We start from the raw sequence: 121,896 nt of genomic DNA, 5'->3' as shown, positions 1-121,896 counted from the left end.
GTTTTGTATGGAGATTTTTTGTATGTATTTTATTACTATAGTAGGTATAGCCAGTCTGAACATTTTCTACTTACATAATTTATGAGTAGGCCCTAAGAGAGCACAGAGAATAAGGGACCACATCAACTTCAACTAATAGATTCAGAAAAGTTGGAAAAATTCAGCGAATTGAATATGAAGCATATTATTTTTAAATGAACTTGCTAAAGACAAGGAGAGTGTTAGTAAAGAGCTTAGCTAGCTAGATTAAAGAAATTGTCTCTCCCCATCTGTTCTAATTAGCTTATCTCTCCTGCTTCACAGCATGCTGGTTATTTCAGAAAAGAGGTGACAGCTACTTCGGAAGGAAATTCTTTTTATTTACACTGATTTATGATGGTTTTGGAGTTGTTGTTCATCCTCAGACATAAACTTTTAAATGTTAGCACTTTTGTGTAATACTTTGTTACTGGAAATTTTAAGGAATTGGACTCTTAATTGAGGATTCTGCCCTCTCACCTTTCCTTTGGTTTTGGCCCAGATGATTATGTTTTCTCTTTTTAGAAAGATTTCTCTGGGTATTTTGATATTTGTGCTGATTGAAGGAGACTTTCCATCACTTACAGGTATTTAAACATCTGTATTATTTTCATCTTTTTATATATCTGTAGTATATTTCCTTCAAAATAGCATTAATTTATGTGATTGCTCTAATAATAGCTATTAATCTTTGATATTGTTTTATTTAAACTCTTAAAATGTATCCAATAATTTTAGTTTTCTCTTTTCATTTTCTCCTGGTTCAACTCTTATTTTCTCATATTATGCGAAATTGGATGTATACTTGATTTTGATAATAATCTTGAGTTAAAGGAGTGGGAATTAAAACAGAAGAAGATTTAATGCTTCACTCCTCTCCTTAGTTATGCATACCAGTCTATAATCTGAAAATTGACTTCAAAATCCAAATGTGGTGCAAATGTCCATTTTTCTTCATTGCGTTTTGCATTGCTATGCTTTCACTCTATAGCTAAACCTTCTTAACTTTAGCCGAGATCCAGGAACCCAAGAGTGCAATATCCTTTCTCTTGTCTGAAGAGTCTACAGACCCTACACTGCCAACAGAAAAGCAACAGCCTCTGCACCACAGAGAAGCTGAGAGACGGTCATTATTCAGAAGGAGGCGATCTATTCTGTTTCCCAACGGAGTAAAAATATGCCCAGATGAAAGTGTTACAGAGGCAGTAGCAAATCATGTGAAGTATTTTAAAGTCCGAGGTAAGAAAACCTCCAAATTGTTCAGCTCCACAATGAAATTCAACCATTGTTTTGTCTCCTTCATTGTATCCCATTATAAATAAAAATTTATGATAATTTAGAACTGAGACAAATATCCTTTTTTTAAAACCTATGGCAAAAGAACTTGCTAAAAATGTAGTGTTAAATAATTTCAGAAAATAGTTTACATTATTGTAACAGAAGAAATATTCTAAATCTTTTCAAGCATTTAAAAAATGCCAGTTTATGTTATTATATAAATTAATTAGTTTTCACTTCTTTGTGACAATTTACCTAACTATCTCATAAAATATATTTACCAAGGTATACTCACCTGAATGTTTAATTATATCATATGCATGAAAATTAATTAATTTCTTTGTTTTATAGTTTAAACCTTCCATAGATTAATGTAGGATGTTCTCTAGTTAGTACACATGAAACTGTTCATGTATAAAAATATGGTACTGATCGGTGAACACTAAAGCAACACAACTGGGATTTTACTTTGTTTTAAAACAGTATGATACTTGATCTCATATCTTTTGGTTATATTAATTCATTCTCTGTTTCTTATATTTACTAACAATGCCTAATTGATCATTAAAATATTTCTTAGACATTTGGAAGATTTTCAGACTTTAACATTTGCTGCTCAACAACCAATAAAAAACCATAATGTGGTTGTGAGATTAGTAAGCTAAAGTGGAGAGAGATGACAAGGTGACTGTGAAATCAGGTTTGTTCACCGTGTATGTGTTCATTCATTGAGCCAACAAATATTTATTGAACATTTGACTATTTTCCAGGCATTAAGTTATAGACATTTTCCATTTGAGTTCCTATTTTTTCCTCTTCCTTTTCCTTCTTCTCTACCTCACCAAATATTTTAAAATAAAATAGAAATTTAGTATCAGATGTTATATTAATATTTATATATTTTTATTTGTTAAAGTGGTACATGGGGTAGGGCTTTGTGGTGCAGAGGGCTAAGCTGTAGCTTGGGATGAGTACCTTGTTTGAGTTGCTGCTACTCCGCTTCCAGTCAAGCTCCCTGCTAATGTGCCTGGGAAGCAGAAGATAAGGGCTGAAGTACTTGAGTCCCTTCTACCCATGTGGGAGATCTGAATTGAGTTCCTGGTTCTTGGCTTCTGCCTGGCTCAGCCCTGACTATTGTGGCCATTTGGGAAGTGAGCCAGCAGATGGAAAAATGAATCCTTCCCATGTCTCTCTCCCTCCCTCCCTCTCTCTGTTGCTCTGCCTTTTAATCAGTCTTTGAAAAATGAAGGAAGTGTCACTATGTTCCTAAACCTGTATATATGAAATACATGAAACTTATATAACTTAAATAAGATTAAAAAAAAAAAAGAAAAAACGATACAGTGTATTAGCTACTTTTTTTGATGAGGGCTTTTATACCTTTTGATTTTATCTTGGGTATCTTTTTACATTTTAGATTTTTTTTTTTAATTTGGGAAGGGGGTGGAGAGAGAGTGAACAAGCAAGCAAGCAAGCATAGGTACTCCCAGATACCCACAGAAATTTTGGAGTTGAAGCCAGGAGCCAGAAACTCAATTTTGGTCTTCTGCATGGACGGGAGGAACCCAATTATTTGAGCATCATCACTGCCTCCCAGAGTCTTCATTAACAGGAAGATGGAGTTAAGAGCGAGAGTGGGGACTCTGCTTTGGGAAGCAGGCATCCTAATAGCATTTTAATCACTAGGCTAAACACCTACCCATGGATTATGATTTTAGAATAAAATATCTGATACTTGGAAGGAGGGATCTGTTCAATATCCAAACAAGGGTTCTAGCTCTTTCTACCAAGTTAATTCATTTTTGATGGTTTGCTCAATTTTTCCTCCATAGAGATTTTGTGGCAATAATTGCTAGTTTGTGTAAAAATATAAAAATGTCTTCATTTAAGCAAGAAACAGCCATCTTTAAGTTACTGATTTTTAAAATTAAACAGGATGCTTGGAGTATAATATAATTAGTAGTTTCCTTCCTCCATTTTTGCTTGTAGAAATCATATTTTAGTTGGATACTTTTTTTTTTATTTGACAGAGTTATAGACAGTGAGAGAGAGAGACAGAGAGAAAGGTTTTCCTTCCGTTGGTTCACCCCCAAATGGCTGCTATGGTCAGTGTGGTGCAGCCGGCGCGCTGCGCTGATCCGAAGCCAGTAGCCAGGTGCTTCCTCCTGGTCTCCCATGCGGGTACAGGGGCCCAAGCACTTGGGCCATTCTCCACTGCCCTCCCAGGCCACAGCAGAGAGCTGGACTGGAAGAGGAGCAGCCAGGACTAGAACCCAGTGCCCATATGGGATGCCGGTGCTGCAGGTGGAGGATTAACCAAGTGAGCCACATGCTGGCCTCTCTCCATGTCTTTTCATAGCTTGACAGCTCCTTTCCTTTTTTCACTGATTGATAGTCTCCTATATGGGTACACCAGAGTTTGTTAATGGACTTCTTTGTCACCTCCAAGTTTTGGCAGTTATGAATAAATCTTTAAATATTTGTGTGGATGTGAGTTTTTTTTTCTGAATTTAGGCAAAATATCAAAGATAGAAAATTCTGTATTTTGTTTTCTTTTTACATATAGAAAAGACTCACCATTATCTTCTGGTTTCAGATTGAAATATAGTAGCTTGAGAGTGTCCTCTTCCTGATTTTATGAAGTACTTTCAACTTTGTATAAGCTTGGGAGAAAGTTTCAAATATTCTCTTTTTATTTCCAAACCAGAGTTATGTGATGAGTTTTTGAAGAAGTAGATATGATGCATTTATGTCATTGCATTTTGCCAACAAACTCCAGGCCATTTAAAAATGTCATTATCTCCTTAAGACTTCCTGAAAGGCTGAGAAGATGGTTTTTGAAGCTGTTTTAATGTTCAGGAGAACATCTTCAAATATTAAGGAAACTTAAAATTGCAGTGTCTTTTAGGAAGACACTTTGAGTATATATAGTATAAAAACATACTTTTTTTTTTTAAGAGATGGAGGGAAAAAACTCAGCTCATTAAGAACTGATATTTCAGTTTGCAAAAGAAAGGAGTGGTAAGTATAGATTCTCTCTAGAACTAAAAAGGTATAAACAGGGCGTACAGAAGAACATCATTCTCATGTCTCCACAGAAAGGACTCTGTGGAAATGAGTGTCAGGGGAATCTGAATGAATCGGTCATGATGATTTGAGCACTTCAGTGTGCTAGCTTAACATAAAACATCATTTTAATCCATTTTCTAGTGTGTCAGGAAGCTGTCTGGGAAGCCTTCAGGACTTTTTGGGATCGACTTCCTGGGCGTGAGGAATACCGTTACTGGATGGATTTGTGTGAGGATGGAATCACAAGTATATTTGAAATGGGCACACATTTTAGTCAGTCTTTGGAACACAGAAGCTTAATCATGAAGGTAAGTGTTACAATGAGGGAAGGAATTGCTGGACTATTGTAGGAACGCATGTGCATAGCAGAGGCCTAAAAGATAAAACAGCAGTGGCAAGTTCTCATGTTATACTCTTCAGTTGAATTAGGCTACCTGAGTGAGCTGCCTTAGGATGTGGCCTAGCCTTTTACCCCTAGTTCTGGCCTTCAAAATCAACATTGTTAACCCAGATAACAGCCTCAACCTTCTTTACAAATGTAAATTTTTAGAAGTAATATTCAGCAAAGGTTGAGGCCAAGAATATAAATCTTAAAGAGTCAAATATTTTGGGCAAAGTTATATGTATCAATTCAGAGTGGTTACCAATGACTCTAAGATAGTGGATATAGTTCATTGAATATTTTTAGTGAAGCATAAATAGGATTCTGATTAATGATTTCCCTACTTGTCTTGTTTTAGACATAATTTACGCTTAGCAAAACACAAATAAGCATCCCTATAGACATGTTACCTGCCCACTCTCCCCTTTTCATGTAGCACACACATATTCACAACAAGAAACTGAAACTCTTCAGACATATACAACAAGTTATCTGTGCTCTCTGATATTCCCTATATCATTCTGTCAGTCTATTCAAGGCCTATATGTCCTCAACTCAGATGTAAACTCCCTTGTGAGGAACCAATCCAGTTCCAGAAAATTTAGCTCCTTTTATGCCTCAAGGTTCATAATTCTTTTTTTTAAAGATTTATTTATTTTAAAGTCAGAGTTACACAGAGAGAGGAGAGGGAGAAGGAGAGGGAGAGAGAGAGAGAAAGAGAGAGAGAGAGAGGTAGGTTTTCCATCCAATGGTTCACTCCCCAATTGGCTGCAACGGCCAGAGCTGTGCCAATCTGAAGCCAGGAGCCAGGAGCTTCTTCCAGGTTTCCCACGTGGGTGCAGGGGCCCAAGAACTTGGGCCAACTTCTACTGCTTTCCCAGGCCATAGCAGAGAGCTGGATTGGAAGTGGAGCAGCCGGGACTAGAACCGGCGCCCATATGGGATGCTGGCGCTTCAGGCCAGGGCATTAACTCGCTGCGCCACTGCTCTGGCGCCAAGGTTCCATAATTCTTTATTCATTCTTTAATATTATAGTTCTTGTGCTTGTTATTATTAATTGTGCAAAGTGACTAATTCCTCTGTTAGAGTCAAAAGGTAGGAATTATGTCATTACATGTCCATTTTTGCATCCCCATGATGCAGTACATATTCAGTAGATATTTATTGAAATAGAAGTATAGAAACAGTAGCCACAATGTCTTTCCTGTTTGCTGAAATGTGTAAACTTTATGAATAATATTTGAAGTAGTAGTTATAAGTATTGTAAGCTTTAGGGGTTCTGAGGAAATTAGTTTTACTAAATAACTCCTAAATATTTTTATTTAGGACTAGTCAAAACAAGTTATGCATCTTAAAATATAGCATCCTGTTCTTTCTAATTTTAAGCTTGTGTTTCCAGTAGAGGTGTGCTATTGTTTTCTTATAACTTTTGGTCATATGTGGGGATGATCTTACTACATGGTGACAAATTGGGGAAGGAAGAATGGTCTGATAAACATGGTGGACAGAAGACAAACTTTGTAGGATTATAAACATTTTAAAGACTTGTAGCTTTGTAAGTATTTTGAATTACACTTAACTTTTAATTATGGTACCTCATATTTTAAGCCAAAGCATTCTCTGGTTTTTTGTAGCATTTTTAACTGCTCAATAGTTATAACAGTATCCACCAAAATTTGTTCAGTATCAACCAGGTACCAGATCCTGTTTGTTAAGTCCATTAAAATATTGTATCTAATAAATAGTAGCCTTACAAAGAGGTGGTAGTTCCCCTATTTTACTGATAAATACATATACCTTAGAGTTGTAAAATTCTTTATCCTGTATCACAAAACCAGGATGTGATACAACTTAAATCCAAACTCAGATCTATATTCCCAATTCCATGTTCTTTTCCCCATACCACTGGGTCTGCCTTCTCAAACATTACTAATTTTATAAATAGTAATAGCTAATATGGAATAGCTGTTCAGTGAAAGTACACACACACACACACAGTTCTATCAGCACTGTCTCAATTGTGTCCATAATATGCTATCTGCTATTATAGCAGCAAACATGTGTGATGAATTAGTATTGCCTTAACAACAGAATTTTGTGATGTTATGTTGAAACATGTCTCTTACATATTGAACTTTTAATAACCATAGATTTGAAGCCATAGCAAATACACTCTCAGTGATTATTTAGTAGAACAAACAGATAATTGGGGTGATGTGTTACCTGTATTAAGTCTTAAATGATGCATGCAAGTTAGCTAACTGAGGAGGGGTTGAAGATGGACATTGCAGTCTAAGGGGACAGCTAAATATGTATAGGGAATGACTTTGACCCACATAGCAGTAGGGTAGACTAGAAATGATACATCAGATGAGAGATGTGGTTAAGAAGTATGGATTTGACTTTGCAGATGATAGAAATCCATTGAAGAGTTGTAAATAAGTAAATCGCAGGGACTGATTTGACAGTTTTGAATTTTACAAAGGTTATCATGGTTTCTACAGGCCATAGGATGGATTACAGGGGACAAGACTGGAGCAGAGTGACCAGGTAGGATACTGCTTCAGTCCTCTAGGCCTGAGGTGATGCAGGTCCTACCCATACCATGAGATTAAAAAATGGAAGGGTGAGAGACATAGTGGGAAATAAGATTTGTAGTACTCTGGTGAATTAGATGGCAGTGGGATAAAGTGAAGGGATAGTCTGGGAAACCTGTTAGTTTCTAGCTTGGGTGACTAAGACCAAGAAATCAGAGAAGCAGCGTTGTAAATATGACAGGGAGAATGAGTTCATTTTTGAATGTGTTTACTTGAGCTGCCTTGTGAAATGTGAGTGCTTGATATTTCAATATAAAGCCAAGGAGAATGGTCCAGTTATAAATATAGCTATAGGAGCCACAGCCATGAGGTTGTAATGGAAACCATGACAGTAACTGAGATTATTTTAGGAGAGTCTTGTAGAGTAAGAAGAGCAACCAGTTATTCATACATATCATTAGAGATATGTAGGGAAATAGGATTTCTATTTTACAGATGGGGAAATTGAGGAAGGGAAAACTGGCACTTAAAGCTTGGTCTTCTGATTCCAAGTTAGTGTTCATTTCATCATATTGGTCTCAAACTAAAACTACGAATTTAGAGGGAATGAGTATAATTTGCATGAGGAATAATCCGATTATTTAATATGGTTTATATTTTTTCTTAAATCTGGAGAAACAGATTTATCAGTTTTTTAATCCAAATTTTTATGTTGTTCTAGCATGAGAATTACTACAAATATACTAGATCACAAAATTCTTTGATACTAAGTCCATGCCAGAGTAATATAAAAGTCTATGAACCTCTGACTTGTGGACCTTTCTGGAATGATTAGCAAGTAAAGTCTATTAATCTGTTCCCATTAAGAGACAGCACAAAAACTCTGGAGCACACAGTGTTTGAGGGCAGTCTTACAGTCAGAAAGCATATTTGTCTCTTTGGTATTTGTTTTCATCATGTATCTAACAATAGAGAATTAGAGACTAGTAACATGCATTCTACCACGTTAGGGCATTAATGTTTGCTGTGGAATAAGCTTTATTTGCTGCTTAGTAAGTGTTATTAACTCACTAATTTTTATGACTTTGTTTTCCTTAGAAACTGACTTCCACAAAGGAAACTATAAGCAGGTAAGTGTGTCCTTTTCCCTCAATTCATGTTTGGCAACTTAGATGTGTCATTCCTACTCCAGGACTCACCCCAAATTTAATAATGTCTTTTTATTTGCTTGCCAGTTCTTGCAATTACCAGTCCTGTGGATAAGTCCCAAATGCTCTTTCTCATCTTGAGTCCACCTCCCTTTCCAGACCACCACCTATACTTGCTTGCTTTGATCTTACCAGGAGGCAGACTTGTTCTTCTGTTGAATAGAAAACACATTAATGGTTTAGATGGAAAGATCTGTTGTTGATGTTTGAAGGCTAATGATGAAGTAGTTGTGAAAGGATACACTTTAGTGGAGGATAGTGGGTGAGGCTGGTAACATGGGTCACTTCTTAACTATGTAGGATTTTAGTCTTTTTTTTAAAAGATTTATTTGTTTATTTGAAAGACAGAGTTAGAGAGAGGGAGAGAGAGAGAGAGAGAGAGAGAGAGAGAGAGAGAGAGAGAGAGAGAGAAAGTCTTCTATCTGCTGGCTCGCTTCCCAGATGGCCGCAATGGCTGGAGCTGAGCCCATTTGAAGCCAGGAGCCAGGAGCTTCTTCCCGGTCTCCCACACGGGTCCAGGGGCCCAAAGACCTGGGCCATCTTCTACTGCTTTTCCAGGCCACAGCAGAGACCTAGATCGAAAATGGAGCAGCTGGGTCTCAAGCTGGTGCCCATTTGGGATGTTGGCACTGCAGGTGGCAGCTTTACCTGCTATGCCACAGCATCAGCCCCAGGATTTTAGTCTTGAAGCATAGGAAGAGCACGGCATTGATGAGTTCTTCAGTATTATGATCTTGGTCCTATTGGCCTTTAGGTTTAGGGTGAAGGTAGTTTTTGGTTCCAGTGTGCCAGTAGTACAAATGAAACTACAAAAGATGAGGTATTTTAAATATATAGGGATAAAGATTTCCAATTCTGTCCATCCGCAGAATATCTAGATTATGCCAGCATGTGGGCGATTATGTAGGAAAGCACTACTAGGCTTGCAATTCATGTCACAGTCAGAATTTTGCCTCACATTGGAGGGTAGGACAGGTTGAAAATCTAAGTAGATGAATCAGTATCCAGAAACACATCCTTAACAAGATTGAAGGAAAATCATAAGTAAACATGTGGGGGATAGTGGGTCATATCTAGATTTCAAGTTGAACATACATGAATAGTAGGAAAGGGGACTCTCTGTGGTCCTATTTATACAGTTGATGATACAACCAAGTCTGAGATGGGCTTGTGACTGAACATCTACTTAGATCTACTTAGGTGTGGTGTCTTAACCACTAAGAAGAAAAACTCAGGGGTTCCTTATGATATTATTGCAACAAATAGTGAAAGAACTATTATGATGAGTCTTATCAGTTGCAGTACTTTTTACACTTTTATGAACAAAAAGTGTGGTAAAGGCTCTGTTGCTCATGAGATAACAACAGAGATTTAAATAGGGGATTGGAATGATGAGGATTTTTAAAAAAGATTTATTTATTTATTTGAAAGCTAGAGTTATTGAGAGGCAGAGGAAGAGAGAGAGAGAGGGAGGGAGAGAGAGAAAGAGAGAGAGAGGTCTTCCATCTGTTGGGTGATTCCCCAAATGGCCTCAATGGCTGGAGCTGGGCCAACCCAAAGCCAGGAGCTAGGAGCTTCTTCTGGGTCTCCCAAGCGGGTGCAGGGGCCCAAGTACTTGGGCCATCTGGTCATAGCAGAGAGCTGGATAGGAAGTGGAGCAGCCGGGACTCAAACCGGCACCCATACAGGATGCTGGCACCGCAGGCGGCAGCTTTACCTACTATGCCACGGTGCTGGCCCCATGATGAGGATCTTGAAAGAACTTGGCTATACTTGGAACCCCCACACAAGTTACCCCAGTGTTCTTTGAGGTACTTGTCCCCTTTTCAAATGGTTGGAAGAATTCTGAGAATGTTGTAAGGCTGAGGGAACAGGAGGAGATGGAACAGAGATTCCATTGTGCTATATATTGAGTCTGTTTCCATGGAGTGTTCTGAACTTGGGGTTCTACTTCAGAGATCTGTGTTAAGCAAGGACGGCCGTTAGCTGATGTTTATTTGTTTTCTGTGACTTTGCTGGACCAGTTGGTGTTGACACTCTGCCCTCAGCCTAATTGTTTATATACAGAAAACCTTGCTCATCTGGGAAGTTTTAGGACAGCTATAGTATATCTCACTCCCAGTGATTTATTTAATAGATTTATAGTATTGCCTGAGAATGGAAATTTTTAAGAAATCTGCAGCTGATTCTAATGTACATCATATGGGAACTACTGTTTCAGGCTATTGAAACGTTATTAATAAGTAAATAACCTCACAAGAAGAAAGTGAACACAGATACAAAAAAGTATCATCCATCTTCTGAAATAGAAGTTTCTAGAATGAGTCCAGAAACTCTCCCAAAGGATAGACATAGACTTTCATGTTTGTTCTTAAAAGGAAAAATTCACCACTGTGTAAATATTAAAATGGATTCTTACAGTTCCAGTGTCCATTATGCCTACATGGTAATAGAATAGTGTTCAGGATGCCAGATATTCTTATTTCCTATGCCTGTGCAAAAAATGTTTCCTAATATTCTCACTGGAGATACATTGCTCTCAAAGCCCATATTTTTAATAAATACTGTAGCATAATAAGCATTTTTTACTTTTATTTTCTTTTGTTCCCTAAAGGCAGTTGCCCCTTTTACAACCATCTATAACTCTGTAATTCTAACGATAAAGCTGGAGGGAACTAGCAATATCTGGTCATTATCTCACTCACTTCAACTTTCTTTTGCCTCCCTCTTCAATATTTAGAGGTTCTTGTGATTTCATTGGTCCTCTTGGATAACCCAGGATACTCTGCCTATTTTATAATTAGCTGATTAACACCTTTTTTTCTACCCACAACCTTAATTTCCTTGTGCCATTAATCTACCATATTCATAGGTTCCTGGGATTAAGATATGAACATCTTTGGGAGGCTACTATTCTGCACACCACAGTTCTTCTCTGTAATCTAGTGTTTTCTTTTATGCAATCTATAATTGTCTATTGATGAAGGACTTGCACTAACTACTCTGTTACATTCCATTTTAATCTTTACTGATTTGCCAAGTGTCTTAAAAACACTTTTACCTATACTTAGGACCCTATATCCTGTTTTTCCTCTTAGAAACCTCTGCTGTTCATTGTTTCTCTGCTTCTCCTGAGTATTCAACGTCCTTCTTTACTAACTCCTTCCTATTAGTATTTAAACATGCCCAAGTCTCTCCCTGTTACCTGTTTTAAAAAGGGCCTTTCTCCAGCTCTTATCTCCATTATAGCCAGACATCTTGAAGGCATCTCCACTTAGCTCCAGTTGATACTCAACCCTCTGCCATTTGGTTTTACTGTTAGACCCTCAATAATCAGTCCAAGACCTGGCCCTGGATATGTGCTCACTAAATATTTGCTAAATGGATAATTGAATTTCCACCCAATTACCCAAGTCTATTTTCAAGTCTATAATGATACTCTAAGTATAAAGACAGCTCTTTGTTTTTTTTTTTTTTTTTTTTTGTGTTGTTTTGCTTTGTTTGGGTGCCTCAGTTAACTGACATTTGTAGTTGCTGATGCTCGTTGTGGATCACAAAGCCAAACTAGCTCTTATATAGGATGCCCATATCACATGCGGAGACTTAACCCTCTGCACCATATCCCTGGTACCCTCTATATTTTCTTTTATTAATTTTGTAGTTTCAGGTCTTACATTTAAGTCTTTGAACCATGTTGAATTGATCTTTATAGAAATTGAGAGAGTCAGTTTCATTCTTCTGCATGTGGATATCCAATTTTCCCAGCACCATTTATTGAAAAAATTGTCCTTTCTTCAATGCAAGTTCTTAGCGCCTTTGTCAAAGATCAGTTGGCTATAGATATGTGAGTTTAATTCTAGACTTTCTGTTCCATTGGTCTATATTTTATGCAAATGTATTTTTTGTTAAACTTTTTTTTTTTTTATTTAAGAGATAGAGTTACAGACAGAGGCAGACACAGAAAGTTTCCATTTGCTGGTTCACTGCCCAAATGGCTGCAATAGCTGGCTGGGCTGATCTGAAGCCAGGAGCCAAAAACTTCTACCGGGTCTCCCATGTGGGTGCAGGGGCCCAAGCACTTGGGCCATCTTCTACTGCTTTCCCAGGCCATAGTAGATAGCTGGATCAGAAGAGGAACAGCCAGGACACGAAATGGCATCCATATGGGATGCTGGTGCTGCAGACAGAGGCTTAGCTTACTATGACACCGCCCCTGTCATGTTACTTTAATCATTGTAGCTTTGAAATGTATTTTGAAGTCAGGTAATATAATATCTCCTAATTTGTTCTTCTAATTTATGATCACTTGGCTCATCAGAGGCTTTTGTGTACAAATTTTAGTATCATTTTTTCTACTTCTATGAAAGATGTCATTAGTATTTTAATGAGAGTTGAATTGAATACTTATATTGTTTTTGGTAATCTGGACATTTAAACAATATTGATTCTTCCAATCCATGAACACAGGTTTGTTTATGTTCATTTTTGTGTCCTCAACATTTAATATTTTTCGTAATATCATAGGCAATATTTTTTATCAACACATTATGAAATAGGCAGAACAAGGAGATAGTCCTGCTTTAGATAGTAAGTCTTGAGTCCCTGAGCAACTAAGATATTTTTCCAAGACATTCACAAAGTCAATGGTATATTTGAGACTAGTGCCTAGGATTCTTGGGTCCTTACCTTGAGTTCTTTTTCTGTCACATGCAAAATAAAATAACAGATTCAAGAAAAAAACATGAGGTTGGCATTGTGGCATAGGGGGTTAAGCTGCAGCCTGTGAAACCAGCATCCCATATGGGCACTGGTTCGAGTCCCAGATCATCTACTTCTAACCCAATTGCCTGCTAATGTGCCTGGGAAAGCGGTGGAAGATGGCCCCAGTACTTGGACTCCTGCATCCATGTGGGATACCCACATGAAGCTCCTGGTTCCAGCTTCAGCCTTTCCCAGCCCTGGCCACTATGGCCATTTGTCGAGTGAATCAGCAGATTGAAGATAGTGTCTGTCTGTCTCTCTGTCTCTCTCCCTCCCTCTTTCCCTGTCCCTTTACTCTCTCCCTCTCTCTGTCCCTCTGTGTAACTCTGCCTTTCACATACATAAATAAATCTTGAAAATATGTATAGAAAATCATTAAAGTAGTCATCTAAATATGAAGTTATGCTTGACTTCTTTTACAATGTTTTTAAATTTATATTTCATGTAGCTATGTAGCATCTTTTTTGCACAATCCCATCTGAATTACACCAATATAATTAGATAGTAGTGGTAAGAAATGACTAATATGCTGAGTGAGCTGAGAAAATGAGACAGTAGGGGGTTGTTTGTTGTTATTAAACTAAAGGTCTTGTTGAAAACTGCCCATTTGTGGTTTGGTCCAGAAATGAAGTAATGTTTCTGTCTCCAAGTTCAATGCTCTTCTGTGTTCCAGTGCTGTTATATTTTAAGGGATTCCTGCAGGAGGTATAGCTAATGAGAATATTTGAAAGGATTCTTATTAAGTGTTTTTCGTGTCTTGAAAGGAGAGTGGGATAGTGAGGGATTAAGTTTTGGAGTGTTAGACAAGAGTTTCCTATTTACCCTCATTACAATAGTGTTATTTTGAACTTAGGTGAAATTGAGTTTCACTGAAGTGGGCAAACATCTTGATGATGCTTGTTTAGTTATTGGATTAGTTTAAATTTGACTTTGCTGTGGGGAACAGTTTGACCCACCTCAGATGTGGTCTTGATCTTCTGCCATCTTATCCCAACATCCTATTCTGGTTTCTGTGTTATGTTTTCACCCTTTTGCCTTGCTGTGCTCTTCATCCCTGCTTGCTTTCCACAGGTCTCCAACTTTGACTGGGTTTCCCATCCTCTTCCTGGTGTGTTACACATTCTGACTTTTCTGTAGTTTAGTTTACATAGGCCACTACCATTGAGAGCATTTGAAATTCTTTTAAAGAGAATGGGTCACATAGGAGGCAGATAATTGAGGTGGGTAAGAGGGAAGTTTCTGGGATCAAATGGGTCTATGATCGCAGGAGCTATATCACAACTCCTCCATTGGCTAGCTGTGTGATCCTAAGCAAATTCTTAACCTTTATTAGCATTAGTGTGCCCATTTGTCTAAATGAAGGTTAGTGTAACTCCCTGTAAGCTGGTTGCCAGAATTAACTAAATAAAGCTCTTAGCACAGTGCTTGATTTATGATGAAGGCTCAGTAAATTCAGTTGTGATTATTCTGGTTGTATTTTAGTTGAAAGGGAAGTGGAATTTTTGTGTTACCCAAGGAAGTTAGCTTTACCTACTTTGACATAATTTTTTGTCTTCCATAACACAAAGATTTGAGAAGTACATGGCCTTGTGAAAAAACAGACCCTATTCAGGCCTAATTATGTTAATGTTTGTTCCAAATGCATCTGAATCTCATTTTTTCTTTTTATTTAAAAAATTTAAATTTTTTAAAATTTAACATTTAAAATTTTTCATTTTTTTTATAAATATTTATTTCATTTGAAATCAGAGTGACAGGGAGAGGGGAAAGACAGGGGGAGCGAGCGAGCGAGCGATAGAGAGAGAGAGAAAGAAAGATATATCTTCCATTTGCTGGTTTACTCTCCAAGTGGATGCAACAGCCAGGGCTGGGTCAGGCTGAAGCCAGGAGCCTAGAACTTCATCCAGCTCTTCCATGTGGGTGGTAGAGGCTCAAACACTTGGACCATTCTCCGCTGTTTTCCAGGCCAATAGCAGGGAGCTGGATCAGAAGTGAAGCAGTCGAGACTTGAACAGAACTGGTGCCCATAAGGGATGCCAGCATTACAGGCAGCAGCTTAACCCACCATGCCATAACACTGGACCCTGAATCTCATTTTTCAGCTCTACCTCTCGCAGCACAAGAAGCCTCTTGATGCTTTTCCATTATTCAGACCTTCTGCTCATCAAATTACTTTTTTACACATTGTTTTCTTTTAGATTCTTTGGATGACAGCTCTCATAGTAGGCAAGTTCATGCAAATGTGCTCTAAATAACCAATGAGAGGCTTTGTATAATTTTTTTTAAAGATTTATTTACTTATTTGAAAGGCAGAGTTACAGTGAGGCAGAAGCAGAGAGAGAGGTCTTCCATCCACTGGCTCACTCCCCAAATGGCTGCAATGGCCGGAGCTGGGCCTATCCAATTCCAGGAGCCAGGAACTTCCTCCAGGTCTCCCACATGGGTGTAGGGGCCCAGGGACCAGGGCTATCCTCCACTGCTTTCCCAGGCCATAGCAGAGAGCTGAATTGGAAGAGGAGCAGCCAGGACTAGAACTGGCACTCACACGGGATGCTGCACTGCAGGCGGCAGCTTTACCCACTATACCACAGTGCCGGCCCCAGTATAATGTTTAATATGTTACTCTTTTTAAATATTTTTCTTAAAAGGCAGAAGGATCTTTTTGGTGAGATTTTTAAAAGTCTATGTTCCTCAGATTTTCTGCCAAATATCTGTTTGGATCATTTGCTCATTTCTAAATTCATTGTCTGTTTTTTTGTGGATGTTTTTGAGATTTTTGAGTTCCTTATAGAGAAGAGCATAGAGGTTTCTCAACAAAATAAGAGTAGATGTACCATATGATCCAGCTATCCCACTCCTGAATTATATCCAAGGGTAATGAAATCAGTCTGTTGAAGAGACATATGTACTCCCTTCCACATTCATTGCAGTGCTATTTATAATAGCCAAGATGTGGACTCAACCTAGGTGTCTTCAATGGATGAGTGGATAAAGAAAATGTGATATAGATACACAGTAGGGTATTAGTCATTAAAAAACAAGGAAATTTATAGCAAAATAGATTAAACTGAAGGTCATTATGTTATGTTCAATGAGCCAGATATGGGGTGAGTCTTTGGTCTAAAGGTTAAAGTAGTAGTTATGACACTTGGCTAACCATATTGAAACACCTGAGTTTAATACCTGGCTCTGACTCCCCATTCCATTTTGCTGTTAGCACTTACCATGGGAGGGAGCAGGTGATGACTCAAGTAGTTGGGTCCCCACAACCCATGTTGGTGGCCTGAATTGAGTTCCCAGTTCTTGGCTTCAGCCTAGCCTATCCTTAGCTGTTATGGGCATTTAGGAAGTGGGCCAGTGGATGGGAGCTCTGTTTCTTTCTGTCTCTCTGCTTTTCAAATAACTAAAAAGAGAAAAAAAAGAAAGGAGGGAAGGAAGGAAGAAGGAAGGCACAGAAAGAGAGAGCTTGATGTTGCATTTGCTGATTAACTCCCCAAATGGTTGCAATAGCTGGGGCTGGGCCAGACTGAAGCCTGGAGCTAAGAACTCTATGCTGATCTCCCATGTGAGTGACAGGAGCCAGATACTCAGGTCATCTTCTGTGGCTTTCCCAGGCACATTAGCAGGGAGCTGGATTGAAAGTGGAGTAGCTGGAACTCAAATTCATGCTTATATGGGATGCCAGCCTTACAAGCTGTAGCTTAACCTGCTGTAATACAATGCTAGCCCAGCAGAGCTTTTTATAGTACGTTTTTTCCATAAACTTTATGAATATCCTTAATATGTTAATCTTTTAAGTTACTATCAGTTCCCATTTAACTCTCTACCTCTTGGATCTTCCAGTAAAATTGATGCTTCAAGATTTGTGCCATGTTTATCTGGTAGCTTAGAGTTCCCTTCTAAGTATAAGACAGCAGGGACACTTGGAGTGGTTTCAAGGATGAGATTTATGGTACTTGGACATGTCTGGGAGGGAGACATTTTGGCCTGTTGTCAAATCACCTTAAGAAGCTGACTTGTGTGATGTTGAAGAGAGTTTTCAATTGCTATGAATTGAAAAATCACATAGTTGCCGCTGATCTAGCATCTTTGGAAAAGACTCACGGAACAGTATCCTTTCCCCTTTTGAAGTTTCTACAGAAGTTATAAAATATCTCCAAATTATTATAATTTAATTTTATACCTTTGAGATATGTAGAAATCTAAACCTGTAGAACCTTTCTTTCCTTTAAAAACAGGGTCTGGGACTGCATTTTGGTGCAGCAGGTTAAGCCATAGCCTGCAACTTAAGCATCCCATGTGAGCGCTGATCTGAGTCCTGGATGTTCTGCTTCTGATCCAGCTCCCTACTGATGTGCCTAGGAAGATAGTGGATGATGGTCCAAGTGCTTGGATTGCTGCCACTCATATTGGGACCCAGATGGAGTTCTAGGCTCCTAGCTGCAGCCATTTGGTTAATGAACCAGAGGATGGGAAATATTTCACCATCTTTCTCTCTCTCTCTGTTAACTCTTCCTTTCAAACAAATAAATAACTCTTTAGAAAAACAGGACCTTTCTCAGTTTATTTCCTTTTTTTTAACCTAGAAACCTTTTATTTAAGATATACAAACTTCATGCATTTCTTATATACAAATTTAGGAACATAGTGATTCTTCCTATCCTACCCTACCTCCCATCCATACTCCCACCCTCTTCCTCCTCCCTCTCCTATTCCCGTTATTATTTTTTACAAAGATCTATTTTCAATTAGCTTTATACAGATAAGATTAACCCTACACTAATTAAAGAGTTCAACAAATAGTATGAAAAAAATTGTTCATCGACAGTTGAAACAAGGGCTGTTCAAAATTACCTCATGTCAAAGTGTCAATTTTACTTCTATATATTACCTTTTAGGTACTATATTAGTTACTACTAATCAGGGAGAACATATGGTATTTGTAATTTTGGGACTGGCTTATTACACTAAGTATAATGATTTCCAGTTGCATCCACTTTGTTACGAATGACAAGATTTCGATTTTTTAAATACTGTGTAGTATTCCATGGTGTACATATATCATAATTTATCAAATTGTCTTCTGATCTCTTCCAATCTTTGCTTGCAGTTGCAGGGTGGTATGATAGCAGGCCAGCCAGGAGACCTGAAAGACATTAGCAAAGTGGCTACAGCAAGTTATTTCTCTAGGTGTGACTTTCTTTCCATAAAAAGGTTTTATGGTATTGGCACTCTCTCAAATGAGATGTGATTCATGGTTATATGTTCTTGCTAGAAACCAGTATTTTCCTTTCTGTACTACTTGTATTTGTAATAATTTATTTGGTGTCTTTATTTTCTACAGGACTATAGCCTTCACAGGTTGTGAATATTTTACTAGTGACTGTGTACCAAGTACCTTTTTCACTACCTGTCACAGAGCATAATTCATTTGTTACAGAAATATCTTTTGATGCCTGCTGAGGATAGTATTTGTTATGCACTAAAGCTATAGCAGAAATAAAGACAGTCAAGGTTCCTGATCTCAAGGAGTTTAGCTGCTTCATGCAGTTCTGTTCATCAGAACTTTCTGTGATTCTATGATGATGGAAATGTAATTACTGTCTTGTCCAATGGATAACCATTAGCCATATGTGACTACTGAGCACCTGAAGAATGGCTGGTGTGAATGAGAAACTGAGTTTCTAACTTAAAAATTTTCTAATGGATTGAAATTACTATGTGTATCTAGTTACTACCATAATGAGCCAAATTGTTCTAGAGGATCAAGGGGTTGGAGACAGAGATAAAGAAGCAGGAAAATAAGCAACATAATTTCACTGAGTGATAAAAACTGAGAAGAAAGAAAACAAGATTATGAAACAGGAATTAGTGAGATACAAGGGCACTTCAAAAAGTTTGTGGAAAATGGAATTAAAATGTTTGTTTAGGTGCAAAAAGAACTTGAAATTCATGAGTAATTTTTTATAACTTATATTTTCACTAATTTTTTTGAATTATTTTTTATTTCGTAAATATAAATTTCCAAAGTACAGTTTATGGATTACAATGGCTTCCCCCCCATAACTTCCCTCCCACTCACACCCCTCCCATCTCCCGCTCCTTCTCCCATTCCATTCACGTCAAGATTCATTTTCAATTCTCTTTAAATACAGATCAATTTAGTATATATTAAGTAAAGATTTTATCAGTTTGCACCCACACAGAAACACAAAGTGTAAAATACTGTTTCAGTACTAGTTATAACAACACATTAAGGACAGATCCCACATGAGAAGTAAGTACACAGTGACTCCTGTTGTTGAGTTAACAATTCGACACTCTTGTTTATGGCATCAGTAATCTCCCTAGGCTCTAGTCATGAGTTGCCAAGGCTATGGAAGCTTTTTGAGTTGGCCAACAGCGATCTTATTCCGACAGGGTCATAGTCAAAGTGGAAGTTCTCTCCTCCCTTAAGAGAAAGGTACCTCCTTCTTTGATGGTCCATTCTTTCCACTGGGATCTCACTCGCAGAGATCTTTCATTCAGGTCTTATTTTTTTTTTTTTTCCAGAGTGTCTTGGCTTTCCATGCCTAAAATACTCTCATGGGCTTTTTAGCTGGATCCGAATGCCTTAAGGGCTGATTCTGAGGCCAGAGTGCTGTTTAGGACATCTGCCATTCTGGGAGTCTGCTGTGTATCCTGCTTCCCATGTTGGATTGTTCTCTCCCTTTTTTATTCTATCAGTTAGTATTAGTAGACACTAGTCTTGTTTGTGTGATCCCTTTGACTCTTAGACCTATCAGTGTGATCAATTGTGAACTGAAATTGATCACTTGACTAGTGAGAGGACATTGGTACATGCCACCTTGATGGGATTGAATTGGAACCCCTGGCACGTTTCTAACTCCACCATTTGGGGCAAGTCCGATTCAGCATGTCCCAAATTGTACATCTCCTCCCTCTCTTATTCCCACACTTTTATTTAACAGGGATCACTTTTCAATTAAAATTTAAACACCTAAGAATAATTGTGTGTTAATTACAGAGTTCAACCAATAGTACTAGAACAAAAAAAAAAATACTAAAATGGATAGAGTATTACATTGTACCTCAACAGTCAGGGCAAGAGCTGATCAAATCACTGTTTTTCATAGTGTCCATTTCAATTCAACAGGCTTCCCCTTTGGTGCTCAGTTATCGCCGATCAGGGAGAACATATGATATTTGTCCCTTTGGGACTGGCTTAATTCACTCAGCATAATGTTTTCCAGATTCCCCCATTTTGTTGCAAATGACTGGATTTCATTGTTTTTGACTGCTGTATAGTATTCTATAGAGTACACATCCCATAATTTACTTATCCAGTCTACTGTTGATGGGCATTTGGGTTGGTTCCAGGTCTTAGCTATTGTGAATTGAGGTGCAATAAACATTAGGGTGCAGACAGCTTTTTTGTTTGCCAATTTAAATTCCTTTGGGTAAATTTCAAGGAGTGGGATGGCTGGGTTGAACGGTAGGGTTATATTCAGGTTTCTGGGGGGGGGGGGTGAAGCCATTGTAATCCATAAGCCGTACTTTGGAAATTTATAGTCATTAAATAAAAGTTAAAAAAAAATTCAGGTTTCTGAGGAAACTCCAGACTGACTTCCATAGTGGCTTAACCAGTTTGCATTCCCACCAACAGTGGGTTAGTGTCCCTTTTTCCCCACATCCTCGCCAGCATCTGTTGTTGGTAGATTTCTGAATGTGAGCCATTCTAACCCGGGTGAGGTGAAACCTCATTGTGGTTTTGATTTGCATTTCCCTGATTGCTAGTGATCTTGAACATGTTTTCAAGTGTCTGTTGGCCCTTTGGATTTCCTCTTTTGATAAATGTCTATTGAGGTCCTTGGCCCATCTCTTAAGTGGGTTGTTTGTTTTGTTTTTGTGGAGTTTCTTGATTTCTTTGTAGATTCTGGTTATTAACCCTTTATCTGTTGCATAGTTTGCAAATATTTTTTCCCATTCTGTCGGTTGTCTCTTCACTCTCCTGACTGTTTCTTTTGCAGTACAGAAACTTCTCAATTTGATGCAATCCCAAATATTAATTTTGGCTTTGACTGCCTGTGCCTCCTGGGTCTTTTCCAGAAACTCTTTGCCAGTGCCTATATCTTGCAGGGTTTCTCCAATGTTCTCTAATAACTTGATGGTGTCAGGTCGTAGATTTAGGTCTTTAATCCATGTTGAGTGGATTTTTGTGTAAGGTGTAAGGTAGGGGTCTTGCTTCATGCTTCTGCACGTGGAAATCCAGTTTTCTCAGCACCATTTATTGAATAGACTGTCCTTGCTACAGGAATTGTTTTTAGATCCTTGATCAAATATGAGTTGGCTGTAGATGTTTTGGTTGATTTCTGGTGTTTCAGTTCTGTTCCATTGGTCTATCCATCTGTTTCTGTACCAGTACCATGCTGTTTTGATTACAGCTGCCCTGTAGTATGTCCTGAAATCTGGTATTGTGATGCCTCCGGCTTTGTTTTTGTTGTACAAGGTTGCTTTAGCTATTTGAGGTCTCTTGTGCCTCCATATGAATTTCAGCATCATATTTTCTAGATCAGAGAAGAATGTCTTTGGTATCTTGATTGGGATTGCATTGAATTTATAAATTGCTTTTGGGAGAATGGACATTTTGATGATATTGATTCTTCCAATCCATGAGCATGGAAGATTTTTCCATTTTTTGGTATCCTCTTCTATTTCTTTCTTTAAGATTTTGTAATTCTCATCGTAGAGATCTTTAACGCCCTTGTTTAAGTTTATTCCAAGGTATTTGATTGTTTTTGTAGCTATTGTGAATGGGATTGATCTTAGCAGTTCTTTCTCAGCCATGGGATTGCTTGTGTATACAAAGGCTGTTGATATTTGTGCATTGATTTTATATCCTGCCACTTTGCCAAACTCCTCTATGAGTTCCAGTATTCTCTTAGTAGAGTTCTTTGGATCCTCTAAGTAAAGAATCATATCATCTGCAGAAAAAGATTGTTTGACTTCTTCCTTCCAATTTGTATCTACTAAAAGAGTCTGTGCCTGTTCAGTTTCTGCTGTGGACTCCCACTGGATTGCCTAGGCTACTGAATTGTAGCCTTAGCTCTCCCCTTTTGTTATGTATATCCCTAGTGGGGCCTGCTCTTTGTCTCTTGCTTGCCTTTGCAAGGTTGGCAGAGAGAGAGAAACTTGTTTGTACCAGTACCCCCCCTCCTTTTTTTTTTCTTTTTTTTTTTTCCTTCTCTCCTGTAGTCAGTCTGGTGAACTTTCCTGCCTCAATGCCCACTTCCCTCTAAATTCTGTCTGCCGTTTCCCCACCAATGTCTCCGGTTGCTGAGCTCACCTCCCCTTCCAGCGCCGATGTGTGGACTCGGAGCCCTGGGCATCCCTGCTCTCCCCACTGGTGTCTGTGTGACATCCACTTCCCTTGCCGCACTGGTGCGCAGACCCTTCGGCTCCCGCGGCTTGGCTTCCTCACACTGGGTGACCTTGCTCTGCCAGTTGGTCCTCTGAGTCACAGCCACTAGATCCGGAAGTATTTCCTCTGCAATTTTTTCCTGATCCTTTTTCTGAGGCTACCGTAACTGCACTTTTATTAAACTAAATTTTCCCAGATTATCGGTGCGCGCCCTCACTATTCTGCCATCCCTTTCCAATTTCTTGATGTAGGCACCTATTGCAATAATCTTTCCTCTTAACACTGCTTTTGCTGCGTCCCATAAGTTTTGGTATGTTGTGCTGTTATCCTCATTTACTTCCAGAAAGTTTTTGATTTCTCTTTTGATTTCTTCTATGACCCATTGTTCATTCAGGAGCATGTAGTTCAGTCTCCATGTGTTTGCATATGTTCTAGGGATTCCTGAGTTGCTGATTTCCCACTTCATTCCTTTATGGTCTGAGAAGCTGCATGGTATGATTCTAATTCTTTCAAATTTGCTGAGACTTGCTTTATGGCCTAGTATGTGGTCAATCCTAGAGAAGGTTCCATGTGCTGCTGAGAAGAATGTAAATTCTTTCTGTGTAGGACGAAAAGTTCTGTAGATATCTGTTAGATTCATTTGGGCTATAGTGTCGATTAAATCTACTGTCTCCTTGTTGATCTTCTGTCATGTTGATCTATCCATTTCTGAGAGTGGAGTATTGAAGTCCCCCAGTAATATTGTATTGGAGTCTAAGTCTCACTTTAAGTCCCTTAACAAATCTTTTAAATAAACCAGTGCCCTGTAGTTAGGTGCATATACATTGATAATCATTATATCTTCCTGTTGAATTGATCCCTTAATCATTATATAGTACCCCTCTTGGTCTCTCCTAACAGTTTTTGTGGTAAAGTTTATGTTGTCCAATATTAAGATGGCTACGCCCGCTCTTTTTTCATTTCTGTTGGCATGTATATCTTTTTCCAGCCTTTCACTTTCAGTCTGTATGGATCTTTGTTGGAAAGATGTGTTTCTTTTAAGTAGCAAATAGATGGGTTTTGTTCCTTAAGCCAATCAGCCAATCGGTGTCTTTTAACTGGACAGTTCAGGCTATTAACGTTCAATGTGACTATTGATAAGTAGTAACTTTGCCCTGCCATTTGCCAAAGATATTTTCTAATCTGTGCTCTGAACTTCCGGTGATCTTTTCATGTGAGGTTTCCTTCCTTTACCTTCTTTCATATTGAAGACCATGTTTCTGTGTTTCTGTGTGTAACACATCTTTAAGCATCTTTTGCAGGGCTGGATGAGCGGCGACAAATTCTTTCAATTTCTGTTTGCTGTGAAAGGTCTTTATTTCACCTTCATTCACAAATGAGAGCTTTGCAGGATATAATATTCTGGGCTGGCAGTTTTTCTCTCTTAGTACCTGTGCTATGTCTTGCCATTCCCTCCTAGCCTGTAGTGTTTCTGATGAGAAGTCTGCTGTGAGTCTAATTAGAGATCCTCTGAGACTAATCTGATGTTTCTCTCTTGCACATTTTAGGATCTTTTCTGTATGTTTCACTGTGGTGAGTTTGATTACAACATGTCATTGTGAGGATCTATTTTGGTCATGTTTACTAGGGGTTCTATGAGCTTCCTGTACTAGGATGTCTCTGTCCTTCTCCAAACCTGAGAAGTTCTCTGCTAGTATCTCACTAAAAAGGCCTTCTAATTCTTTCTCCCTCTCCATGTCTTCAGGAACTCCTAGAACCTGAATGTTGGGTTTTTTAATTGTGTCCTGTAGATTACCCACAATATTTTTTAGATTTCTAATTTCCTCTTCTTTTCTTTGGTTTGACTGTAAACATTCCTGTTCTCTGTATTCTAAGTCCAATATTCTCCCTTCTGTTTCACTGATTCTGTTTTTAAGGCTCTCTAATGTGTTTGTTTTTTGATCTATTGAGTTCTTCATTTCATTTTGATTTCACTATCACACTTTCCTGTTCTACTAGTTTCTGCATTTCATTTTGATTGCTCCTTAAGATTTCATTTTCACGAGAGAGATTTTCTATCCTGTCCAGTAAGGATTTCCACAGCTCAACCATTTGTTTTTGAAAACTTCTTAATGTTCTTATCAATTTTTTGAGATCTGCTTCTTGCATTTCTTCCATCTCATCATCTTCATAATCTTGGCTTGGGGTGTCTTGTTCATTTGGGCGTGTCATAATGTCTTCCTTGTTCTTGTTTCCTTGGTTTCTGCGTTTTTTTGCTTGGCATTGTGGAGATATTCTTTGGATTCTTCTCTCCTCTCTGTGGTGCTTTTTCTTTTTATACTCTGACTGTATTAAGTGTACTGCCTGCTTTTGATGGAGCCTTAGAGGCATGAGATGGGTGTGGCCTGATAGCTCTGTTTGGTTCCTCAGGGTTAAGATTGTGCCAAAGGTGACACTCCCAGGTTAGGTGTGGTAAATCTCTCTCTCTCTCTTTCTTTCTTTTTTTGATTCAAAAGGGAAGTAATTCCACGCAGCTGAGCAGAATTGGAGGTAGTTAGCAGGCAAATGATATACCCACAGGAGCCAGAGATCGGAAGCTTTTTCCCAAGGACCACACAGGGAATCTGTGCTGCCCTCAGTGTTGGCTCAAATTCTTCTGCAGTTGCCCACTGGGTTGCCAAGGTTACCGAATTGTACCGTCTCTGGAGAATACTCACGTGAATTCCGTGAGTTCTCTCCCCCACCATCTCTTTTTTTACAGTCTCAGTTCATTAGTACCACACATTCACTAGGTCCTAATCTCCGGTTATTTCACTCCCCCCAGAGTCATGTTTTTCTGCTTGGCTGAGAGTGGGTGCAGACCTGATGTTGCCCCGCTTATGACGTATGTCCAGAATGGCGCCTGCTCTTTGTCTTGCTCACCTTTGAGAGATGAGCGGAGAGAGAGAAACTTGTGTCCAAATCGGTCACTTTTTTTTTCCTCTCTCTTCTAGTTAGCCTGTTGAACTTTTCCCCGCGGGGTTTCAAGCCTCATTCCCTCTAGTCTCCTCTTTCCACTTGCCTGCCGGTGTCTCGGGCTATTGAGGTTCGGCTCACCTCACGTTCCAGCGCTGGTGTGTTGATTCTGCTGCTGGTGTCCTGAACTGTGGGCTCCCACGCTCTCCACGCAGGTCCACTGTGAATCACTAGTTCTGGAAGAGTTTCTTCTGCTGTTTCTTCCCCTACTCTTCCTTGAACCTGCAGTATCTCCACTTTTATTAAACTGTCTCTTCCCGGACTATCAGTGTGCTCCCTTCCTATTCCGCCATCTTGCCGCTCCTCCACTAATTTTTTAATGAAAAAGTATGCATGGATTTCAAATTGTTTTTGCAACAAAATAAACTTCATTTTAGTTTCCATTTTTCCACAGACATTTTGAAGTATTCTCATATATTTCAGTGAGGTGATTTTAGTCGAGTAGGCAACAATAAGTGTAAAATTAATGAATTACAAAGTTATAAACTTTTAACTTTGTTATTTAGTTCTTTGGTTTGGGAACCCTTATTTAGTGATCTACTATTTTCCTTTTTGGGAAACAACCCTCAAATTTCAAATAAACCCTCATGTTATTATTTTATTAATCCCAATTTTTTTTTCTAGGCCTGAATTGTCATCTCCAGTTCCTTTTGACCACACTTCAACATTAGGAGGTATGTTTTGTACCTTTATTTGCTTTTCTTTTAAATTACAGTTTAAGGTGATCTTCTAAGTAAGTACATTTTTTCCAACTCACATTTAAAAAACATTAGATTTGTCTGTTTCTATATGTTGCTCAAAACCTCAGGAAAAATAATTTTTCATTTATTTTCTATTGTGGGTACTTAAAAACCCTTAATTGTTAAGTATAATATCAATTAGGACACTATTTTTAAAAACTATATGATCTAATAAATGGTTTCAAGGCCAATATGCTGTGACCACTATTTATGTTATAAAGGTAGAACCTTTCCAGGTCTACAATTTGTTCTTTGTCCTGTAGTTTCCAGAGTAAATATTTTCTTTTTTTTTTTTTAAGATTTATTTATTTATTTGAAAGAATTACACAGAGAGAGAAGGAAAGGCAGATAGAGAGAGAGGTCTTCCATCCACTGGTTCACTCCCTAATTGGCCACACTGGTCAGAGCTGCGCCAATCCAAAGTCAGGAGCGTGGAGCTTCCTCTGGGTCTCCCACATGAGTGCAGGGGTCCAAGGACTTGGGACATCTTCTACTGCTTTCCCTGGCCATAGCAGAGAGCAGGATTGGAAGTGGGGTATCCGGGAGGTGAACCAGTGCCCATATGGGATGCTGGACTTACCTGCTACGGCACAGCTCCGGCACCAAGGTGTTTCTGGTTGCATAGTTTCACACATTCCTTTCCTCTATTTCTTATAAATTGATAGTTGCTTTTTAAATTTTCAGTTAACAAGACAGAAGCCCTCTTTATAAGAAACTTCAAATATATACAAAAACAATTAGAAGAACATGATGAGGTCCACTTTCCACAGATGTCAATTCATAGGCCATCTCTAATCTTTCCCTATTTCTCTTTTCTGGTAGAGCCAATTCTGTACCCTTTGTTAGGTAGGTCCTTAAGAATAGGAACTTTGTCTTTGTTTCCCTAGTATCTTGCACAGATTCTGGCACATAGTAAATGTTCAGTAAATGCTTGTGGAATTAATCAATAATTTTTATTCTGGAAGACTCTATGCAAATGTGACCTGAGGTTAGAATGCACTGTATTTTCAGGATGAAAGAGTAGCTGACTTATATGAATGGGTTTAAAAATTTTTTTAAAAGATTTATTTATTTATTTGAAAGTCAGAGTTACCCAGAGAGAGGAGAGGCAGGGAGAGAGAGAGAGAGAGAGCGAGAGAGAGAGAGGTCTTCCATCCGCTGGTTCACTCCCCAATTGGCCGCAACTGCTGAAGCTGCATTGATCCGAAGTCAAGAGCTTCTTCCAGGTCTCCCATGTGAGTGCAGGGGCCCAAGGACTTGGGCCATCTTCTGCTGCTTTTCCAGGCCATAGCAGAGCTGGATTGGAAATGGAGCAGTTGGGACTCGAACCAGCGCCTATATAGGATGCTTGCACTGCATGAGGCGGCCTTACCTACTGTGCCACAGCGCTAGCCCCCCATTTTTTTTAATTAACATTAAGGGAACAGATTTCATAGATACAGTTCTAAAAAGGTAATCATACTTCCTTCCCTCCCTCTTGGGTTTTGAAATCTGACTTGATCTGAGACGTGTGTTTTTGTTTTTCTATTTAGGTGCTGCTCTAGGTATTCCATATCCAGGAGTGGCCTCCTCTGAAGGTGCCTCAGAGAGCAGTTTGGAGAGCAAAGAGGGGAGTGTGAGTGATGCTGTTTTGTTACTTAGTTTCTAGCATGGAAAACAGAGATGGAGAAAGAGTTTATTTTCCATTGCGGACTACATAGGTCTTCCTCTGGTGCCCTGCTATGGAAATGTCATGGATTCTGAAACTGGAACTTTAAAAAGAATGTAAGATTCCTTAGATGGCTGAGTAAATCTGTTCTTACTGTGAGTTGGTGTGAGAGAGGGCTTCAAAATAAGTGAAATTTCCTGGAGTCAAAGGAGCCGTCATTGTGGTCAGCCCACTGCCTCTTGTGTGTCCTGCGACGTCATTTACTTTGGGATATTTGCTTTTCTTCTGTTCCTTGATAGATCAGACATTAGCCTTCTCTGAAGGAGAATGGTACACACTTTATGCAATTTGAAAAACCAAAAACTATCTTTAAAAATTGCTTTTAAAAAATTTGGTCCATTTTATTTGTTGAGAGGCAGAGAGGCCAAGACAGACGGACTGAAATAGGGAGAGATCTCCCATCTACTGGTTCATTCCTCAGCTGCCTGCAACAGCTGGGGTGGGCCATGACAAAGCCAGGAAATGGAAACTCACTGCAGGTATCCCATGTGGGTGTTAGGACCCAAATAGTGGAGCCATCACCTGCTACCTTCCAGGATGTATGTTATCAGGAAACTGGAATCAGGAGTGGAGCCACTGAAACTAAGCACTCCAATGTGGAATGCAGGCTTACCAATTCACATCTTAACTGCTTGGCCAAATACCCACCCAGATATTATTTTTTAGATGCACCACTATTAGGTAACTTTCTCTGAAGGGAGGAGAGAACTTCCACTTTGATTATGGCCTTGTCTAAATAAGGTCAGATTATTTAATATAAAGCCAATTCTGGTAGAAAAATTCCCAGAAAAGAAGCAATTTACTTACTTTGCACTTTCCCTTCCCAACTTCCCAACTTGGACATTTTAATTTATACAAAATTAGATTATGTTACCCCACTTTGTCTTTCCTCCTAGCTGTCACTAAACACTTGTGGTGGTATTTATTTATTTATTTATTTATTTTTGTGACAGGCAGAGTGGATAGTGAGAGAGAGAGACAGAAAGAAAGGTCTTCCTTTTACCATTGGTTCACTCTCCAACGGCTGCTGCGGCTGGTGCACCGCACTGATCCGAAGCCAGGTGCTTCTCCTGCTCTCCCATGCGAGTGCAGGGCCCAAGCCCTTGGGCCATCCTCCACTGCCCTCCCGGGCCACAGCAGAGAGCTGGCCTGGAAGAAGGGCAACCAGGACAGAATCCGGCGCCCTGACCAGGACTAGAACCTGGTGTGCCGGCACCGCAGGCGGAGGATTAGCCTATTGAGCTGTGGCGCCGGCCTTGTGGTGGTATTTAGTATATACTAAATTGATCTTCTGTATATAAAGATAATTGAAAATGAATCTTGATGAAGAATGGGATGGGAGATGGAGTAGGAGATGGGATGGTTGCGGGTGGGAGGAAGGTTATGGGGGGGAAAAGCCACTATAATCCAAAAGTTGTACTTTGGAAATTTATATTTATTAAATAAAAGTAAAAGAATGTATCACATATACACATTTTATATATAATGTATATTATGTACATATACAAGTAACATATTCTACAGTTTCACAAAAGTGAGTATAGATGTGCACAATTACACCTTAAGATATTATGGGTTCATTTCTAGACCACTGCAATAAATATTGCATCAAGTGAGTCACATGAAGGTTTTGTATCCCAGTGTATTTATACTGTAGTCTGTTAAGTGTGAAATAACATTATGTTTTAAAAAATGCACATGCCTAATTAAAAATATTTTGTTAAAATATTAATGATTATTTGAGCCTTTCAGAGAATTGCGATATATTTTTAAATGTTACCTATTTATTTTTGAGGCAGAAAGAAGCAAAGGTTAGATTCCATGTACTGGTTCACTCCTAAAATGTCTGCAACAGCCAAGGTTGTGCCAGGGCTGAAGCTGGGAGCCAGGAGTGAAATCCAAGTCTCACAGCCCTTGTTTCTACAGTTGAGGAACTTGTTCTTCTTAGTATTTGTTGAACTCTTTACTTAGTGGAGGGTTAAGCTTAAGATTATAAAATAAACTGTAAGTATGTCACTGTAAAAATTAAAAGAGGGGCCTGTGCTGTGGCATATCAGGTAAAGCTGCTGCCTGCAGTGCTGGCATCCCATATGGGTGCCGGTTCTAGACCTGGCTGCTCCACTTCTGATCCAGCTCTCTGCCATGGCCTGGAAAAGCAGTAGAAGATGGCCAAGTCCTTGGACCCCTGTACCCTGGTGGGAGGCCTGAAAGAAGCTCTTGGCTCCTAGCTTTGGATTGGCCAAGCTCTGGCTGTTGTGGCCATTTGGAGAGTGAACCAGCAGGTGGAAGACTCTCTCTTCCTCTGCCTCTCTGTCACTCTGCCTTTCAAGTAAATAAGAAGATCTTAGAATAATCAAAAGAAAGAATAAGAAAGGAAGGAGGATGGAGGGTGGGAGCATGAGTGGGATGGAGGGTAGGGTGGGCAGTATCACTATGCTCTTAAATCAGTATATATGAAATACATGAAATCTGTTCACCTTAAGTAAATTAAATTTAGGTCTCCCACATAGGTGTCAGGAACCTAGTTATTTGAGCTATCATTGCTGCTTCCCATGGTCAGCATTTGCAGGAATCTGGAGTTAGCAACTGGATGTGGGAATTGAACTCAGGGGTTCCATTGTGGGGTGCAATATATAAATGCAAGGCTGAAATGTTTGCTCCTTGAGTTGTAATCTGTTTACTTGTGTGTGGTCTTGCTTCAGTGTTGATGGGTGCTGACTGACCAGGGGGATGATTGCTAAACACCGTGGTGGTTGTGGCAATTTCTTAAAATAAGGCAACAATGAAGTTTGCTGTTTCCACTGACCTTTCCTTTCACAAAATTTCTCTATACCATGCAATGCTGTTTGATAGCATTTTACCTATAGAACTTTACAAATTAGAGTTACTCCTCTCAAATCCTGCACTGCTTTGTCAACTAAGGTCATGTACTATTTTAAAAGTGTTTTTTATTTCAGTAGTATTCAAAATATTTTCACCAGAGTAGGTACATCTTAGCAAACCACTTTCTATGCTTATCTATAAGAAGCATTTCCTCATCCACTAGAGTTTGGTCATGAGCTTTTAGCAATTCGGTCACAGCTTCTCCTGCTATTTCCATCTGCAGTTACTTCCTTGACTGAAGTCTTGAACCCCTCAATGGCATTCATGAGGGTTGCAATCAGCTTCTTCCAAATGCCTGTTAATGTTGGTGTTTTGACCTCCTCATTTGAATCATCCCTATTCTAACTAGAGAATTCTAACTCTTTTACAGAAAGTTGCCCAGCTCCATCAGAGGAATCACTATTTGTATTAGCTGCTGCCTTGAAAACATGTTTCTTGAATAAAAGGACTTGAAAGTCAAAATTACTTCTTGATTAAACGTATCTTGTGTTACCAGGCATGCAAGCAACATTTCACAATACATCTTGGGTGACCAGGTGCACTGTCCATGGTCAGTAATATTTTGAAAGGAATCTTTTTATTGAGCATTAGTTTGCAACATTAGGCTTCAGTATTCTGTAAACCATGTTGTAAACAGATGTGTTGGTCATCCAGGTTCATTTATGGGGCACAGGTGGAGCATATTTAGTTCTAGACTGTGATTTTTGGAATTGGCTTCAGCATAAAGTCATCAGCTGCCTTAGCCCCTAGCAAGAGAGAGAGCCCGTCATTAAAAGCTTTGTAGCCAGGCATTGACTTGACTTTTTCAGCTCTGGAGAACTAGATAGCAACTTCCAAATTAAGACAACTTCATTTCCACTGCAATTTCGTTGGTTGGTGTAGTTATTTTCATCAGTTATAGCTAGATCTTCTGGATAACTTTCTGTAGCTTAGTCTATATCACTAGGTTTTACCATACTCTTTTACTTTTTTAAAATTTTAATAACATAATATTTGTACTTATTTATGGGGTACAGTATTATATTCTAACACATATATACAATAGGAAGGTCAAACCAAGGTAATTAGCATTTCTGTTTTTTGAAATATTTTTCATTTCTCTGTGTTGGGAAACTTAAATCCTCTATTTGTTTTGAAATAGAAATAAATAGACTATAGTTTGCTTGCTACAGAATAGAACTAATTTTTCTCTCTAACTGTATTTTGCTACCTGTTATCTATCCTCTTGCTATCCACAGTTCTCCTTACTCTTCCTCTAGAGCTCACTATTCTATACTTTATAAGATAAGCTTTTTTAGATTTCACAAATGAATGAGAGCACAATGTTTCTGTTTTATCTGTGCCTGGCTTATTTCACTTAATATAATATATTCTAGTCCTGATCATATTGCCACTGAAGACAGGATTTCTTTCTTTTAATGACTGAATAATATTCCATTGTATGTATACCACATTTTAAGAAAAATTCTTCATCTATCGATGGACACCATGGTTTATTATATATCTTGAATAGTGGTATAATAAACATGGGCATACTGGTATCTCATTGATATCTTGATTTCATTTATTTATTTATTATTTTCATATCTATCTATCTATCTGTCTATCTCCAGTAGTGTAATTTAGTATACTTTTTTGCAGAGGTTACTTTGAGGAACCTCCATACTGTTTTGTGAAATGGCTGTCCTAATTTACATTCCCACCACCAACTGTGTGTAAGAATTGTCCTTTTTCTGAATCTTTACCAGCATTTGTTAACTTTACTTTTTTTAAGATTTATTTATTTTATTTGAAAGGCAGAGTTACAGAGAGGCAGAGGCAAAGAGAGAAACACAGAGGTCTTCCATCTGCTGGTTCACTCCCCAAGATGGTCACAATGGCCAGAGCTGTGCTGATCCAAAGCCAACAGCCAGGATATTCTGGGTCTCCCATGTGGGTGCAAGGGTCCAAGGACTTGGGTCATCTTCCACTGCTTTCCCAGGCCATAGCGGGGAGTTGGATAGGAAGTGGAGCAGCCAGAACTCAAACTAGTGCCCATATGGGATTCTGGCACTGCAGGCAGTGGCTTTATGTACTACGCCACAGTGCTGGCCCCTAATTTTACTTTTTTGATAATAGATATTCTACCTGAAGTGAGATCATATCACATTCTGGTTTTGATTGATGTTGAACATTTTCCATATACTTATTGGTCACTTGTATTTCTTCTGAGAAATTGGTCCATTTTTATTTGAATTATTTAGTATTTTGCTATTGAGTTATTTGAATTCCTTATATATTTGGAAAGAAAAAGAGAGAAAGGAGGAAGGAATGTGGGAATCTGATTGGGAGGGAAGATACGGTGGGAGGTATCACTGTGCTCCTAAATCTGTATATGTGAAATACATGGAATTTGTTTACCTTATAAAAATTGAAAAAACAAAATACCCAAGAAATTATATATACATATATACATGGATGTTAATCTCTGTTGGATAATTCACAAAAATTTTCTTTCATTTTGTACATTGTTTCTTCACAGTCTTTCTTGTTTCCTTTGCTTGGCAGAAGACTTCTGGTTTGATATAATCCCATTTGTCTATTTTTTTTCTGCATTTGTTGCCTGTGCTTTTGGGGTCTTTTCCAAAAAAAATCTTTGCCTCCACCCATGTCTTGAAGTATTCCCCTTATGTTTTCTTCTATTAGTTTCAGGTCATACATTTAGGTCTTTGACCCATTAACAGTTGATTTTTATATGTGTTGAGAGGGTAGAGGTCTACTTTCATTCTTCTGTGTATGAATATACAGTTTCCAGCACCACTTACAAAGAGACTATGCTTTCTCCAACATATGTTTTTGACACTTTTGTCAAAAATAAGTTGGGTATGTGTATGTGAATTAATTTCTATGTAGTCTATTGTGTTCTATTTGTACATGTTTTAGTTTCCATGCCAGTGTCAAACAATTTTGGTTACTATAGCTTTGTAGCATGTTTTGTCATCATGTACTGTGATACCTACCACTGTTTTATTTATCTATTTTTAAATTAATTTATTTTTAATTTGTGTATATCTCATAGATACATCATTGTGTACACAGTAATTCTTTCCAGCATATCTGCTCTCCCACCCATTCTCCCCCATCTTCCTGCTCCCTTCTTCTCCTGTTTTGTCTGAGAAAGAAACGTAAGAAGAAAGAAAAAAAATGAATGTATGGAATAAGGAAAACTAAGAGAAGTGTTCCTCAACAGTCTATACAAGGGCTGATCCATGTTATTGCTTAGCAACTTACTTGTCTTTGAAGAAGAATACAAGGATAATACATCTTTCATGAGCTCTAGGCATAACTATTACTTATGAGACATATTAATATCCTCCTTTTAATATATTAAAAGGGAGTGATTCTTGATAACAAGTTTTACTATTAAGTTTCATGGCACAACTCTTTGGGGACAGATTTCCTGCATGGGAAGTTAGTGCACAGTGGCTCTTGTTTATTTATCAAATACCACTCTTATGTATGACATCAATAATCACCCAAGGCTCTTGACATGATCTGCCTCAGCTATGGAAGACTTTTGGATCCACTAGCTTGACAAGACCATAAGCAGAGTAGAAGTTCTCCCTTCAGAGAAAAGTACATTCTTCTTTGGTGGCTCCTTCTTCCCACTGGGGTCTCTGCCACAGGGGTCCTTTATGTAGGACATTTTTGCTGGAATGTCTTAGCTTTCCATGCCTGATATGCTCCTCCTGGGCTTTCCATCCAGACCAGAGTGCCTCAAGGGCAGATTTTGAGGTTGGAGGGTACTCAAAGTGATTGTCATTCTGAGACTGCTGTATGGACTGCCTCCCATGTTGGGGCCTTCACTCCTTTTTAATTCTGGTTATTATTGTTTCCATATACTTAGTCCTATTTATATGATCACTTGATCCTATCTATATGGTCATTTTACCACTTAATCATATATATTTGGTCTTAACACATAAGCTACTATTTTTATCAGCCAACTTGAAGGATTTTGGGGTCCTATGGCAATTTGCTTAGCTGTACCTTTAGAAGTGAGTCTGTAGGAAAGTATGTAGGAGTATACTGCTTTGCAGTTACTCACTTCATATATTTCATGATTATAGCTTTAGGGTCTAGGTAATTCTTTCCATTGTGCCTGCCCTCCCACCCACACTCCCATCCCCCCTTCCTTTTCCCTTTCTTATTCTCACTTTTATTCTTTCCTAAGATCTATTTTTAATCAACTTTATACATATGTGATTAACTCTATGTTTAGTATAGAGTTAAATGATTTGTATGAAAGAAAAAAAGATAAAAAAATTATAAAGGAAAAGATAAGCAAAAGTATAGAATAAAGAGCTATTCCTCAACAGTCAGGAGAAGGGCTGTTTAAAAACATTGCTTCTCATAGTGTCAATTTCATTTCTATATGTTGCCATTTAGGTGATCTATTAGTTATCTCAGATCAGAAAGAACATATAGAATTTGTCCCTTTGCGACTTGCTTATTTCACTAAGTATGATGTTTTGCAGTTTCATCCATTTTGTTGCAAATGACCAGAATACTTTCTTCTTCTTCCTCTTCTTCCTCCTCCTCCTCCTCCTTTTTTATTGCTGTATAGTATTCTGGGGTATACATATCCCATAATTTCTTTATCCAGTCTTCAGTTGATAGGCATTTGGGTGTATTCAATGTCTTTGCTATTGTGAATTGAGCGGCAATAAACATGGAGGTACAGATAGCTCTTTCAAATACTGATTTCATTTCCCTTGGGTAGATTCCCAAGAGTGGGATGGCTAAGTCATATGGTAGGGCTATATTCAGGTTTCTGAGGAATCCCCACACTGTCTTCTATAGTGGCTTACCAGTTTACATTCCCACCAACAGTGACATAGGGTCCTTTTTCCCCACATCCTTGCCAGTATTTGTTGTTTGTTGATTTCTGTATGAAAGGCATTCTGACTGGACTGAGGCAAAACCTCATTGTGGTTTTGATCTGCATTTTCTGGTGCCTAGTAATCCTGAGCATTTTTTCATGTGTCTGTTGGCCATTTGGATTTCCTCTTCTGAGAAATGTCTGTTTAAGCCCTTTGCCCATTTCTTAACCAAATTGTTTTGTTATTTTTGAGTTTCTTGATCTCTCTATACATTCTGGTTATTAAATATCTTTAAATTTTTTGTAAAATCAAAATTATAGATAGTCTGTTCTAACAGATTTTTAATTCCCCCAAATGACTGGCAATCATTTTTAATATTTTATTTCTCATAAAGAGAAAGGCATTTTAAGGAAGCAGTTCTCTTCGTAAATTTATGAACAATTGTATAGACTGTTAGCTTCCTGTTCTAAGGCAGTCTTTTTAACTGAGATAAAAATAAAATGTTCTCTAGTATTTTATGGATGTTAAAGAGACTTTAAATGACTTATTTGTTTAACTTGGCTCCATAAATTTGTATTAATTAAATGGGATTGGGTATTTAAAAAAATTTTTTTTTATTTGACAGATAGAGTTAGACAGTGAGAGAGAGACAGAGAAAGGTCTTCCTTCCGTTGGTTCACCCCTGACATGGCTGCTACAGCTGGAGTTATGCCAATCCGAAGCCAGGAGCCAGGTGCTTCTTCCTGGTCTCCCATGCGGGTGCAGGGCCCAAGCACTTGGGCCATTCTTCACTACCTCCCCAGGCCACAGCAGAGAGCTGGACTGGAAGAGGAGCAACCGAGACTAGAACCTGGTGCCCATATGGGATGCCGGCGCCACAGACAGAGGATTAACCAAGTGAGCCATGGCACTGGCCCCTGGTTATTAAATCTTTATCACTTGTATAGTTTGCAAATATTTTCTCCAATTCTATTGGTTGTCTCTTCACTTTGCTGATTGTTTCTTTTGCAGTTCAGAAGCTTCTCAATTTGATATAATCCCATTTGTCTATTTTGGCTTTGGTTGCCCATGCCTCTGGGGTCTATTCCAGGAACTGTTTGTCTACACCAATGTCTTGTAGGGTTTCCACAATGTTCTCTAATGATTTGACAGTGTCGGGTCATAGATTTAGGTCTCTAGTCCATTTTGAGTGTTTTTGGTGAAAGTGTCAGGTAAAAGGCTTGCTTCATGCTTCTGCATATGGAGATCCAGTTTTCCAAGCACCATTTGTTGAAGAGACTGCTCTTGCTTCAGGGGTTGATTTTAGGTCATTTGTCGAAGATTAGTTGTTGTAGATAAATGGATTGATTTCGGGTGTTTCTATTCTGTTCCATTGGTCTGTCTGTCTGCTTTTGTATCAGTACCAGGCTGTTTTGATTACAGCTGCCCTGAAGTTTGTCTTGAAATCTGGTATTGTGAGGCCAGCGCTGCAGCTCAATAGGCTAATCCTCCACCTCTTGGCGCCGGCACACTGGGTTCTAGTCCCGGTCGGGGCGCCGGATTCTTTCCTGGTTGCCCCCCTTCCAGGCCAGCTCTCTGATGTGGCCTCGGGAAGGCAGTGGAGGATGGCCCAAGTGCTTGGGCCCTGCACCCCATGGGAGACCGGGGGAAGCACCTGGCTCCTGGCTTCGGATCAGCGCAATACGCCGGCCACAGCGCACTTGCCACGGCGGCCATTGGAGGGTGAACCAACGGCAAAGGAAGACCTTTCTCTCTGTCTCTCTCTCTCACTGTCCACTCTGCTTGTCAAAAAAAAAAAAAAAAAAAAAAAAAAAAAGAGAGAGAGAGAAATCTGGTATTGTGATGCCTCCAACTTTGTTTTTGTTGTATAAGATTGCTTTAGCTATTCGGGGTCTCCTGTGTTTCCATATGAATTTCAGCATCATTTTTTACATATCTTTGAAGAATGTCTTTGGTATTTTGATTGGTATCACATTGCACCTATAAATTTCTTTCAGTAGTATGGACATTTTGATGATATTGATTCTTTCAATCCATGGACATGGAAGATTTTTCCATTTTGTGGTATCTTCTATTTTTTTCTTTAGTGTTTTGTAATTCTCATTGTAGAGATCTTTGACATCCTTGGTTAAATTTATTCCAACAGAGAGATTGGTCTGTAGTTCTCTTTCTCTGTTATATGTTTTCCAGGTTTAGGAATTAAAGTGATGCTGGCTTCTTAGAAAGAATTTGGGAGGATTATCTTTCTTTTGGTTGTTTTGAATAGCTTGAGAAGAATGGGAGTTATTTCTTCTTTAAATGTTTGGTAGTATTCAGCGGTGAAGCCATCAAGTCCTGGGCTTTACTTTGTTGGAAGGGTCTTTTAATCCTTTCTGTCTTTCTATGCCTTCTGGAACTCCTAGGATCCATTTATTCAGTCCTTTGGTAGTATCTTGTAGATCTCCAACAGTGTCTTTTAGTTTTCTAATTTCTTTGTTTTTTATTTGGCGGCGGGGGGGGGGGGGGGGGGTCTGGCTGTAAAATTTCCAGAAATTTTTCTTCTCTCTCAACTTTCTGTTGTTAAAACTTTCCATAGCATTTTTATTAGATCTATTGAATTCTTCATTTCTAGTATTTCATTCTGACTTCTCTTTAATATCTCAGTTTCATGGGAAATTTTTTCATTTAGTTTGTGAATTAACCTTCTGATTGCATCTAAGTAATCTGATGAATAATTTTCTGAATTCTATTTCTGGCATACCCTCAATCTCTTCATCTTCACCTTCTGTTGAAGTGTTGTAGTATTTTTTGTGGGGGCTCATAGTGTCTTCATTATTCTTATTCAGGGGCTTTCCTTTGTTTTTCAGCATTTGTGTATTTTTTTGGTCTCATTGCTTTCTCTTTGTGTCTTTGTGGTTTAGTGGGATGTCTGTACTTTCAGCGATTACCAAGAGGTGTGTGCTGGATGTGGCCTGGGTGTTCTGTTCAGTAATCCAGGGTGGAGCAGGTACCCAAGGTAAGGCCCCCGTGGGGGCTTTGTAGTTCTCCTCTGGTTATTTGGTTGGAGGAGGTTGTTCTCTTCTGTTGGTGTGACCCTCCTTTTTCCTTACACTTGTGGGATACCCCATTGTTAGTCCCTGGTGTGTTCAGCTCTAGATCACCCTGCTTAAGCAACTGCACCTAGAATCTGTGGAGACTTTCCTGTGGGGATGGTTCCCTCTGTAATGAGCTGCTGTGGGTCTGTGCATTGCAAGTACGTTTGCAGAGCCCCATCTACTGGAGCCAAGCCCACTTCTCAGTGGTGGTAGGGGTGGGTATGAGCTTCCAATAGGACTTCTCTTTGCTGTACAGCCTGATGGTGGGTGAAGGAATTCTTCTGAATTGTTGTGGTTTTTGTTCTTGTTGGTGGGTGAGGTGAAGTGACCCCCACTTTTGATAGATTCACCCACGGGAGATAAGGGTGGCAGTCCCCTGTTTGCATCCAAAATATAAACAGATGAACAAAGGGGCAAAATGGTTTCTCCCAGCCAGCTGCAAGTTAGGATGGGGGAAGTAGGCAGGGAGTGCCTGACCTCTCTATTTGTTCCTCTGTATTCCCCGCCCCAATGGAACTTCAAAAGCAGTTTGACAAGCTCTTCCTCCTGCTGCTCTCTGCAGCTCCATAGACCTGTGGATTCCTAACTCACCTGGTCTGCTGGGGGCCAGCGCTACCCTCCCCAATCTGAGCCTCCCCCGTATCCCTTTCTTATTTGCTCTCTTGGTGCAGACCTGCTCAGTCTCTGCTGTTTTCTTAGGTTTTCTGCTGCGAATTTCCCATGCCTTTTTCTCAGGTGTGTATCTTCTCTCCTTAATTATCAATTTTGCCCTGTGTGATTTGGATCATCCTGTCTCTATTTTGCCATCTTGGATATTCCGGGTCTAGTTCTATATGAATTTTGTGATTGTTTTTTCTATTTCTACAAAGAATGTCTTTGGTAATTTGATGGGGATTGCATTAAATTTGTAGATTTCTTTGAGTACTATGGTTGTTTTAATAATATTAAGTCTTCAATCCATGAACACATGCAACATCTTTTCATTTTTTATGAACTCTAATAATTTCCTTCATCAGTATTCCATATTTTTTGTTATAGAAATATTTCACTTCTTTGGTTAAATTTATTCCAAAGTGTTTTTGGTAACTATTGTGAATGAGATTGCTTTCTTGATTTATTTTTCAGCAAGCCTGTTATTGGTAAATAAAAAGGTGACTGCCTTTTGTATGTTAATTTTGTGTTTCAATATATAATGGCTTTCTATGTCTCTTATTACAGTTTTTCATTTAAATTTTTTTTTTTTTTTTACCTGATGAGAGTACATACACTCCTGGTTGTTTTTAGTTTCTATTTTATGAAATGTCTTTTTCTTACCCTTCACTTTCATTCTATGTGTATCTTTACTGGTGAAGTGAGTTTCTTGTAGGCAGCATATAGTTGAGTCTTGTTTTATCCATTTGGCCAGTCTATATCTCTTGAGTGAAGGTCTAATCCATTTATAGTCAAGGGTTTATTACTGATAAGAAGAGTGTACTCTTGTTAATTGCTTTATTGCCCTTTTGTATATTCTTTGTTCTTTCTGCCCCTCTTACTATTTGTCTTTGTGGCTTGTTAGTTTTTTATTGTAATAATGTTTGATTCACTTTTCTATTTGTATCTGTTCCACTTGTGAATTTGATACTTCTCTGGTTTACATGATGACAATTATGACTTTTTACTTTTAATGTAGGACGCCCTTAAGCATTTCTTGTGGGCCAGTCTGGTAGGGATGAATTTTTGCCTGCCTGGGAAAGACTATTTCTCCTTTATTTGAAAAATAGTTTTGCTGGATATAGTATTCTTGGTGGTCAGTTTATTGCTTTCTGTACTTTTTTTCCTATATCATCCTATTCTCTCTGGCTTGCAAGGTTCCTGCCAAGAAGTCTACTGCCAGTCTAATAGGTCTTCTCTCATATGTGACTTGATACTTTTCTCTTTTTGTTTTTAGAATTCTCTCTTTGACTTCTCACAATTTGACAATAAAATGCTTGGAGAAGATCTTTACAGTTGAGGTTTGTTAGTGTCTTTTGAGTTTCCTGGATCCAGATGGCCTATCTATTTCAAGACTTGGGAACTTTTTAGTTATTATTTTATTAAAGAGGTTTTCAATATATTTTACCTTATTTTCTAATTAGGTAGCCCCATAATATGAATATTTATTTGCTTAATGGTATCCCAGATATTTCACAGGCTTTCTTAATTTTTAAAACTCATTTTCCTTTCTTCTTGTTTTCTCCTTCTCGTCCTCCTCTTCCTCCCCACCTCCTCCTCCTCTGCCTCCTTTTCCTTTTTTGTCTGAATGGTTATTTCAAAAGAAGAGCTCCTCAAACTAAATTTTAATCTTGTTATAACTAGAACCAGGGAATTCTTATGTAGTTAGAGCTACTGGTCTGCAGCAATGATGATTTCCCACTTATCTTTTCTTGATGGTGTGGAGATCCTCCCATGTCTGGGGAACTGGCATTTAGAGTTGCAGTGTTTGTTATTCTCTGCATGCTGCCTTCCTGACTCTCTATGCTATTTAAGATTTCTGTGACTTTTTTGCTGATTTCCACAGTTCTCCCTCAGTCAATCTCCTTGAAATGCAGTTCTTCCTTTGTTGCCCTGATACATTTTTATGGCAGACATGAACAAGAGGATACCTCTATTCAGCCACCTCAGATTTCTTAGAATTTATTTTTTTACATTATATATATTATATTAGAATACATACATAATATAAGAATATTAAAATATTTACTCAGCATTTTAGGTGTTCTTTAGTAATAAGGTTACTTAGGTATTTCTTGCATAATAATATTGAAAATTTAAGTCACTGTCCACATTTAGTGAGATGCGATTTAATATGGAAAAATGCAAACTATTGTGCAAAATTCCATAAGACTAAGAGTTTTTGTTAATATTAGTCTTGTGTGAATCAACAATATGATGTAACCACTGAGACCAAACAAAGCAAAAACCAGAAAAAGCTAGTTTAATTTTAGGTTTCATTTATAGAAATATAGGGTCTACTATGAGGGAGGTAGTGGTCCCACCATATTTAATTTTTTTTATTTTGCAAGTGATTTTTAATTCTTTAGCCATAATTTTCCCAGTTCTTTACATTATGGCATCTCTCTTACATACTTTTTAAACATCAAACACAGAACTGGTTAGAAGTTAAGAAGGAAAAAAACACATTCTTTCTGGGAAATAACATGACATCGTATTTCATGGAAAGGCGATCGCCCTTTTGAGAATTGAAGCTGCTGGGGTGACATTTCATCTAGGATCCCAAAAGAGCCCTGAGGTCTAAATAGGAAAATATCTTTTATAAACCCTAACGAGATGCTCACCTCAAAATAAAATTCTCTACAGTGTATAGGGTCACATCCATAGTCAACACCTTCACAGCATGATGTGACAGAGATATGACAATGAAAACAGCACTACACTCGGAACCCAGAGCTGCCCTGAGAAGACGCAACGTGAAGCCCAGCCCTTGGGGAAGGCTGTTCCATTTTGCTGCTGTCTCAAAGTCACCCAGCACGTAGCAGGCAGAACTGGCTTTTAACCCATGAGAATTCCAGTAAGATTAGCTTTCCCTGCTCACTGGCATGGACCACAGCATTCCAAGTTCTTAGGATGCTCCAGGGCCTCTTGGGGCTGCCAGTCACATGGCAGGGTCTGGGGTACCCTTTCATGGCTTCCAGAAAGCACACATAGTCAAACAGTTCTATGGTAGCTTCCATAACACCATATATAATTTATTAGAACTCATTTGTGGCTGCTATTCCCTAAGGAAGACATTACCAGTCTGAGAAATATCTGGACCAGAGGAAGTGGTGAGATGTCAGGGAACACAAGATAGTTGACTGTCCATATTTGAAGCAGTCTCAATGACTACAGATTATAATATGTGTCCCAGGTTATAGGACTTAGATTGATCATGGAACTTACAGGAATTTAGTTTGGGTTTAATGTTGAGAACTCTCCAGCCATGAAAGCTTTTTAGAAATATTGTAGTCTGCTTATTTCTAGCATAGCTTTTTAAACTGATAATGAGTTACCATTTACCCAGGAAATTGTAGACAGAATTCAGACTTCAGAAGAGATGATGAAATCTTTGAGGGTTTTCCCCATTCTGAAGTTTTAAGGATCTCTAACTATGTAATCCAGCAGGGATGAAAAAATGATACAATGAAAAAAGTTCCCTGTGTTCTATTCCTGACTGTGCCATTGGCTTGCTGTGAGTCTTAACTGATTTATCCTATCCAGTCACTGGTTTGAAGATATTAAAGTGGAAGGGCTTATATTAAATGAGGTCAGATATATCTCACATACTTCAGTTAAAACTGTTGTATTCTAGTAGTGGTAGTCTACCTAATTTCTTAAGAAGCCCCTGTCACTCAAATATCACTTATTTATTCTTTTATTGATATCAACATGCACTCATATGTATTTAATTCTTTTTTGACATATCTGAGTGCATTTATTAAGAATCCAGCAATAATTTTTAATTCCTTATGTTATAGTCAAATATTCATTTTGTTCCTTAAATTATTTCAACTTTGGCCAGTGGAAGACCTGGATTTTAATGTTACAGACTACAAAAAGTTTCTTATACATGGTTTCTGATTCTCTATAGCAACTCTTTTGAGAAAGTGCCACTTGTTCATTTTGGAGTGGTATCAAAATACAATATCCACAATTACCAAAACTGTTACTAATTTATTCCTCCATTCCCCAGTATTTATCTGTGTGGACAGGCTTTCTTCAGGTATTTCAACTAAGACAACATATTGAAACTAATTGAATGCAAAAGCAGAGATTAAAAAATTTGCAACAATGTAAACAATGTCACTTTTGCCACTAACTTTTTTTTTTGTTTAAAGATTTATTTATTTATTTGAAATGCAAAATTACAGAGAGGCAGATGGAGGGGGGGGTCTTCCATCTGCTGGTTCACTCCCCAAATGGCTGCAACAGCTGGAGCTGTGCTGATCTGAAGCCAGGATCCAGGACCTTCTTCCAGGTCTCCCATGGGGATGCAGGAACCCAAGGATTTGGGCCATTTTCTACTGCTTTCCCAGGCCATAGCAGAGAGCTGGATTGAAAGTGAAGCAGCCAAGACTCAAACTGGTGTGGATATGGGATGCTGCCACTGCAGGTGGTGACTTTACCCCCTATGCCACAGCGTCAGCCCCTAGTTCTTTTTAAGAATTTAAGATAGAGCTCAGGGACCAAGAAGTTTGAGAAGTACCCATCTGCAATAATTATAGCACAGTCAACTCATCTGATGATTTCCGTTGGGAAATAGTCTACCTTCCCCTGGTCAGTGTATGTTCAAAAGAATATACAGGCCAGCGCCGCGGCTCACTAGGCTAATCCTCCGCCTTGCGGCGCCGGCGCCGGCACACCGAGTTCTAGTTCCGGTTGGGGCGCCGGATTCTGTCCCGGTTGCCCCTCTTCCAGGCCAGCTCTCTGCTGTGGTCAGGGAGTGCAGTGGAGGATGGCCCAAGTGCTTGGGCCCTGCACCCCATGGGAAACCAGGATAAGTACCTGGCTCCCGCCTTCGGATCAGCGCGGTGCGCCGGCCGCGGTGGCCATTGGAGGGTGAACCAACGGCAAAGGAAGACCTTTCTCTCTCTCTCTCTCTCACTGTCCACTCTGCCTGTCAAAAAAAAAAAAAAAAAAAGAATATACAAATGCACAGTAATTTTAATATTAGTCATGTGCCTTGAAGTCCTCCTGATTTGTTATAACATTAAATGCTATATAAAAAGTCATTATCGGCCGGCGCCGCGGCTCACTAGCCTAATCCTCCGCCTAGCGGCGCCGGCACACCGGGTTCTAGTCCCGGTCGGGGCGCCGGATTCTGTCCCGGTTGTCCCTCTTCCAAGCCAGCCCTCTGCTGTGGCCAGGGAGTACAGTGGAGGATGGCCCAGGTGCTTGGGCCCTGCACCCCATGGGAGACCAGGAAAAGCACCTGGCTCCTGGCTCCTGCCATCGGATCAGCGCGCTGCGCCGGCCGCAGCGCGCCGGCCGCGGCGGCCATTGGAGGGTGAACCAACGGCAAAGGAAGACCTTTCTCTCTGTCTCTCTCTCTCACTGTCCACTCTGCCTGTCAAAAATAAAAAAAAAGTCATTATCATAGGTTGCTTCTGGCAGTGTCTGGTACATTGAAGGCAATCAATAAATTCTTGTTGGGTGAATGAATAAACATCAACATCTATTGTTCTTTCTCTAAAAATCCAGATCAGCAATGAAATTGAGAATGTGATAGATGAACCCAAAGAACCAGCAGCTGAACAGATTGCAGAATTCAGCATCCACCTTTTGGGGAAGCAATACCAGGAAGAACTCCAGGATCCCTCCAGCTTTCACTACCAGCACCTTGTAGAAGAGTTTGTTTCAGAGGTGGGTAATTTTTGTTTGTTTTATGTAGATTTTTTGATATGTAAGACAGTTTCCTGGGTATAGATGTAAGTTTTCTGTATTCACAGCAATGTTTAAAAGAAGGTGTAAAATTGAAGTTGTTCATCTACTTGCTTTCTGGGTTGGTGACTTAGCCATTTTTCCAGAAAATTCTGTGAAAAGTTCACAGAAAGACAGATAAACTCTTCACAGAAAAAAAATCCTTCCATCTGTTAACAAATAAATGCTATTTCTGACTTTAGCTGCACAGCCAGGAAGAATATGTTCTGTGGGTTGTTCTGACTTGATAATATTTGGAGAAGTAAGCATGTTTGAGGAGTATATATGAATTAGTATACAGTTTTTCTTGAGGGAATATTAAATTTGGTCTTTAAAAATTTCACCTTTAGTATTCCTTTCTAAAAATGAAAGATTCTGAATAGTTGACACATAGATATTACATGGAATAAATTTTAGAAGCATAAAAGAGCTTCTAGTGAAAAATACACTTCCCTCTGATTTCAGCTAGTTGATTGGAGGTATTTTTGAAAAAGAATTTCCTTAAACAATGATGGCTTAGAACATCCCATAATTTTACTTTCTGGAAGAATTCTATATAGGACTTGAACTCAAATTCTTTCAGTCAAAAAATGCTTGTACTTGCCACCTTCTGGTGTATCATTGCTCTTGTACAGAAAGGCACTGAATTCCCATCTACACTTCCCTGTCTGATGACAGGGCACATCATTTCTTCCTGTTTATTTCTTTTCCATTCCCTCTTGGTGGAGTTCTCCTTGGCCAAGTTTGTCAATTCTGTTACCTTGGATTAATTTCCTTCCCCAGACACTCTGTCCAGATGGGAAATAAAAATGTGCAATTCTCAGCCAAACAGCATCATTGCAACCATCAGACATGGGGAGCGAAGTCCAGACAATTCATTTTCCTAGCTGTGTGGCCAAGTTGCAAGGCTGTATGGTATGTGGAAGAAATGTCAGCCAGGCAGTGGCCACCTGGCATCAGATAGTGTTTTGAATTGGCTGTCTGGTTCTCTCTGCCTTCGGATTAAGGAACATTTAATAAGCCTTCATGTTTGGGTAAACAATTGCAAGGCATGGTTGCATTTTAGGGGAAGGCTAGTAAGTACTCTGACAAACATCTCCAATGGGAACTTCATGAGGTAGGTAGCTATTGGCTTAGGTGGTTTGGAAGTGATGAAGCATCAGGGTCCACACCTCCTTTTCTGGCCTGTCTCTGCACCCTCCATCCCCTTATTACCTGAGGGAAATGTCTACCAACAGCCACTTCTTTCTGTGAACAACAGAGGTGGAGGTGGTGTCTCTGAAGGAATCCTGTCATCATATTTACTACAAAATGAGGGCAGCCCTCTAGTGCTCTCCCTTCATGGCAGTCGTGAGGATTGTTCTTTCAATATTTCCTCCTAGATCATCTTGGAAGATACAGATAGCTGTTTGGAAAGGATTAGGTTCAAGAGCTATTACTCCCCCCCCCCTTTATTTTGACAGGCAGAGTTAGACAGTGAGAGAGAGAGAGAGACAGAGAGAAAGGTCTTCCTTCCATTGGTTCACCCCCGAAATGGCAGCTATAGCCGGTGCGCTGTGCCGATCCAAAGCCAGGAGCCAGTTGCTTTTCCTGGTCTCCCACGCGGGTGCAGGGCCCAAGCACTTGGGCCATCCTCCACTGCCTTCCCGGACCACAGCAGAGAGCGGGACTGGAAGAGGAGCAACTGGGACTAGAACCCGGGGTGCTGGTGCCGCAGGTGGAGTATTAGCCAAGTGAGCTGCAGCACCAGCCCCCTACCCCCTTTTAATGAAAAGCGTAGTAAGAGGAGGAGAGGACAGGAAAAGCTTGGGATGATATGAAGTATTATGTCAGAAGAGAAAGGAGTGGGAAAAACTTGTTAGTGTCAGAACCAGAAGTCAGTCACAGTAACAATGTAACGTCCTTGTCTAGTGCTGTATACTCTGTAGGCTACTTTCTGTCTGTTTGCTCACAGCAGCCATGTGGATAAGCACCTCCATTTTACTGAGAGGTTCAGGAGGTCAAACTGTTCGTGGTTATTTCAGCCTCTCTGAGCAGAAGATGCAAATCCAGACTCCTCTCGCCAGTCCAAGTACTGTTGCCTTTGTACTCTAGAAGGTCCCCTTCATTTTAATTCAAATGAAAAGTTCTAGTAAACTTCACAGTTTTCCTGGGCTTGGTCCTAATTCTAAAACTTATTTGTCATGAGGCAGAAGAAGGAGGAATAGACAATGTAATTCAGTAGGAAGAATGCAGGTTTCATTATTAGGGGAACTTGGGATTAAATTATGATTCCCTCTCTCACCAGATGTGTGATTCTGGCCAAGTTAGTTGACATCTTAGCATCTCAGCTTTGTCATTGATAGAATTGGGGTATCTATCTATCTATCTGTCTGTCTATCATACATCTATCTTGGGAGTGTTTCAAGGATTAGAAGTAATATTGCAAAGCACCAGATATAGTAGTCACTCAATAAATTGTACCTGTTATTACTACTGGTGTTAATAAAGTGAGTGACTTGCAACTCCTTTAGCATAGCTAACATGATGAATTAGAATACCTGAACATGTTTAGGCTCTGGCAAGAGTTGACAAAGCCTAGGTCTAGATGGGCTTAGTGATAAAAATGTACATGTGGACAACACGTGTACTTTCAGGCACATTTAATTTTATAAAAACTGGCAGTGGGTGGATAGAGCAATGTTTGTTCTATAAAAGAAGATTTGTGCATGGCCACTTTGCCAACAAAAACAGGGCTCTGGGACTAACCCTCAGTCTTCTAATTCCTAGTTCTAAAACTTCTACCCCCTCCTCTGTCTCACAAGAATTATAGCACCTTTCTTTTTCCTCTCAGAGAGTAAAACAAGGCAAAGTAGTTGTATTGCCAAGATGTTTCATGAGTTTGGATTTTTATTTGTAAGGCATGATGATCTTTGGCGAACCAAGATTCTTTTAAAGTCCCACTATTCTGATTATCTGAGGACTTGGTTAAAAGCAGATGCCTACAGATGTCTTCAAAATCCATTAATTTATTTCCCTTGTTCTGGTCTTGGCTATGTACTGACCCATTTGGTGAGTCACTTTCTGCAGTATTATGGCTTAGATGGTCAGTTTTGTTAAAGTATGTATTTTTGCATAACTTGATTATTTCTAGACTTTCATCCAATCTAGCATTCTTTCATCTCCTCAAATCATTAAACTCACAAGGAGTTACATCGTTGAATTTTAAAGACTCAGTAAAACTCGCTGCTGCGAATGTGATGCTCATAACCTGATCTTTTGACCGGTCGAGTGATCTGGACACTGCCTCTTACCTTCCCTGATGCCAGCCAATCTACAGGGCCTCTGACCTGGGGCCAGTTCAGGGCTTGTAGACTTCTTCCAAATTCTGAGAGTGATCATCATTCTTCTGCCTCATAGGAACAGGAAACAGATGGCACCGGACACTTTCATACTTACAGGAAACACAGACTTGACTCTGGTCAATGTGTGTACTGGAATGAGAAGTCTAGTCTAAACAATAATAATTTAATTTTAAAAATGCTATTGTAGTTTCTTTTGAAATGAATACTTCTTTTTACATTTCATCACAAAATGAAAAGGCGGTGTTTTGCCATTAAATATATTTTTTATAATTTGGGAAAAATTAATTTTAAAGCACATTTAAACCTGGAAGGATGAAATTAAAAAGAAAAATGTGGCAGTATTGTGGTAAAAATTTTTTTAACATGGTAACTATTGTAATTTTGACTTTCCAGCTGTGTGTGTGTTCAAACTTCTAGTTGCTGAAAACAGTGAACATTTTACTGTTCAAAGGATTTTTCTATATAATTTTCACAGTCCTGCATACTTATAATTTTTATTTTTAACAGGTTGAAAATGCATTTATTGGCTTACCAGGCTACAAGGATATTCATGTACTTCAATTTAGGTAACTAGATTTTATAAACATGTATGATTGATAGTACTCTGTTCCAGATGGAATATCCTCTTTGTTTATCATGTAGATTACTTTAAAAGCAAATGGAAAAATTAATTAGAAGATAAATTTAGCTTGGTGCAAAAAATGTTTTGAATTTTGGGTATGTTTTTTTCATAACAGTCACTTCCCATACACTTTTTGAAGATCCCTTGTATACACTAGCAACAAATATTTTCATTAATATAATTCAATGTCTTTTCTGATAAATTAGTATTCTCAATTCTAGTTTTTCAGGTAAGGAAGTAGAGTTAGAAGAAGATAAAATAATACATTCTAGAAGACATACTAGGTCAGTAGTTGGTCTGGGGTAGGAATTTGTATTTCAAGTTTACTGCTGACAAGTTACACAGCTCTCATTTGGTGTGATGGCCTTAACACCTTCCTAAAAAGTCTGTTCATGTTCTGTTAAGGTGATTTGACAACCTGGCATAAGGTCAGTCTATAAGGGACTCTTTAGACTTTATTTCAAATATCATAGCTTTGAGCAAGTCAAAGAGAACTTTTTTTAAACTTTTATTTAATAAATTTCAAAAGTACAATTTTTAGCTTATAGCAGTTTTTCCCCCCATAACCACCCTCCCACCCACAAACCATCCCATCTCCTACTCCCTTTCCCATCCCATTCTTCATTAAGATTCATTTAAAATTATCTTTTTATACAGAAGATCAACTTAGTATATACTAAGTAAAGATTTCAACAGATTGCACCCACATAGATACACAAAGTGTAAAGTACTGTTTGAATACTAGTTTTACTGTTAATTCACATAGTACTACACATTAAGGACAGAGATCCTACAGGGGAGTAAGAGCACAGTGATTCCCGTTGAAAGAGAACTTCTTAAAAAGACATTTCTTCCTCACTTAAGACTTGCAACATAATACATATAAACATTTATTGAGTAAATACTTAGTAACGGGAACATCACATTCCTGAACTCACTCACTCTGGACTGCTTGTTCTCTGTTGTGGAAACTATATCACAAAGTCTGCTTTTACTTTGTTTCATAATAAAATAATTTAAGCTAGTCACATGATGCTAGGAACTATATTTTATAACCTTTCTTCTTAATGGAGTGTTTATGTGACTAAGCTATCACTGATGATTTAAGAATGGAATTGGTATCTGTAAACTTCTGCCTTAATTGCTTACTCTGAATTTCTGCTCATCCTTTCCTCACAAACTAGAACATAGATACATCCTGAGACTTTTGTATATGCAGAAAAGTACAGTGATAGGAGTGAGCAACAAGACAGAAGAACTTGGGTCTCTGAATGAATTAGGGAAGCATAAATGTCCCACCAATTTAGATTGTTCAGCTTGGGGATGTTACTTTGGAGATCCATAATTTTTTTGCCTTGTTTAATCTCCTGTTTTTGTTACATAGCTTATTCTATCCCCCCATTCCTTGATTAATGCTCCTTCATGTCTAGGCTCAGGAAACAACATAGGATGCCATTCTTCTCTACTGTGGCTCACATAAGCTTCTTTCTTGATCTTCTTCCTCATTTATATAGTATGCAAAAAAGTATATGGGAGACAATTTCACTGTCTGTTTATGTTTGAAAATCTTATTTGACCATCCTACTGGATGGATGATTTGCTTAGGCATGGGGTTCTAGTTGGGAAATAATCTTCATTTAGAGTCTTGAAGTTATTGTTCCATTTTCTTTGTTATTTAAAAGAGTATTTGATTTATGAGTCTTTTCCCCTCTCTCATATGAATATTCAGTAAGGTTCTGAAATTTCTCAATGTTATATTTTAGTATAGGTCAATACATCCGTTATTATTTTCATTTATTTTACTACTACTTAGCATAATGTGTCTCAAAAAAGATTCTCAGTTTTAATGCCAACAAATGAAATCGTCTTCAGGTGTACTGTAAAGTGTTTGTTTATAAAGAGATAAACATATATTAATTGCTTTAAAAGTATTTTTAAGCAAAGCTTAAAAGACAATAAAGTCTATTGATTTTAAATGGAATATTTTCTCCCCCTTTATTCTCTTCCATCAATCTATAGGTAATTGTCAGTGTCTGATACTATGCAACTATTTTTATTTAAGGATGCACTTCAAAGAAAATCAAGAGAAATACACAGAGAACTTGTGCTTTGGTATATTGTGTGACAGTTATAATTGTCAGGAATTCCGGTTAATGCTTTCTATTTTTGTTTTCAGGTCCCCCAAGGAAAATGTCAGGTACAGTGCTTTCTGTGTTGTTCATTGAATCATGAATTAGTTTAGAAAATGCAGCAACCCTAGATCCAGAGGAGCATGATCAATTCTTCAATCACTTCCACTATCACTAACTATCTCCTTACAGATCAGAGGTGGCGACTTTTGTTGTTAAGGGTCAGATGGTAAATATTTTAAACTTAGCAGGCCATATGATTTCTGAAGCTACTCAAGGGCAACTACTCTAGTCTGCCACCCTCAGGTGAAAGTCAACACAGATAGCACTTTGTAAATTAAATGAGCATTGCTGTGTTCCCCTAAGACTATTTATGCCACTGAAAATGGAATTTCATATAATTTTCACATGACAACTAATTAAAAATGTAAAATTCACCAACTCATGGATTTAGTGCACAGGTTGTAGTGCACAGTTCCCTATTATAGACCGCTAACTGGTAGATACTTTGAAACGTTGAATTATACTTAAGTTAAAATAGGACTAATAATGTGAATTCTTGTAAATATTTTCAAATACACTGTATCACTCAATAATGTATTCAAGTGTAGCTTAAGTTGTAAATTAAAGGTAAGGAGCTGATCTCTTTAATTCATTTGTAAAAGCAGTTATTCCCTGGAATTTATTTAAGGAATAATATAAAGGTGTAATCAATAACCTTTGGAAAATTGCTTATCATTTCTGCATTTGAATTCCAAATTTATTTGAATTCATGTTACCTCACAAGATTGGTAAGTATAACATGGCATTTACAAGCAAATTTATAGGTCAATTATGGGCATTTTTAGAGATATTGTAGCATTTCCTTTTTGTAATATATTTGGAAAAGGCCGCCTGACTTTCTCATTTCATTTACTTTATTTTAATGAGTACATATTAAATGGGTAGTAATTGGGCAAACCCTGTGCACACAAAAATAAAGACTCTTGCTCTAGATCTTCTAGGTACATGCATTCAAATGAAAAGTACTATCATGTCAGAATGCTAGTTTCTGATTTTTTGAATTTTATTTTCTTAATATCCCTGTAGGATACTAAAATATGAGATTAATATTCCTTTGGAGGTGAATTATATGACTATTGGGTATCTATCAGATATTTTGACCAAAATGATTATGGATTTCTGTACTTCCAAAGTATTATAAACTGTTGTGTATATGTATATATTATAGTGTATGTTCTGATAGTCACTACTTAACCAAACACCTGATTTAAGATTTATATAGTTTTTTTTATTTGAAAGACAGAATGACAGAGAAAGAGAGAAAGAAAATAAGAGAGAAAATGAGAGAGAGAGAGGGAGAGAGAGAGAGAGAGAGGAGAGAGAAAGAGATTGTCCATTTGCATTGTCCATTTGCTTGTTTACTCCTCAAATGGCTACCATGGGGTCAGACTGAAACCAGCAGTCAGGAACTGCACCTTGTTCTTCTACTTGGGTGGCAGTAAGCCAAGCTGTCTTCCATTGTTTTTCCAAGTGCATTAGACAAGAGCTGGATCAGGAGTGAAGCAGCCATGACTTGAGCTGGTGCTCTGATATGGGGTACTGATGTTACAAGTGGCAGATTAACCTGCTGTGCCACAATGCCAGCCCCAAACATCTGGTTGTTTAATCGTGATGCTCTTTGGGTGATTAGAATGTTCAGATGACCCAAACTTTAATGTTAATTCTATGATCAAAAGAGTGGCAACCATTTATTGAGTATTACCAGTCCTGTAGGGAAACAGACAACAGTTCCTTAAGTTATAGAATTGTTAACCTAGGTACAGTTTTCAACATTGTTCAGCATTGTCAGGTGGTTGGTAGAGTTATTAGTTATTTTTGGTATGCTTATACTATGAATGTGTGTGAATGACTATGTGGTACAGAAATAGTGTACATATTACCTCCCTTTATCTCTCCATGATATTTTTATGCATATAAACCTTTATGTTTGCTCTGTACTTCTTTCAAGATGCTCTCATTATGTTCAGTTAGTAAGACCCATTTGAAGTGAATCAATAATAGGTCCATCTGATATATATACTTCAGAAATTCAGCTCTGGGTTTTGGAAATGTACATTTTCTTCCCGGGAGAAGTGTTACAAAAGAAGTGATATCTGAGTTTCTCTGAAATATTGTTTTGTTTGGTCTTGTTGGCATGTGGTACTACTCTTTTTTTTTTTTCCTTTTTAAAATCTGCACATACCAAACAGCTAATAAGGGCATTTGAGGTGAGAGAGCAAGAAAGGATGAACTTGACCTCCACATAACCGATGTCTCTGAAAATAGCTTTCAGACACGGAAACTCTCCTCTGCACAGCAGCTGTTTCAGTCCAGTTGAGAATCTGAAAGATGATACCATGGTGGTTGTTTGACTAGGAAATGCTGAGTACAGAGAGGCAGTAGAGCTTTTTCTTCAATCAGATGATGTTTTGTCTACCGGTGTGTATTCTGCTTCTTATGTTCTTCCTTGGCCTCTTGGCTTTCTTTTGATCTCTCCCCATCCTGAGACATCTCTGTACTCCATTCACTGTGCCAGAACTCATTCTGTTCTGGGTCACAGTGAAATTCTGGGCCTTGAGAATAGATGGTTTCCTGGTACCTCAAACACTTCTTTGAGTTCTCTTTCTAGCACACACACACATAAAAAATGGTAATAAATTGCAGCATCTCTTAGGTGTTTCATCTTCTTTAATGAATTTATTCTTACCAGACATGATAAATTATAGCAGAAATTTTATTTTAGATGGCCACCTGAAACATTGGGGAGCAAATCATGCTTTGCCAGTAAAGTGTAGGGCCAGTAAACCAATCCAGACTGCCTTATTTGCATAGATTTCTTCTTCCAGGAACATTATCTTGATCTTTCCCCCATTTTATTTAATTAAAAGTCGCACAAGATATATGGTAGACTCATGCTTTGTTTTCCCTGATTTTCTAGATAATCCAGGAACCAACTCCAGGACTAATTAGCACAGCTTTTTCTTCTTCTTTTTTAAATCACTGTTTCCTATCTTACAGTCATGCAAACAATAGAATTTTACTAGATTGTGCAAAAATCCCAGGGAGAAGCCCATTTTTCTGGATATAAAGTATGGTCCATTCAACAAGCTGGGAAAAACAGGGTCATCCTCACAAAATTAGGCTGTGACTGTGAAACCATGTCTTTAAAATTTAGATTACTCAGACCATACAAGTGTGCAAAGATAATATCATTGCTCTTTAGGGGTAAAAGCTGTTCTTTTATATTTAGAGATTGAAAATGCTTTAGATTAAGTTAGGAGTTTTCCATAGTATCATTTAAGTGGCACAAATTCAATTGTTTCATTAGCCTGTATATGTGAACAAATCTGATCATTTCCCTGATTATTTTCAAAAGTATTTATTGAACTACTATGAACCAGGCATTGTGCTAGATGGCTGGGATACAGATCTGAAAGCTAGTTATGCCTATATAAGTGGTGAGGGAGACAGAATATGAACACCAGCTGTATGTTCAGTGCTAGCAAGAGGTTCCACTGGAGGTGATAGCTGAACTCAGACAAAAAAGAAATAGCCAGGTAAAGAGGATGTGTGTAGGTGGAGGATCTATTGAGTGGGAGGTAATAACAGGCATTTTAGAAGAAAAGTATATTTAAAATTACAGAGACATTAGTGCATGTGTGCCTGTGGTCTGCCAGTGCCTCAGAAGGATTGAACAATCCCAAGAGCAAGGGGCAGCATGGTGCGGTGAGTTCTGACCAGTAGGTGTCCCTCTTACTGTTTTATTCTACCTTGAGGCCATCACTTGCTTATTTTAGTCTATATTGCTGTATTTGCTGTATTTATTCTTTATAAAGAAAATCATTCTTTTTTTTTTTCTTTATAAAGAAAATCAAATATTTACCTATATATTTACTCAACATATTTGGAAGTACAAAATTAAAAGTCTTTAATTGCTTGAGAGATTGAGGGAAATTCTAGATGACAAGAAGACATTTTTACCACTTAGTTCAGAACATTAGGATGTCAAAGTGCTTAACCACACTTTTTTAATTCTTTTTTTTTTTTTTTTTTTTTTTTGACAGGCAGAGTAGACAGTGAGAGACCGAGAGAAAGGTCTTCCCTTGCCGTTGGTTCACCCTCCAATGGCCGCCGCGGCTGGTGCGCTGCAGCCGGCGCACCATGCTGATCCGAAGGCAGGAGCCAGGTATTTATCCTGGTCTCCCATGGGGTGCAGGGCCCAAGTACTTGGGCCATTCTCCACTGCACTCCCGGGCCATAGCAGAGAGCTGGCCTGGAAGAGGGGCAACCGGGACAGAATCCGGCGCCCCGACCGGGACTAGAACCTGGTGTGCCGGCGCCGCAAGGGGGAGGATTAACCTAGTGAGCCGCGGCGCCAGCCGTACCACACTTTCAAGAGCCCTAAACCACCCCATTATAAGGGTCAGCTTATCAGAGCTTACAGGAAAGCAATATTGACATTACTCAGGATGATACAGAGACTTCAAAGAGGACTGGCCACTTCTGTAGCAGATGGGAGTGTCACCTTTAAGGCCCTTGCAGTCCAGGGTGAGATGTGCACCATGCAAGTTGAGACAGGTCCAGAACAGCCAGTGCTTCCAGGAAGGAAAGATCTCTTAATACCATTCATGCTCACCAAACCACAAGACAGTGAATTCTCTGTGATGCCCCATTGATTTATTTAAAATGAAAAATTTATCTGCTATGTCAATTATTCCATTGACCAGCTCATGAATTCTCTCCCTATGAGGAGTTATAATAAAAAAATTTATTTTGCAAACTTGAAATCAGAAAAACGAAGTTGGGTGGTCTTAATAGCCAGAATCAGCAATCATGCTTGTTTGTTGTAGCCATCTCCAGTCTCCAAGTGGGAATCTATCTTACAAAAAAGCCCCAGTATACTGAACAGAGCTTTCCCTCAAACAGTAACATGAATTACTGACTGATCTCATTTTTCCTAGATTCTATCTTGAGTGGTTTATCTCTGGGAAGGTAGTGTTCTTCTAGAGGAGTCTTGGTGTGGCTTGCTGGCTATTGCCTGTGATGTTGGTACAGAGACTGATTGGAAGCCAAAGTGATGACTAAGACAGAGCTGTCCTCATGATAATAGTTTAATTAATGCTAGTGAAAGTGTAACATTGTGTTATCGTAAGCCCCCAGAACTGGGTGGAGGAGTTGCTATAGAACCCCAAACTGTGTCCATTCATTTGAAGCACAGCAGACCAATCACTGCCTTTGGGGTGGTGAAGAAAAGTAGGTATTTATTGCAAGATACAGAGCAAGGGCCAGCAGTGTGGCTCATTAGGCTAATCCTCTGCCTGCAGCACCGGCACTCCGGGTTCTAGTCCCGGTCGGGGTACCGGTTCTGTCCCGGTTGTTCCTCTTCCAGTCCATCTCTCTGCTGTGGCCCCAGAAGGCAGTGAAGGATGGCCCAAGTGCTTGGGCCCTGCACCCACATAGGAGACCAGGAGGAAGCACTGGCTCGTGGCTTCAGATCAGCGCAGTGCGCTGGCTATAGTGGCCATTTGGGGGGTGAACCAACAGAAGGAAGACCTTTCTCTCTGTCTCTCTCTCTCACTGTCTAACTCTGCCTGTCATAAAAAAAAAAAAAAAAAGATGCAGAGAAATGCTCAATTCCTGGGCTCCATAAGGTATTAAAGGCAGTGAATCTTATAGTTCAAAGCCGGGGATGAGCAGTGTTTAATAAATTCATGTGCATGGTTCTTAGTGCACAGGGCCTTCATTTGCTCAGTAATAGGGGATAGTGTGTTTCTTTTGGAATGGCAAAGGTGAGCTACAATCTGTCTGGGTTAAAGCTTATATAGTATATTACTTCCTTTGATGCTGGCCTGTGAGTTCCTGCAGAGCTCCCAGGATAGAGGCTAGAATTGATATATTAACAGTTGGGGCAATTCAAGTCTGTATGGTTCAGGGTTTCAGCTCTGAATTTTTCCTTGTGTCATTCCTAACCTAGTGAGTTAATTCTTACAGAAGAACTAAAGGGGCCAACATTGTGGCATAGCAGATAAAGCCTTCTTAGCAAGTAAAGCCACAGTCTGGCCATGCCAGCATCTCATATGGGCATTGAAGTCTCCACTTCTGATCCAGCTCCCTGCTAATGTCTTGCGAAAGCTGTAGATGATGACCCAAGTACCCAGGCCCCTGCCACCATGTGGGAGACTAGGATGAAGCTCCTGGTTCCTGGTTTCTACCTGGCCCAGCCCCGGCCATTGCAGCTATCTGGGAAGGGAACCAGCAGTTGGAAGATCTCTCTCTCTCTCTAACTCTTTCGAAATAAATAAATATTTGAAAAAAGTTTTCATAGAGGATCTACAAACTAAGGAAAAGATACTGGGGCTTGATAAAAAAAGATTTAAAAAATCATTGATCTGCTTTATTTTCAAATTTTTCATAGTTTTCTTTCCACAACAAATAGCTATGTTTTAGCACATAATTAATCTAAAAAAATAATAAAGGGTTGGGAGAGGAATTCCCATTCTGGGAGGAGTTAGGATGGCTCTTCTTTTTTAACCAAGTAGGAAAAATGATAATAGGGAACAAAGGAAGCAGGCTCTGCCTTTAGGCCTAATGTTTGTTCTCAGTAATTTAATGTTTTTTATTTGTGCTTCTTCAGCTGGACTTAATCTGTTCTCTCTTATTTGTAGTGGCCTGGATGTTCACTATGAAGTTACCTTCAATGGTGAGGCCATCAGCAATACCACCTGGGACCTCATTAGCCTTCACTCCAACAAGGTAGAAAACCATGGCCTTGTGGAATTGGATGATAAGCCCACTGCTGTCTATACAATTAGTAACTTCAGAGATTATATTGCTGAGACACTGCACCAGAATTTTTTGCTGGGGAATTCCTCCTTGAATCCAGATCCTGATTCCCTTCAGCTTGTTAATGGTGAGTCTAATATCCATCATGCAGTCCTTATATATTTTATTTTCCTTTCCAATGTTCTCTGGAAAAATCTAATTTCCCTAAATATATGTGGTTCTGAGTGTTTTCTAGATTGCATGAGGCAGATGTTAGCCCAATATGAATGGAGTTTTAGCCATACATATGCTGTGAACAGATTAATCAGAAGCTCTCTGGGCCACTTGTTGACAAAAGGCCACAGAATGGGGAAAGTAGAAGGGTATTTAGAAAGAGGATCAAAGTTGAAGGAACAGTAGTGAACTGTAATATCTGGATATGCAAATTGAAACAGCCAATAATGCTGCCTAAGCAATCCAGACATGAATTGTCCAGTGGTACATTGACTAGTAATGCCTAAAAAGAAAGCAGAAAAGAGGGAACAGTTTAGGAAGTTAGTGGGATATCCTGGTCAAAGGACTGATAATGGGGATTGGGCACAATCACAGAGAATCCAAAACTGAGTTTGAGTTCAGCTAGTTAGGGCATTCCAGTTATGGTCCATAGTGAATAGGTAGATCTGGGGTCATCAGGGAGAGGGAGATGTCCCTGGACATGGAAGCTAAAGGGGAGTCCAGCCAATCTGGGACTAAAACTTGCTAATAGTCTGGCTACTAGTGTGCAAGAGCTTCATTCATCAGGGACACCATGTCCTGTTAATTTACTTGTTAGTACATGTTTTTGTCTCTGTGAATTGTTCATTCATTAATAGTTAAGCTTTCAAAAAACATGTCTGGTGGGTTTTATTTTACTGATGTGGCAGAGTAGAAGTACCAGCTGCTAAAGAGGAAAATGTGCATGTGAGAGATGATGCTAACAGGGATGTATTTTAGCAAAAAAAGTCTCCGTCTCCCACATACTTCTAAGTGAAAAGGATCTTTATTAAAAGAAAAACTTTATACAAATTAAATATAACAGAATTTAATTGAGCACAGGACAGTTCATGAATTGGGAAGGCCCTAGAACCAGGCCAGTTTCTCCAAGACTCCAGAGCTGCCATGTGGCTGGATAACATTTATAGGCAGAAAATGGGAAATTACACACAAAGAACTTGATTTTTAATTATCCCAGCACCTAAAATACAATAATATCTCAACTAAAAATGTTCTTTCATCAGTGAGAGGAATTTTGCTTCCCCAAACTGAAGACTCTACTTGGAATATGCAAAGTCCAAGCCTTCAGGCACCACCAACACCTATTCTGGTATGTTTCTATGTTTTATGGCTATGTCTAGAACCAGGTTGTCAAGCTTCTCTCCTTTGTACCCTCATCTGCTTACTTTGGCATCACGGATTTCCCAAACTGTTTCCATTTCAAATATTCTCTTGCATCATCCCTGGAATATTACTCATAGTTGTCAACTCATGGGTACTAGGAGTTGGTTCAGAAAATTTAAGCCTTCTTCAATGGTTAAATCAAGTCTGCATTTCCAAACTCCACACATGGTAGAAAACTTGTTTATTGTTCACACTTGTTTGGTGATGATTAAGTATGAGTTGTTCTCTGAAAGTTACCCAAAAATGTTTTTACAAGCCAGACTATAAGTTGAGGTCCCGAAATTTATTTCAAGGATTATAGTGAGGGAAAATTTGGGCACTAAAGCATGTAGAACTGGGTGTGCATGGAAGGGAGAAGGAAGAATAAAAATATCAGCTAGCTGATAACTGACAGTGGCTCTAAATCAGGTCTCCTTTTAATGTGGACTGAAATCATTACTATTTCCCCAGAAACAACATTGGGTGAATATTCTTTTTTATACTTACCACCCAGTTCCATCAGGAATTCCTATGCTTCGCTTCTTGGCATTTTGGCTAAGTTCAAGTGTAGGAATTCCTCTTCTCCCTCTACACCTCTACAGCTACATTTCACTTATGGGGGGACATCAAGTAGAAAAGAAAAAGACTTCCTCAAGTGAAGTGAATCAACAGTGATGATAGCTGCAACCACAACAGTATAGAGACTTACCATCTGCCATTGGTACTGGAATCTTTTATTATCATATAGACATGGTAGGCAGGCTGCCTTCCCATCTATATCTCCCACTCCTCCTATCCTCATCAGACTTCTTTTCTGGCTCATATCAACTGTTAGAACCACTTGTTTCTTGGCTTTAATTTAGCAATGTAAATTTAGAAAGCCTGTCTCAAATTCATTTAGCCATTGAACTATATAGCCATCTCTTCTATTCAGTTGCAGAGTGAAAAGATTCTTTCCTGTGATCTTTGTTTTGGGGGGAAATGACATCCAAGAGAATGTTCATTTGGTGTTTATGTATTCCTTTACTCAGATACATTTGTTTTGTGCTATTCATGTGCCAAATGCTGGGGTAACTAATGTGAATGAGGGGTGACCCTTCCTATAAGAAGTTTCCAGTTGGTAGTAGTAAACAGACTTCTAAACAAATTAGGTTATGTAGGTGTTAGCCTGGAAGGCCGTTCAGGGTGTAGTGGCAGGGGTGGTGATAGCACCATTAGCCTCTGTTTCTCGTAATCATATTCAACCTGGACTTTTCTAACCATGGGAAGAGATATGTGATGATATTTTAGGATCATATAAACTAGAGGTTACAAGCAGTCTAGGTCCAGGTACAGACATGCATTTTGAGAGTGTGTATATATATATTCATATTTAAATTTATTAAATATTAAATAAATTAATTAAATATTAAATATTATTAAAAATCAATTTTTTGTGCAAAAATGCAACTTTCAATCTTCTGAAAATCAGTGAGACCTGACAGCATGATGTTCATATTCCCTTGTGTCAGAAAGTGGCCACAGCTTGATCCTGGCTACCCCTTTGATGATGCATAGCACTGACTAACTAGTCTCTTTTGTGCATTTATGTTGCAGTGGCTCTATTTGCATTTAAGCCAACTTCTTACTTTTCTTTTCACTAATGATAACTCCAAAGCACCAGTCAACAATTTAAAGAGACATTGGAATGTTAATGGGTGATAATGAGACATAAAAATGAGTGATTAATTAGAAATGTCTGATCCTTACTTGCTTTCCTTTCCCTCCTTGCTTTTTCCCTTCAAGTGTTAGTGAGATTTTACTCTATTATAGAAGTGACTTTTTTGTTAAACCAGATTTGATTTTTTAGCATTATTTTAGAGGTAGAAATGTTGGGATATTGAATTTGATGCCTTTCTGGCATCCCGACTTGGAAAATCATTTGTTGCACAGTACATTTTCTATAGCACTAGCAAGCTTTTCAACTGGCATTAACAGAAGTGAAACTGGCCAGAATAATATTAAACTTGTCAATATACTACATTGAACTAGAAGAAGAATTCATGAGTCTCATTTGTTACTATGGGAACATCTATTGATATAAAAATAAATGGAGTGCTATTCTTGGCACTTACGTGTTCACTGTTCAAAATGTATAAGAAAGCTTCATTGCTATGAAATTTTTTAGGAATGCTACTTTTTATTTGGAAGTAGATGGTCTTCCTTCTTTACTTGAAAAGTCAAATTGTTTATTTTCACATTTTATGTTAATTTTGAGTTGACTTTTATTAAAGATATATTATTCTGCTACTTTTGCAAAATGAAAAAATCATTTAACTTATAAATATGCCAGGATAATACATATTGTTCTTTTTTTGAAAATTTTTTTCATTGAGGATTTGGTATCTGTTTAAATGTATGTCAGTTCATCTGATATAGTGTAAGCTCTGTTTGATAAAACTAAATTTCTTTAGCACAAGCTAAAGGACTTAAGTCATCTCACTTGGAACTTAAAAAAATGAAAAGCACCTTTGGAATTTGTTAGAATATAAACTTGCCTGACTCAGCTGAAAGCATGGTTAGCTTTAACACATTTCTAGTTTTAGATCATTAAGAGAAAAAAATGAATTTACTAATGTGGTATGATCATTATTATCATAACTATACTTTTTATTTTTTTTTATTTTTTATTTTTGACAGGCAGAGTGGATAGTGAGAGACAGAGACAGAGAGAAAGGTCTTCCTTTTGCCGTTGGTTCACCCTCCAATGGCCGCCGTGGCTGGCGCGCTGCGGCCGGCGCACCGCGCTGATCCGATGGCAGGAGCCGGGTACTTATCCTGGTCTCCCATGGGGTGCAGGGCTCAAGCACTTGGGCCATCCTCCACTGCCTTCCCGGGCCACAGCAGAGAGCTGGCCTGGAAGAGGGGCAACCGGGACAGAATCGGGCGCCCCGACCAGGACTAGAACCTGGTGTGCCGGCGCCGCAAGGCGGAGGATTAGCCTAGTGAGCCGCGGCGCTGGCCGTAACTATACTTTTTTAAAAAACAGAACTAGATATTGAACAAATGGCCTTCTTATCTTCTGATTATAAATGTGGTTTCAAATACTAGAAAAATAAAGGGGTAAGGAAGGAATTTTTCTTCCTATGCAAACGGACATTTGAATATTAAGCAATGTGCTCCATTTGTGTTCATTTTGGACCGTGTGGACTTGTAGAATACGTTAACCCAGCAGAGAAAGGACCGACTAGTCAGTTAGCTTTAGCTTTTCCTTTGGAAATCTTTTCTCCATCTGTGACTATACACTTGTAGCAACCTCGGAATGAATAGCCACATTATAGCAGGAAAAGCTCTGGCACTGAGAAATCTAGAGATAAGCTTTCATTCTGAATTTTTCTCTATTTTTTTTGTGACCTTGACCATTTTGCTTCTATGAACCTCAGTTTATTATCTTTCATAAACGTAATTGGCACCATAAAATCATGGAACATTTGTATAACATGGCTCCTCCGGGGTATAAGATGTTAACAGTTACAGTTACCTGCAGGTACCTGCTGATGGAGATGTGGATAGAGTTAAGTGACCAAAAACAGGGATGCTGGGATATGCAGAGACAGCATCAAGAGACCATTATCCTCTGTTGGATTCCAGGACAAAGGGAAGAAATGCTATTATCAGAGCCCAGTGGAAGCTGAGGCTGTAACTGTGGAGGGCACAACTATTGCTTGAGACACACTATTGAAAGTAGAAGAAAGCAGGGAGAAAATACCCCAACTTCTCCTACCTCCTGGCTTTTGATCTGCTTGTACTACCCATTATACAAAGTCAAATGGAAGACAGCTAGAAGGGAGCAGGAGTGATGCAGTTCAGAGGGGTCAGCCTTCCAGGGCACAGAACAGAACAGAAGGATATGGGGTGGTGGTGACAAATATAGAATAACCAACCTAGCAACTTACTTGCAACAGAAACTAATTAAAATAGCATGGACGAGGCAGGAAGTGATGGTGTCACTAAGCTCCCCAAATGAAAAATGAGTTTTTTGACAGAATGCTTGTAGTTGAAAGGAAGCAGATAAAACTGAGAATATCTTTCAGTATAGCCAATGATCTGTTGCTATCTTTCTTCTGTTTTTGTACTTAGAGGAAGGAACTAATAAGTGTGATTTCTTGCCTCATGGTTCCTCCCCTGTGGTTGGAAGTGTGCAGTCCAGATCTTCCTCATACAGACCGTTGAGGAAGAGACAAAGGACATTGTGTAGGCAAAGGGTAAAAGATGAACTAGACCATGAGTTGGGTAGACTCCCTCCACAGGTTTTATTTCATGGGTATAGACTAAACTCTAGTTAGTCACTTTAAATTTGTGCGCTCCCTCCGCCCCACCCCCCCAAAAAAGCACATGAGGCTTGAGAGTGTATGTCAGTGAAAATTGACTGCCACTGATAGGAATCTCCCAGTGGAGGTGGGGGAAGGATTATGTTGAGAGTTTCTTATTCTTTATTTTGATTGGCTTTACTTTTTTCTTAGCTGTCCCATGAATTGTAATCTTCTGGTAGGTTTTAAATGTGAGATATTTCTTAAAGATTCCAGTTGATGAGAGATACAGCCATGTATCCACTAAAGAAGTATATTTGAAGCTCAGGCTGGAATAATCTACTCAGAACATGATGAGGCTGTAGCCTCTACTGTGGAGCTTTTTTTTTTTTTTTTAGTTTGAGTTTTTTTTTTTTTTTTTAAACTTTTATTTAATGCATATAATTTTCCAAAGTACGACTTATGGATTACAATGGCTTCCCCCCCATACCGACCCTCCCACCCACAACCCTCCCCTTTCCCACTCCCTCTCCCCTTCCATTCACATCACGATTCATTTTCGATTATCTTAATATACAGAAGATCAGCTTAGTATACATTAAGTATGTATTTCAACAGTTTGCTCCCACACAGAAACATAAAGTGAAAAATAATAGATGATTTTTTTAAATGATGATGAAATCAGAGCAGACCTATTGTCATGTTTAATCCCAGTGAGAGTCAAGTTGGGAATTGATAATTTCTTTTTTTTTTTTCTTTTTCTTTTTTTTTTTTTTTACAGAGGATCAGTTTAGTATGCATTAAGTAAGGATTTCAACAGTTTGCACCCCCATAGAAACACAAAGTGAAATATATTGTTTGAGTACTCGTTATAGCATTAAATCTCAATGTACAGCACATTAAGGATAGAGATCCTACATGAGGAGTAAGTGCACAGTGACTCCCGTTGTTGACTTTACCAATTGACACTCCTGTCTATGGCATCAGTAATCTCCCTATGCTCCAGTCATGAGTTTCCAAGGCTATGGAAGCCCTCCGAGTTCTCCGACTCTTATCTTGTTTAGACAAGGTCATAGTCAAAGTGGAGGTTCTCTCCTCCCTTCAGAGAAAGGTACCTCCTTCTTTGATGACCTGTTCTTTCCACTGGGATCTCACTCGCAGAGATCTTTTGCCAGAGTGTCTTGGCTTTCCATGCCTGAAATACTCTCATGAGCTTTTCAGCCAGCTCCGAATGCCTTTAGGGCTGATTCTGAGGCCAGAGTGCTATTTAGGACATCTGCCATTCTATGAGTCTGCTGAGTATCTCACTTCCCATGTTGGACCACTCTCCCCTTTATTTACTCCATCGGTTAGCGTTAGCAGGTACTAGACTTGTCTATGTGTTCCCTTTGACTCCCAGTCCCTTCACCATGACCAACTGTGAACTGAAACTGATCACCTGGAACAGTGAGATGGCATTGGTACATGCCACCTCGATGGGATTGAATTGGAATCCCCTGGTATGCTTCCAACTCCACCACTTGGGGCAAGTCAGCCTGAGCATGTCCCAAATTATACATCTCTTCCCTCTCCCATTCCCACCACCATGTTCAACAGGGATCACATTTCAGTTAATTTTCAACACTTCAGAATAACTGTGCATCAATTACAGATCTAAACCAGTCATATTAAGTAGAACAGATAAAAAAAAAAACTACTAAGAGGGATAATGTATTAAGTTGTTCATTAACAGTCAGGGCTATGCTGCCATGTATCCACTAAAGAAGTATATTTGAAGCTCAGGCTGGAATAATCTACTCAGAACATGATGAGGCTGTAGCCTCTACTGTGGAGCTTTTAAAAATACCAATGTCTACCTATTTTGTTTGAATCTCTGGGTTGTGTTTTTCAAAAACTTCTTTGTGATTTTAATGCCAATTTAGAGTTGAGAATGAGTACTCCTTTCCATTTTCCTTTTTCAGTTTTCATCCACCCAGAAAGTCTCCATGTTCATGCATAGTACTTGTTCTTTGCTGCTCATAACCCAGCGTTGATTGAAATACATAAACTCCTGCCAAGTGCCATGGCTATTTTAGCATCATCATTAGACTTTTTACATAGAGTGTTCTTCATTAGATTGAATAATTAGCATGTTCTAGGATTTTGCTTCTATCTAGTTTTCTATGCCTGAATCTAAATTTTAAGATTCAATTAGTACTATATTAGTAATTAATCATTAGAAAGAGGAAATTGTTTGTATCTTGTAAGAGTGATGTCATTTCATAGGTGGAGATATTCATCTGAGGAAACAAACCACATTTTGATGTGGTGACATTTCAGATAAAAATAGGGGACCTAAATTGTTTTTCTGAATAATGAATACAATTGCTAATTCTTTTCTGATGTGGACCTTGTGCTTAGATCTTTGCCAAGAAATTACAGATACAAGTAGCTTCTATGTATTTAAAGTCATTTAAGCTAAAAGACAAAGGGAAATAAACCCTATAAAGCAAGAGAGTTATTTTCTCTCCCAAATTGACCTTGTTTAGGATCCCTAAACATGTCATCTTATTGTTTTCCACTTCACAGGTGAGTTTTGTGGGGTTGCAACAGTTTTTCTCTGGATTTTCTAACCAGAAATGAATTGGGATTTGATTACAGATCTGATTCTAGAGCCCATGTGCTACCCACCCCACTTTCCCCAGGATTACATTGCCTGTTGTTCCTAGAAAACCTGGGAGTATAGATGGGTAGGTGATATTTAAAGTCATATTTATGTGTTCCTTTTATCCATGATATGATTTAGCCTTTTTTCCCTCCAGGATAATACCCTTCCAGCTGAATGGCCTTCAGCAGATGAATCCACAACCAGCAGTATTTCACCACTTGATTTCAGCTCTGGGCCTTCCTCAACCACTGGCAGGGAACTCTCGCCAGAAAGTCCATTGGGTGATTTAGTGTCTTCACCTAGATTAGCCTTTCCCTCCAAGGTGGGCCTAAGTTCTTCCTCAGAGGCCTTAGAGCTCAGTGGCTTGACTCTGCATTCTGTCACCCCAGCAGTGCTTCACACTGACTTGCCTGTGGCTCCTGAGGAGGGGACTTCTGGATCTCACTTGTTAGAAGATGGTGAGGAACTTGAATCATTTTTCATATCTTATTGAATCAGATGCCAAGGGTTCTGAAGAGAGGAAGAGACTATGGCTGATAGAAAAAGCCTGGTAGCATTCATTAGGGAGAAAATGCCTCAAGAAACTGGTGAGAGAGGAAGGCAGTCAGAATTAGTTCCTTGGGATGGAGAATCCAAATAGGTAAATAGTAAGAAATGGAGAATATACAATTACATTATACTACTACTATTTTTTAGGAGATTTTAGAAGGTCTTCCTTCCGTTGATTCACTTCCCAAATGGTTGCATTGGCCAGAGCTGTGCCAATCTGAAGCCAGGAGCCAGGTGCTTCTTCCAAGTCTCTCACAGGGATGCAGGGACCCAAGGACTTGAGCCATCTTCTACTGCTTTTCCAGGCTACAGCAGAGAGCTGGATTGGAAGAGGAGCAGCCAGGACTAGAACCTGGCACCCATATAGGATGCTGGTACTGCGGGTGGAGGATTAACTTACTGCACCACAGCAGCGGCCCCAATTACTACTACTATTAAACAACTACTTTCATATTGGAGTGGTAAACAAACAGCATCAAAAAAGATTATCCCAGCAGCTTTAACAGGATTAATTGTGGAGTTCAAATCTAATGATTGACGATCTTCTAGATGTTGTAGAGGAAAAGAAAAATCAATGTGACTAAGAAAGGAGCATACATGCTAAAGAGAAAGATGAACAAAGATATAAATAATGAGTCTAGAAGTTTGAGCATAGCCTGAATATGAAGGATGATGAATAATAAAATAATGGAAATGGGAATTGAAAGAAAACAATAATTTCTAAAGAATTTTCTTCCTTAATTCCCACTGGATTGTCTCTGTTTATTTTTTATGGCTACTAGAAATTTTCTATTTAAAAAACCAAATGATTGAAAGTGAATTATTTTAACATTCTAGGTGTTGTCATCTTCAGGGAGGGGGCTATATTCATGAATGATCATCTCACATTGCAAACACATCATTGGGTCTTGTTTGCTCTATATAGCAAAGTAGTAGTCATCAACAATTGTTGCTACTAAGTTAATGGGATAAAACATTGCTAGTTTTATTGAGAGAACTAGGAATATGTTTAAGTTTGTAGTATATTTAACAGAAAATATTATTTTCAGGATTAGCCAATATTGAGGAGTCAGAAGATTTTCTTCCTATTGATCCACTGCCTTCAAGTTTATTGACTCAGCCTGTGCCAAAAGAAACACTACTGTCCATGGAAGACTCTGGTGTGACCTTGACATCCTCACCATATATCTCTTCCCCTGTGACATTAGATCTTCTTACTAAAGAAATAACTATACCTTTTGTCTTGGATTCCTTGGACTCCAAAGTCAAAAGCCAATTAGAAGTGAGCCCTTTGCTGCCAGAAACACCCATGGAAAAAGAGTCCTTATTTGAGAGTGGTTTTGGTTCTGGGTCTGGGCAGATGGTGGATCTAATTACTTGGCCATGGAGTGAGATTTTGTTAGAGAAGAGCACAGAACCACTGTCCAAGTCATGGCTTGAATATGAGGATTCACTTTTGCCAACTGAGGGTGTAGATGAAGAACTAGTCATAGATGACAAAATGAATTTCACAAATCAGATTATTGAGCATTCAGAATATGAGCATGATAGAGCCACAAACTTTGCAGAAGGAGAGCTTCTTGGTGGACCTACTGTGCCCTTCTTTGCAGAGACTGCAACCCAGCCTGCATCTCCAGTCCTTCCTGAACACACATCAGAGGTACCTGACATTGATCATGACTCTGCTACAAAACCACCTCTTCTGCTGGCATCTGTAGCAATATCTGCTCCTACTGATCAAGCAAACCAAGATGATTTCTTAAAGGAGGATATGGAGAAAAGTACAGAGTCAAAACATGAAGAGTTTGATAGCAAGATTTCAATGGTGAAGTCAGATTTGCAAACTTTGTGGACTGCCTTGCCAGAATCAGATATAATTTGGGAAGGAACATCTTCTCTACGGAAATTGTCCAAAGACACATTGGCAAGTACACCACAGAGTACTGACAGACTCTGGTTGAAAGCTTCCATGACAGAGTCTAGCAAATTACCTCCAACCACGAGCTCCACCCTACTAGAGGATGAAGTAATTGTGGGTGTACAGGATATTTCATTAGAACTGGACCGGGTAGGCACAGATTACTATCAGCCTGAGCTAATTCAAGATAAAAATGGCAAGGTTGGTAGTTATGTGGAAATGTCTACAAATGTTCACGCCACAGAGATGGCTGTTGTGGCTCCACCCACTAGTGGAGGTGACTCAAGTTATACCCAGATGACAGGAGCTTTGGTAGTTTTCTTCAGTCTCCGAGTGACTAATATGATGTTTTCAGAAGATTTGTTTAATAAAAATTCTTTGGAGTATAAAGCCCTGGAGCAAAGATTCTTAGAGTTGGTAAGTACAAAAAGAGAAACACGGGCACTAGAGAATAAGCAGATATGAGCCACCTCTCCCCCAACACACATGATCTGAATCAAGGAAAGTGTGATCTGCTGTGAACATTTATTGTGTATCACCCACTAATAACACAATGGCCTAAGGTCTGTCATGAGACAGTGAGATACGTGCATACAGGAAGTGGAAAATACAATAGTGACGAGAAAATAATGTGACAGGTTATATACTGAAGGCTGCGTTCCATGATTTCTGTGACTGAGAGAAGTTTGAGATTTCTTTTCACATTTTATTTTACACCACGGCTTTTTTTGAATCCCTGTTATGCCTTTACTCTTGTGATCTTTTAACAAACTTTATGGGTATCTAAAATTGTTTATGAGCTTCATGGGACTTCTAAACAGCACATTTATAATTTATATTTCCAATAATTCCTAATTTATACTTTGTTTAACAAGTTAAAAGTATACAATTAAATGAATACAATTAGGAAAAGTGGGAGAGGGACTCATTCTTGTTTTTTTTTTTTGTTTTTGGTATGCGGTGAACAAAATGCAGAAGCCTATCAATAAACTTACTACTTTCCATGTATTGTAGCTGGTTCCCTATCTCCAATCAAATCTCACAGGGTTCCAGAACTTGGAAATCCTGAACTTCAGAAATGGCAGCATTGTGGTGAATAGCCGAATGAAGTTTGCCAAGTCTGTCCCTCCTAATGTCAACAATGCTGTATACATGATTCTGGAAGACTTTTGCACCACTGCTTACCAAACCATGAACTTGGCTATTGATAAATACTCCCTCGATGTGGAATCAGGTAATGATATTGCCTTTTTGGTGGAGTTTAGTGATTATTCTTGCGTTTTTTTTCATCGAGTCATGGGCAATCCAATATGTGTGTGTGTGTGTGTGTGTGTGTGTGTGTGTGTTGAGGAGGGGGATGAGGGAAGTGCTATGCCAGATACATTCTCCATATCTTGATAATTAATAAAATATTTATCCTTAAGACATCAATATCATCATCATCTTCTCTAAAGGATGGCCTATCATGTTTTATTTACTGGCTTGTTTCCCATTCCCCTTTCTACTCACTCTATCTGGATCTCTCTTTTACTTACCCACTGAATCTGTTATTACTTTTTCTGTGTTGCCAAGCCCCGTAGATTTGACTCTCTTGCCTTCTGTTTTATTTTCCCAAGATTTTGTATCCATTCCTATTGTGTTAGGTCTTTTATAAAGTAAATAATTTTCCACATTTTAGTAAGTAGATCCAACTTCTCTTCTGAGCTCCAAAAGCAATTAACTAATACTTCCTTGACACTCTCCACTTACCTTTATTCTCAGTATATCAAATTTAAGTAACCTAAGAGTGGACTATAGCATTTCATATCCCTCTAACCTCTAAGTAACAACCATTCTTTCTCTCAGATTTTCCATCTCTATAAATGGAAATTTATCTACTCAGTTACTCTAACCAGAAATCTGTAGTTCTGTCACATTCGACTTTTAGTCTGCCACCAAGCTTATGGTGATTCTGAATTCTAAATATTTCAAATTCATTCTGTTTTCTGTATCTGTACTACCACCACTCTATTCAGATTATCATTAATTATCTTTCATTTGAATGAGTTTTCCCACTTCCTTTCATTCCTCTTATTCATTCTGCAGTCAGTAGCCATTGTGTTCTTTCTAAATAATCAACCATACTATTCCTCTTCACAGTTTGAAACAACTCGATGACTACCCAATTTCATAGCCATAAAGCCTAGTCTCCATTGTCTTCCCATATCATCCAGTGCAAATAACTTTGCTCCCATGTTCTAGTCTAACTAGTTTGTTTTTAGTTCTTCATATACAAAATATTTTTAAATTTTTTGAAAATATTTCAAATAAATCAGAAAAATGCAGTTCAATGACTATACATAGATTTAACTATTTTTAACAATTTATTGTACTTGCTTTATATGTACATTACACACACACAAATACATGTATACTTTTTTTAAAATTTATTTGAGAGGTAGAATTACAGACTGTGAGAGGGAGAGACAGAGAGAAAGATCTTCCATCCATTGATCCACTCCCCTGATGGCTGCAACTGAGCTGCACCAACCCAAAGCCAGCAGCCAGGAGCCTCTTCTGCGTCTCCCATGCGGGTATGGGGGTCAAGCACTTGGGCCATATTCCATTGTTTTCCTAGGCCATAGCAGAGAGCTGGATCAGAAGAGGAGCAGCTGGGACTAGAACCAGTGCCCGTATGGGATGCCAGCACCACAGGTGGATGATTAACCTACCGAGCCATGGCGCTGGCCCCATATGTACAATTTTTTAAAAGCGAAGTGGGTATATTAGTATCACATAAGGTGGAATTCATGACAAAGATCATAAAATAAGGGTGAAGGATATATTATTATGTAAGAGATAAAATTCAATAAAAACTTATTCTTGCCTTAAAGCTTTTGCTTGTACTGTCCCCTTTGAAACTTCCTTCTTGGCTGACTCCTTTTCACCCTTTATGTGTCATTTCAGTGGCTCTTCCTTAAGACATTCACTGACTTATTAATAATCTAGATTAGGTCTTTTCTATTAGTCTTTCTTACAATATCATGTCCTTTACCCTTATAGAGTTTATCATCATTGTAATAAAGTTAATTTATGTGTGTAGTTTCTTAATTGTTACTTTTGTGTCTTATTATTAACCACTTTCTCACTAGAACTCAGCACAGTGCCTTGAACTTAGTAGATCCTGAAAGATACTGTGGATGGATGAAATACAATTGTTTTCATTTGGAAGGCTTGGACACAGAGAATTCTGTTGGAGCCTGAAATTTCATTCTTCTTTCCATTCCACATACCAGGGGACAGTGGTTTTGAGTAGGAGTAAGGTGGAATGTCTGGGTTCCTATTTCTCCCGTGTCTTTTACTTTCAAGCTGGTTTAAAGGACAGCCCTATTCTGTAACTAGGAAAGAAGTGAACATTCTTTCCTTTGAAACCCTTGAAGGGCCATTATTCATTGAAAGTGAGGAAAATGATTTAGTTAATCCCTGTATCCAAACTTCTCGCCACTTCAGTTCTTTAAGGTCGTTTGTGCGTTTTTTGTCATGTGGTGTAGTGGAAGAAGCAATTAATTATAATTTGGAAGGTCTGATTTCTTGTCTCTTCCATGCCATTTATCATTTGTTTGACTGCAGATGAGCTATTTTATCTCTTAGCTTTAGTCCCTCATATATTAAATGGGGTATAATATTCCTTGCTATAATATTTCATAGGGATAATCTAAGGATTAAATAAACAGCATGTATAAAACTATTTGACTAGCTACACAAATGCAAGCAGTCATGATTTATAACATTTTTAAAAAATTAATCACTTTTTATGAAAATTTTAATAAATAGTACATTTGCTTTAATTTTGTGTGTAACTCTTAAAATGATTTGACATTGGCCTCAACCTGTACAGTGTAAAACCTATATCTATGTCTAATCCCTCTCCCTAGAACCTCTCTCTCTAGGCTTTATTAGGGAACTTAAATATGTCTTAATTACCTCCAATTCTTTTTTTTTTTTTTTGCTTTCAAACTTTTATTTAATGAATATAAATTTCCAAAGTACAGCTTATGGATTACAATGGCTTCCCCCCCATAACTTCCCTCCCACCCGCAACCCTCCCCTTTCCCACTCCCTCTCCCCTTCCATTCACATCAAGATTCATTTTCGTTTCTCTTTATATACAGAAGATCAGTTTAGCATACATTAAGTAAAGATTTCAACAGTTTGTTCCCACACAGAAACATAAAGTGAAAAATACTGTTGGAGTACTAGTTATAGCATTAAATCTCAATGTACAGCACACTAAGGACAAAGATCCTACATGAGGAGTAAGTGCACAGTGACTCCTGTTGTTGACTTAACAGATTGACACTCTTGTTTATGGCCTCAGTAATCACCCTAGGCTCTTGTCATGAGCTGCCAAGGCTATGGAAGCCCCCTGAGTTCACCGACTCTGATCATATTTAGACAAGGCCATGATCAAAGTGGAAGTTCTCTCCTCCCTTCAGAGAAAGGTACCTCCTTCTTTGATGACCCATTCTTTCCACTGGGATCTCACTCGCAGAGATCTTTCATTTAGGTTTTTTTTTTTTCCCCTGAGTGCCTTGGCTTTCCATGCCTGAAATACTCTCATAGGCTTTTCAGCCAGATCCGCATGCCTTAAGGGCTGATTCTGAGGCCAGAGTGTTGTTTAGGACATCTGCCATTCTATGGGTCTGCTGTGTATCTCACTTCCCATGTTGGATCATTCTCTCCCTTTTTGATTCTATCAGCTAGTATTTGCAGACACTATTCTTGTTTATGTGATCACTTTGGTTCTTAGTCCTATCATTATGATCAATTGTGAACAGAAATTGATCACTGGGACTAGTGAGATGGCATTGGTACATGCCACCTTGATGGGATTGAATTGGAATCCCCTGGTATGTTTCTAATTCTACCGTTTGAGGTAAGTCAGCTTGAGCATGTCCTGAATTGCACATCTCTTCCCTCTCTTATTCCCACTCTTACATTTAACAGTGATCACTTTTCAGTTAAATTTCAGCACTTAAGAAGAATTGTGTATTGATTACAGTATTCAACCTAAAGTATTAAGTAGAACAAACAAACAAAAATACTAAGAGGGATAAGATATCAAGTTGCTCATCAACAGTCAGGGTGAATTACCTCCAATTCTGAGTTGAAGCACAACAGATGACTTAGAACTATTACTGACTGAAAGGTGTAGCCATCCTAGAGTTCTCTGACCACTCTCTCTGGGGCTTCTCTCACTAGTTCATGTTTCCCATGAGACCCAGTCAGCTAGTAGGTGTTATCCCAGACATTCTGGACCCATCAGCACTTCTCTTGGATTACTTTTGGCTAGCCAGAATGTAATTCATTCTACAACTTGGATTCCTGTCTCCAGCACAAAATGTAGCTCCAGGTCTACCTTTGCTTGTCCATAAACTTAAGGTGCTTTTCCCAATTGAGGGCCAGCTATTCTGGCCATCCACATTTAGCCAGCACAAACGGCAGGAAAGAGACTTTAAAAATCACAGTCTGTTAATTTGTAGTGCTCCCTCTCCTTGGTCTGAAAGTAAGAGGAAGCAGCATTCATCATTTTTCTTTATTAATATTTTTTTCCTAATCGATAGAAAACATGGACTGTAGTTTATTTCTCCCGGTCCCTCCCACCCACAGAATGGCCACAAAAGTTGAAATAGAATTTTCTTAATACATGTATATGTTTAGTTAAAGGCACTTAGATAAATTATATTAACTTTGGCTAGAGAAAGTCTCTCACCTAACCTGTTTTCTTATGCAGGGTCTTAGAAATTTTTGGTCTTTTATCAGTCAAGCAGATCTATGTAATACCACTCTTGCCACCCACTATACACATTCCTATCCCTCACTGCTAGGTAAAGATTAGATTAGTTTTGGATTGCAGAGTCACAAAATGAGTACTAGGATAAAGGTGTAAAGATTTGGGAAATATACAGTGAAATCCTGTTGGACAGCCCATTTGTAGAAACCACCCATCTCTCAGCACATGATATCTTGCCAGTGATTCCTATATTAGTTTCATAGATGTGCTGTAAAAAGTCCCAGAAACCAGGTGGCTTAGAACAACTAGCAGTTAGTTATTCCATCAAAGTTCTTGAAGCTAGAATTCAAAAATCTAAGTGCTAGCAGGGTCATGCTCCTATTTAAAGCTCTAGGGAAGAAACTGCCTTTTCTTTGCTTTATTTTTTTTTTTTTTTTTTTTTGACCGGCAGAGTTAGACAGTGAGAGAGAGAGACAGAGAGAAAGGTCTTCCTTCCGTTGGTTCACCCCCCCAAATGGCCTCCACGGCCAGCGCGCTGCACCGATCTGAAGCCAGGAGCCAGCTGCTTCCTCCTGGTCTTCTATGCGGGTGCAGGGCCCAAGCACTTGGGCCATCCTCCACTGCCTTCCCGGGCCACAGCAGAGACTGGACTGGAAGAGGAGCAACCAGGACAGAATCCAGCGCCCCAACCGGGACTAGAACCCGGGGTGCCGGTGCCACAGGTGGAGGATTAGCCTAGCTAGCACCGGCTAGCTTCCTTGCCTTTTCCTATCTTTTGGTGTTTCCTGATAATCATTTTTATTCCTTGGCTTGTCCCTCTAATCTCTGCCTGTGGATATGTATAGCCTTCTTCCCTGTGTGTCTAAGTCCAAATTTCCCTCTTTTAAAAAATATTTTATTTGAAATTCAGGTATAGGTAGACAGAGAGACAGAGATAATGATAGAGATCTTCTATCCCTTGGTTCACTCCAGAAATGCCTGCAAAAGCTGAAGCTGTGCTAGGCTGAAGCTAGCCAGGAACTCAATACAGATCTTCCATGAAGGTGGCAGGGACCCAACCACTTAAGCTACCACTGCAACCTCCCAGGATGCGCATTAGCAAGAAGTTGGAATTGGAAGCAGGGATGGGACTTGAACCCAGACACTCTGATATGAAATACAGGCACCCCAAGGGATATATATATATATATGTATATATATATAAAATATATATTTATATATAAAATATATATATTTAAAGATTTTATTTATTTATTTGAGAGGTAGAGTTACAGAGAGAGAGAGAGAGAAAGGTCTTCCTTCCGTTGGTTCACTCCCCAAATGGCCACAACGGCCAGAACTGCGCCAATCTGAAGCCAGGAGCCAGGTGCTTCTTCCTGGTCTCCCACACGGGTGCAGGGGCCCAAGGACTTGGGCCATCTTCTACTGCTTTCCCAGGCCATAGTAGAGAGCAGGATTGGAAGAGGAGGAGCCAGGACTAGAACTGGCGCCAATATGGGATGCCAGCACCGCAGGCTGAGGATTAACCTACTGCACCATGGCGCCTGCCTTCCAAGGGATATTTTAATTGCTATACCAAATGTTTACCACTCCCTCTTCTTAATACAAACCACTGGATTAGGGCCCATCCTAATCCAGTATGAATTCTTCTTTTTTTTAAAAAAAATTATTTATTTGAAAGGCAGAAAGAGAGAGAGAGAGAGTGAGAGAGAGAGAGAGATCTTTCATCCAGTGGCTCATTCAACAAATGCTTGCAATAGGCCAAGCCGAAGAAGCCAGGAATCTGGAACTCCAGTTGTGTCTCCCATGTGCGTGGTAGGGGCCCAAGTACTTGGGCCATCTTTTTCTGCTTGCTCAGGTTTATTAGCAGGGATCTGGATTGGAAGTGTAGCAGCTGAGACTCTAACGGGTGCTCATGTGGGATGCTAGCATTGTAGGTGTCAGTTTAACATGCTGTGCCATGACGTGGCATGATCTCTTCTTAACTTGATTATGTTAGCAAAGGATCTTTTCCTATATAAAGTCACATTCTGAATAGACATGGAATTTTATTTTTTATTTTTTATAGATTTATTGATTTATTTGAAATACAGAGTGAGAGAGAGAAAGAAAGAAATCTTCTTTCCACTGGTTCACTCTCCAAATGGCCACAATGGTCAGGGCTGTGCCAGGCCAATGCCAGAAGCCAGGAACTCCATCTGTGTCTCTCACATGGGTGCCAGGGCTCCAAATACTTGAGCCATCATTAGTTTCTTTCCCAGGTGCATTAACAAGAAGTAATATTGGAAGTTGAGCAGCAGGGATTTGAACTGGCTTTCCAGTATGGGATGCTGGTGTCATTGCAGGCAGCAGCTTAACCTGCTGTGCCACATCACTGGCCCCTAAATAAGGACTTTTAGGAAACACCATTTAGTCTAATACATTCCCCTCTTTCCACACAGGGCCAAGGAAGATTGACTTCAGAGATCCTTTAAAGAAAGGTGCCCCCTTCTTTGATGGCCCATTCTTTCTTCTGGGGTCTTGTTCGCCGAGATCTTTCATTCAGGTCGTTTTTGCCACAGTGTCTTGGCTTTCCATGCCTGTGAGACTCTCATGGGCCTTTTAGCCAGATCCAAATGCCTCAAGGGTTGATTCTGAGGCCGGAGTGCTGTTTGGGGCATTTGCCATTCTATGAGTCTGCTGTGTATCCTGTTTCCCCCGCAGGATCATTCTCTCCCTTTTAATTCTATCCTTCATTATTTGCAGACACTGGTCTTATTTGTGAAATCTCTTCGACACTTAACCTATCTTTTTGATCAATTAAGTACTTAAACTTATCACTTTAACAAGTGAGAGGAAGGAACCTCCACTGTGATATGGCCGTGACTAAATAAGTTCAGAGTTGGTGAACTCAAGAGGCTTCCATAGCCTTGACAGCTCATGGCAAGAGCCTCGGGTGATTACTGACATCATAAATAAGAGTGTCAGTTGTTAAATCAACAACGGGAATCACTGTGCATCTGCTCCCCATGTAGGATCTCTGTCCTTAATGTGTTGTACTTTGAAAATTAATGATAAAACTACTAGTCGAATGGTACTCTATATCTTGTGCGGTTGTGTGGGTGCAGTCTGTTGAAATCTTTGCTTAGTATTTGCTAAGTTGATCTTCTGTATATAAAGATAATTGAAAATCAATCTTGATGAAGAGTGGGATGGGAGAGGGAGTGGGAGATGGGATGGCTGCAGGTAGGAGAGAGGTTATGGGGGAAAAAGCCACAACAATGCAAAAGTTGCACTTTGTAAATTTACATTTATTAAATAAAAAAAGAGAATAAGGAAAAAAAAGATCCTTTAAACTCCAGAAGTAAAATTGTTTTCAATTTCTAGAGCAGGAAGAAAATCATTACTTTAAAAATACTATTTTCTCTGTAAGTCAAGAGATTATGTTATCTTTTTTCTCACCTTAGATTTTGTAGCTAAGTTTTATATATTTTTTTCATATAGATGAATTTGTGGACCATTTCCACTTATTTCCTATTTGGGGTATGGATGTCACCATTTATTTGCCCATTTGTCATTCACCAGTGAAGAACATGTGGTGGAATCACGGAAGGATGGAAGGCCTATCTATGGTCAATTCCTTATATCATTTTTGACTGGTTATTTTTCTAATTAATTATTTGTCATTTTTATTCACACTATCAATGAAAATTCAGGTTGCTGAAGCCAAAATATTGTTGGGAATGACCTGTGGAGGTACGGAGATGATTTTTTAAAAAATATTGCTTCCACTGACCTCAATCCTAGGCTCCTTGTTTGGATCTATACCCATCCTTGAGGCTCCTACCAGCTGTCTGGTCTTTCTTTCACCATGCATGGTCTCAGTGTGCAGTAGGGCTTGCAGCCATGTGTACAGAGTAGAGGTGGACTGAGGCAGGATAAGTTTGGTAGAACTGAATGTTATATGAAAACTGTGTAAAATACAATGTGGCTTTTCAAGCTTTTATATGCTCCCTACATAAAATATGTAGAGCCTTGCTAAGGCCATAGGATTTTATGATTTGGCTCAGGGTCTTCAAGAGAACTTTCATGAGAGCTTATCTATCTTAGATGAATCAGAAGGTATTTGTGGTATTGTGGTGGTGAGATACTGTAATGGGTCAAGAAGGGAGTTGTCTCATGTTACTTTGAGGGGGTACAGGGGTGCTTTAATGAGGGTCTTCATGTGTCCCAATTCCTGTATATTTCCTTTGCTTGCATCTTTCTCTGGTTCATTTGATATTTTAGGTGATGATGCCAACCCTTGCAAGTTTCAGGCCTGCAATGAATATTCTGAGTGTCTGGTCAATCCTTGGAGTGGAGAAGCAAAGTGCAGATGCTACCCCGGGTACCTGAGTGTGGATGAACTGCCCTGTCAGAGTCTCTGTGACCTGCAGCCTGACTTCTGCTTAAATGATGGAAAGTGTGACATTATGCCTGGGCATGGGGCCATTTGTAGGTATGTTGTACTTGGGGATTTTGACTTCAGAATACTTCCTGTGAACAAAAGGGATCTACATATATAATTTAATCATCATAATCTTTATTATAGAGATTATATCTAAATAATGGATGAATAATCTAATTCTCATGTGCAGACTGGGTCATTTAATAGGCCTGAATTATATAGTTCAGTTGGTTATTTTATGATGATGGATGACTGTAAAAACAAAATTGTCTAAGTATGTCTTACTGTGGGTCTTTGGAGGAATTGGAGATCTTTTTGTTACGGTTTTTAGTGGTGTTGATAAGACAACCAGTATTTAGATAAGGTTTAGGCATAAGATCAACACTTTACACTATATCCGAAAGTAAAAACAAAAGGAATTTTATTATTCCACTTCGATTATATCACTAATGGCTTTGGGCTCTTCTTAATTCTACTGAATATTCAAAAATAGAGACAATAAAGCAGCTGAATTGGTGACAAATGTCTTTTCTTTTCTGTGCATCTGAATCAATGTTTACGTCCAAATCAATGAGAAAGTTGATCTGACTATCCTTCCCTCTTCATTCTCCTTAAACAAAAAAACCAGCAAAATCAAGCTCCCAACTGCACACAACAAAAATTTCATGGTTTTAAGAAAAATGCTGAAAATAAGAGGGAGAAGCATAAACAGGAAGACAACTTGCAAGTTTCAAGTTGGAAAAGCTGGCATAGATTCAAAAACAGGGGAAATATGTGGAAATGATTGAGACTCTTCTTTATGAATAAATATAAATCTTAGCTAGAAAATGAAGAGGAAAAGCAATCTTTCAGTGCCTGAGAAATTAGTATTTTTTGAGAAGACAAAATGATTTTCTTGCTGCTCTGGGAGTTGAAGACATTTGCACACAAGTCTGTGGTCTTAGTGTTTGGGATCTCTGGTGTGACAAGAACCTGAGGAGTCTGGAGGCCTGGGTTTTAGATCCTGCTTTGTTGCTGACTGACTGTGTATTCTAATGCCAGTCACCTTCTTTCCAGGGCTTCTGTATTGTTATCCATGAACAAGGAGACTAACCAGGATAATTTCTTTGTTCCTATTAAATCAGTTGTTTGCAGTCATGAGGGCCAGCCAGGTCTGGGCTGGACATTATGTACAGTCTTATCATTTACCTTGTGTGTTCAACTCTTTGAGGAAGTGACGCATGGTCAGTTTTTAGTTCTCTACCTTTCCCAATCCCACTATAAATTGGTACTTTGATCAGAATGATTCTGATCTTGAATTTGTTGTCTGTTTGTTACAGGTGCCGGGTTGGTCAGAACTGGTGGTACCGAGGTGAGCACTGTGAGGAGTTTGTGTCTGAGCCCTTGGTCATAGGCATCACCATTGCCTCCGTAGTTGGGCTTCTCCTGATCTCTTCTGTTATCATCTTCTTCCTTGTCAAGACTTTTCAAGATCAGAATATCAGGGGAGAAACAGAGAGGCCTTTTAGGTAAGGAAGAAAAAGGGAAAAGGGTTTTCTGATGGAATACAGTGTTCTGTTGATTCATTCACTTAGTACGTAGTATATGCCAGATATTAGACAAGAAGCGTGGTCCCTTTTCCTATAGAGGTGTCAAATTGGAAAGACACGTAGGCAGCACCATGAATAAGATGCTAAGGAATCCAGATAAGAGTTGAATTAGTTTTCTCTGGGGGAGGGAGTCTTGGAAATTTTAATGTGGTTGTGATACTTAGCTGGGGCCAGCGCCGCGGCTCACTAGGCTAATCCTCTGCCTAGCGGCGCTGGCACACCAGGTTCTAGTCCCAGCTGGGGCGCCAGATTCTGTCCCGGTTGCCCCTCTTCCAGGCCAGCTCTCTGCTGTGGCCAGGGAGTGCAGTGGAGGATGGCCCAAGTGCTTGGGCCCTGCACCCCATGGGAGAGCAAGAGAAGCACCTGGCTCCTGCCATCGGATCAGCACGGTGTGCCGGCCGCAGCGCGCCGGTCGTGGCGGCCATTGGAGGGTGAACCAACGGCAAAGGAAGACCTTTCTCTCTGTCTCTCTCTCACTGTCCACTCTGCCTGTCAAAAAAAAAAAAAAAAAGATACTTAGCTGGACAGAAGAGTAGATGTTTGCTGGGAGTATGATGGGATGCTTTCTAGCTGGCTGAATGAACATGAGAAAAGAAAAGGAGTATGTATGAGCCCGAGTGCACAGTGGAGGGAGCCATCCTTGAGTGTGGACAGAATGCATGTATCGGGGAGGGTTTGGAGACAGGCTAATGAAATGGAAAAAGGTGAGGTTCCTTTGTGTGAGTACCAGATCGGTTACAGTTCGTTCTCTTTGGATCATACCAGTATTAGTTAACCTGATTATAAATCTAGATAACAATCTGACAAGAAGTGACACCTCCTTCTCTGTTTAGTTAAGTATAACATTAGTGGGGGAAAGAAAAACTGGTCCACTTGCTAGATTAGGGATCCCAAGATCCTTCAAATTGCTATTTTCATCATAATCCCTCGTTGTATTTGACTTCTGTTCTTCTAGTCTTAAGAGTTACTATCTCAGATTTAATTACCTTCCCTCACCCTCTGACTTGGCTAAGGAGGAACCTCTATAGGGAGTTCCTAGGACATCCAGGATATATATCCCTCATTGTGTTTTGCTTTTTAAATTGAGTCTGACTTTTCATTAAACTGCCTTTTTATTTAAGGCAGAGATTTTGACAAACTCTTTGCATCTCTAACATCTGGAACAGTCCTAAGAACATAATCAATGCTCAGTAAATATTTGTAGATGTGAGCTGAATACAAATGTTTATATTTCTATCCACTTCTCTGTGTGTATAACTCTGGAAAAAATGAAGCTGTATTTGTCTAATGAAAGACTGTCTACTGGCAGACATAATTTCCAACCAGTGTTTATTAAGTGCCAGGTACTGTGGGAAAATAAGATGGACACAGTTAAACAATAAAATAGGACACTTGGTATGTAGTTGATGAGATAAAAATAACACCCAATAAGTAATTTTGAGATAGACTTTTCTCAGTTGGCTCCTCCCACTTATTTCCAGTTCACCTCTTTTTCTTCTCCAATGGAAATCTTGTAAGTAACTACTTGTCCAACTAGTTAAGCATCCAAAGAGGAACCAAGATCAATCATATCTTTCTTTCTGTGGCTCTACTAGGCAGCCTGATAGCCTCTCATCCATTGAGAATGCTGTGAAATACAACCCGGTGTATGAAGGCCACATGGCTGAATGTGAACATTATGAGGGACCCTGTCCTCAGCATCCCTTCTACAGCTCTGCTAGTGGAGAAGTTCTTGGTGGTCTGAGCAGAGAAGAAATCAGACAGATGTATGAAAACAGTGGGCTTTCCCAAGAGGTAGGAAACTTTGCACTTCTGGTGCTACACTGTAGCTACTGCTACTGCTGGTGTGTGTGTGTGTGTGTGTGTGTGTGTGTGTGTGTGTGTGTAGGTATGCATGTACCTGGACTTCAAGAGACACGAAGCATGTTTATGATTCACTTAACCCCATGATATCTCCCAGGCAATGTTTATGCAGATGCTATTCAATTCTGAGATGTTCTTTACTCCCCACCAGTGGCTCCTTTTTCCATTATTAGCAAATAGTCTTTCCACTCTCTCTCCTTTCTTTAGAAATCTATGTCTCCATTAGTCACAGCAGTATCTGTTATATTGAAAGTAGAATAATTAGAACTCTAAAAATTTTTTAAAATATTATTTTCACTTTATTTGAGAGAGAGAGAGAGCGAGCAAGCGAGTGAGCGAGTGAGCTGGTTCAGCTGGTTCACTCTTTTGACAGCCAAGGCTAGGCCAGGCTGAAGTCAGGATCCAGGGATTCCATCCAGGTATCCCATGTGGGTGGCAGGGGCTCAAGTACTTGAGCCATCATCTGTTGCCTCCTATGGTATACATTAGCAGAAGCTTGATCATAAGTGGAGGCAGAGAGGCCAGCATTGTTGTGTAGCAGGTAAAGCCACTGCCTGAGATGCCAGCCTCCCTTAAGGGCACTGGTTCATGACCTGGCTGCTCCATTTCTGATCCAACTCCCTGCTAATTGCCTGGGAAAAGCAACAGAAGATGGCCCAAGTGTTTGGGCCCCTGATACCCATGTGGGAAACCTGGATGAAACTCATGGTACCCGGCTTTGGACTGACTCAACCCCAGTGATGCCAGTTATTGCAGTCATCTGGGGGAGTGAACCGGTGGATGAAAGATCTGTCTATGTTTTTCCTTCTCTCTCTGCAACTCTGACTTTTGAATAAATAAATAAATCTTAAAAAATAAGTGGAGGCAGGAATGTAACCCAGGCACTCTGATATGGGATGTAGGCATCCCAAGTGGTTTTAATGCTGCGCCAAACACCCACTTCAGAACTCTTTTTAAAAGATTGTTGAGTTTTTTTTTTAATGCAAGTGTGACCTTTTCTTTTTAAAGGAAATTCAAGAGAGAATGAGAGTTTTGGAACTGTATGCCAATGATCCTGAGTTTGCAGCTTTTGTAAGAGAGCATCAAATGTAAGTATTGGAAATAGTCCCCCAACCCAAGGTCTTTATAGTTTGCTTTAGGGTAGCACCACTCGCATGAGCACGTAATTTCTGCCCATATGACAGGGATCTTGGCAATAACCAACATCTATTGAGTCCTTCAAAGTTCATGCATGTCCATTTCAATTATTTCATTTATTCCTCATAATTGCTATTTTAAGCTGAGTGTTTCTTATTTGAGGAAAGGAAGCTTTGGGGGAGATGAAGAGACTTATTTAAGATGATCATGATAGTGAGTAGCAGAGATTTAAAACTGAAGCACTATCTGTTTTGGCCTAGAGGTCCTGGAGTATGTCACATTTCCTTTCTTGTTATCATAGATCTCACAAGTGACCAAATGCTTTAAAATATTTTTTGTAGATGATTTCTTTGAAAAAACATTTGAGGAGCCATAAACCCTCACATATTTAAACATACCCTTTTATTTCTAACTCTGTAGACATTTTCATATGCTTTGAATCACATATCTTATTGAAGTGTATCACTCGCCTCTATCAAGTCTATTGTGATTTCATTCTGGCTCTTTCCAGTTGCTTTTCTCAGCATGTATTTTGGGCAAGTGTCTGCAACTTTTTTCTTTGTTCCCCGGGATCTGCAACCAGACTTAGGATGTGAAACTAAACTATCTTGTAAAGGAAGCATTGTAGATATTAGTTGAGTATAATGGGTGGGATTACAGTTTGGTGTTTGATAGGTGCTCCTGTGACTACCCTCACACAAAAGCTTACTCATGTAGGAGTGCCAGCTGGGCATCTATCTTCACTTAGCATTTTTTTTTTTTTTTGCCAGGCAGAGTTAGACAGTGAGAGAGAGTTATAGACAGTGAGAGAGAGAAAGAGAGAAAGGTCTTCCTTCCGTTGGTTTACTCCCCTAAGGGCCACCACGGCTGGTGCTGCACCGATCCAAAGCCAGGAGCCAGGCGCTTCCTCCTGGTCTCCCATGCGGGTGCAAGGCCAAAGCACTTGGGCCATCCTCCGCTGCCCTCCTGGGCCTCAGCAGAGAGCTGGACTGGAAGAGGAGCAACTGGGACTAGTACCCGGTGCCCCAGCTGGGACTAGAAGCTGGGGTGCTGGTGCCGCAGGTGGAGGATAGCCAAATGAGCCATGGCGCAGGCCTTCACCTGGCATTTAAGCAAGAAAAATCAGAAAAATTCATATAAGCTTGTAAGAGGAATTGACAAAGGTTCAGGATAACATATCCATGGCCCTGAGTAGCCTATTTCATTGCTCCAAATCCTTTTTCTATAAGCAACTCCTTCACTCATGGCATCTTTGTGACAGAGGGATAAATTGCCATTTAATTGAGAAGGATGCCATTTAATCCCTTCTGTGTGGCAGAGATGTCTGTAAAAAATCTCTGAATATCTGAGTTGGCTCCCAGGCAGTGCTGCCAACCTTGTTGAGTGTTGTCTTAGCAATGATGCCAGGACTCTGACTCATCCCTTCATCAGCCAGCAGATGACCCATGGTTCCATCTTAGTACTGTCTAATAGAAAGAACATGGAGGATGTTTTTGTCTTTCCAAGACTCTGTAGAAGCCCCCTGGAGCTGCTTGCCTGAATTAAAAATGTATCTCACCCAGTTAAGACATTTGAAGAAAGGACCCAGGAGAACCTAATTAGGAACAGGCAGATTGACTACCTGCTTCAATTTCTTCCAGTGAACTCTCTGGCATTAAAATATGCCCAAAAGTACATGAATCCAATAAGATCTGAACAAGAAGATACTTTGAAACAAAAGAAAGTCCACCCAGGCTCTACAACCTTAAATAGGACATTCATACACAACACTGAAAGAATGTTAGGCACATAATCTGTGCAGTGTTTTCAACTTCACTTAGTTGCAAGGTTTGCATCTACCAGGTAGTCAAAAAAAGTTAATGAATTTGGCTTAGGATTCAATAATAGCAACACTGCATATGGTCTTTGCAGAGTGGATTTTTAAAACATTTAGAATAGCAAAAAGACAGCTTTCCTCCACAGAAAGTGAAAAAAGAAAGTATTGGTGATTTTAGGAAAATAGCTTGGCAATGTTTTACAACAAAAATGCATCTCACTATATTCTGTGTTTTCAATGTGTTACTCTCTCTTTCCTGGCAGGGAAGAGCTTTAACCACAACTCCTATGATTAGAAGCCTGGAGAAGATGGAGATCACTTGCTACCTATGTCATATGATTAATCTGGATTTTAAACCCTGTTGGAAGAAGAGTTTTTTTCCCTTAATTATTAAAATTTAAGTGTGGGGCACTCAATTTTTTACAGCTTAAATTTTCAGAATGTAGTAACAGGCATGACCATTTTTATTTATATAAATCCAAAATCTGGTTTAAAGAAATTCAAAACTGCATGAGTAGAAAAAGACTGAGGATTCCACGATGGCTGAATAGAGAAAAAGATGTACTGCTTTAGGTGGGAAAATAGCAGAAAAAAAGCCAAGGAAGTACATTCCCAGGGGAGAGTTGGAGAGAAGGCTGAGTGGAAATTCTACAGAGGGAAGAGGGACTCTGTGGAGCAGCGTGGAAGGTGACAACGTGCAGCAGCGAGTGCAGATACCACACATGATCTTGCAGCTGGGAACCAGAGGACATACGAGCTTTGGAGAGCGAGGTGAGAGCATACTGTGGTAGACTATGCCATTGGTGATACTGCCTGAGGGAGAGCCTTAAGGACCATTCTATCTTTGAGTCTGGCCTGGAGCCCTATTAGGGGCAGGGTACCCACCTAATCCAGCGAAAGAAAAGCATATTTCTTTTTTCCCACTCCCCAACAAGGGCAACTGGCAACTGGCAGGGAGAAGGTGACATTTTGACACAAGTAGAGGCTGTAGTAGCTCTTGTACATGGGAATGATTAGGGGTTTTTTACCAAAGGGAAAAATCCACATTCCCCCTTGACTTTGATTCTGGCTGGGAGGATTGACAGGGGACCGGGCATCCAAGTAGGACAGTGAGGTGCCCCAGCATCTCACCAAATCACAGGCTCCAGGGCTCAAACTGCCAAGGCAGAACACCCATAGGCAGTGGGCTCTGGAAACATCTCTGCTGTCTCTGTGGGTGGAGCAGGCTAGCAGGACAGAGCAGATCTTCTGCATCCTGTGACTGTGGGAATCCTGTGGTTGCATGATAGAGTGTGGGATGTAGCTGGGTCTGTAGGCAATCAGTGTGCCTGGTGTCAGCGGATCAGAACTGCCTGACTATTTGGGATGGGCCATTGCTGAGGGTTCCATGCTCACACTGAGGACTGCATGGATCCTTTGTGTGGTTCGTGTGGCAGCACAGGTGAGAGTTACACCCACTGTGGGCTAACCCCAGGTATTGATCACCTGGGAAGAGAAGAGTTGAGGGTGTGATTACTGCAACAGAGGTGACTGTCATTTTGACTGAAAGTGAAAGTTTTCCTCTTTGTTTCTAATTTTTTCTTAGTAGGTAGCTTTCGAGGGAGCCAAGAAAAAGTCAAATAATCATCACTATTAATATTAAATTGCATATGGAATATGTTATTTTTAACACAAGTATTTATGTCAGATGTATTTGTGGTTTCTAAAAGCAATCTTGAACATTTTGACTTGTTTCCGACCAGATATATCTAACCAGGGATAGCTAGAGGTTAGCCATAAGAAAAAAATACTTTGTTCACTACTTTTTTCCTCAAGTTAATGACTGCCAATTTCACTCATTATGATGACCCTAGGATTTAAATGTCTGGGCTTGGTACAGGCCACATTAAAGATAGGGAAAACCTTGAAGACATCTAGGCATCATTCATCAAGCTACATGTGAATAAAATTTTTTGGTGTGTGTGTGTGTATAGGTAGCTTCATATCTCAGTATTCCCTTTTATACCCTACACACATAATGAATTCTCTATAAGTTTAGCATAGTCAAGCCCCTGTAGGAACATTTTCTACTGGCCCATTGGAAAAGTAATGATAATTATCATTAGAGCATGAAAAATGTCAATGATGTTTGTCACTACTAAATGCATGCTTTTATTTGTAAAACTTTCAAAGATTTCTGTTTAAGATTTTAAACTTTTTTCCTAAACTCATTTGTGTTGGACAAAAATGCCTTTTGTCTCAAATTAACTCTAGAATGCAACCTTTTGAATGTAGGCTAGAGGTACATAAAGGTTGTCTAGAGAAGATCTCCATTTGGGACACTTAGGAGACACATGAGCTGGGGCATAGGATTGTTCTCCATGAGCCAAGCAGTGAAGTAGGAATTTGGAAATTCTGCCACATGTCACCATCTCTGATTTCCTTTTGCATGACCTTTTCATGCAAGAGCAAATTACTTAGCTCTACATGAATATCTGCTTCATACAAATGAAATGTTAAGAGTGGGAACTCCTAAGCTATCAGGGAAAGAACAGGTGGCCACAGTTCAGTATTAGAGTCTCCTTGAAGAATGCAGTTAAGATCCACTTATGTGCAAATAAAGGGCCAGTGGAGCTATCAGTAAGATAGGGAAACTATCTCTACAGAACTTTTAAAAAGAGATTTCCCAGGGAGGAGGAAAAAGGGTTGGAGCATGGATGGAAGGGAGGAAAGTATCACTATGTTCCTAAATCTGTATATATGAAATACATGAAGTGTGTACAACTTAAATAAAATTAGAAAAAAAAAAAGAAATCCAAAAACAAAAAAAGGAGCTTTCCATAAGGTCATTTAATGATATGTATTCATTGGAAAGTACTAAATTAATTTAGGCTGCATAAGAAATGAAATGTTTTGAAGATTAGAAAAGTCTCACTAACCTAGCAATATAATATTCAATGAGGCTATCACTTCATTTGAAAAAGTTAAGGCATAGTTAGTATTTAAAGTGTGTGGTAAATAACTTTTTTTTTTACTTATAAGGTACTGTGAAGATTATTTTTTAATGTGTTCTGGGGAATTTATTTGCTAAACAGGGTTCTGTTTCCACTACTGCAGTATTTTAGGGTATTTTTTTCACACTTATGTGGCCTAAAGTCCCATTTATTTTACATAATAAACGAAGTGAAATTTTTTTCTGATTTTATTCTAATTCTTGCCTCTATTTTAAATTCTGCAGTATCTGGTCACCTAGATTAAATCTCTAAGCACCCCCCCCCCCTTTTTTTTCTTTGCCATACAGTGAATTGTAATGTAGTTGAACCACCTTGGTATTGCTCCTGACAAAATGATGGAAAATGCACAAATATTCTTTGTAGACTCTAAAATTTTTTGACTTAAAAATAATGCCTGAACTAGTTAAAGATTTGCAAGCTTGTTTTATAAGTTTGCCTTCCATTTCATGATTTTTAGGCAGCTGGTATTTTTGGGTCATGTCCATGTTTTCAACAATGGGTATTTTGACATCTGTGTGTCCTTGAATTGAATTTCCATTTTGCAATGGGAAGAGAAGACAGCATATTTATTTAATAAGGAAACAGCTGATTTAGGAGAATAACTTATCTTTATTAAATTGAGATGTTTTAGCCAAGAAAAATATGGGTCAATTTTTTTAATGTTTCTAACAATTCCCAGTAGAAATGGGTGGAGCTGTGCTTCCTTATTTACAGTTCAGCTGCAATGAGTCAAGATTCTAGCTCTTTCTTTTCCCAAGAGTGAATTAACACCGAAAAATGATGAGAAGGTCACAATCCTGGAGTTGATTCCAGTGTTTTCCACAAAGGCCCCGGCTGGAGGTAGGGAGATGGGAGGGTATCATAACGTAATGATGATATAAAGAATTTGCCTGGAAATTTCCTTGACTCACATATTTTGTAAAACATTACATCACTTCTGTGAGTTAATAGGAGACAGGTTAAACCACTCCCCTGAATTGCAGTTATTGCTACAGTCTAGATTAAATGATTGTTCATCCTTTTAAAAATTTTCTCATTTATTTGTTTTATTTTTAGAGATTATGAGAATATATAGGGGTAAATGGTTATATCACAGAATACAGACATGATTATTTATATATCAGAATTATGTGACGATTCTTGAGCCATAGTGTATACACCATAATATTTGTTCATTGTGGAGCATGTATAATGAAAGACTTCCATTTTTAATATTGTTTATAATGAAATTTTATCCAAGGTGGGGATCAAATAAATTTATGTTACTGTACTTTTTCTTCAAGTTTTCTAGTATTAATACTAGCTAATTAGAAATAAAAATTTTAAAGTCTTTATGCATATTGAAACATCTTTCTTCTCTCCTGTATATAATTGTGTGATTTTTCATTAGCAATAAACATCTCTTTCAAGAACCTGTGTATGTTTTCTTTGTCAATTTGAAGCAATATCATACATGTTAGCAATAGCTGAATTGTAGTTGCCATTCAAAGTATATACTATCTGAGCATGGTGTGAAAGGGAAAACTCATTCTTTGTTTCATCTTTGTGTAGTGAAGATTAGGAGAATTCGAGAGAAGTATGTAGCCCCACTATTGCCTCCAATTTTGCTGTTAGTTAATGATGCTGAGTCATTATTTGGCCTTTCATGGACTTTAGTCTTTTAAACTTTCTTAGAAACTTGCATTTTTTTCCCCTCTTCTGCATAGAGCAAGTATGGAAAGAAAACTGAAGTTGATTAAAGATTAGGTGAGGTAGCTCGCACCAGCTGTCTTGTGAGGAGAGGAGAAATTAATTACCTGTGGAAAGAGAACAGAGATAAACATAGTAACAGCAATCTGAGGCCATCTTGGATGTAAAGGCAGGAGGAACATCAGCTGTCAGTTATGGAAGAAGGCCAGTTCCTGGCGCATTAGCATTAGAAACCCACGTGTTCAGGTTTTCTCTTTTCTGCATTTGCCTTATGTCTTGCAGGCAGCAGGATGTGCTGAAATATTAAGCAGTCTTAGAAAAGAGAAAGGTGGTCTTGATTTTACTCCAAAGACTATACTACAAAATTATAAAGTGAGAGAAATGTGTCTGTTGATTAATTATTTAGTGATCTAATTAAATAGCTGTTGCTTAATTCGTGATCTAATTTTAGGAGAAATTGTAGTAAACCCTGTTTTTAAGGAGGCTGTCAGGATAAGCCCTTGTCACTCTTAGCTCATGCCTTCATGATTTGGGTACACTTTCTCATCCTTCTGAATTTATGTCCCATTTGAGCTAGTCCTTGATAAGCTGTGCTCCATTACTAGACTTTAAATTATCATTTCACCAAAAGGCATATGTTGTGTAATAGAACACATTAATATATGCTAATGTACTAATAGGCGTTAAGCCATCCGTCTTTTCCAGGTAACACCAAATTGTTTGTAAGCTTAGGGCCGGCATCTTGGCTCAGTAAGTTAATCCTCCACCTGCAGCACTAGCATCCCATATGGGTGCCAGTTCTAGTCCCGGCTGCTCCTCTTCCAATCCAGCTCTCTGCTATGGCCTGGGAAAGCAGTAGAGGATGGCCCAGGTGCTTGGGCCCCTACACTTGCATGGGAGAATGGAGGAAGCACCTGGCTTCTGGCTTCGGATCAGCGCAGCTCCAGCCATTTTGGCCATCTGGGGAGTGAACCCATGGAAGGAAGACCTTTCTCTCTGTCTCTGCCTCTCACTGTCTGTAGTTCTACCTCTCAAATAAATAAATAAATAAATAAAATCTTTAAAAAAAAAACAAATTGTATGTAAGCTTTTTGGAGATAGTTCATTATCCAAATGAATAACTCTTGTTGATAGTGCACTGCACTATGGCAGGTTTGAGGGGAAATGAGCATATTTTTGTCAGATGGAATTTTCAGGGAACCTCATAAACCCCCAAACCCAGGACTACTTCTTTCTTGACTTTTTCTATACCTAGCATATGCTACCATTCTTTATTCAGTAAGGCTGTGCTATAATTCTTTAATTACATAACTGACTTCCATTCAGCTGAGTTCTTTGACATTAGGGCTGTATCTCAGTCATTTATCATTTGCAAAAAAGTGCTTGCTACAGAGTTGGTCTACAATAATTTTTTATTATTGAGTCATATGTAAATATCTTCAGAAAATGGGTCATATGTAAATATCCATCTGATGACTAACAAATGGATGATTATATTCCAGGAACTAATTAGGTGGACCTATGAGTGGTTTATAAACCACAGTAAAAATTTATTGATTTATTGAAAGTCAGAGTTAGAGAGAGAGAGAGAGAGAGAGAGATGATATCTTCCATCCATGTGTTCACTCCCTAAATGGCTAGAATGAACAGGGCTGGGCCAGGAGGAAGCCAGGAACATGGAATTCTATCTGGGTCTCTTATGTGGGTGGCAGGGGCTACAGTACTTGGACCATCTTCTGCTCCTTCCCCAGGCTCATCAACAAGGGGCTGGAGTGGATACAGAGAAGCTGGGACCTAAAGTGCTGCTCATATGGGATACCTACATGATAGGTGGCATCTTCACCCTCTGTACCACAATGCCAGTTCCTACAAATCACTTTTGAAGAAATGGTTTATGGAGCTTTAAATGTAACTGTTTCAAGAAGTCATATCCATACATTTATATCTGTCTTAGTCTCAATGAGTAATTCATGGATCATCAAGCAGTAAGCATTTCATAAAAACCTAACAGAATATGATGGACAACTACATCCAAATGCAGTAACCCGAGTTTCTTAAATTGACTCAAGGAAGAAGGTGGGATAAACAGATGAAGTATTGTGAGAAAAGGGGCCAAAACAGGAGAAACAAGCTCGCTGTGGTGGGGGGAGGGGCAAAGATTGGGACAATTGGGGAGCTTATCCAGAGAGGTGGGTTTGGAGGAATAAAAATTCAACTTTACTTTTTCTTAATAGAGTTAGGAGTATAATGAATAAGGAAGGCATTTGTTCAAAGAGGGAGTGGGAAAGGGGAGGGTTGCGGGTGGGAGGGACGTTATGGGGGGGAAGCCATTGTAATCCATAAGCTGTACTTTGGAAATTTATATTCATTAAATAAAAGTTTGAAAGCAAAAAAAAAAAGATAAAATTTTTTAAAAATTTATTTTTATTTGAAAGGCAGAATGAGAGAGAGAGAGAAAGAGAACTTCTATCTGCTGGTTCGTTTTCCAAATGCTCACAACAGTTGGTACCAAACCAGGCAAAAGCCAGGAATTCCATCAGAGTTTCCCATGTGGATTGTAGGAACCCAAGTATTTGAGCTGGTACCTGCTGCTTTGCAGGCCGTACATTAGCAGGAAACTGAATTGGAAGTGAAGCTGGGACTTAAACTCAGACCATGATATGGGATGTTCAGCCTGGCTTGGGCTTAACCACTGTGTGGATTGTAGGAACCCAAGTATTTGAGCTGGTACCTGCTGCTTTGCAGGCCGTACATTAGCAGGAAACTGAATTGGAAGTGAAGCTGGGACTTAAACTCAGACCATGATATGGGATGTTCAGCCTGGCTTGGGCTTAACCACTGTGCCCCAATGACTGCCTCTAAAACATAATTTTTATAAAAATATGATTTTATTTCTTTATGTGTAGGGTACACTAAAACAAAGGCACCAGAGGGAGGGCACAGGGAAAGATGTGACCCCGTTCTTCCCTTTCTTGAAAAAATCACTACCATATAGAGGGACACATACTTGGTTACACTTGTCAGTTTTACTAAAATTCCTGTAATTATTTTTTTGAAAGTTAGTGATCATGTACCTTAATTGATCGTGTTCGGCCTGCACATAGCAGCAACTGATTTGCTACTTTCCATTCAGTTTAGGGGAACATTGACTGACTTCCTGTCTATGTGACTCAGTCCTCATATTCTGGTACTCCAATGGAAAGGCCTTGAAAAGAGAAGGCTTCATGCCCCTAAGGTGATATAGGCATTTGGAAGCATCTAGTTGGGTCTGTGCTCCTAGAGAACAGTATTAGTTTTCCTCAGGGTTAGGTAATTGGCAAAACACTCAATGAGGATGAGACTGCTGAAACTGTTAAGGGTTTATGTGACAGTAAAACAAGCATTGACTGTTGTCTATAATGAGTGAAGGAAACATTTTCATTTCATATTTTTTTTTCATTTCATATTTTAAATTGTTATTGCTGGCATGGGTGTTTATCCTAGTGGTTAAGATGCCTGCATCCCCCATCGAAGTTCCTGGGTACAATTCCCAGCTCTGGCTCCTGACTTTAGCTTCCTGTCAATGCAGACCCAGGGAAGCAGCAGTGATGGCGTAAACAATGGGATTCCTGCCACCCATGTGGGAGACCTGGATTGCTTCTGGCTCCTGGCTTCAGTCCCAACCATTGTGAGCATTTGAAGAATGAACAAGTGAATGGTGGTGAATGTCTCTCTGCCTCCCTAATAATAATAATAATAATAATATAGTGATAAATTGCTTCTACTTGTAAGGTCCAGAAAAATAAAATAGATTAGAAGGTTTTCACAGTTTGAACAAAACTAAATTGTAGTTATTTGCAGACACTGATTTAATTTCTAGTTGCTTTCTAGTGATAATTGATTCAGATGCACCTCTGCCTTTTTTGTTTTACCACGGACTTCACTTTTCCACTTTTTGATTTATTATATAGAAAGCTTTTTATTTACTTATTTATTTTTTGACAGGCGGAGTGGACAGTGAGAGAGAGAGACAGAGAGAAAGGTCTTCCTTTTTGCCGTTGGTTCACCCTCCAATGGCCGCCACGGCCGGCTCGCTGCGGCCGGCACACCGTGCTGATCTGAAGCCAGGAGCCAGGTGCCTCTCTCCTGGTCTCCCATGGGGTGCAGGGCCCAAGCACTTGGGCCATCCTCCACTGCACTCCCTGGCCACAGCAGAGAGCTGGCCTGGAAGAGGGGCAACCAGGACAGAATCCGGCGCCCCGACCGGGACTAGAACCTGGTGTGCCGGCGCCGCAAGGCAGAGGATTAGCCTAGTGAGCCCCGGCGCCGGCCTCGAAAGCTTTTGAGAAGTGATTTTTTTCCTTCCAAAATTGTTTTCTTATATCTTAGTACCTTATTTACTGAAAATGAGAGAAGGCTGATGTAAAGAAAAAAAAAGTTCTTCACCTTTTTCCTTTTTTTTTATTCCATTTGAGTTTGGAAAGCCATGAATAAAATGGGCATTGACATCTCATTCTACCATTTGGTGACAGCTTCATTTTAGGTGGATAATAGACCAATAATCAATATTACAGTTTCTACCAGGAAAATGGATTTAATGGCTTATTTCCACAATAGATGAAACCATTCAAATGATCTAGATAAGGAGATTGCTAGGTTGTAATTGCTCCTTTAAAATATTGTTTGCTTCTTTTAAAATGTAGAAGTAAAGGTAACTTAATTCTAGAGAAATTTGTTTTCCATATGAAGTGATGTCCATGACACATTAGTGGAATGATCTTTAATTCTCATAACAGAAAGTTTAAAAACACATGTTGAGGATTGGAAATACCTTTTGTTCAATACTGTGAGCCAGGGGAGATTTTTCCATTGCTTCATTTTTTCTTATTTTACTTTCAGATTTGCCAGTGATGTTTCAAACTCAGAATTTAACTCAAAATGGCAAAACTACAAGCTTAAATGGACTTTCCATTAATAATCAGGTTTAGACATTATTCTATTTTGAATACAGTCAAATTAATTTTGACTTAAAAATATAAAATTGATAGTTTGGCAAGATATGTAAGATCAGGTGAGTCTTCCTAGCTTTATTGAACTCCACTGAAAGGGATAGGAATCTGATAATGAACAGTATTTTTGTGGCACCCAGTCGGGAGCACCCCTGACTGTGGCAATCAATCCTTTCTTCTTGTTGCTGGTCTGTGATATGCCTTGGTGAACTCCAGAACACGATAACAGCAGGACCTCACTGTGACCCCACTTGGGATATCTCAGCTGTGCACCTAGGGAAGCCCTTGTTTTCTGTTCCAGAACTCGCTGGGGAAAGAAGAGAAAGTTACACGGCAATCTGCAGAGTAAACACATTTTCCATCTATTTGTCTTAGAAAATTTTGTCCCCAGTGTTGTTTTATTTAGAGGAGAGGATTGTGTTAAATGGTTGAGATCATCTTTTATTGCTAAATTATGTAAACCAGAACATAATGTTTTTAACCTCTCAACCCTTATAATGATTTAAGGAGGAGATAATATTACATACTCCCAGGGAAAGAAAGTGCCCCGAGAAGTAGAAACAGGAAGTCAAATATCCTGAGAACCTTCCCACTTCAAGCTTCTTTTTATCATCTAGAAGACTAGCAAATACTGTAATTCTAGTTAACAGCAGTGGTCATATTAGACTTGGGTTTCTAGTTCTAATCTACTTTCCAGAACCTAATTCACTATGATGCAGAACTCACAAGCCCTCCCAGACCTGGAACCCTAACTCCTGTTTCAGCCACCACCAGGGGAGGGAGGTACCTTCGTATTGACAGGTATGTTATAATATCTCTACCTTGTCCTTTCTCTTAATGTGACTTCTTATTTCACTTCATGTTTTGAGTTGCTGATGGCTTCCACTTCTGGCACCAACTTCTCTTCTGGCCATAGTGACCCATGTGTGCTCATGGTTACTATGTGAGCTCAGCGTCTGAGTTTCGAAGTCATTACCTTTACTAAAGGCTTGTGTCTGAGGTTGTGTAACGTGGTGCCAAGTGGAAGGGAGAGCACACTGGACCAAGTGACTGTAAACAGAAGCTGAAAATACAATCTTGGTATAGTGGCCAATAGAAATGTGGAAAGTGAAAAACACTACATCTTTTCTCCTTGCCCAGATGCTAGACATTCTTGTTAAGATTAACATTAATAAAATTGATTGGTATGCATATGAATATTAACATCAAATTTACATTCCCCAAAGAACAAGTTTTTTTTTTTTTTTTTTTATGAGGACACTGTTATTCTTTTTCATATGCCTGTTCTTTGGTCTGTTATACATTTGGGTGTCTTTTATTAATCTGAAATTATTGGGAAAAATGACAATAGGCAATCCTCACCTATATATGGTAAAATTTCACATCTTCCTGACAGGTAAGTGGACAGTTGGGAGTTTGGCATAAGAGTTTAGAGGCTACTTGGAATACCACATCTCAAATCAGAGTGCCTGAGTTTGAGTCCCAGCTCGGCTGCCAATTACAACTTCCTGCTAATGTGTAGCACACAATGGCTCCTCAAGTAGTTGGGCCCTTGGAGGCAGCGGGTGATGGCTCAAGTATCTGGGCCCCTGCTACCCACATGGGACACGGGTTGAGTTTCTAGCTTCTAGCTTCTGCCTGGACCAGCCCTGGCTGTTGTGGGGTTCTTAGGGAGTAAACAAATAGATTTTTCTGTCTTTGTTTCTCTCTTTCAAAGAAAATGAAAAAAAAATCCATAAATGTAAATATGAGTGATTTATTTTATTAAATAAACCTGTCCAGGATTTCATCTCACTAATTCCTGTGGATGGTTATATAAGAGAGCAAGAGACAAGAAGAACCTGGAGAGATTAGGGACATGATTTTAGCCAACCATGCTGGTCAGAAAATCTGAGAAACTAATGGGTGTGTTTGTGGATGGAGTAGATGGGGAGAGGGTTCAGAAAAGCTAGTAACTGAGCCAAAGAATGGTTTCAAAGTTAATTTGTAAAGCCAGCATGAAAGCTTTAGGTGTCTTAACTTTAGAAAAAGTTAAGACAATGAAAGCCATAAGCTGTAGGAGTCCTACACAGGAACACCAAAGTCCAAATCATATCTGGGATGGAACAGTCCATGGCAAGCAAAGGGAAAAGTGTCAGTGAACAGAGAGTCATTCTGTTAAGGGTGGCTTCATCATAGGGGACTTTCCTGTCCCTGCTCCCACGTTTCAATGGTCCTGGGGGGCAAGAGCCCCTGTCCTGTGCTGCCTGAACTCTGCAGCAGCAGCAGGCAATTGGAAGGCCAGATGAGCCTGGGAGGTGAGGACAGGGAATGGCAGTGTGAAAGCTACCCAAGGATGACTGCTTTCTCAGGGTTGCCCTAAAGCCACCAAGTTACTCAGCTAGTTTCTCAATTCTGAAATTTATATTAGAGCATACAGATTTAGGCTAGGCATTCTTCTTCTTTTTTTTTTTTTTTTGTAAATTCATCTAAATAAAACCATACCAAATGTAGTCTTCGAAATGCAATGGAAAAATTCCATAAAGCACATAATTCTGGTTTATAGTAATAACCTCTGGGCATGATATTGAATAGTGAACATAAATCAATGTGTAATTGATGACATAAAAAGCAAGCTGCCATTGCTTCTTGTTACTCCTCTCTTTTAAAAGGATTGATTTATTTTATGTTTATAAGCATTCTGTTTCTGTTGGCGGTTATCCATTTTACAAGCTTATTCCTGGCTCTACTCTTGCATACCTATTATTGGCCTCAAAAAAAGGTAATGTGATTCCTCGTTTTTAGTTTTCATTTGAGATTGAGGCGACTTCACTCCCTACTAACCTGAATATTTTTAAGTTGCTGTTTTGGTGTTGATGGCTTAAGTGCATTTTATGCAGTTTTTCTTTGCAGTGTTTTTTTAAAGTTTTATTTTTGAGAGAGAGAGAGAGAGACAGAGACAGAGACAGAGAGACAGAGAGAAAAAGAATAGAGGAAGGTGAGGTAGAGGGAGGGAGAAAGAGAACCCCACACTGACAAGGCTAGAGGCAAGAGCAGAGAACTCAATTCGGGTCTCCTCTGAGGGTGGCAGGAACCCAGTTATCTCATAGATCGCCGGTGTCACAGGGTCTGCAATAGTGGGAAGCTGGAGTTAGGAACTATAGCTGGGAATCCAACCCAGGCACTCCAGTATGGGATGCAGGTGTCTTAACCAACAGGATAAATACCCGCTCCTATTGCAATATTTCTGTGTGTCTTCAGTAATATTTCCAACCTTTTAATGGTGTTAATTATTCAGTCTTATAGCAATTCCGAACTGTGGGGCTTTAAGTCATGTACTCACAAAATTTAACTTCGCTGAGTAGAATAAAGGACTGATGCTGGGGCCGGCACTGCGGCGTAGCAGGTAAAGCTGCCACTGCATTGCCAGCATCCCATGTGGGTGCCGTTCGAGTCCCAGCTGCTCCACTTCTGATCAAGTTCTCTGCTATGACCTGGGAAAGCAGTGGAGGATGGCCCAAGTGCCTGGGCACTTCACTCACACGGAAGAGCTGGAAGAAGTTCCTGGCATCAGATCAGCTCAGCTCTGGCTGTTACAGCCATTTGGGGAGTGAACCATCAGATAGAAGACCTCTCTCTCTCTCTCTCTTTCTCTCTCTCTCCCCTCCTCTGTAACTCTACTTTCAAATAAATAAATCAAAAAAAAAAAAAAAAAAGAATGGATGCCAGCTTTCCCTTTTCAGGGAAATCTCCCAATCAATGATACAGTTGAATCCAGATCTGCTGAACCCAATAGAAGGGCTGAGCAGATGTGTTTTTCCTTCTCTATGATACTTTTAGAAAACTATTATAAAGTAATAAACTATCTTTTTGAATATGATTTTAAATTACAGAAAAGTATCAAGATAATAAATCATCTAGCCTCACTCCTCATATAGCTTTTATTTTGATGTCTTTACTGTCTTTTTTTCTAAACATATATATTTTAAGTGATTAAGACAACTTTCATTTTCTCCTAATCTTATATTAAGAGCATTTTTATGAAAAATATTTTAACATATAGCTTTCAAAAAGTTTACCACATAGATCAGACATAGCAGGCTGGTGATGTGTGGGCAAAGCCTGGCCCATAGACATACTTTGTTTGATTTTTGCAATATTAAAAACTATTTGAATTAGTTGGTAATATTTAAAAATCAGAATATTTCACATTACATAGATCATTTTCTCTGCCTGAGTGACTGGTCTGGTCCCTTTTGGCATTTTTTTTTTTTTTTTTGCGAGCTCTGGGAAAGCTCCACCAAAACATACAATTCTCATTCACATATTAGGATCTAGTTTAGGCTGCTTTCAACTTGTAATTATCAGAATTAATACCGTGAAGAAGTCATCTTGTCTGCATTTCTGAATGTTTTCTTACGAAAGATTTCTAAAATAGGTTTATTTCATCAAGATTTCAAATTTTTGTTTTCTTTCAAAATCATACTTTCTTGACATTTACTTCACAACAGCTTTCTTTCCACTTGGCCAATCTGCTCACAGTGTCAGCTAAGCAGGGTCGCAGACTGAGTGGGCATTAACCAGACCTGGCCTCCTGCCGGCCTGGCGAGGAGAGGCTCCCAGCAGCCACTATGAGAGCATGTCCAGGCCTAACTTTCCATTCACTTCTTTGCTCAAGTTAGTTTGGCTGGAGTCTCCTTTAATTTGTTATTTCTTAAATCAAAGAGGAGTTAGAAGTAGGGAGTTTGTGGTGTTTATTCACTCTTTAGTGGACTATCATGACACTTTTAATTAGAAAAATGAAATCTTATTTAAAACATTCTTAATTTTTATCCTGAGTTATAAACTTTAGGGTGCTGTTTTAGTGTATGGCCTTCTTTTGATGCTTAGAACAATATTTGTCTTTTTTTGTAATAAATATCCTTATTGAATGAAGATTTAGAAACACAGTAATAATTATTTAAAGCTATCAATACAGAAAATTGAATAACTTTCACTTGATACTTTTATTATAAAGAGAAGTCTATGTGTCTACCTAATCCCCTTATTTCATCTTCATATTAGGTTACATCTGAAGACTTACCTTCACTCAGGAATTTTTCCAACATACTGCCTTAAAACCCACTATTTATTAAATGTAAGGTGCAGTTCAGCATCTTATGGGAAAGTCAAAAATGTATGAAACACATTCCTTGCTTTTAAAGAGTTTACAACCATGTATTGTATGAAAGGAGAGAAAGTTTATAGTCTAGCTGGGAGTTTATAATCTAGCTGGGAAAACAGAACACAAATGAAGGATTTTAGAATAAAATCCAGAGCTAGGTTGAACGAACAGGCTACTTGTAGTGCAGGGGAGAGTCAGAGAAAGAGAAAATTCACTGTGCAGTCATTAGGCTCAATCAAGAATGTTACTTCTGGGAAAAGTTTTCAATTAACAATAATTGTGTCTCAGAAAAACTTCATCGGCTACGATACTACCACTGCGCAAACCTGGGAAGGTTACTTCTAAACATGGCCCTAGGTTAAAGTTAGGTTCCAGTGGATATTACAGGTGACTAGCGTGAGAGTGGCTTTTTAGGGTAGGCAAGGGAAATGACCTAACTGGGCAAGGTGTTCAGGCTTGAAATATTAGGGGATAGGTTTAAATGAGTAGGAAGGACAGTGGCTGTCAGATGTGGAGCGCTGACAGAGTAGTGCTCCACAGAGTAGTAGTAAAATATGGTTTGAGAGACAATGAGAGGCCTTTGGAAGTAAGAAATATGCTGAGGGCAGCACTTGGGAGACTTTCTTCCCCCTCCCATCCTAGTGGTGTATTAGTAGACTGGGAAAGGAATAATGGAAAGTTGGCTGGTGAAATGGCTATTGTCATAGACCAGATGTGATGGGATGAAGGGATGCAAGTGGGGGGTTTCAGAGAAGTGAACCCATTTAAGAAATTTTATAGAAGAAAAGTTGACAAGATTTGAAGACTGGCTAGAAATGGACTATAAGAAAATGGGAAAATAGAATTCTAAAATTTTAAGTTTTGCACACCAGAAGCATTAGGCATCTTTAACTAAAAACAGGGAAACTTGTATTGGAAATCACACTGTGGCAGGAAAGGATTAGATGTCCAGTTTTAGAAATGGTTTCTATTTCTCCTTGGGCCCTCTTTTCTGAGTTTTAAATTTGCTTTGTTGATATTAGAGTGCTGGATGATAATTTAGGGTGGGGAGAAAGCTGAATGGTAGATAACAATTTAGTCTTGGAGGACAAAGGGTTTTCTGCTAAGATTAATGAGCCATTTATTTTTAATCTCATTAGGCAATGACTATAACATTACTTAGATATTAATTTTATTTCCTTCTATTTTATTTTTTTTAACTTTTATTTAGCAAATATAAATTTCAGGGGGAAAGTGCTATCTGGGAAAAGGGAAATGGTAGAACTTAACTTTCAGGCATGAAGTCAGCCACAACTCAGCTAAGTTGCTTCTCAGGATTTTGAATTCCTTGGGTGAAAAGTAAGAAGGTTAAAGATTGGCAACTCAATTGGTATGACTTCTGCTCATATATAGAAATTTATTACATAATCTCCCTACATTTAAGTATACTTAAAGTTACCATAATAAAAAGCAAAAAATATTAGAATCTGTATAAAAAATAAAAATATCAATCTACTTCCATCCTATGAACCAAAAATGAGTAAATCAACAGGATATTGAGGTCTTTTTTTATTCTAAATCTCTATGGTTCATTGTGAAGTTCTCTAAGTTGGACCTAGGATAATTTCAGGCTATTTTGAGGAGACTTATGCAATCAAAATCATCTTCCTCTAGACTGATTTTCCAAATTACTGTTACATTCTTGACCATACTCTCTTGATTAATTTACATGGAAATGTATGTGTGTTTTATGGGCTACATTACAGGGGCTTGGCATGTTTCAAAGTGATTTGTAGTCTTTTCATATAAAAATCAATGTCAGGACTCTGAATGTAGTTTGAAGATGATAGATATGAACAATTTCAAAACGGCCTGGAAAACAGCCTTTTGGGTGACAATGCTATTTCTCATAAAAAGTACCCTTTATGGACAAGTGATTCACGCTTACTCTTTGTGAAAACTTAAATTTCTCCCCCAGTGTTTCTACTGGAATCATCTATCTACACCCAGGTTAAGATATAAGATAGTCAATGAAGATTTGATTTGCTTGCAAAGGTAAGTTGGATAGTTTTTCTTACATAAAATCTTCCAGTACAGGCTTCATTTAATACAGCAACGTTAGTGGCAAAGCAAGCAATTTTATCCTTCTGGGATTACATATAAGCAGAAAGTCATAGGCACTGAGTAAGACTCCCGGGAAGTCTATGCATCAACAAAAGGGACAGGAAGACTTATTTTTAGAAAAGCGATCTACCAACAGATTGATGAGAGAAAAAACTGTCAAGGCTTGATATTAGGATTAATTTGGATATTCTTCCCTTCCATGATAATCACAAAATCTTTGTCAATTTAAGTGCAATTCCTTTCTGTATAGGACATTATTTATGTGGAAGTGGTAAGCATGGGTTGCTCCATGATATATGATATTTTGTGCCCTAGCTAAGTGCCAACATTATTGAATGTCAGTAGTAAGAAATAGAAATTTATATTCAAGCTTAAATGCTAGCCCAGAAGTAGAATTAAAAAATAGCTTGACTTCTGAAAATTGTCCCCAGGCAGTGTCCTAAGGAAAACCTTTCCCAGTAGATGATAATGATTTGGGTGCCACTGCCTTTTGTGAAAGAAAAATATAGGAGGAATAAAGTAATGTCATGAAGGCTAAAAATGATTGTTTTGTTTTGAGGAATGAGTACAAGTCACATAGTTACAGTCTCTTTTATTTAAGTTTTGGAATATATGACTGCTTCTAAATTATTCCTTTTTAAATCTTTTTTTTTATCTTTTATTTAATGAATATAAATTTCCAAAGTACGACTCATGGGTTACAATGGCTTCCCCCCCATACCGTCCCTCCCACCCACAACCCTCCCCTTTCCCACTCCCTCTCCCCTTCCATTCACATCAAGATTCATTTTCGATTATCTTCATATACAGAAGATCAGCTTAGTATACCTTAAGTAAGGATTTCAACAGTTTGCTCCCACACAGAAACATAAAGTGAAAAATAATAGATGATTTTTTTTAAATGATGATGAAATCAGATCAGACCTATTGTCATGTTTAATCCCAGTGAGAGTCAAGTTGGGAATTGATAATTTCTTTTTTTTTTTTTTTACAGAAGATCAGTTTAGTGTACATTAAGTAAAGATTTCAACAGTTTGCACCCCCATAGAAACACAAAGTGAAATATACTGTTTGAGTACTCGTTATAGCATTAAGCCTCAGTGTACAGCACATTAAGGACAGAGATCCTACATGAGGAGTAAGTGCACAGTGACTCCTGTTGTTGACTTTACAAATTGACACTCCTGTTTCTGGCATCAGTAATCTCCCTATGCACCAGTCATGAGTTTCCAAGGCTATGGAAGCCCCTTGAGTTCTCAGACTCTTATCTTGTTTAGACACGGTCATAGTCAAAGTGGAGGTTCTCTCCTCCCTTCAGAGAAAGGCACCTCCCTCTTTGAAGACCTGTTCTTTCCACTGGGATCTCACTCACAGAGATCTTTTTGCCAGAGTGTCTTGGCTTTCCATGCCTGAAATACTCTCATGGGCTTTTCAGCCAGATCCGAGTGCCTTTAGGGCTGATTCTGAGGCCAGAGTGCTATTTAGGACATCTGCCATTCTATGAGTCTGCTGAGTATCTCACTTCCCATGTTGGATCACTCTCCCCTTTATTTATTCTATCGGTTAGTGTTAGCAGATACTAGACTTGTTTATGTGCTCCCTTTGACTCTTAGTCCTTTCATTATGATCAATTGTGAACTGAAATTGATCACTTGGAATAGTGAGATGGCATTGGCACATGCCACCTTGATGGGATTGAATTGGAATCCCCTGGTATGTTTCCAACTCTACCAATTGGGGCAAGTCAGCCCGAGCATGTCCCAAATTATACATCTCTTCCCTCTCTTATTCCCACTCTTATGTTTAACAGGGATCACATTTCAGTTAATTTTCAACACTTAAGAATAACTGTGTGATAATTACAGAATTAAACCAGTCATATTAAGTAGAACAGACAAAAAAAAAATACTATGAGGGATAATGTATTAAGTTGTCCATTAGCAGTCAGGGCTATGCTGATCAAGTCACCATTTCTCATAGTGTCCATTTCACTTCAGGAGGTTTCCTTTTTGGTGTTCAGTCAGTTGTCACCGATCAGGGAGAACATATGGTGTTTGTCCCTTTGGGACTGGCTTACTTCACTCAGCATGATGTGTTCCAGATTCCTCCATTTTGTTGCAAATGACTGGATTTCGTTGTTTCTTACTGCGGTATAGTATTCTAAAGAATACATATCCCATAATTTCTTTATCCAGTCTACCATTGATGGGCATTTAGGTTGGTTCCAGGTCTTGGCTATTGTGAATTGTGCTGCAATAAACATTAGGGTGCAGACCGCTTTTTTCTTTATCAATTTAAACTCCTTTGGGTAAATTCCAAGGAGTGGGATGGCTGGGTCGAACGGTAGGGTTATATTCAGGTTTCTGAGGAATCTCCAGACTGATTTCCATAGTGGCTTGACCAGTTTGCATTCCCACCAACAGTGGGTTAGTGTCCCTTTTTCCCCACATCCTCGCCAGCATCTGTTGTTGGTAGATTTCTGAATGTGAGCCATTCTAACCGGGGTGAGGTGAAACCTCATTGTGCTTTTGATTTGCATTTCCCTGATTGCTAGTGACCTTGAACATTTTTTCATGTGCCTGTTGGCCATTTGGATTTCCTCTTTTGAAAAATGTCTATTGAAGTCCTTGGCCCATCTCTTAATTGGGTTGTTGGTTTTGTTTTTGTGGAGTTTCTTGATCTCTTTGTAGATTCTGGTTATTAACCCTTTATCTGTTGCATAGTTTGCAAATATTTTTTCCCATTCTGTTGGTTGTCTCTTCACTCTCCTGACTGTTTCTTTTGCAGTACAGAAACTTCTCAATTTGATGCAATCCCAATCCTCCCAAATTCTTTCTATGAAGCCAGCATCACCTTAATCCCTAAGCCAGAGAAAGATGCAGCACTGAAAGAAAATTACAGACCAATATCCCTGATGAACATAGATGCAAAAATCCTCAATAAAATTCTGGCCAATAGAATACAACAACACATCAGGAAAATCATCCACCCAGACCAAGTGGGATTCATCCCTGGTATGCAGGGATGGTTCAACATTCGCAAATCAATCAATGTGATTCACCACATTAACAGACTGCAGAAGAAAAACCATATGGTTATCTCAATTGATGCAGAGAAAGCATTTGATAAAATTCAACACCCTTTCATGATGAAAACTCTAAGCAAATTGGGTATAGAAGGAACATTCCTCAATATAATCAAAGCAATTTATAAAAAACCCACAGCCAGCATCCTATTGAATGGGGAAAAGTTGGAAGCATTTCCACTGAAATCTGGCACCAGGCAGGGATGCCCACTCTCACCACTGCTATTTAACATAGTTCTGGAAGTTTTAGCCAGAGCCATCAGACAAGAAAAAGAAATCAAAGGAATACAAATCAAGAAGGAAGAAGTCAAACTATCCCTCTTTGCAGACGATATGATTCTGTACTTAGAGGATCCAAAGAACTCTACTAAGAGACTATTGGAACTCATAGAGGAGTTTGGCAAAGTGGCAGGATATAAAATCAATGCACAAAAATCAACAGCCTTTGTATACACAAGCAATGCCATGACTGAGAAAGAACTTCTAAGATCAATCCCATTCACAATAGCTACAAAAACAATCAAATACCTTGGAATAAACTTAACCAAGGACGTTAAAGATCTCTACGATGAAAATTACAAAACCTTAAAGAAAGAAATAGAAGAGGATACCAAAAAATGGAAAAATCTTCCATGCTCATGGATTGGAAGAATCAACATCATCAAAATGTCCATTCTCCCAAAAGCAATTTATAGATTCCATGCAATACCAATCAAGATACCGAAGACCTTCTTCGCAGATCTAGAAAAAATGATGCTGAAATTCATATGGAGGCACAAGAGACCTCGAATAGCTAAAGCAATCTTGTACAACAAAAACAAAGCCGGAGGCATCACAATACCAGACTTCAGGACATACTACAGGGCAGTTGTAATCAAAACAGCATGGTACTGGTACAGAAACAGATGGATAGACCAATGGAACAGAATTGAAACACCAGAAATCAATCCAAACATCTACAGCCAACTTATATTTGATCAAGGATCTAAAACTAATTCCTGGAGCAAGGACAGTCTATTCAATAAATGGTGCTGGGAAAATTGGATTTCCACGTGCAGAAGCATGAAGCAAGACCCCTACCTTACACCTTACACAAAAATCCACTCAACGTGGATTAAAGACCTAAATCTACGTCCTGACACCATTAAGTTATTAGAGAACATTGGAGAAACCCTTCAAGATATTGGCACAGGCAAAGAATTTCTGGAAAAGACCCGGGAGGCACAGGCAGTCAAAGCCAAAATCAACTATTGGGATTGCATCAAATTGAGAAGTTTCCTTTTTAAATCTTTTGATCATCTCATCATTGGTCAGAGACAACCTGGTGTAGTAAAAACATCCAAGACTGAAAAGACATGAGGTGAAATCCTGGTTTCTTCACAGACTATGTCATATTGGGGAAGGTGATTTGTCCTTCTGGGCTTCAATATCCTCACCTGCTTCCTGGGAGTAATGATGAGTCCTCACAGATATTAAATGACATGACATTTAATGAAATAACAGTCTCACAAACAGCAAATACTATGTAATAACAATTATTCTATGAATGTTTATTACATCATTAACAGATCTAGAATCCTAGAAAGCAAGGTCTCTAAAAAGCTATGCAATATTTAAGAGGTGAAAAGAATTTCAAAGTGAAGCATTCCTTAACTGAGAATGAATGCTTTTCATAGAATGAGAAATATTGATGTATTCACTATTGAACTCTGAGCATGGTCAGGCTCCTTGGGAATGGTCAGACTTTGCAAAGATCCCAAGAAAAACCGTCTAAATCTGGTGTATTGGGAACATGTGCTAAGGGCCTCATTCCCAGAACATAGTTCATTCCTTTGTCTTACTTATCACCCTTCATTGTTGATGGGTATAACTGGGTGATCTTCTGGGCACATATCATTGATATCCGAACTTTGTTTGATCTTTTTTTCCCGTTTTTTTTTGTTCATTTTTAAAGAAAATGAATTTAATAAAAAGACTGAATCCAATGCATTGATGCTGTTTCCTTCTTTTATGTTTGGAATTCCTTTTAGAATACCTAGGGAATCTTTATTATCTATAGCTGAATTACCTTACCAGAATCTACACAGTGGCTCTAATTACTATTATGAAATTATTTCTTCTCATGGGACTCCCAGAGACATCTTTTTAAAGGGATATCTTCCACCTTTAGAAGCCAGGCATATAAGGACACCCCTGGTTTTGGTCATGCTTGTGGCAAGAGCTTTGCAACCTTGGAGAATGGCTGGTGATCATAGCATCTACACTATCCAGGACCTTGTGAGAAAGAGTCTTTGTGAACGTTGTCTTCATTAGTGTGGTTTTTACCACTGCAGGAATGACTTCCATTTTACTCATGGACATTTATGAGTATTGTTACTAATTTAGCTCTTTATTGGGCAGTGTGCTGAGCTATATTCAGGGTCATGTGCTGTCAGGTGAATGAATGGCTGTGAAAGTCTCAATATTATTCTCATAATTGCAAAAACCATACCTCTCTAGAGGTAGGCTTTCTTCTTGTTTTAAACTTCCTTGCATATATAAGCAGAACATTAGTATGACCTATTCAGTGTGAATAGGGGATGGTTTTTCTTAATTGATCTCCAAATAGCCTACAGTTACTATATTCTGCTCACCCTGTTGAGAGAAGCACTTTCCTTGGCTTTTGTGGGTGACATTTACCTTAGGTTCTTCTCTTTAAATTTCTCTGAGGCATAAAGATTGTTTAGGCTTTTTCTGAGTCAATTACAAATGTCAAATCAGTGTAGAAAATGGTCCTGTCTAATGAACTCTGCAACGAAAGAATCCCTTAGCAATGTTGTCCAAGAAAGCACTGTAGTTTTACAAAAATTACTCTGAACCAACCAAACCCCAAATTCACTGTTCTATGAGCAAAGACAAAAATGTTAAACCTACAAATGATTCACGACAGTCATCAGAGTAATAAGTGATAAACAGAAAGGAGAGAAGAGTCAGTAGGGAGCATAGTGGTCTAACATTTCCTCACTCATTCTTTTGATTCTTTTCAGAAAAGTATATATAAAAGTCCTTTTAATCATCACTGATGAAAGCTAATGCAGTGTATATAGGTATCTGAACTCCTGCAGACATAAACAGTCTCCTACTTAACACTTAAATCACATAAAAGATTAGAACAATTGATAGAATTAGGAAGTTTCATGAATGAACACTGTCTTAGGAAAAGCTCACCCCTACAAAGACTTCATACACAGTTAATGGGAGGAAAATGGGCTGTAAGGATATCATAAAGAAATAACACATCATTACTGAGGAAATTAGTCGTGACGGAAAACATGTGCTTCTTGTTTGTGCAGTTTGGGTAGGTTCTGTGCTTTCAGGGCTGCACGTACTGTTTGAAGCAGAAGGGAAATTGTTTTTCTCAAGTTTGTAACAGCTTTAGTCATGCCCAGGGTTGAGGACTTGAGTGCTCCTGGAGCCTCACATCTTTGGAATACATGAAAGAACAAAAGAGCTTTTGCCAAGACTGGCTTTCCTTTCAGACTTTCCCTTCACTGCATTCCCAAGCAGAGAGAGAGCTTGGTGTTGAAACAAACCCACTGTCAGTTTGTTTAGAATCACATTCCAATACCAGGGCTGGAAGTTTCTTTGCTAATTTTACTCATACCCCATATGGAATTTTTAGGTTTTTTGGGTAGTTGTGATTCTTCAACAATTGTGTTAATTCAGAGTATAGAGTATGAAAAATTTTTTCCTTGCATTGAGTGATAGTTGAACCACTTTCTTTAAATGTCTAAGCTACTCTACAGTTAGAATTTGGAAGCCATATTATTACCTCTGTTGTGCTATTAAAAGACTCTTTAGTTACTCACCAAGTATTTATTGGGCCATTCATATTTTGGGAAGTACTTGGACAAACGTATTAATGATTAATAAGTCTGGGGATCTGAAGGGTGCCTCAGAAGAACTTAGGTACTGGAAGAATCAGTCAGTAATTATGCAAACACACTTTTCTAGTAGACAGGCAGGTGTTAGGTTAATTTTGAATACTGTGACTGCATTGCAATATTATGCCTCTTGCTGCTTTTAGAAACATTTGGTACATAAAAAAAGTGCATAAGGCTCTCCATTGATGTGAGCTGAGCCTCTTTATCAACTGGAGAGCAGGACTCTGGATAGTGTGTATGATGCTCAAAGAGCCATATCTTGCGGCCAGGAGGAGACTTCAGGTATTAGGTATCACATAGTTGTCCAAATTTCATAACTTCACAATGCAATTAATATTATGCAGTTGGAGTGTTTTACTCAGCAAGACAATTTAATGCCCCAAGGGATGTTTACAGCACAATCACAAGAGTTCTAGAAATGCCTGGATTGAATATTAGTTGGATCCCTAATATTACTAGAATTGCCACTTAGGTAGAGAAGCAGGCAGGAGCCCAAGTCAAGTCTAGTCTCGAGACATCTTCATTATACAAATGCTTATTAAATTCTGGCTGTATGTCAGACACTGGTGAAGGCTCATGGGGATCAAAGATGGACAAGGCATGGCCTGACATTAAGGAGCTCACAGGTTATGTGGGAAAAGACATGTTTATAGTCACTGATGAGAAAGTGTGATAACTCCTATGTTTGTGCGATGGACAAAGTGTGAGGAGCACAGGGGAGAGAGACTTGAGGGTTAGTTAAAAACTGTGAAGAATTTTTGAGTTAGGAGGGTCCTTATGGATCATTGGTTAGTTCTTCTACCCAATGCAGGCATATTCAAACAACATCATTGGCGTATGATCATCTAGCTTGTGGTAAAACCCTCCTCTAGAGGCAGCTTATTGCATTTTCAGGCATCCCCTATCACATCAGTTGATCCAAGCTAATATTATCTAAACACTTTTTAGATCTTGTTATATCTGTTATTTAACACCTAAGATTAGCTACTTATAATATCTTTCTTTTCAGATGAACAACTTGCTCTCAGATATTAAATTATTTACCTAACGTTTAAATCACAAGTCTGATTTAACCTCCCTAATACTCAGATAGGTACCTATTCTGTCATTTGTAGAGAATGAGAACAAGCATAATTTCTTTTTCATGACAGCTCTTCAAAGATTTCAAGAGAACATACTTGTGTCTATCTGCCCTTCACCAGCTATTCCCCAACTCTTCTGCAGCCATTCACTCTGAGTCCCTGTGAATGGAGACATATATTAGATCCTGTATAATTCTGGTCATCTCTGGACCTCCCCTGGTACTGATGACTTTTCTAAGATGTTGTATGTCTACAGATGAGTAAAATGGCCATAACATCTTTGTACCTTAGAATTCTTCTTCTTTTTTTTTTTTTTTTGTAGCAGCTGTATCATGTTCTTAGCTCAGTTTGTTGTTGATAAAACACTTGGTTTGTTTTTCTCCCTAATTTTCTGCCTTAACTAAATTTATGCCTTTTGCAGCATTTTCTGGCATATTCTCAGGTCACATGATTATGGAGGTCCGTTTTACTCCATGGAGGATACATTCCAAGACTCCTAGTGAATACCTGTAACCATGGATAGCAGTGAACTATAAAACTAAGCGTTTACTGGGTACTGTGGCCATAACTTCTGTAGTTTGAGGTGTGAAACCACAACTAACATGAATTTCTTTTTCCTTCCTCATAATTCCATGTGAACAAAATTAGTTATGCCCATCAACCACAGCATACTGTTTTCTTTCCTTACTAAATCAAGAACTCTCATCTTTTCACTTAAGGAAGCACTTTATAGCTTCTCTTTGGCATATCTAAATTTCCAGCATCACTATTCTTGTGCTTTAGGGCCATTATTTAGTAAAAATAAAAATTACTTGAGCACAAACATGGCAATACCATGGCAGTCAATATGATAGCCAAGGTTGCTTCTAAGGGCAGGTATTGTATGCCATGTGGATATGCTGGAAAAAGTCATGACTCACGTCTTGAGTAGAATGAAGCTGTAAAATATGAGATTTCATCATGCCACGCAGAAGGACACATACATTTAAGATTATGAATTGTTTGTTTTTGAAATGTTCCATTTAATGTTTTCAGGTCATGGTTGACCACTGGCAACTGGAACCACAGAAGGTAAAACATGGTTAAGGGTAGGCTATTATATTAAGTCATATTTTGAAAGAGATAAGAGTCAAAAATATTTCATCTTCATGTACTAGAAGCTGGGCAGGTGCAGCCTGAAGGGGATAAGCAGAATTTCCAAGGGCATTCTTTCCACCTCTGACCCTATTAAGTTTTTCTCAAAATGTGAGGCATTAGGTAAGCCCTTGCTGTTAGGTCATCTGACTTCAAGGAGGACAGGATATGTTCTCTCCAGATACTGGCTCAGGCACTTGACTGTGCTCTTGGAGCAATGTGAGAATAGGGAAGCTAGAAGATGAGGGAGTGTGCTTTTCTGGCAGGACAAATTTGACCAAGTATTTAAAAGCTGTGTTTCAAGTATCATATTAGAAGGACTATTTAAACCTTAATGAAGGCTTATTTGGTGGCATCAATCATCTTAATACTCCTAAGTGGCCTGTGTAAATGTTTTTGTGATAATTAAGATTTGAAAACTTGAATATCAAGTCTTTTTTTAAAAAAATTATTTATTTATTTGAAAGTCAGAGTTACACACAGAGAGAGGAGAGGCAGAGAGAGAGAGAGAGGTCTTCCATCTGCTGGTTCACTCCCCAACTGGCTGCAACGACCGGAGCTGTGCCAATCAGAAGTCAGGAGCCAAGAGCTTCTTCTGAGTCTCCCACGCAGGTGCAGGGGCCCAAAGACTTGGGTGGGCAATCTTCTACTGCTTTCCCAGGCCATAGCAGAGAGCTGGATGGGAAGTGGAACAGCCAGGCCTTGAACTGGCATCCATATGGGATGCTGGTGCTTCAGGTCAGCGTGTTAACCCAGCCCCAAATATCAAGTCTTATAAATGTTATCTTTTTGTTTTGTTTTGTTTTGTTTTGTTTTGTTTTGACAGGCAGAGTGGGCAGTGAGAGAGAGAAAGAGAAAGGTCTTCCTTTTGCCGTTGGTTCACCCTCCCATGGCCACTGCAGTCGGCGCACCGCGCTGACCCGAAGACAGGAGCCAGGTGCTTCTCCTGGTTTCCCATAGGGTGCAGGGCCCAAGTACTTGGGCCATCCTCCACTGCACTCCCTGGCCATAGCAGAGAGCTGGCCTGGAAGGGGGGCAACTGGGACAGAACCGGTGCCCTGACTAGGACTAGAACCCAGTGTGCCAGCGCCACTAGGTGGAGGATTAGCCTATTGAGCTGCGGCGCTGGCCATAAATGTTATCTTAAATACCTCTGCAAAACTTAGATCACTGAGAAAAATCCTATATTTTATTTAATTCAATGATGCATGATACAGTTTTTCCATGTAATAATTATAAAAATTAATAATGAGATATTTTCATCCATTATTTTATATTAAGTGCAGAATCACAGTGTACCTCAGTTTGGACTAGCCACATTTCAGTTGCTCAGTAGTCACATGAGGCTGCCTATTAAACAGCACAATTCTAGAATTTCACTTTTCTAACCTTACCTACTGCTCTACTTCCATTCCCTGCCAAAAATATAAACTGTCTTTGCATATGTTGGGTTCCTTGTCTCTGGAAGTGTTTGAACAGAGGTTAAGTGACCCCTACTTGATGGAAACATTGTGGAATTCTGAATAAAGATGAATGTTCAAACAAGAAAATCTTTAAAATTCCTTTCAAGCTCTACATTGTGTGATGCTATGACTGAGAAAGTGATGCAAAGTTAGGAGTTTGGAAAGAACTTCTTTCCAAGTTAGACATACTATTTCCTGTCACTGTGTCTTGATTTGTAATTTGCTTATTTACTACTTCTAATATGAAAAATAATGACCATTTGTAGGGTGCTATATACTTGTAGTTTGCCAACAACCCTCATAGACATGAATGATTGGTTCATTTCTTTTCTCACTCAATCAGTAAAAGCATATTGGATCTCTGTAGTATAGTAATTTTTGTGCCAGGAGCTTGAGAGTATTAACCTCAATGGGTAAGTTAGACACGACCGCTGGGTTGATAGAGTATTCAAACTATTTAATTTATTCCTACTCTTCCTTTTCCCTAGTTTCTGGACTCTCTCCTCTCCTTGTTTGGTGAAAGTCTCCAGAGCAAATCTACTGATAAGGAAAGAATGGACTTATCCTGTCTTCTGATAAGAAATATCAATCCAATTCTACAGGCTTGTTTTCAGTGAGGAGAAAATTGAAATTGGGCTTCTCTGGCATGATAAAGGCTTTATCAACACTAAAGAGAGGAGGATAGTATTGTGACTCAGTGAATTATGTCTCCATTGGTGACATTAAGCATTTCATATCAGAGTGCAGATATGAATGCTGGCTACTCTGTTTCTGATCCAGCTTCATGCTAATGTTCCTGGGAAGGCAGCGGGTGATGACCTAAGTACTTGGGTTTCTAACACCCACATGGGAGACTTGGTTGGAGTTCCTGGCTCCTGACTTGGGCCTAACCCAAACCTGGCTACTGGTACCATTTGGGGGAGTGAACCAGCAGATGGAAGATTCTCTCTCTCTCCCCCCCTCCCCCACCCTTCCTCTCTCCCTCTCTCTCTGACTCTGCCTTTCAAATAAGCAAAGAAATAAATATAAAATAAAAACATTAAAGAGGAGTAAAACCTGCTGATGTTCAGCTGCAAGCATCATTTGAAATTGTAATTTGCATTAAAATTCCTTAGCTGTCAGTCAGCTGCCACATAGGCATTTAATTTTCTTGGCCATCTTCCATTGCTTTTCCCAGGCCATTAGCAGGAGCCAAATTGGAAGTGGAGCAGTTGGGACTCAAACTGGCACCCACATGGGATGCTGACACTGCAGGCCGTAGCTTAACCCACTGTGCCACAGTGCTGATCCCTCTTATTTGACTTTCTGGGGCACCTTTGTGTGGCCTATCCAAAAGTTCTGAAAGAATTAAAACTTCTTTTGAGCCATGGGTAATCAAAGGTGATGTTCCTGCTTTAGAGAAAGAAAAAGTACAGAATCTTCAAGTGTCAGGAGAACTGATGCTTGGGCTTGATAGAAAAACAAGAAATTGTGATGAAAGATATCCAATCGTAGAAATATGTTAGGGATCTGATAACACCTCTGTCAGGTAAGTTTGAAAAAACTCCATTTCACTGATAATTAGCTCTTTAGTGTCCATTTTTGTGAATTCAACTCCTAAGTTCTACTGTATACAACTCATCTGGAATATCTTCCTACAATTTCATCTTACCACCAGAGAGCAGCAAAGATATATAGGTGGCTAATGAATGGCTGACAAGAAAGCTTGTTAATTTGATTTGATTTTACTCCTTAAAAGACTAAGAAGGGACACCTGGTTAATAATGAAAATGTTCACCTGTTAGCCTCTCTCCCTACCCTTTCAATTTTGTCTCTCTGAGGTGTGTATGTATGTTGCCACATAAGTGTGAAGTTTCAATGATTGACTACATTGGCTGGGAAAGGTTTTCTTACTTTTCTAGAAGCTCTGGGGATACAGGTCAAAAACAACTCTATTCCTCCACATTTGCCCATGCCATAGCCTGAAGGCAATGAATCGGAAGTTTTAGAAAGTACCATATTATTTCTCTAGGCCCAGCGACATAAAGCTATTGTACAAAGGCCAGACTAATGCCTGAATTTGTAAATAAAGTTTTATTGGAACATAGCTCTACCCATTTTGCTCATATTTTGTTTGTGGCTGCTTTTACACTACAATGACAGAATTGAAGAGTTATATGAGATGATATAGCCAGCAAAGCACACACTTTTTTATTATCTTACCCTTTACGGAAAAAGTTTACTAGTCCCTGCTTTACATCACTTTTGTATTTTAAATTTAAATTATGAAAAAATATGGGGAGCAGAAAGAATCCTGGACTAAGGTTTAAAAACAATTGCAATGGTCCTAGTCCTGCTACTTATCAATTATTCTTCTTTGTCCATTAACATCTGTAGTCCTAGGTCCCCCAGATGGGGGTTGCAGTGGGAGCAGGGGAGGAGGGCAGCAGTTGGATTTGATAGAATCTATGATCCTCTCCAGATCCAACATTCTATGACTTTTTGGTCATCAGTGTTCTGTGCCTCCCTGGCTTCATTCTTTCCCTGGAAAGATCTCTCAGTGGGTAGTTCATGGGTTGGCATCAGTCCCTAATTTGTGCTGGTTTCCCTGACTTCTTGATAATTTTGACTCCACTTACAGTTTCTGATCTTTACCTAGTAACTTCTTTGTAGCTCCCTACTCTGGCTTCCAATGTAACTGGCAACACAGTATGTGGAATATGCCTTGCTGCTGCCTATACCTTCCCTGAGGGTAAAAAGCACTTGCCTTCCTTGCTCACTTTATCCTCCCTGTCTTCCAGAATCCAGTCATAAAGCCATAGGATTTAACAGCTTGGCTAGCTTGTACTCTGTATACATCAGGGAAGAATGGAGTTGGACCTACATATTTTTGGAATTTGTGTTAGTTTCACCTAAGAGAGCAAGGAAAAGGATGATATCAGTGCTTAAATTCTTTACTGTAAACAGGACTCTTATTTTTTTATTTTTTATTTTTTGCTGAAGTCTGCATTTGGAGGCCAATAGCCTGTATTCCCTAACCTCTTTCTCTTTCTTATTCTCTCTCTTTTTTTTTGGCAACTTTTTTTTTTCGTTTTCAGCAGAGTTATTAAATGTCATTCTAAATATAAGTGCAGCAACTTCAACTATTCTACTTTTCAAATTTTTGTGGGAATGTCTAGTACTCTAAATTAGTATTGATTTCAAAAATGTGAACATGAAGGAAAGTATGTGAAAAATTTACTATTGTACATGATTTGACTCCACAGTTTCAGTTTATTACTCTAATTTCTATTGATTTATTTTTCATTAACTTAAACATTTACTTGGTAACCTAATTAAGGTTGGGAATAAAGCAAAGAAAACACACATCATTAAACAGAAGAGAACCACTGTGAAAATTGTAAAAAGAGCAACAAAGTAAAACAGAGCCTATAATAGTCTATTTGTACCTATATGTACTGTTTTTTTTAAAGTAAGCATGTCACTAACACATTTTATTATTAAGTATAATTTTTGCTTCTTGATGTATACACTTTTTATTTTTATTTTTTAACTTTTATTTAAAGAATATAAATTTCCAAAGTACAGCTTATGGATTACAATGGACACCCCCCCCCATAACTTCCCACCCACCCACAACCCTCCCCTTTCCCGCTCCCTGTCCCCTTCCATTCACATCAAGATTCATTTTCAATTCTCTTTATATACAGAAGATCAGTTTAGCATATATTAAGTAAAGATTTCATCAGTTTGCACCCACATAGAAACACAAAGTGAAAAATACTGTTTGAGTACTAGTTATAGCATTAATTCACAATGTACAGCACATTAAGGACAAAGATCCTACATGAGGAGTAAGTGCACAGTGACTCCTGTTGTTGACTTAACAAATTGACATTCTTGTTTATGGCATCAGTAATCTCCCTAGGCTCTTGTCATGAGTTGCCAAGGCTATGGAAGTCTTTGAGTTCAGCAATTTCGATCTTATTCCGACAGGGTCATGGTCAAAGTGGAAGTTCTCTCCTCTCTTCAGAGAAAGGAACCTCCTTCTTTGATGACCTGTTCTTTCCACTGGGATCTCACTCACAGAGATCTTTCATTTAGGGTTTTTTTTTTTTTTTTTTTTTTTTTTTTTTTTTTTTTTTTTGCCAGAGTGTCTTGACTTTCCATGCCTGAAATACTCTCATGGGCTTTTCAGCTGGATCCACATGACTTCAGGGCTGATTCTGAGGCCAGAGTGCTGTTTAGGACATCTGCCATTCTATGAGTCTGCTGTGTATCTCACTTCCCATGTTGAATCGTTCTCTCTCTTTTTTATTCTATCAGTTAGTATTTGCAGACACTAATCTTGTTTATGTGATCCCTTTGAATCTTAGTCCTATCATTATGATCAATTGTGAACTGAAATTGATCACTGGGACTAGTGAGATGGCATTGGTACATGCCACCTTGATGGGATTGAATTGGATCCCCTGGTATGCTTCTAACTCTACCGTTTGAGGTAAGTCAGCTTGAGCATGTCCTGAATTGCACATCTCTTCCCTCTCTTATTCCCACTCTTATATTTAACAGGGATCACTTTTCAGTTAAGTTTCAACACTTAAGAATAACTGTGTATTGATTATAGTATTCAACCAAAAGTATTAAGAAGAACAAACATAAAAAATACTAAGAGGGATAAAGTATTAAGTTGTTCATCAACAGTCAGGGCAAGGGCTGATCAAGTCACCCTTTCTCATAGTGTTCATGTCACTTTAACAGGTTTCCTTTTTGGTGCTCAGTTAGTTGTCACTGATCAGGGAGAACATATGATATTTGTCCCTTTGGGACTGGCTTATTTCACTCAACATAATGTTTTCCAGATTCTTAACAGGGATCACTTTTCAGTTAAAATTTAAATACCTAAGAATAATTGTGTGTTAATTACAGAGTTCAACCAATAGTACTAGAACAAAAAAATACTAAAGTGGATAAAGTATTACATTGTACATCAACAGTCAGGACAAGAGCTGATCAAGTCACTGTTTCTCATAGTGTCCATTTCACTTCAACAGGTTTCCCCTTTGGTGCTCAGTTAGTTGTCACCAATCAGGGAGAACATATGAAATTTGTCCCTTTTGGACTGGCCTAATTCACTCAGCATGATGTTTTCCAGATTCCTCCATCTTGTTGCAAATGACAGGGTTTCATTGTTTTTGACTGCTGTATAGTATTCTATAGAGTACATGTCCCATAATTTCTTTATCCAGTTTACTGTTGATGGGCATTTGGGTTGGTTCCAGGTCTTAGCTATTGTGAATTGAGCTGCAATAAACATTAAGGTGCAGACCACTTTTTTGTTTGCCAATTTCATTTCCTTTGGGTAAATTCCAAGGAGTGGGATGGCTGGGTTGTATGGTAGGGTTATATTCAGGTTTCTGAGGAATCTCCAGAGTGACTTCCCTAGTGGGTCAACCAATTTGCATTCCCACCAACAGTGGGTTAGTGTCCCTTTTCCCCCACATCCTCGCCAGCATCTGTTGTTGGTAGATTTCTGAATGTGAGCCATTCTAACCCGGGTGAGGTGAAACCTCATTGTGGTTTTGATTTGCATTTCCCTGATTGCTAGCGATCTTGAGCATGTTTTCATGTGTCTGTTGGCCATGTGGATTTCCGCTTTTGAAAAATGTCTATTGAGGTCCTTGGCCCATCTCTTAAGTGGGTTGTTTGTTTTGATGTTGTGGAGTTTCTTGATTTCTTTGTAGATTCTGGTTATTAACCCTTTATCTGTTGCATAGTTTGCAAATATATTTTCCTATTCTGTGGGTTGCCTCTTCACTTTCCTGTTTCTTTTGCAGTACAGAAACTTCTCAATTTGAAGCAATCCCAAATGTTAATTTTGGCTTTGACTGCCTGTACTTCTGGAATCTTTTCCAAGAAATCTTTGCCAGTACCTATATCTTGCAGGGTTTTTCTCCAATGCTCTCTAATAATTTGATGGTGTCAGGTCATGGATTTAAGTCTTTAATCCATGTTGAGTGAATTTTTGTGTAAGGTGAAAGTTATGGATTTTGCTTCACGTTTCTGCACATGGGAATCCAATTTTCCCAGCACCATTTATTGAATAGACTGTCCTTACTCCAGGAATTGGTTTTGGATCCTTGATCAAATATAAGTTGGCTGTAGATGTTTGGGTTGATTTCTGGTGTTTATATTCTGATCCATTGGTCTATCCATCTGTTTCTGTACCAGTACCATACTGTTTTGATAACAACTGCCCTGAAGAATGTCCTGAAATCTGGTATTGTGGTGCCTCCAGCTTTGTTTTTCTTGTACAAGATTGCTTTAGCTATTCGAGATCTCCTGTGCCTCCATATGAATTTCAGCATCATTTTTCCCAGATCTGAGAAGAAGGACTTCGGTATCTTTATTGGTATTGCATTGAATGTATAAATTGCTTTTGCGAGAATAGTATTCTGAAGTTTCCTGACAATATTTTTTAGATTTCTAATTTCCTCTTCTTTTCTTTGGTTTGACTGTATACTTTCCTGTTCTCTGTCTTCTGAATCCGATATTCTCTCTTCTGCTTCACCCATTCTGTTTTTAAGGCTCTCTAATATGTTTGTCATTTGATCTATTGATTCTTCATTTCATTATGATTTCTCGTTACTATCACAGTTTCATGTTCTAATAGTTGTTTCATTGCATTTTGATTCCTCCTTAATATTTCATTTTTGCAAGAGAGATTTTCTATCTTGTCCATTAAGGATTTCTGTAGTTCAAGAATTTGTTTTTGAAAACTTCTTAATGTTCTTATCAATTTTTTGAGATCCGCTTCCTGCATTTCTTCTATCTCATCATCTTCATAATCTTGAAATGGCATATCTTTTTCATTTGGGAGCATCATAGTGTCTTCCTTGTTCTTGTTACCTCAGTTTCTGCGTTTGTTTGGCATTGTGGAGATATTCTTTGATTTCTTTGCTGTGGTGCTTTTTCTAATTATACTATGACTCTAGATTAAGTGGACTGTCTGCTTTTGTTGGATCCTTAGAGACTGTGATGGGTGTGGCCAGAGAGCTGTTTGGTTCTTCAGGGTTAAGGGTGTGCCAAAGGTGACTCACCCAGATTGTTCTCTCGCTCTCTCGCTCTCTCGCTCTCTCGCTCTCTCACTCTCTCTCTCTCTTTTTTTTTTTTTGACTCAGTTGGGAAGTAATTCCACATAGCTGAGTGGAATTGAGGGTAGTTGATGTATGAAATCTGGTCCCTGTGAGTATTAGTCTGCTCTACCCCTGGGACCACAGAAAGAGTTTATGCAGCCCTCTGTGTGGTCTCAAATTTCTCTGCAGTCTCTCACCGGATTGCCCAGGTTACTGAGTTTGTGTACTTGGTGAGTTCTCTGCACCCCCCCCATCAGATTTTCACAGTCTCAGTTCGTTAGCTCCACACTTTCACTAGGTCCTAACCTCCTGTTATTTCTCCCCACCAGAATCAGGTTTTTCTGCTTGGCTAATGGTGGGCACCGCTTTACATATGTAAAATGGCGCCTGCCCTTTGTCTTGCTCGGCTTTGTAAGGTGAGTGGAGAGAGCGACTAACGTCCGTGCCGGTTCCCCTTATTTATTCGGTTTTTTCTCTCCTCCAGTCAGCCTGGTGAACTTTCCCCAGTGGGGCTTCAGGCCTCGTTCCCTCTAGGCTCTTTCTTCCTTTCCCTGCCAATGTCTTGGGCTATGGAAGTTTTTGTCTCACCTCCCCTTCCAGTGCTGGCACACAGACTCTGTGGCTTGGCTCCCACGGTTCAGCTCCCGCGGCTCAGCTTCCACGTGGTGGGTGACCTTGCTCTCCCTGTAGGTCCTCCGTGTCACATCCACTAGATCTGGAAGTGTTTCCTCTGCAGTTTTTTCCTGAGCTTTTTCCTGAGGCTACAGTAACTCCACTTTTATTAAACTATCTTTTCCTGGACTATTGGTGCGCGCCCTCACTATTCTGCCATCTTGGCTCTGCCCTGTATAACCCGATGTATACACTTTTAAAAAGAAGTACATAATGCTGAACAATTTGTTTGACAGATATTAAAAACAAAGTTTGACAAAGCTATCTTTGCAGCATAACTGATACACAGAGGTCTTTCTATGTTAATTTATTACTATTATTTTTAAAAATTTTAGCTCCCACATGCAGGGGAGAACCTGTGGTATTTCTCTGTGTCCAGCTTATTTCCCTTAACATTTTTTCCATCAGTTGCAACCATTTTCATGCAAACAATAGAATTTCATTCTTTTTTATAGCTGAATAGTATTCCATTGTGTATATATGCCACATTTCTTTATCCACTCATCTGATGTTGGATACCTTGGTGGATTCCATATTTTGGCTCTTGTGAACAGTACTGCTATAAACATGGTGGTGCAAGTAACTTTGATACAATGTGTTCATGTCTTTTGGGTATATACACAATAGTGGGATTGCTGGATCATACAGCAAGTCTATTTCTAGTGTTTTAGGAGACCACCAATATGTTTTCCACAGTGACTACATTGATTTACATTCCCACAGTGTTTAAGATTTCCCCTCACCAGCATTTGTTGCTCTGTCTTTTGAATAATAACTATTTTTTAGAAGAGTGAGGTGATATTTCATTGTGGTT

The 121,896-nt window shown here is 39.0% G+C and overlaps 1 protein-coding gene and 1 pseudogene across 1 annotated transcript; one reads left to right on the top strand and one right to left on the bottom strand.

The window, feature by feature from the left end:
- Positions 1–412: 412 nt before the first annotated feature.
- Positions 413–88,357, top strand: IMPG2 (interphotoreceptor matrix proteoglycan 2). Its single transcript, XM_089331633.1, has 19 exons — positions 413–608; positions 1,012–1,257; positions 4,507–4,673; positions 8,383–8,414; positions 26,293–26,342; positions 27,941–28,023; positions 45,152–45,313; positions 49,222–49,280; positions 51,513–51,533; positions 58,173–58,417; positions 59,547–59,632; positions 66,776–67,079; positions 68,220–69,505; positions 70,103–70,322; positions 79,128–79,338; positions 80,607–80,795; positions 82,472–82,670; positions 83,748–83,827; positions 85,956–88,357. The coding sequence occupies exons 1-19, from the start codon at positions 521–523 to the stop codon at positions 85,966–85,968; spliced, it is 3,741 nt and encodes a 1,246-aa protein (XP_089187759.1). The 5' UTR covers positions 413–520; the 3' UTR covers positions 85,969–88,357.
- Positions 88,358–100,725: 12,368 nt separating this feature from the next.
- On the bottom strand, positions 100,726–100,833 carry LOC127483028 (U4 spliceosomal RNA; annotated as a pseudogene).
- Positions 100,834–121,896: the final 21,063 nt, after the last annotated feature.

The sequence above is a fragment of the Oryctolagus cuniculus genome, chromosome 4 (assembly GCF_051225735.1).
Source record: "Oryctolagus cuniculus isolate XC-2025 breed Fujian yellow rabbit chromosome 4, ASM5122573v1, whole genome shotgun sequence".
NCBI classification, from domain to species: domain Eukaryota; kingdom Metazoa; phylum Chordata; class Mammalia; order Lagomorpha; family Leporidae; genus Oryctolagus; species Oryctolagus cuniculus.
Note: the sequence above shows the minus strand (reverse complement) of the source record. Positions and strands in the feature narration are given on the sequence as shown.

What these genes read in the sequence shown, in the direction of transcription:
- IMPG2 (XM_089331633.1), top strand. Translation starts at nt 521, where the DNA reads ATGATTATGTTTTCTCTTTTTAGAAAGATTTCTCTGGGTATTTTGATA. An exon ending in TGGAGAGCAAAGAGGGGAGT is followed by an intron (nt 28,024 to 45,151) that starts GTGAGTGATGCT and finishes CTAAAAATCCAG; the next exon opens with ATCAGCAATGAAATTGAGAA. An exon ending in ATTCATGTACTTCAATTTAG is followed by an intron (nt 49,281 to 51,512) that starts GTAACTAGATTT and finishes TTTTGTTTTCAG; the next exon opens with GTCCCCCAAGGAAAATGTCA.